This window comes from Myotis nattereri (genome assembly GCF_964212035.1).
Source record: "Myotis nattereri genome assembly, chromosome: 2".
NCBI classification, from domain to species: domain Eukaryota; kingdom Metazoa; phylum Chordata; class Mammalia; order Chiroptera; family Vespertilionidae; genus Myotis; species Myotis nattereri.
The window spans coordinates 26014271-26157310 of NC_138076.1; the positions used below are offsets into that span (position 1 = coordinate 26014271).

Consider the following 143040-nt stretch of genomic DNA (forward strand, 5'->3'; position numbering starts at 1 on the left):
AGCTCTGACAGCTGAAAGCTCTGTCCTGCCCTAGATAAACCCACCAGCCTCACTGTTTCAAAAAGGTAAAGGAGAAAGGGCACCATTATCAGCTCTGTCACACGCAAGCTGCGTGACCATACGAACAACTTCCCAGGCCCTGGGGCTTGTAGGTTTCTAAATATGGTCTTCAACGATAAGCACTCCACAGTGATAGGGGCCCGGGCACCTAGCCCCAGCTGCACTTAGAGACGTGGTTCCTCCAAGCCTAGAACCTCTCTCCTAAGTGTGCGCCCCCATCCCAACACCCTAAGCCTCTCTCTCCTGCGGGCCACAGCCAGGGGTGTCTTGGGGAGGAACTGGCCTTTGCAGACCGCAGTTCCACTCTCACAGGACAGGGGTCAGACTGAGCTCTGGGTGGCTTCGGAGGCCAGCTGGTGATACTGAATGGATTTGTCCCAGGATGTTTAGAACACAGAGCCAGGGTGGGCAGCAGCACCCAAGCATTCAATGCCGGGCACAATGTCACCCGGAAACCCAGGAAGAGGAAAGGCATCCCACCCGGCAGCCCAGCCCTTACCTGTCCTGGCTTGTCTCCATCACCCGACTCACAGTGGGGGATTCTGTGATGCGGGCTTGCACCCTCTGCTGGCCTGAAACAAGAGACACTTCATTCTCTGAGTCCTGCCCTGCACCTGTCGAGTCCTCCTGCCTCTTATGACCTGGCAGCTTCTCTTCTGACCTCTGACCTTCCTCCTGGTCAAGCAAATCGATAAGGCCATTTGTGGCATCTGAATCCACTGTGTCATCCTCCACAAGGTCCAGAGAGCCCAGCGTGGGGCCCTGGGTTCCCTCGGAGAACGCCCCCTCCAGCTTCCACTCGTGGCCGGTGGCGTCAGAGTCCTCGGCCTTGCTGCACTCCAGAGAGGAGTCCTCAGCAGTGACCAGAGAGGGTGTGAGGCCCGCGGACCACACCTGCATGTCAGACATCTCCAGCATGGCGTCATGCTCCGTGGCCGCCAAGGGGATGGCGTCTATGACGGCCACCTCGTTCCAGTACTGGTCTGCACGCAGCGGAGAGGGAAGCGCGTAGTGCAGGGAGGCAGGGGACAGCAGCTCGTCCTGCAGCGAGGAGTAACCTGGATGGGCAGACAGAGGGCAACATGCTCCAGAAGCGATTTTTGTCACACACGCTCACGTGCAAGTCCACGCACACACACGCACACACGGCCACGGCCACGGCCACAGAGAGGCATGCACATTCCGGGCGAGGGGCTTTCCAAGCTCAAACTCCGTTGCTCAGGGCTTGTGGCTGCTGCCCAGAACACCTGGGCAGGAGAAACAAGGCTCTGGTTTGGGTGGGGGCAGCCAGGGAGAGGGGCAAAGAGGAGGGCGCCTTTGCTGGACGGCAAAGAGAACGGAATTCCTTTCCAGCTCAGAGCTAGATCAAGAAGCCTTGATCCAAAGGACTTGTGTTCCAATCTGTCTCCAATGGAGGAAAACCCCACTTCTCCACGGCTGGGCAGAAAGAAATGTTGTTCTTTCTTTGCTCAAAACGTCCCTTTAGCACAGTCCTTGGAGTATCTGTCAGGAACGTATCTTAAAGGGAGGGAGCAGCCCACCCAGGTCCAGGGCCAGAAACCGAGCTGCCTTGGAGGGTTTAGTGGGCACACTGAACACCCACAGGCCTCGGTGCAGCGCTCAAATGGGAAATGATTTGGTTTGGGATGAAGTAACTTTTCCTCACGTTGCCAAATGGTTCTAGCAACTTGAGTAATCTCAAGAGACGCAAGGGAGGGCTCTAAGGGTTCGAAACAGGGGCCAAGAGGCACCAGGCAGGTCAGCTGCCACCCCAGTCCTCTGCCCTGAGCTCCTTGCCTGCAGGCCGTGAGTTGTGTTCCAGCTCCTGGTCAGCAGTGAGCAGGTGGGACCGGAGCCAGCTGGCTCAGGACACTGTGCCCGGTACCCTGGTCAGCACAGCCTGTTCTTAACGTCTGTTCCTTCCTGACTGGCTCGGCCAGGAGTTCCTGCTAGTTTTCTGATTGGCTTTGGTATTGGTTCCCTGATGTTCAGAGGTGACTGGGAGCACAAGTGAGTGGCACGTGTAAATGTGTGAGAACCTGTGTGCCAGCTGAATGGGCACTGTCCTGTCAGGCGGCTCCTCTAGCCAGGAATGCGGAGTCCCTGTGAAAAGGGGACAGAGAGCCTCCGACTCCCCTTCAGAGCAGGTGCCAATCTGTGGGTGGGAGAAGGAACTAGAAGAGTCTCCATTTGGCTCAGCTTGTCTGGGGAACTAGGGAGTGTACCTACAGCTTCTGAAGACCCAACAGAGTCAAAGGGAGGACCTGGGTATGGGTGGCGCTGCCCCCTGCAGAGTACCTTGCTAGATACTCTAAGCTGGTGTCCAGGCTCTTCATTCTGCCATTCATCCCGCACCCCCACCCCATCCCCCGCATCAGGCTCTTTCTTGGGCCGGGCCTTTCTTTAGCCAAATGGGCCCTCCTGATTCCCAGCTCTGGGCCTCAGCTGCTCCCAGCCCTTCTCTCCTTCTGACAATACCATCTCCAGCTACCCTCATTCACTTGTTCAACAAAACATATTAATTAAGGTCCAATTACAAGCCTTATACCAGGCTAAAGGGTTGGGGATTGCAAACACACAGCACACACAAACAAGGTTCTCTTTGTCCTCTTTTTCATGATGTTTTCCCAACGACTTCCATTCACGTTGATTTCCCCCTCTTTGAATCCAGCCATGTTCCCCACTCAGCTGCTCATGAACTGTGCACTCTTTGAGGGCAGGGATGGTGTCTCCTTTTCCTCCCATGTGCCTAGACCGGACTGGGAATTCATTGGCTCCAAAGACTACTGCAGAGCTCTCTGGGTGTCTGAGGGGGACCCAGGAGCAAGAACAGGTGACCTCATCCAGATTCAGTAAAACCACAATGGCCAACATTTACATGTCTCAATGAGCCCAGAACCATGCTATGTGATTGACACACATCTTCTCTTAATCTTCCCAGGAGAGTTTTCTTCCTGACTGATCGCTACAAGTCTGTGTGGCTCCAGGTCTCAACATTAGGAGGAGGATAAAGAGACCATGAGGTAGTGGGATGGCCAGTGGGTAGGGTTGTGCAGTGGCAGAGACTAAAGGACACTCCTTTCAGATCTGACCAAACTAGGAACAGAGATGTGGGAGAGTAAGAGAAATGGGTGGGTCAGATATTACCACAATATGAACTGCAAGTCATTGTATGTGAATCTGTGACCTAAGGAATTGGGAAGCCAGGGGCAATGGCCTTCAAACCCTCCAAAGAAATCTCTCCAGATATATGCAAGCAGGGCACTTTAGATTCAGGTAATTACTTTTCTTCTTGTTATTTTGAAAGCGTTATTATATTCTATTACTACTGGAGCATCTATTTTGTATAAAAGATATCTAACATGTTATTTTAAATTATTATTACAACAACCCTACAAGGAAAGTAATATTATTCCTACTTTATATATTAGGAAACTAGAGGTGCAGCAACTTGCTTAAGGCACAGTTGGTCAGAGTGGTCTTTTCACTAGAATCTGCGATATATATATATATATATATATATATATATATATATATATATTTTTTTTTTTTTTTTTAAATGCTCACCCGAGGATATTTTTTCCATTGATTTTTAAAGAAAGTGAAAGGGAGGGAGGAGGGGGGTAGTTAGAGATAGAGAAAAATATCCATATGAAAGGGACACTTTGACTGGTTCCCTCCTGCACAAGTTGAGGCCAGGAATAGAATCTGCAACCAAGGTACATGCCCTTGACCAGGAATCAAAGCCATGACCCTTTGGTCTGGGGGCCAATTCTCTAACCACTGAGCAACCAGCCAGGGCCCATTAATATCTTTTTTTTAAAAAATATATTTTATTGATTTTTTACAGAGAGGAAGGGGGAGGGATAGAGAGTTGGAAACATCAATGAGAGAGAAACATCAATCAGCTGCCTCCTGCACATTCCCTACTGGGTATGTGCCCGCAACCAAGGTACATGCCCTTGATTGGAATTGAACCTGGGACCCTTGAGTCCGCAGGCCGACGCTATCCACTGAGCCAAACCAGTTAGGGCCCATTAATATCTTTTAAAGATATCTTTATTGAGAAACAGTTGACATACAATAAGTGCACATACAGGGTAAGGCAAAGGTAGGCTTACAGTTGTTTGTATGGAGGAAGACATGCAGCTTATGATTATTACAACAGCTTTATGAACTGTATTTTGCATACTAACAACTGTAAACCTCCTTTTGCTCTACCTTGTGTTTATTTACTTATTTATTGATTTATTGATTGATTTCAGAGAGGAAGGGAGAGGGAGAGAAAGATAGAAACATCAACGATGAGAATCACTGATTGGCTGCCTTCCTGCATGATCCCCACTGGGCACTGAGCCTGCAACCTGGGCATGTTCCCTGACTGGGAATCGAACCATGACCTCTTGGTTCATAGGTCGACGCTCAACCACTGAGCGACGCCAGCCAGGCCCCACCCTGTATTTAAAGTAGATAATTTGATGGGCTCTGACATAGGTATACACCCCTTGAAACCATCATGCAGAGAGGAACACCCATCATTCCTGAAAGGTTTCCTCGTGCTTCGTAATCTTTTCTTTCACCATTCCATTTCCAGGTAACTACTGATCTGCTTTCTGTTCCTATAGTTTGGATTCCTTGAATTTTATATAAATGGAATTATACAGTGTGCACTCTTTTTTTGTCTGGCTTTTCACTCAACTTAATAGTTGGGTATAATCCATATTGTTACATGAATCGATGATTTTTGCATTTTTATTGCTAAGCTGTATTCCATTGGATGGATAGACTACAGTTTGCTAATGGACATTTGGGGTTTCCAACATGGGGCTATTACAAATAAAGCTGCTTGCCTGTGTGGACATACACTGTCTTTTCTTTGTGGAAATCCTTAGGGGTGGAATGGCTGGGTCATATGTATACGTTTAATTTTTCAAGAAACAACCGAAGCGTTTTCCAAAGTGGCTGTCCTGTTTTCCATTCCCACCAGCAGTGTATGCAAGTTCCAGCTCCTCCACATCCTTGTCAACACTTGGTATGGTCAATCTTTTTCATTTTGTTCTTATGGGTAGTGGTATCTCCTGGTAATTTTAATTTGTATCTCCCTAACGTTGAGAATCTTTCCATGCACTTATTTGCCATCTGAACATTTTATGGATTAAGTATCTGTCCATTCTAAAATTTGGGTTGTTTGTTTTCTTATTGTGAGTTCTGAGAGTTCTTTATATATTCTGGATACAGGACCTATATCAGATTTGCCAATGTTTTCTCCCAATCTGTGCCTGGTCTTTCATATTCTTGACAGGGCATATTGCAGAGAAGAAGTTTTGATGAAGTTCAAATTATCAATTTGTTCTTTTATGGATTGTGCTTTTGGTGTTCTATCTAAGAAATCATTGTCTTACCCAAGGTCATTAAGGTTTTCGTTTATGTTTTCATCTAGAAGTTTTATAGTTTTATGTTTCTATAAATTTTTTTATTAGGTTTTAGACTTAATTTATAATCCATTTCAAGTTTTTTTTTGTACATGGTGCAAAGTACGAATCCAAGTTCATTTTTGCATATGGATATCCAATTGGTCCAGTACCACTTGTTGCAAACAGTTTCCTTTCTCTATTGAATTGCTTTTGCGCCTTTGTAAAAATCAGTCATTCATACACACGTGGTTATGCTTCTGGACTCTATTCTGTTCCACTGATTATCTTCTTTTCTTCTTTGTGTGACAGATCCTGCCGCAGGTTTATTTGCACAAACAGCACAGAAGGACACCAGCGCCACGCAGACAGCAGCCCAGGGGCCCCACCAGTCCTTCCATCCTCACATAGGCAGACAGAGGCCTCTACTGTGGGGGTCTGGGCACCTTTGGGAGCGGGAGCCTGGGCACTTTTGGGGGCAGGAGCCGGAGCCCCTTTGGGAGCCTGAGCTGCAGCTGCACCTGCAGCCTGGGGCTTGGTTTCTGCCTTGGCCTTGGTCTTTGGCTGGCAGAGCCCGAGCCCCTTGGCAATGTGGGCACAAGCACGTTTCCCAAGCTTGGGGTGAGCGATGTAGGCAAGTTGACTGAGTTTGCGGCTGCCGCCCTTTGGGATATTGGGCCTGGGCTCTTTGGGCTTGATCAGGGCCTTGATGGCCTCAGCGCGTGCGCTCATGGCCTTGGCGTTGGCTTGCATCTTCTTCAGGCCCTTCTTGTTGTGCTTCTTGGCAAAGTGCATGTTCCTTAGGAACTTGGGGTCTACCCCCTTAAGAGATTCGTATCTTTGTGATTGGGGTTTCTTGATGCCGTTTCTGTGCCATTTTCGGGACTGGCTGTGCGTGGTGTGGTTCTTGGACTTCACCATCTCTGCCCAGAAGCCCGCGACTCCCAAAGTGCCAGGGACCAGAAGAGAAAATGATTATCTATCTTTATGACAATACCACCCTGTACGGATTACCATAGCATTGTAATAAATCTTGAAGTCAGGTAGGATGAGTCCCAATTTGTTCATTTCTCCCACTCTGTTCATTCTCTAGTGTTAGCATGGTATATTTTCCATCATCCATTCACTTTCAATTTGTATGTGTCTTTATATTTAAAGTGGGTTTCGTGTAGATAATAATTGAATTGTGTTTTTTGATCCACTCTGACAATCTCTATCTTTTAATTGATGCATTTAGACTACTGACACTCAAGTGATCATCTATATAGTTGGATTAATATCTACCATATTTATTATTGTTTTCTATTTGTTGTCCTCGTTCTTTGTTACTATTTTTGTCTTACACTTTTTTTGACTTTTGTGATTTTGAATATTTTATATGAATCAATTTCCTAGAATATTGGTTATGCTTCTTTTTTAAAAAACTGTTTTTAAACAATTGCCTTAGAGTTCGCAATATACATTTCCAAGTAATACAAGTCTACTTTCAAATAACACCATACCACTTCATGGGCAATGTGAATACCTTATAATAACATAATAATCTTAATTCTTCCCTCCCCTTCCTTCTATCATAGATGTCTTCTGTCATTCATCATTCATTTTGCTTATATATAAGCATAAATACATTGCTATTATTTTGAACAAGCTTATCCTATAGATCAACTAAGAATAAGAAAAGTAAAGGTTTTTATTTTATCTTTACTTAATCCTTCTTTGATGTTTTTCCTTACTCTATGTAGATTTGAGTTTCTGATCTGTATTATTTTCCTTCTCTCCAGAGAACTTATTTTAATTTTTTTAAATATATATTTTATTGATTTTTTTACAGAGAGGAAGGGAGAGGGATAGAGAGTGTCAGAAACATCAATGAGAGAGAAACACTGATCAGCTGCCTCCTGCACATCCTGCACTGGGGATGTGCCCACAACCAAGGCACATGCCCTTGCCCGGAATCGAACCTGGGACCCTTGAGTCCACAGGCCGACGCTCTATCCACTGAGCCAAACCAGTCAGGGCAATATTTTTTTGCAAGACAGGCCTGCTGGCAACATATTCCCTCAGTTTTTGTTTGTATTAGTATTTACTTCTTCATTTTTGAAGGATAATTTTTCAGGATACAGGATTCTAGATTGCTGTATTTTTTTCCTCTTAACACTTTAAATATTTCACTCCACTTTCTCCTTGTTTTCAGGGCTTCTGAAGAGACATCTAATTAGAAAACAATGTATTTATCCTGTTATCCTTTTCCTTTGGCCTGAAGGGCTTTTGTTTTTCCCCTTAACATTGCTTGTAGCATGGTTCTCCTGATGATGAATTCTTTCAGCTTTTGTATGTCTGGAAAAGTTTCTTTTGCCTTCAGTTTTGAAAGTTATTTTTGTTGGGTACAAAATTCTAGGTTATTTTAGAGATGTTCTTTAAAAATGTTGCTCCACTGTCTTCTCACTTATTTCCAACGAGAAATCTGATATTCTTTGTTCATTTTTACATACTGTGGCTTTTGTTTTTGGCTGCTTTTAAGACTTTATAACTGGTTTTGACCAATTTGTTTAAAATATGCCTTTGCATAATTACTTTCATGATTTTTGTGCATGTGGTTCATTGAATTCCTTGGATCTGTGTATTTATACCTTTCATCAAATTTGGAAAAATTTCAGCCATTATTTCGTGAAATACTTTTTCATTCAGTTCTCTGTTGGGAATTCTAATTTCACAAATATAAGGTCACTTGAAATTGTCACATACCTCACTGATTTTTTAAAATTTTCTTTTCTTTCTGTGTTCCATTTTGGAGAGTTTCTATTACTATGTAGTCAAATCCAGTAATCTTTTCTTCTGTGATGTCTAATCCTACCCGGCGTATTTTTAATCCTACACATTATAGTTTTATCTCTAGAAGATTGGTTAGGATCATTTAAAAATATCTTCTATGTCTCTACTTGATGTTTTGAATCCTAAAATACAGTTATAATAACTACTTGACCTGTTTTGTCTGCTAATTCTGACATCTGTGTCAGTTTGGGGTCGGTTTCAATTGATTGATTTTTTTCCTCCTCATTATGAGTCATGCTTTCCTGCCTCTTTGTATGTCTGATAATCTTTAATTGAATGTCAGACATTATGAATTTTTTCTTGTTTGGTGCTGGATATTTCCATATTCTCAAGCTTTGTTTTTTGTGCAGTTAGGTTACTTGGAAATAGTTTGATCCTTTTTAATTTTACTTCTAAGATTGATTAGGCAGGGGTGGAGCACTGCTATCCTCCATTTCTGAGACAGAACCTTTCTTTGTTCCCTATGCAATGCCTGTGAGAGATCCGTCTGCCTGTTGGGTATAGCTGATTATACTCAATCAAAACTTCCAGAGGCAATCTCTTCAGTTCTCCAGAGTTCTCTGTCTGTGCAGCTTCCTCTTCCCTGATAATCTATATTGGGAACTCTAGCTGCCTTAGTCTCCCTGGACTCCCAGCAACTTCTCCTCAATCCAGGAAGTCCTCTTGGATTTCTCTTCCCTATGCCATGACCTAGAAATTAGCAATAGGGCTCGCTTTGTATATTTCCAGGTCTCATGGATCACTGCCCTTTATTGCCAGATGTCCAATGTCTTGAAAACGTTTACTTTGTATATTTTGTCCATTCGGGGGCTGTTTTAAACAGGAGGGTATATTCAGTCCCAGTTACCTCCTCTTGGCCAGATGTGCAATGCATCTTAAACAGCCCCTCAGATACGGCCAGATGAACATTCTGTCATCCCCAGGAATCTCAGTAAGTCTTGATAAAGACTGGGAGATGGTAGCTCTACTGGCCACAGAATACCTAGGCTCATTCCTGGGTATTCTTTGCGACTTTCCCACCTTAAAACTCCATGGTGTTCACGTAAATGAAAATGTCTGTAAAGAGAACTAATTCACGCACACCCTCTCACGTCTTGTGTTTATCCTGGAGCCCTTCCCCTGGTAAAAGAATTCAGGGGCTATGCCTCACTGCTCCCTTTCGGTCTTCAGAAGACCCCACTGGTCCACCCACGGCCTCACAAGCCTGGATCTGAGGCTGTAGGCGGCCATACTCCGTGCTGGTGGGGATTACTACTTAGTCAGAGCAATGTTCTTTCAGGCCTGAGCACAGCCTCATAAGGAACATCTCACTGTTGGCACCAGACCATAATAAGGTCTGCTGAGTTCCCTGGGTTGCATTTCAGATGTATCTGTCTCTCTAGGAGTCTCATGCGACGCTGCCATACCTTAGTCACCAGCACATCCTTCAGTCTAGAGACCTCTCCTTTGGGTTGCTTGTTAGAGGAACCAGGTAAAAGGCAACCACACAGACTGCTTTTGGACAGAGGACAGTCCAGGGGTCCCTCCCCAGGTCTCTCCTCATCTCAGCTTATCATGTGGGTCTCTGCTTATCTGGATGTAATGATTATCCTGTTAATGTCAGTAGCAAGCTGGACGAGGAGGGGACAGGCACCCTGACCTCAGACAGGAGCCAAATTCAGCAGCTGTATTTTTTAAAAGTTGACAGAAATAAAACACATTTGATTGCTAAGAAGACATTCATATATGTTCAATTTATCAAATGAAATGGAGCTGACAAGTGTGGGTGTGAGGTGTCCATTTTTTCCTTTCGTAGGAGAAATCTGTTTTATTTTTAGGAACATGCTATTTTCCCCTGCTCTTAGGTAATCTTTGTCTACACATTTATTACCCAAGAGCCTGGGTTGCCCCCCTCTTGTGTAGGGGAAGCAAGTGGACTTTTGGCTTCAGCCCCCTTCTGCTTCGGCCAGTCCAGGACAGATGGCAAGAGGAGCCAGGAAGGCAGGAAAAACAGACCTCAGGTTCCTATTCCCCTGACACCAGGGAGCAACCAATCCCTGCCCTTAGTCCCCATGGCTTCATAAGGAGACTCAGAGAAGCAGAGAAACGAGGTCAAGCACAAAGCAGGCAAGGTTTGACCGTGAGCATCCGTGCTGAGGGCTGGGCTGGCCTCAGGACAAGCCATCACTGCTCCTGCCCAGGAGAAGCCAGAGCAACTGCAGGAGGCTGCTGTCTCCCAACCTTCTACCTCTGACCCCTCCTGCTCCTTCTTTCCAAGCCAGAAGGGCACCCAGATGTGGGGTGGTCTTCCTGGGACAGGGAAGAAGGTAGGAAAAACAAACAAAAGCCAATGCCGGTGCCCAGAGAGGCAGAAGGGACCATGCTGGGAGTCAGTTTCTGAGTGTCTGCTCAGGCCCTGGCATGGGTATGCACGCAGGGCACACAGCCTGTGTCTATCAGGAGACCTGCTGGAGGAGGGGGTTCAGGAGTGGTGATGAGTTTGGACAGAGAAGCCAGGAAGCACAGAAACATTCAATTCATCGCTGTCTACAATCAACGAAGCAGTGAGAGGGATCCTTTAAAAACTTAAGTTAGGCCCTGGCTGGTGTGCTTAGTGGTTAGAGTGTCGGCCGGTGCACGGAAGGGTCTCAGGTTCTGTTCCCACTCAAGGGCATGTACCTGGATTGGAGGAATGACCCCTGGCCCTCAGGGCGTGTGCAGGAGGCAACGAATTGCTGTGTCTCTCCCACATTGATGTTTCTCTCTCTCCCCTCTCCTTTCCTCCCTTCCACTCTCTCTAAAAATTAATGGAAAAAACATCCTTGGGTTAGGATTGACAAAAAGCAAACAAACAAACAAACAAACAAAAAACCCCAACAACTTAAGTTATATTATATTACTCTTTTGCTCCAAAGCCTCCCATAGCCCACCATTTCACTCCAAGTAAAACCCAATATCCCGAGGATAGTCTGCAAGAGCTGGCCCCATGGCCCTCTGGTCTCTGCTCCCTCCTTTCTTCTCCCTCCCTCTGCCCAGCCCCTGTGGCCCCTCACTGCTCTATGAGCACACCAGCCTCCCACTCAGAGCCACTGAATCTGTGCTTGTTTGGATGTCCTCTCCCCATGTTCCCATGGCTCATTCGCTCGTCTCCTAGTCTTTGTTCAAATGCTCCCCACTCCCACCATCCATCTACCCCCCAACCCCAGCACTCCCACCCTCCTTCCTAGGGCCCATTTTATTCCACAACACTTATTGTAACCTATTAGCACATTATATAATCCACTTACATATTAGGTTCCTATTGGACTCTCCAAACAGAAGGTAAGCTCCATGGAGGCAGAGTTTGGGGTGGTTTATTGTGGAGGGGGAGGCTGTTTGAGAACTGATTTATCTTCCCTGCCTAGAAGGGCACCTGGCACGCGAAAGTATTTGCCAGATGGGCTGGCCAAGTGAAACGGAGACCTTTCCACGGGGCACAGAGAGACCCAGCCCCACACAGGGACTTAGAGCTCTGTTTAGGCGTTTGAGCCTCTAGGACAGACAGGGGCTGGGAGGCCTACGGCCAATGGCCAACGTGAGGCGCTCATAAATGTCTGGGCAGTAACTCTTTAAAAAATTTTTTATTGTGGTAAGAACACTTAACATGGGACCTACCTTCTTAACAGATTTTTAATTGTTGTAATTCCTTTATTTTTTTTTTAGTAATTTTATGGGCCCATTGTCCTGTAGGCACATAATTAGGGCACAAGAAAACAAAAACTTGCTGATCTGACTTCACTAGAAAGCCTGGGATGTTAAGAAACCCAACCAAGTGATGGGTTATCACACAGACAAGGGCGTTGTCAGCTGGGTTTCCCGGAGTTGGCAGCATTCCCGCACCGCCCTCCCTCTTTCCTGTGTGGAAGCCAGTGGGTCTGCCTCGCAGCCCTGCCTGGCTCCGGCCAGGTCCCCGAGTCACGAGGTGGACCACTGTGTTAGAGCCCTTTACGCAGGACGTGAGGAGTGAGCAGTGCACAGCTTGCAGCCTCCACCTGGAGCCAGAAACAAGCCCTGCGCACGCACACACATGCCCTGGCACGCAGCTGTGAGACGCGGGGCGGGGGAGGGCCAGGAGTCCCCCATGACATGCATGTGCGGAGGCTGACGGCCCCGAACACCTGGCCGAGGCGGAGACAGTGGAGACAGGCGGTGGGAGAGAATGAGGTCCAATGAGGTCAGAGGCAGAAGAGAGAGGCGACAGGACATGATCAACAGACGATGAACCCTGCACCCAGGGCCGCTAGATGGCATGTTCTGGGAGACACAGGACATGGAGAGAGAAAGATGTGAGGAGCTCGGCCTGAGCCAACTCCACCTGGCAGGAGGCCCTGTGCCCAGACCAGCCTAGAACTTACCCACTCAGGACCATGCCAGCGCCACAAGGGCCCGCACAGGAGCACATGTGTGAATAGCTGGGGACTAGCATTAACCTAGGAGCTTGGGGAGCAGGAACAGCGCCATGCAGCTGTCCAGGGTGATATTAGGCACCAGAGGACGATAGTTCACAAAATTAAACATTGTTTTTCAGGGTCTGTAAGGAATCTGAGGGATGGATCTAACCCAATTGCTGATTTTAAAGAAGAGACGATGACAGCCGCACCTGGAGTCAGGAGGGGAGAGGGACTAGAACCCAGCCCCCTGCTCCCACAACAGAGCAGGTCTCTGCTCTGCCTCTGTGCCCAACGGCTAGAGGAGGGCAGCTGTGGGGCCGGGAGTGGGAGTCTCCGGCCCGCTCCTTCATGCGCTGGCTCCTTCCACGGCTGCTGAAAGGAAAGTGGTCCTCAAGAGACAGCAGTGGGAGTGCTGAGGGCAAAGGTCACCCCCCCCCCCCAGGGGCCTGGTCACATTGGGGGCTCCTGTGCATGCTGAACCACATCACAAAGAGTGAGGGGGAATAGGCGGGGTGAGGAAAAAGGGAGAGAGAGAAAAGGAGACATTGGACTCAAAGAAAAGTAACCTGCTTAGCCTCACAGGGGGGGCTGCAATAAATAGGACTTTTAAAGTAGCACCCAGCTAACCCACACCAGAGCCGGGGCCAGCAGCTCCATGCCCTTTGCTCCTCAGCTCCTGACTGTTTTACACACGGGGACACAGATGCCCAGGGAGCGCCCGGGCCTGGGGCAGAGCTGCACAGAGGACGTGCGACCTGTAGGGGCAGGAGTCTAGCAGCTGCCCCAAACTCTTCCACTAGGACACCAGGTCCCCCTGGCAGCCTGCTGCTGGGGTAGCGTGGCCTGTCTCTCTTGCTCATCTTTTCCTCACCACCCTGGGGAGGGAGTTGTGGAGACAGACCTCCCACCCACGGGGGAGATGGTTTCGTGAAGAGTCTCTGGCTGGAGGCTGGGAGGCCGGCTTGGCCCAGCCCCACCTCCTCCCAGGGGACACTCACCATTCATCTGGGAGGGCGAGGAGGAGTAGTCCCGCTCCGTGTGCCGCCGGTCCGGTTTCAGATTGCGGCTTTGTCTGCCAGAGCCTTCCAACATGTTCACGATCTCGCTCCGGTCAATGTTCCGCAGGGCGGCGTACAGGTTCTCCACTGTCGGGGAGAAGGAAAGAAAGGCTTGCGAGGGAATTCTGATGGGTGCCGGGCAGTGCAGAATGCCTCAGGGCTCTGAACACCGGGAGAGGGAAACGGGAGATGGGGGGAGGTGGTTTATTTTTTCAGAATGCGGAGGCATTCCTCTTCGGTCAGAATCAAAGCCAACTGCCTCTGTGGAGAAGATGTCCTTATCCTTTAATAGATCTAGTCCAGTCCCTAGTAAGTGGCCAATTTCCAAGCCTGGAAAGACTACTGTCATTTAAGAAGAAAACTACAAGAGAAGGAGCGTGAGAATAGTTAAAATGCTTGGTCCTGAGGGTTCGCTGAGAATGCTGTATCTCAGGGCCAGTGGACTTGAGATGCAAATGGAAACACTCCATTTCCCTTAGTGGTTTTGACTACGGGAATCTGGTTGAGGAGGAGCTGAAAAGAGTGAGACAAATCTTCCCCCAGGTTGGAGGAAAAGAGGCTTCTGGGAGGAGGAGGAGGACAGGCTTCGCTCACCCGTGCTCTGTCCCAAGAGGACGGTCCTCATTTGTTTGAGAAATTCAACAGGAAGTCACATACCCTGCACGTGTGCTGCTACCTAGGGGTCCTGGTGCAGCTGTGATCGACTGTGAGGACGGGGGCAAGCTGGAGGCCAAGGTTCTCTGGTTTCCTCTTCTGGCAGATTGCCCAGAAGACCCAGTGAGCCTGAGAGGTGTGTGTGTGTGAGAGGGACAGAGTGCAGAACAGATCGGATCCGAAGGCTAACATGAAACATGGATTCTGAAAGCAGAACTACGGTGGAGAAGACTAGGTCCTGGCACAGGCTTTGGAAAGAGGGGCGTCCTCAGCTTAATGGTACTGACTCTTGGCGTTTGTGCCTTCACGGATGACCCAGAGGTTCAACAAGGCAGCGCTCTGCTCCAACAGCGAGTTGGGGTTTTCTACGCGGATCCTGTTGATGTCTTCCACGCTGAACTGCAGCTCCCGGGCCAGCTCTGCAAGCAAAGAACAAGACCCGGTGTGAGCCAAGCCGGAGCTGGGCTCCAGCGCCCAAGCACCTTTGGACTGGATATTCCTTCTTACTGAGAAATACCAAGTGAAATCTAAGATGACCAGGCAGCCTCTTAGAAAGGTGAGCAACTTATCCAAGGTCACAGAGCTGGTGCAGAGCCAGGAGTGGGGCCGAGCCTGCGGACGCCCACTCCAAGGCTGTCTGTATGGCACCAGGAGGCCACTTTCATTCCACCAGGAAGCAATTAGAATGGCAATGCATTCCTGTAGTTACATTTCTTCAGGGAAAGGCATTATTTACATTTTAAATGAAAATACAAGTTCCCATCTAAAAGTCAGGCAATAACACAGAATGTTCGCCTATTTTCCCTCCCATTATTTTTATTGTTATGTCTCACAGGTGCTTTAGAAGGGAGAACAGCATCAGAGTCTAATTTCAAGGATGAGAAAGACCAGAGGGAAAATTACAGTGAGAATCAGAAGGTGCCTGTAACACACACACACACACACACACACATACACGCACACACACACATACACACATACACACACACACGCGCCTTTTGAGAATCAGCAGTATTCTTTTTTTTTTTTTTGGCTTAAAGAATGAAGTCTCTGAATTCCTGTTATGAACCTTGGTCACACTGCCCTTCAGCAAGTTCTTGCTTAGGTTTCTGAGTTTGTCTGAAGCCCTCCTGCAGGGGGACTGAGGAGGCCTATTCATATAAAATCTCACCAAAAGATGGGGGAGAACTCAGTTATAGGGCCTATGACTGTGTAAAGCACGTTTCGAGCTTTCACTTTATTTTGCCCACTCTTCACTTCAAATGTGACCCACCCTTATTGTTGACAAGACATGGGGCAGATTTCAGCGACTGCCGGAGATTGTAAATGAAAAATGTTGAGATTAGCCTTTAATTCCCCTTTCCCCTCAGCAACACCAGCCTGTGAGGAAAGGCAATGAGAAGTGTGTAGGGGCGGTGGACAGGCCACCAGGTGACCTATCTTTTGCTCGAGTGTTTGTTATTTGTTTGCTGGGTTTTCTGGGCTCCGTCCCTAACTAGCTACATATTTAAAGTCACTCTATTTAGGAGCTCCAGTTGCGCAATCGGTTAGCGCGTGGTACTTATAAAGTCACTCTAGTTAGTGGGATCTCCGTTTTCCCATCTGTAAAATGAGGTGAACTAGATCAATTCTAAGGCCTCTTGTAATGTCAAACGTTGATTCTTTCTTACAGAGGAAATCCAGATAGAAATGGGAGAGAGAGAGGGAGCACCTGCCTTTCTATTGGCCCCAAAGGTGTTGCTTGGGCAACAGACCTACCTAAGACAATCACAACACAATGGATGGTAAAAAGAGGTTTAGAAATGCTTTCGTCAGGTGCTCATTAGGGGGAGGTGTACACAGGCAAAGTGCTTTTTCTAACTCAAACTTCCTGGCTCACCTGCCCAGCTGAGACCCAGGTGTTCGGATATAATGGCCATCTTCATGTCTGCTCGGTCTGTCCCGCTGAGAAAGCCTGGGGAGAAGCATGGGATTTCATTGAGTAGCCTCGGCGGGACACAGAATCGACAGGGGTGAGTAAATGACCTCAGGTGGGTGCCCATGTCAGGGGTGAAGCTCAGTGAGCACCAGGTTAATTGAGAACCCTGGAAGGGTCAGGAGGAGACCCAAGCCAAAGGCTCCACCTGCTGTGTTTATAACACATCAACCTGACACCTGCTGCGTCAGTCATATCAACAGGGAGCTGCTGTGAGCGTGAGAGGAGTGGGCTCACTCACAGCCTCCTTGGAAAAGGTAGCGGGCACATAGCATGCCAGGGAGGTGTATACCCAGTGTGGATTCGCTGAGAATGCTGTATCTCAGGGCCAGCGGTGTCAGAGTCCGTCTCCTGTCATCGGCTCCGCCCCCCTGCAGAAGGACGACAAGGAAAGGGTGCTGTGGGTTTCAGGCTCTCCCCCTTCTTGGAGAAGGGGATTCGAGCCTGTAAGCTGTGGGGTAGAGAACAGTAAGACTCCAACTTCTTTGGAGCCTGAACACAAAGAGTAGAAGTGTGGGGGTGAGAGGGTGTTGCTAATCCGCACATAATTTAATATTGATGATAGTAATCTATAATAATAAAAGTATAATATGCTAATTAGACTAGACATCCTTCTGGACGACCTTCTGGACAAAGCCGGGGCTGTGAGGGAAGCCCAGGTCCCGGGTGCCAGAGGGAAGCCAGTGCCAGCAGCCGGGGAAAGAAAGGCCTACTCTTGCACGAATTTTGTGCCTTGAGCCTCTAGTGATAATAATATTAATAACAGTAATAATGCCTGGCTGATGTGGCTCAGTGATTGGACGTCGACCCAGGAACCAAGAGGTCACCAGTTTGATTCCCAGTCAGGGCACATGCCTGGGTTGTGGGTTCGATTCCCAGTAGGGGATGTGCAGGAGGCAGCTGATCAATAAAGTTTCTCATTGATGTTTCTACCTCTCTTTCCCTCTCCCTTCCTTTCTCTTTAAAAATTCAATAAATATATATATATTTAAAAAATAATAGCAATAATTACAAACCCGCGAGGCCCTTATCATGTTCTAGGCCCTGTGTAATCCTCACAATGACCATGTCATCGATGAGGAAACTGAGGCACAGACAGGCTGAATAACTTGTGCAAGTTCACTCAGCTAATATGGTGAAGCTGGGGTATGAACTAAAAAAAGAGAGGTTTTCTGGATTCCTTTCTGCTCAAAAGACCCACTTGTGACACTGGTCCGAGGCCTAACGCTGTGGAAAAGCACCCCGATGCTTGCTCAAGGATGCAGGAATTCTATTTTGAAAGAGAAGTTGGCTCCCCCTGGTCCCCAGACAGGAAGGAGAATTTGAGCCACAGATGCATGAGTGTAACCTTGCTGCTTTTCTATTTTGGCAGGGAAGGCTGATTATTAAAACAACACCAGCAAAAACATGGAGACATATGATCACTCCCAAGTCCCTGTGATAAGTGCTGACACGGACACCCCTACGGATATCAATAAACGGCCATACTGGGTCAAGATGCCTTTGCTGAGCTCAAAAACCTGGGTGTTTGCACTGACTGAGACACCAGGGGTCCCTTCTCTGAGGGCCTGCCTCCCTGCGGAAGCACCTGAAAAAGAGGCTCAAAAAAAGCTATCAAATGGCTGGGTGACCTTGAGCAACTCAATGCCCAGTTCTAAGCCTCAGAGGCCTCAAGCGAGGGGTGCCAGGTAGATGCTTTTCAGGTTCCTTCGAACCTCCTCGAAGGGACATAGTCCCTAGGGTGAACACGCAGATTGCCACCTGACACGGATGTTTTGTTCCTGAGCTTTGCAGAAAGGGCCAGGCCTGCTGTCCCTGCCAGGCCACAGCCAAATGTCAGAGGAGACTGAAGAGCCTTCCCGAGCCTCCCCGAGCCTCAGGGAATTCAAAGGCAGCTTTTCAACAGGGGGAAGTCCTTTGGGAGTGGTCGACCTACGACCTCCTCAGGGACCCCACCTCTGGCCCAGGATCCTCCTCAGGGGGCAGCTCACCTTGGTGCAGGGGGGCATGGTGATGTTCAAGTGGCAGAGGATGTGCTGCGTGTCCTCGTACTTCATCGCCTTGCGCAGGAACGACAAGGACCCTCCTGGCTCTCGGCTGCTGTCCCTCACCTAAATCCAATCACACAGAGGGGACTCAGGGGGGCGCTCCACAGGCCACGAGGTTGGCCGAGAGATTTCTGCCTCCCCAACTTTCTAGACTCGGAAGCGAGGTCGGCACCTTTACAGGAATGGCCAGACGGTTCTCCCGGAATGACTGGAACTGGAAACTCCGCTGCTGGGCAGCTTTTTTGACGGGCACCAGGTTCCCAGAGAGTTCTGCGAACAGGGGCGTCCCTTCCAGCACCTGCAGGGAAGGGAAAGCAATCCAGCTGTCACGTAGAAGCACCCAGATGTTCTGTCCTGCCTTCAGCTCTGGCCATTCCTCCCTCGAGACACACCCCTCCTATAGCACCAGGTGCAGGTCTGCTCTGGGAAACCACTGTTGGTTTGGGAAAAGGTTATATTTCCAGGTTATGCTTTCTTACTGGAAAAGGTTTTACTGCAAGCAGGGACCTTCATGTATCCCTGTGTGGCTGACCAGGATTGCTGTCAGAGTGCCCTAGAACCCCACGAGGATATCACAAAATGACTTCTGAAAAAACAAACCGTTTTTCACACCCGTCCAAAATGTTTAGTGTATGCAAAGTGCTAGAAGGACCATGCAAGTTTTTTTGGTTTGTTTTTTTTGTTAATCCTCACCAGCCCCATTTATTTCTTAGAGAGCATGGAGGGGAGAGGGAAAGACAGAAAGAGAGAAACACTGATATGAGAGAGACACATTGATTGGTTGCTTCCCACCAGGGCTGGGGATCGAGCCTGCAAACTGAGGTATGTGCCCTTGACTGGAATCGAACCCAGGACCCTCAGTCCGAGGCTGACATTCTATCCACTGAGCCAAACCGGCTCAGGCCCAGGCAACATTTTAATCTCACCCCTAACATAAGGGCCCCTACTGTGTATATACTGCTTTCAATTGACCCCATTGGGCAGTTGAGGAAATTGAGGCCCAAACAGAATAAATGCTTTGTCTAGTTAGTTCTTTCTTCTAAGCCGTCAGCCACCCACAAAGGCTCAGCACAAACTTCAAGACCAGACTGTTGGGAAGGTCCTGGCTTATCACACATCTTAACATGAGCCAATATCCTGGGGCCAGTGGCAGGTTCCAATCCAGTCATCATCTGTCACGCCCTCTCCCCTGCTTCCTCATCTGGACGCTACCAAAACCCTAGCACAGCAGGTCAGAGTGTGGGCTCTGGGGTCAGTCTACTTGGACAAATCCTTTCCCGACTGTTTACTTAGTTATGTGACCTTAGATAGGTTACTTAACCTCTCTCAGCCTCAGTCTCCTCATCTGTAAATTGGGGATAAAAGTACACACAGTTTTGAGAAACAGGTGAGATTATGCTAGTCAAGCACTTTTACTATTAGCTGGTACCTAAGGACTTTAACAAATGTCCGCTCTCATCATCACAAATCACTGGGCCAACAATGACGTTCCTCACCTTCAGGTGCTTCTCAAGAGGGGCATCAAAGAAACAGCCCAGGCCCTACCAGGTTTGGCTCAGTGGATAGAGCGTCGGCTTGGGGACTAAAGGGTCCCGGGTTCAATTCTGGTCAAGGGCACATGCCTGGGTTGTGGGCTTGACCTCCAGTAGGGGGCGTGCAGGAGGCAGCTGATCAATGATTCTCATCATTGACGTTTCTCTCTCTCTCTCTCTCTCCCCCCTTCCTCTCTGAAATTGATCAAAATATATTTTAAAAAAAAGAGACAGCCCAGGAAGCCGACCCCCATCACTGAGAAAGGATTTCCCGTCTCACCGTGGAAAGTGAGCCGGCCCTCGGGTGCCCAGTGACAAAGGGGTGCGGTGCTTACCTCTATGTCCCTGCTCCGGGCCACCTCAACGAAGTTCTCGTGATGCTCGAGGGTCTTGTCCACCTTATCGTCCGTCATACAGTAGCAGCGCAGCCGCCCTTCTCGGGGGTCATTCATCTTGGCAAAAATGACAAACTTGGCCATGTAGGGCACCGCGGTAAGCTCCTTGTACAGCAGGGTGGCGAAGTTCACGGCCTCAGCCGTCCGAGGACAGTCCGACAGCCAAAACCTGAGAAGAGAGGGCTAAGTATAAGCACGTTCCTAAATGCCCGATGGAGAGCTTCATCGCCACCCAGACAGGAGCGACCTGCAAGCCATGCCATGGCCTCTCTGGCCCTCCGGGGGTCCCTGCAGGGCTTCGATGTGGAGGACACTGAGGTTCAAGGCTGGGATGGGCAGGTGGGGGCATGAGGGTGGCTACCGGCAGGGGCAGCGCTGACCCCTCCATGCAGGGCCCAGAAGTCCCCTGGGCTGGGACACGTCTCACCTGGCAGAGACGTTGGTGGTGAAGGTGGCACACTCGTTGGCATACACAAGCTTGGTTGTTCCTGTAATATCTTCCCACTGGGCTTGGTCTGTTCCTCCTACAACAGGACCAGAGAATGGGCTGGGAAACAGTCTTCAGGACACAGACACAGAGCTTGCCAAAGCAGGGAGGCCGGTGTGCAGGGCAGAGACAGGCACATCTGGTGAAGCCCTGAGCACACCTGTTCTCCCATACTCTCCTCCCCCTCCTCCTAGCTACCCACAGCCCCCTTCCCAGAGCAGCCAGAGGTGCTTCCACAGAAGGCGTGGACTCTACTCAGAGGCATCACCCCTCCAACCCTTTGGAGAGCACCTCGCTAGGTCAAGCCAATAAAATGCGAGACGACGGCTATCTTTGCCTTCTCCTGTCTCCCCCTGGAGTGGCTGGAAGGAGGACAGGAGACAGGCCAGAGGCCAGGGGTCACCTCTCACCAATGACGCTGCAGAGCAGGCGCAGGCTGGTGGTGTCTCCCTCCCCGCTGTCCCGTGGGTTGTCCGTCCAGGAAGGAGGGAGTGGGATCCGCAGCCCGATGGGCCGGTGAAATTTCCGGCGCCTGGGCTCCACGGTGACAATGGGGCTGAACGTGGCCTGGTTGCCCAGGAGTTTGGTGACAAGCTCATCGGGAACAGGCTGGGCCTGCGAAGGGCCGAACAGGGGACACTCAGCCCAGAGCCTCAGAGGGGCTCGTGGACAGGAAACAGCACAGTCCCCAAGGGGAAGGCGGGCTGTCTATACGGAGTGGAAAGGTGGGACCCAGGGCTGCCCAGGGCAGATGTCACTGCTTAGCTCTCCTTTCTGAACCCTTTCTTGCCATTTCCTTGCGGCTCCTCATTGCCGGGATGGTACCCTCCAGGAGGCCACGTGGGTTAATGCCTTATCCGGGACATTCAGCAACTTCACAGGGAGCTGCTGCCTGATCCCACACACCCAACTGTCTTTTGAGCTTTAAGGTCAAATCTCTAATGAAACTTTCAGGCCCTGGACAAAAGTGTGGGGGTGAGGGTCATCTTCCCGAGGGCCTTGAACACTTTCTACCTTTCATGAACTCTGTCTAGGTGCGGTAGGGGCGGGGCAGGGGGCGCCCCATCGGGTGAGGAGGAGGCCAGGTCACCTGCAGAGCCAGCTTCACTCTCTTGGTGACGGCGTTTTCTGGGAAGGTTGCCTGCACCAGGGGCACCAGCTTGCTCTTCAGAGAGCCCCCTTCAGGGCCGATGGTGTCGTAGTCCTGGCAGAGCCGGGACATGATCACGAAGTACAAGGGGAAGTCCGTGGTGATGATGCGGCAAACCCGCTTCTTCTCCAGCTCCTCCAGACTCCCCAGTTCTGGAACCACAGGGCATGGTGCCCTTAGCCCTGGCATGCTGAGCCCAGGCTCAGCCCCACCATGTCCCAGAGCCCCCTCAGCACTGCTCTCTCGGGGGGCAGGCCTCCACCCAGTGGGGGGCCTGGGAGGGGGGGAGGCTGAACTGCGGGAGGGAGAAATCCCTGCATCCAGAAGGTCCAGCAGAAGGAGATGCAGGTGGCACATAGGGGTCAGGTGCTCACTCAGATGCCCTAGGGCAGTGGTCGGCAAACTGTGGCTCGCGAGCCACATGCGGCTCTTTGGCCCCTTGAGTGTGGCTCTTCCACAAAATACCGACTTCTGCGCATGGGCCACGAAGTTTTAATCGCACTGTATGTGCTCGCCCGCACATGGTATTTTGTGGAAGAGCCACACTCAAGGGGCCAAAGAGCCACACGTGGCTCGCGAGCCGCAGTTTGCCGACCACTGCCCTAGGGACCCGGAACTGCACTAAACGGGCCCTCTGCAGCCTCTCAGGGCTCTTCAAACTCCAGGCGGCCAACAGCTCACCCCCAAAGTCCAGCCTCAAATGCCATCTTCCAGGAGGAGGGCGCCTGCTCTGGGGCCTTGGGGCTCAGTTACCTTCGTCCATTCCGTTGAGGATCTGATCCAGGTAGCTTTCTCCGTAGCGGCTCTTGTGTTCCTTCCACACGGAGCCGTTTTCACTCCGCAGCACCACGAGCTCGCGATCCCCGCGGCCATGGGAGGCGAAGTGGGGGATCTCCACAATCACAGGGCTGCGGGCACAGAGCGCACGGTGGGGAGGTGTGAGGACTCGGGGGTCCGCGCCTCGCGGCCAAGGGAGGGAAGAGGGGGGTGTGGGGCAGCTGGTCCTGCCTGGAGGGAGAAGGGGTCCTGTGGGCAGGTCCCGACTGTGGAACAGACCTGCCTCAGGTTCCTGAGCCACCCCATGGCCCCTGTTGGTCACCACCAGGCAAACAGCTCTGCCCTGGAGCCCGCCTGGCATCTGTGCACAGCGCCTCTCGGGGCCCGGCTTCCCGCTAGCACAGCGACCGTGACGGAGGCTGTCGGGACTACACTCGAAGGGGAGTCAGCACAGAGGCCTCTGCAGGCTGCTTTACAAGTGGGGGGTGAGCTTGGGGCGGAGACAGGGAGTGGGCAGAGATGAGAAGGCAGGGCCTCCTGGGCAAGACCTGTCCCCACGCGCCAGCCGCTGCCAGCCGCCAGCCGTGGTGCCTGAAGAATCACAAAGCTCCGGCAGAAGCCCCGCCTGCCTGCCGCAGACGAGGCGAGGAATGAATGGGCTTTGAAGCCCATTGATCTTGCCGGCCATGGGGTGAGGCTGTAAAGCTGTCTTAGTCCAATAAGACCATTTTGAAGCTGAAATAATTAAACCCTGGTGGGGAGGGGGGTCCCCAAAGTAGCTCTGTCTTCCCGTCCCTTCTCTAGTGTCATTCGGGGTTGGAGAGTATTGAGCTCGACCGGGGCTGTGGACTCCTTCATGTACCAGGAACAGGCAGTTAAAGGGGGCGGTGGGGGGCGGGGGGGCTCGGGGTACTGTTCCTGTCAGGACAGCCCCCTGATGGGGGCATCAGGCTCGTCCGCTCTCTGCCCTGTGGCGGATGGCTCTGTGGTTGCTGCCGAGGTGGCCGCGATGGACCCACAGGGCAGGGACAGGTCAGGGACACCCCGCGCAGAGAGGCCTCGCACCTCAAGAACTGAGCCCCCGTGGGCCCCAGCGCGATGATCCTGCTGGCCAGGCCCTCCTCCTCGGCCAGCGGGGGCGGCGTGCTCAGCTTCTGCGGCTTGACCAGGCGGCAGGTGATGCGAGTGGGTGCCGCACACGTCCGAGGCGGGATCACCACCCGCAGGCCGTTGTGCCGACTCCCTCTCATGGAGCCTCCCCGGGCGTCCACCATGAAGCTCACCAGAAACCTAGGGCACAGGCAGATCCGTGTTGGGTATCCACGTGCTCCCTCTGAGACAGGGAGCGTGGGGGTCCAGTCCCGCGTGGGGGCCACTCACCCTGTGTGCACGGGGCTGGCCACCGGGCTGATGTTGTCTGAGGTCTCTGTGGCCGGGCTGCTGGGGATGAGTGAGTCTTCATCATACTCTTTAGATGCCTGAGGAGGAGAAGAAGGACAACTGCCTTAGCCCCTCCCAGGTCCTGGTTGCGGGACCGCTGATGCTGAGCCCGGCTGGGGAGGCTCAGGAGCACCTCCTCGCCAGTAACCACGGAGACCAGTGGAGGAAGTGCCTCCACCGGCTCACTGCTGAACCTGTGGGTGCAAGGCGCGCCTGGAGTCAAAGGAAGCATGGCCACTCCTCGGCTCACGACCCTGGGACGGAGTCTCGGAACAGACAGAGCAGGTCCTCCCTCCAGTCTGGCTTCGATCTTAGGTCCTGCGCCCACTGCTGACCTACCCCCCTGTTCTCCAGCTACACCCCAGCCTGAACCCTCTGCTTGCGGTGGCTTGGTTTTCACACTAGAGTTGGCAACAGACCCTGTACCATCGCCTACTCGTTCTTTAGCTCTGGGTGAGCTCCTTGTCCTGTAGGCACCTGAGGTACACGAGGTGACTGGAATGGACCATTGCCCTTGTGTGTGTGTGTGTGTGTGTGTGTGTGTGTGTGTGTGTGTTGGGGGTGGGGGTGACGGACGGGTGGCTTCCTATTATCTCATCTACAAATGGGACAGACTCTGCCTCACAGCAATGCTGCAACTACAGGACATGGGGCTGCCGCACACAAGGACCCCTGAAAGCCGTCAGGGCCTGGACCTGTCTCCATCCCCTCCAGGCCTGTTCTCCTCTGCGCTGCTCATGCTTTCCCACAGGTGCAGACGCCCTTGTCCCTCTCCTTCACTCTTCACTTTTGATGTCTCGCCTCCTCCATCGATCTTTCCCTTTGACTCTGATCTGGAAACACTCACACCACACTGTTGAGCACCTGGATATTTACGCTTCCCTCATTTTGTGCTAAATGGTTTCATGTAGCTGAGTCCACCCATGCCGGTTGGACCATCAGCTCCTACGAGGCAGGTCTGGGTCTCCTAGTCTGCCATCCGGCCTTATGCAGGGCACACAGTAGGACTCCAGCAACACCTGCTGATTTGAGGAGTCGTAGAGAATGGGTTGGTCAAGGAACAGCAGGACACAGCTCCATCCAGCTGCTTTTGTTGATTTGGGCAGCACCCAGGGAGTGTGCCCCAGCGGGACCAGGGCCGTATCTGACCATGTCCCCCAAATGCCACCCAATGAGTGACACCAATATCTGCCACCACAATACACCCAGCCTAGAATGGCTGGCTGGACGGCTTCACAGCCACTTGGGGCCAGGGCTATGGCTGCTGCACTCAGACACCGCCCCCCGCCCCCGCCCCGCCCCGTCAGGGGCAGTGGAAGAGACCAGGTTTTGTGGGACACAGACATGCTCTGGCTCAGTTATCTGGCCTCAGGCTGTCATTTCCAACCTCAAATGCCACACTGCTTTCTTTTTAGGTTAGAAAAGCCCCTTGTTCGGGGGTGGGGGGGTGGGGTGGGGAGTGCCAATGGCATAAAAGTAACCAAGGGGAAATGAAATTGTTTTAAACCCTCCGACCCTTGTTGGAGACAAATTCAGATGCCATCCAGGGGTGCCACACCGTAGGGTACTGCAGTGAGTAATATCCCAGTGGGAACAATCTTTCTCTTCTGTTCCTATTGGTATTTTAAGCTCCCAATAATCCCTTAAGGAAGGTGAGGAAGAACTGCTCCCTTTTCACTGATGGGAAAGAAGAGGAGCGCAGGGTCCTGTGATGTGCCCGAAACTTCGCTGTAGGGGCAGGTGCAGCCTCGGGCGAGCTCTCCAGCACCGTGACCTGCTGCCCCCATGGCGGCAGAGAGCGCATGCGTGCACCGTGGTCGGGGCCGTGAGAACATGGGCTTTTGAGCTGAACTTCTGGTGTCGGTTCTTAGCCTTGCTCATGACTGAACCAGCATAATGGTGTTTCCCACGCCCGTGGGCTCTGCGAGACGCCATGTCAGTCACGTCTGGGATAATGAGAACACTGACACCCCAGGGGCTACGAGGAGCAGTAGAATCTCGCATCTGAGGGCTCAGTAAATGCTACACGTGTTTCAACTGTTAGCTCCTCTCGTACCCCAGGTCATCTCGAAGCAATCATTGTCCCAGGGGTCTCTGCACGCCACAAAATAGAAAACAAGAGAAAGGATGCTTCTTACCTGTTCTGGCTCTTCAGATCTGATCACCACTGTCTCAGGTGTGACACAGGGAATCCTCGGGATGGCTGGAGATTCCACCCTGTGCACCAAGACAATTGGAAAATCAGAGACAATCCTTCCAAGCGGTCCCCCTTCTTCTATGGGAGGCCTAAGTGAAACACCTCTGTACCCCACAATAACCTACCCAGTCTGCTCCCTCACCACAGCCTGGACCCGCCCCCCCTGCCCCCCCAGTTGCACATGCAATACAACTCAGCCTCCACCACTGACCAGCTTCCTCCCTTCGCCTCAGAGCCATTCCCCGGAGCCCCACTGTCCCTCACAACCTCACAGAAGGGCCCACCTCCTCCAGGGATCCTTCCCACTCTTATGAGCTCAGTTCTTAGCCTCAGAGCCCTTGTTGATCGAACCCTCGCTCTGGCCTCCACACCTTATTCTGCATGGCTATATGACCTCTGGTTGTGTGTTGATCCTACCAAATAAATCTGTAGTTTCTTTATGGCCAGGGGCCAAGTCTTGTACTTCTTTCTAAGTGATGTTCAAAAAATACAAATTGATTACATATCCTTGTTGTTTCACTTCCTGCTTGTCCCACTGTCCTGCTTTGTATAAGCCATGGGACTTCGCTGGCACACGTCTGTCTGTCCAGAAAACGCCGAGGGCTCAGTGTTTCCATACAGTGGTCTCTTCTAGATTTATTTGTAGAAAATCCCCGTGTGCTAATGTGCCCACAGCAGAGTAACTCCCAGCGTCACAGGGAGGAGTGAGAAATATGTTCACTCTGTGGGTTTTCCCTAATGTGTGGAAGGATGTGGTCCGTGTTAGAGCTCAGGCACCAGTTTCTAATGTGAATTTTCTCAATGGATTTTTCTGGGTGAGACACTGAGAGTGTGTGAGAGGGAGAAGGGGTGTGCTTATGAGACTGTGAATGAGGGAGGAAGAAATTTGGGAGGCAGAGGTACCGGAAGAGGAGGGAAGACACAGCCGGCCAATATGCTGTAAGGGAGGCCTCCATGTCCCCACTTGATGCTCAAGCTACAGAGTTAATTTATCCTAAGGTGATGGACCCACAGTCCAACCGACCAGCAACTATATCCCTGTCAGGGGCACACCCAGGGGCGGGCCTTCCAGTGACTTTCTCTGCTCTGAGATCCAGGGCAGGACCTCGGCCACCCATGGGGTGGGCACTTCTTACACTTGATCCAGCTTCGGCACAAAATCCAGCAGCTCCTTCTCTTCATCTACGTCCCTGGAGTCCTGCCTCTCCGCCCTGGAGCCGACGAGTTCTTCTCCTGAAACCACACAAGTTTAAGTGAGTGACGGAATGGAGACTTCCTCTTTCTTTTAAACAAGTGCTCTGCCTGGTCCTCAGTGCCAAGGAATGGAGGAAGGCTCAGATGCTCAAAGGGGACCATTAGCAACGTCTTCGACCAGCCCTGTTCCTCCAGCCCTGGTACCCAGAGCAGGGCAGAAGCTCCTAGCATCTTAGTCTGTACCAGCCTTTGTAGAAGAAAAAATAAAAATACAACCAGAAATAACTTTTTTTTTTTTTTGGCTTGGCAAATTCCATTTCCAAAGAGCCCTTGTAGAGTGTGCAGTGACGCCAAAGAAAGGGCTGCTTCTGTTCTTTTCCACTCCACGCACCACAGAAGCTCAGGCTGCCACGGAACTGCACCCGTTCGTTCTGAAGGGCTGAGGGGTTCTTGTAACCATGGCAGGCAGAGCCTCACTACCTCCTAAACCTGTCACCACAGGTGCACACTATGCCTAAAACAGGCTGCCTCTCTGTTCCTCTTTCCTTGCAGTGTCATCTGCTGTCCCTTAGCAGTGAGTGTCCTGACTCTGTGATCCGGAGCTGACAGAATGAAATACAACAACAGCTCATGCAGTTATGATCACAAACACAGTGGCATGGACACAGACACAGAGATGGACAGGCGGGAGCTCCCCGCCAGGGCATGGATCTTATGGGTGTACATTTCCTGTTTTAGTCAAAGCTCCCGGCTCCGGAGTGTTAACCGCCAGAGAGGGGTGGAAAGCAGGAATGGATTAGTGAGAGCTTGGATTGCTTGGGGTGAAATGCACTGTGAGAAAGGACCACAGGGAACAGAAAGTATTTCATACCCATTATAGATATATGAGCGGTTCCTGGAAAGCAAAGAAGAGCCAAGTTTAAGAAAGGACAGGATTGCAGTCAGTTAAAGCGAGAGGCATATCACCACAGGGGACTCAAGCACAGCTTTAATCATCTAGCTGCAAAGTTATTCATTCCAGGGCCAGAGAGATAACCCAGTCCAGTCCAACTACTGACATCCGAGGGTTTTTTTCCTACAAGCACCTGGTTCACAGAAGTTGACAATAGATATACCCCCAAACTTTCTGACCCCTGAGGAGGTCAGAAGGGCAGCTTATTAAACAGATTCATACAGATTTTAAAATAAACAGCTTGTTGTTTGCTCAAGGAAAGCACCAGGCAGAACTTTATGGCAGTTCTTTACAGCTCTGATCATTGATCTGAGTAGAATCATAGTCTATGCATAATATATGCAAACACATATTTATGAAACGTCATGGGATGTTGTATTTTAATATCCAAGATGTAGATTTTCCTTCTAAAAAATTACATTAATGAAGTATTTCTGAGGGCAGAGAACATCTTTGAAAAGCAGTTTCTCTCTGGTTTCAGTTCAGGCCCGAGGTGCTGTGCTGTGTTATAGGGACCCCTGAGTGGGCCAGGAAGCACTCGGGGAGTGCTCAGAGCCCACGTGTCCCCCGCCTGTACCCCGACTTATGTCAATTCCCAGACTTTACCTTCATCTTCAGAAACATCCAGGATCTCATCTACTGTCTCAGGGAAACTCATCCGGTGCTTGTCACTGACTAACTAAAATGAGAAAAAGCAGAGAATTCAACCCAAATAGAACACAGTCAGCAATTACCTGGTTATGACCATGGAGACAGGAAGGAGGAGGGAAAGGAGCTTTGTCCCAAATGAAAAAAAAAATCAGAGCTAAGAGGCTGTCAGCCTGGAAGCCGAAGTGTGACAGGAATCACAGGGGAGATAAACATGACACACCCGCTTCCCATGGCTTCTGCCCCAAGCCCGGCTTACTGCTGCCCCTTTAGGTCAGCCCCCAATTCCTCCTACCACTAGGTGGCAGCGCAACTCCATCGGACAGAGAAGACCCTCCCACCTTTAGGCTTGGCTCTTTCTACCAGAAGAGGGCCAGCTCTGAGAGTAACCCATAGGGGCACCCAGTCAGGCTGTGTGTTTGGGGCGGAGGATGCAAAGAAGCAGACATACCACGACACTGGGTTCATCTGTGACAACCTTGAGCACGTCTGTTACAGAGATGTAGCCCAAGCGCTTGGCTATTGCCAGAGGCGTGGTTCCATTCTGGGGAAAACAGCAGAGAGAGGGCGCGATCAGACAAGGGAATGGCGTCTGGGAGGACAGCTCACATTCTAACCGCTATGAGGGTTCTAGGTGGACAGATTGCACCTCGGACCCCTGCACATTTGTGAGTCCAGACATGTGCCAGACGTTAGCCAGGTATGGGAGAGAGGAGGGCAGGGATACTTTAACTCTATTGTGATGAGTGCAAGAACCTTGACACACGAGCAGGGAAATTTTGCCAGGACAAGTCAAACACTTCCATGAGGGAGCCAACTGGGGAGAAATGAGACAGGAAGGTGCCAGGAAGATGAGGCCACAGGGCAATGCTGTTCACTGCTCTGAACACCGGTTCTTTGGGTGTCAGTACCTGAGCAATAAGATGGTTAAAGTCATCCATATACTTCAGCGAACTCCCTCAGGCCAATCAGAACCCACAAATTACCAGAAGTAGGGGAGGGATGTATTCTTTACACTCATTTTAAGAGAAAGATCGAAGTGAGAATAAACTGATATTGAGGCTTTTTTTTTTCTTTTAAGTTCTCTAGTTCTAGGATGTGTCCTGGGCCCCCACAGATTCAGCCCGTTCCACAGTTAGGCTCTCAGCAACCACATCCATAATCAAAAGTCCGCACACTCTCTGAGCTGTAAGCAGCCTTAGAGATGACCTAGCACAACCCGTGCATAGTCAGGCGAGGAAGGTCACACTCAACAACGATCACCGACGTTGCTAAGGACGGCCCTGAGGCCCTGCCACGTCATGAGCCACGCAGGGCGTTTGGTGTTGTTCACTGTACCACACTGAAAGCAGCTTCACATATTTTAGAGAGAGTTTCAACAACTGCATTTAAGCAAAACTAAAGAGGAGGAGGGTAAATGGTGCTTGAAAAGATAACCTCAGTTCACCAGAAGGAGAATCTAACCACAGCACGCCCTGGCCTGGGGGACCCAGGCAGCTATGACTTTTTGGTACAGCAGCCCGTCCAGGCCCCAGACATGCAGTAAGGATAGACCGAGACCCTGTGGTTAAGGCTCACAGCACCGTCCAGGACCACAGTTTGTCCGAAATCAGGAACCGGGTGGGCACTCACCGAGCTGACCTCGTTTGGGGAAGCACCATTTTTGAGAAGCAGTGTCACGATGTCTGTGTGTCCCTGTTGGGCCGCCTGGTGCAAGGGGCTGTATCCTAGCTGTAGGACGAGGTAGACATTTTGGCAGGATTAGCGAACGCCGAGAGAAAGACCTGCCCACACACCATAGCGTCTATCCGTCTTCCATGTGCAACATGAACATGCATTTTCCCCATTTCCTCCTCCAGGGTCACAGCTCAGAATTCTGGCAGAGCCCCGAGGGAGCCCAGAGTCACTCTGGCTGCGTACTAATTTGGCACTTAGGAAGGGTCAATATAGGAGGCAGGTCTCAGACGTCCTCTACCTTGGTCTTGGCATTGACGTCTGCCTGGTGCTGGAGCAGGAACTTCACCATCTTGATGTTTCCATAATGACTGGCCACGTGGAGGGGGGTGTAACCCATCTGAAAAGCAAGAGATGAGAACGGGTGACCCGCAGGGCTTCAGGGCATACCAAGAGCCTCTATAAGCTGTGCATTAATACAATCTTCACAACAGAGCTGATGAAAAGAGAGCATGGCCCTGGCCTGTGGCTCTGTTGGGTGGAGTGTCATTCCGTACACCAAAATGTTGTGTCCAGTCCCTGTTCGGGAGGTATACAAGAAGGCAACCAATCAATGTTTCTCACATCGATGCCTCTCTCTCTCTCTCTCTCTCTCTCTCTCTCTCTCTCCCTCTCTTTCCTCTCTCTATTAAAAAAAATACAGTGAAAACATATTTTTGGGTGAGGATTGAGAGAGAGAGAGAGAGGGGGAGAGAGAGAGAGAGAATGCGGATAGGGAAACACTTTGGAAGGCTGACAGCTGCAATGAGGTATAAGCTGTATGGCCATGGCCAGTCAGGTACCGTTGGCCTGGGAGGGAACAGGGCTCAGTGTCAGACAAGTGAAGTCTGAGGTGCCAGGAGGGAGCTGAGGGGAGATTGGAGCAGGCAGCCGGAGCACTGCTGGGCCCGGTGAAGAGGTCTAGGCGAGGGGACACCTATGAGGAGTTAAAGCCTGGGAGAGGAGCGAGGTCACCCAGGATACGTGCAGAGAGAGAAACAGGGGGCCCATGTGCTGAGGCAACACAGAGGGAGACCAGAGAAGAGGACTGTGAGGGAGGGACCTGCCAGGAGGGGGGAGGAAAGCAGAAGACCCGTGTTGTAGAAGCTGAGAGAGGTTCTGCTGAGGGGGTCAGCCATCAGGCCCTTTGCTGGGAAGGGGCTCAGGTGAGTACAGTTGGTGGCATGGAGATCACTGTGACTTGGATAAGAGCAAGTATATTCGCACTAGAAAGGTGGGAAATCCCATTGCAAATTCCCCCAAAGGAGTCCACGTCGCTGAGCTGCAGTGTAATGGGTTTTATAGGAACTGGTCACTGTTTGAAATGAGTGGGCTTTGGGTATTTATTCATTTGCATTTTGGCTACAAAGGAGCTTATTTTCAAGGACTCTGTTCTGCTGAATATTTTGGTGCTCCCTCCAAAGTCCAATAAGCCAAGGCCCTCTGAGCCCTATGGTCTAAGTGTCCCTGGAGGGCCGGGGCCAGATTTCAGACACCATGTTGACACAGACCCTACGCTGAACCCTAAGTAATGATATGGCTTAGGGACCTACCAGGTCCTAACCCACAGAATAGGGTCTCTCAGGCCAAGGCCCCAAAAGACTAAACTGGGCCCACAAAAGAAGCCTCAGAAATCCAGAACATCCTTGGTTTTCAAGCAGATTTCTGTTGAGGCTGCAAACAACTGGGGATAAAATAGAGTTTCCAGATTTCAGGGAAGACCTCACGTCATGTTGTTGACTGGTGTTCCAGTCAACTTCGGGGGTGGGGTGGGGGGGGGGGTTGGAGGGGTGTCACACTGTCCCTTCTTTAACACAGCTGCTTTGTGACAAAAAGGAATAGAATGCCACTTCTTCAGCGAAGCCTCCTTCTTCTACCAAATGGAAACCCTCTCCTCCTTGGTGCTTCGAGCGGCTCTCTGGGGCCTCTCTTACTCGGGAAATCGAGTTAGGCTGTCCCTTCTGGCCTCTGACAGTCACGCCCACACTAAGCCACAGATGCCTCGGGGCAGATTCACCGCCGGGGCTGTGCACCGTTATCCTCAGTCGCTTCACAGAGCATCTTGCACACAGAAAGGTCCACAAAAGCTGAGCTGCATTCGACTGAACGCTGGAATAAAAGGCTGAATTGTCTAGTGAATCCTGGGAAGCCTGGCATTTTGACACCCGGCTCATGTACCAGTAAGACAGGTCTTGGAATCATGATTAAATGTTCCTCTCAGTTTCTCACTCTAGAGGCTCAAAGGTCTAGCAAACTTCAAAATTCCCAACTGGAAAGTGAGGCAATGAGGATTGGTGTCTTCAAACTCCACTGCCACCCCTAGGGAGGGGCAGAGAAGAATATGCCGCTGCATCCTTGGCGTTGCTAAGCTCCGAGGAGGAGTCAGTTCTGAAGCGTGAGGGAGGCAGGCACTGGGCAGGGCGATGGGCGCACGCAGGGCGGGGAGGGGAGCCTTACCCGGGTGGGGGCGTCCACCAGGACACCGTGTTTGATCAGCATGTCTGCCACTGAAACGTGGCCTTCTTGTGCCACCAGGTGGAGGGGGGTGAGTCCGCTCTGGAAAGAAAAAGAATTGCATCATCTTGTAGCCAGTAAAGAGTTCCAGGCCACCATGGAAGGGCGGAGGCCTGGGAGCTGAACCTGGCTCTGCGGCCACCGACCAGCAAAGCTCCTCCAGCTCTGAGCCTTTGTATCCTCTAAAACATGAGGTGGTTAAAGTCAGTCAGAGGTCAGCAGCATTTTCTGTTAAGGGCCAGATCGTCAATGTTTTTGGCTTGTATCCCTCTTGCAACTACCCACCCCTGCCAGTTACAGTGAGAAAGCAGGGATGGCCGACACATAAACAAATGGGGCATATGTGTTTCAATAAAACTTTATTAGCACAAACAAGTGGCGGGCCGGATTGGGCCAATAGGTCCCAGTTTGCTGACCTCTGAACCAGAGGAGCTTTATGTACTTTCCAATTGTAACATTCCCTATTCCCAAGATTCAAGATGAACTTCAGAGCCTTTCTTTTCCTTACCTAGAAGATATGGATCAGCACTGATCTATTTCAAGAGCAAAGTAAAGGTCACTTGAGAAAGATGAAAACACACTGAAAAGCACCATGTGCCATTTAAATGTAGCGTGTGATCAGATCACAGCCAGTGTTGCACTGTGGAAAGGATAGAGGCTCTCGTGCTGGGACTAAAAACACCGTATTCTTGGATTTCTCATCAGAGCTTTCTCATGAGGAGAGTCATGCACCAGAGATCTCGTTTGATTTGTGCACACTCCCCAAAAACGTCAGGAAACGCATGCTTTTCTGAAGCTGTATTATGTTCATTTATCATCTAAAGAAGTAGCTCTGTGTATTGTATGAAAGGTCCCAAATAGGCAGGTTCATAGTGACAGATGTGCCAGGGACTGGGGGAGTTGGTGGACATGGGAAGTGACAGCTAATGGGTATGAGGTTTCCTTTTGGGGTGATAACAATGTTCTTAAATTAGATAGTGGTGATGGCTGCCCAATTCTACAACTATATCAAAAGCCACTGAAGAGTACAATTCAAAAGGGTGAATTTTACAGGATGTGAATTAGAGTTCAATAAAACTATTTTTAAAAAGAAGTGACTCTTAGTCATTCTCGGGTCATGCATTCCTTGGAGAGGCCAAGGAAAACCATGAAGACTTTATCCAGAGAAAATGCTCACAGGCCCATCCTCCCAAAATGTTGTGTTCACATTTGAAAGGTTTCAGACTCATATGCTAGTAATCCCTGGATTGAGAACTCCTATTTTCATGCATAGATTGGCATTTAAAAGCATATCCTCCCTACTGAAAAAGAATAGTTAGTACCAAATTACTAAATACATTCCTGAATGCAATACTGGCTTATGTTTGGGAATGTGTATTATGGATTTTATTATTGACCTTTTTGCTGATTCTTGAACCCATCTATTTAAAAGGAGTCAGCAAAGGCGTTGGCATCAGATAGGCTCGGGGTCAGGCAACCTTGGGAATATGCAACCTCTCTGAATCTGTTGTGTGTTTTTTTCCACTTATAAAACTGAGGTAAAAGCTACAAAGGGCTGTTGTAAGGATTGCGCGCGCACGTGCACACACACAGGCACACGCACACGCACACATACACACCACCTAATTCAGAACCTGGGCCCCAGGGGGTGCCCGATATTCAGACATAATGTCCACTAGCTAACACTAAACCATGACTGAGATCCCAGGGCCAGCCGGAAGGCACCCTGTTTACCTTGTTCCCCAGGTTGCCGTTGGCTTGTCTGGAGAGTAGCAGGGCCACCATCTCTGCATGACCATCCTGGGCAGCCAGGTGAAGGGGTGTCACGCCCTGCACCGACTCTGCATTCGGGGACGCCCCGTACTGCAGCAGATTGCGGGCCACCTCCATCTGGTTCTGCTTGGCAGCGATGTGCAAAGGGGTGTAGCCGTTCTGAAACACAAGAATGGTTCCAGGGGTGCTGAGCAGACGACGTGAGCACCTGCCTCACATTTAATCCTCTGGGGGGCGGGGGGATGAGGCCTGGACCTTGGCGGGCTGGACACCCTCCCCCCCGCCCCAAGCAGGGCAGGTGCCACCCTGGAGGGCAACTTCAGGAAACAAACGAACCAAGTCTATGGTTCGTTTTCTCACCCCCTATTTTCTCTATCAGCCTCTGATCAACAGCTGTGCAGGGAGTGCTCTCACTAACAGATGCTGGGGTGCAAGTAGGCTGCCTATGGAACCCCGAGAAAACTAGGTGAGAAAATACAAGGCTCCCTCTCCCTCCTTCCTGCGTTAAGAACAAGCCCCCCAACATTTCACAAAGGAGAGGCAGCAGGGCCCTTCTTTCTCTGTGCGCTGGGCTTGCCGGCTTCAGCAGGTGGAGGAAGAGGACAGGCGCCTGGCAAGAGACTTGGAGACGCGGAGTCGGTTCTGTTCCGCTCTGACTGGCCGTGCAACGCATGCAAGCCCTTCAGCAACGTCTGGACTTCCGTTTGTATTTTTTAAGCCACGAAAGGTGGATAATAACATCTACCTTGTTCTCAAAGTTGTTGAATAGATCAAATACAATAATATTTGAAGGCACTTTCCAAAACTAAGATATAAGAGTAATTTCCCAACTGGCACGGCTCAGTAGTTGAGCATCCACTTATGATCCAGGCGGTCACGGTTCGATTCCTGGTCAGGGCACAGGCCAGGGTTGCGGGCTCGATCCCCAGTGTGGGGCGTGCAGAAAGCAGCCAGTCAATGGTTCTCTCTCATCATTGATGTTTCTGCCTCTCTCTCCCTCTCCCTTCCTCTCTGAGATCAATATATATATATATTTTAAATCAATATATATATATTTTTAAAAGATGTAAGAGTAATAAAGCTTGGTATGGCCCATAGGAGGTGTTTAGTCCACGATGAGATAAAGGAGCTGGCCCCAAAGTCAGCTTTGTCAGCTTATTCAGCCGACTTTTCTTTTTTCTTTTCTTTTTGGTGGTAGGACTTTCTCAGTGAAGGAAGCAGTGCATAGATTTACGTTCAAGAGTAGGCGCCTCACCCCACTGCGGGCAGGTGGCCATGACTTTGGTCGTCACCGTCACCACTGAAACCACTTTCACTCACATCGTCCCTCTTGAGCGTCACCGCCACCATGTAGGCCTTTTGGTTATTTCCTCACTTTGTGGATAAATAAGCCAGTTCTCTGAGAGGCCAAGTGCCTTATCCGATGTCACCTAGCAAATGGAATAGCAGCTGGCCCGAGCCTCGCCTTCTGACTCCAGATCCCAGCTTCTTCCAGCGGGTGCTGCGCTTCTAATGCTTCAGTGTGTCTGAGAGCACTCGGGGGTCTTGTTAAAATGCGGATCCTGACCCAGAAGCTCTAGGGAGACCCAAGATTCTGCGTTCCTAACAAGCTCCTCGGTGATGCTAAAGCCGACGGTCCGAGAGCCACACTTTGAGGATCATGGTCCCAAAGCACTCAGGGCCCGTGGGGATGTCAGGCCTGAGGGCCTCGGAGCAGGACCATGACTGCGTAAGCACATGTCCACCCAGCCTCAGAGCAGATGGCATAAGGCATATGGGCCCCCCAACCTGGCCAGCATGCTTCGCGCTGTCCCAGAGAACGGAGTCTCTCCTGCCAGCCACGGTCTTACTGGGAAAACCAACATTTCTGATTCTGCCAGGATCACTGATGAGAAAATAGGAAAAATGGGGTGGTGGCGGGGGGGGGGGGGGGGCTGACCAATACAGTTGTATAGCACTGGGGGTCAGGGGCAGAGCCATCTGCCAAGTGGGTTTTTGTGGAGAAATGAAAAGTTGTAACTTACCCCCCAAATGAAATTGAATTAAAAAAAAATCATTCCCTTTAAATAATTATGTAAGATAATTCATTGGAGTGTTTCTCCTTTTTAATTTGATTATGTTACGAGAAAACATTAAATTCTTCTTTGTAGGTTGTTTTCCCATAACAAGATGGCATTTTGAGGATAATAAAGGTAATTACACAAAATGAATTTTGTATTATATCAAAAGAGAGCGACGGAAAGAGCTGTGGTTCAGTGGGTGAAGCCTGAGCTCTGGCGCCATCCCTAAAGGGAGATCACTCTCTCTCAGATGCGTGTCGGGGGATGTCTGCTCAGCACAGCTGTCGGCGAGGGGGAGGGGTGGGGAGGGGCGGGGGCTGGGAGGAGGCAGCTGAACACCTAGCCGGGTGCCCGGCCCACAGCAGGCAGTCACTACATAAAAGCAACGATTACTAGGACTTCTGTTCATGTACAGAGGACGGTGGCTGGAGCAATTTGAAGTATATTCATGAAAGTCTGTTCGGAGTCCCAGGCTCTTGGGCAGCTGTGATGTCACACTGGCAAGGACAGTGCCCTGTCCCGCCAAAAGGGCAAGCGGGCCCTGGAGGTGGCTCTGGCTGCCAGGTGACCGAGGTTACAGCTGAGCTACAACTGTCCGTCTCAAAACAGGGACCGCCCCTCTGAGCTTCCCCGAAGCCAGGACTGAAGGGAGTGAATGACCTGTAGGTGACGAGGACAAGGAGCAAGGAGGCAGGAGAGTCAGGGAGAGGTTAGGGAGGGCGAGGTGCCAGTCAAAGGCTCTGCTTTCCCCAGGAAATGAGCTCATCCCAAGGCACGCCCGCTGAGCTGCCGAAATGTTAGAACAACATTAGCATCAAAATTAGAAAGGGGAGGGTTTGGTTTGGGTGCAGAGAGATTTGCATGAGAAATTCTACAAAATTGCCAGACGACTTGGTAAACTATTTTTTGCCATGGAAACAAAACCCATCTGTACAGCGTTCGTGCCTGGATAAATCTCTCTTTAAATACCATGAACCTGGCCCTGGTTTCTTTGCTAGAAGGAGGGGGTGGAAGGAGGAGGGGAGCCCAGCTTTTTATTTTTAGATGCAGGAGTAAGTCACATCAGAGCAGGGCCGCATGCTCTGTCTACACAGTGACGTGGGCTTTGCTACAACAGCGGCGGGGACGGGAGCCCAAGGAGACAGGGGCACCTGGGAGACACTGTCTGCAGGACAGGGAGGCTGTAAAACTCAGAGGCGCATCCATTCTGAGGAGGGAAGACAAACGGAACTGATTGTCCCTGACTGCCCTGCATCCCCAGGTGTCAGCTGGACCCGCACACCAGCGCACCTGACAGCTCCCTCCTCAGAGGCAGCCTGCACACTCCTGCTGCTCGGCTGAGCACTGGGGTTTGCTCCCCCGGAAATTATCCTTCCGAGTCGTGCCGCCCTATCGGATGGCGGGTGGTGAGCTCCAGAATGCAGGGACTGCCTGTGTCCTGGCCCAAGCCCTGCTCCCTCTCCTGGTCCCTCCTCCTAGTGTGGCCACCAGCCCCACAGCCACCCTCTCGTCCCAGACAAACACTGCACACCCTCTTGTCCCACAGGGGGCAGCCTGTCCCCAAAAGTGATCCTCTGTCCAGCTTCCTCCCAACACCTTGCATCACCCCACCCCCACCCGCCAGTCTGGTCTTACATAAGCCAGCCTGTCAGCTCCCTTTCCTCCGTTCCCTTAAGTGGCCATGAGGCTGCTGCCCTGAGCAGGCGCTTCAGAGGCTGCAGGTGCCGGCACACTGGACACGTGTCTACATGTGGCATACATGGCTGTGCCTCGTTCAAAACCACCACGACCTAAAAGTCTGAACGCACAAGAGGAATAGATTTGGGGGGAGTAGGGGTGTGAATATTCACATTCAAAATAGTCCCTTTCTTCAAGGTTCCGGCCAGTTCACTCACAGCCCCGCATATTTCTCAATGTGCGGTCACTGCGCCGGAGCGAGACTGACGGAGGCGGGCCACACGTGGAGACGCCTGTGCGTGCTGACCTTGGGTGGCCCACGTGCAAAACTCAGCTGACACTGGCGCTTCGGGGACACGTTATTGTGTAAAAAGAATCCACCTCTGCGAGGTAACCTGATGCTACGAAGTGTTACCCACTTCCCACCCACTCCTGGTCCCCAAACTGGCAAATATGCTCCAGGGGAGAGCTGAGCTGAGACAGTGAGGCGAGATTTCTGAGGCAAAAATAAAAGCAAACACCGGAGCCCTTTGGCTGCTTCTGGAACAGCCCTCCCGGGAGGAAGCAGGCAGCTGCTCTCCGGGCTCCTGCTGGCGGTCGGGGAGGCTTACCAAAGCAGGACTGTGAGGGGAGCCGCCCCGCGGCAGCAGCAGCTTGACGATGTCCAGGTGGTTGTGATGGACGGCCATGTGCAGGGGAGTCAGGCCGTACTGCGGGGGCAAGGGGGACACGACAGAGAGAACAGCCTTCACTCAGTGGACTTCTCAGAGATCCCTTTAGCTATAGCAGCACCATTCTGGGGTCCATGTCACTTCTTTTTTTTTTTTTTTTTTCAATTTTATTGCTTAACGTATTACAAAGGGTATTACATATGTGTCCTTTCCCACCCCCCCAACCCTTGACAATCCCCTGGCCTCCCTACCCCCCAGTGCATGTCACTTCTTTTACGCAGATAAAATCTGGTTAAAATCATTCCAGAATGCCCTGGCTGGGTGCTCAGTGGTTAGAGCATTTGTCCATGGACCAAAGGATTGTAGGTTTGATTGCCGGTCAAGGGCACATACCTGGGTCAGGGCGTGTGTGGGAGGCAACCAATCAATGTGTCTCTCTCTTTCTCTTTCCTTCCCTCCCTCCCACCTCCTCTCTCTCTAAAAAAAAAAAAAAAAAAAAAAAAAAAAAAATCAATGGGGAAAATAAAATACTCCTGTGAGGATTAACAACAACAACAAAACCATTCCAGAACCAGTCTTGATCAGAAGTCACTAAGGGCACAAGCAGCCGGACCCAGGGCCACCTCCTCACTCCTGCTGGGCCGGATGGGGCAGCGCCATCAGCACCCTGGCTCAGCGAAGGCCGCCGGGTCTTTCCAGAAGGTCAAGGCCTTTGACAGAAAGACAAGTCTTCCTGAAGGTCATTCTCCCTGACAGCTGCCCATTGAGAAGATGGATAAAACGGGCGCAGGCAAGTCACGCCCTTCACAAGCAGTGAGTTTACCTTTTGCTCAGGCTTCTAACCCGAGAGGGGGAGGCGAGGGCACACGCACCTTTCCGGCGGCATTAGGGTGTGCGTCCCGCTCCAGCAGCACCTCTGCCACCCGAGCCTTCCCGTACTTGGCCGCCACATGGAGAGGGGTAAATCCTTTCTGAGGAGAAACACAGGCTGTCAGAGCCACGGGAGCCACAGGCGTCCTCCCTGGAGCAGGGGCCGGGCCAGAGGAGGTGTCCCGCCTTAACAAGCGTAGAGACGCCGGTCAAGTAACGGACCGGAACTCCTGATCCCTCCGAGAGGCCGAGAGGCCGCAGGAATCAGCAGGTTTCCTCCCCCACCCCCGGCCCCCCTTGTCCTGGTGAGCAGAAAACCATCTTTCATTGTGATTCGACCATTAGCTCGTTGAAGGCAGGGGTTGAGTCTTACTCCTTCTAATATCCCAGAACCTGCTGGTTTGTCTAGAGCAGGTGCTGAGCCAATAGCGATTCCGAGATAAATGGATGAAGGCTGAATGGGTGAATGGGAAACTACAGTCCACCGCCTTTCTGGGAGAGAACCAGGACATACCAGGCTCCCAAATGGTGGCCAGTCCTGTGGGGTGCTGCCCCCCCCCCCCCACCACCCTGCTTTCAGCACAATTAAGGCAACACAGAGGATCAGGTGGGAATGCCCTCCCTTGCCCCCAGGCCCAGCAGTGAGTAGCCTGGGGTAGTCACTACTGGAGAACAGGAGGAGGAGGCTATACCTTGGTCATGCATGCCTGGGACGCTTCCTTTTCCAGCAGGGCCAGAGCCGTTTCCACGTGGCCCTCTCGAGCTGCAATGTGCAGGGGGGTGTGCCCGGCAGTGGTGGTCAGGTTGGGGTTGGCACTGTTTTCTAGCAGGAGCTTCACCATGTTTGTATGGCCGATGCGAGCTGCACAGTGAAGTGGGGTCTGGTCATCCTGGAACCCGGAGTGGAAAAGAAGAAGAGGGGCTACTAAGGTTAACTAATCCAAAGCTTCATCTTACAAAGAAGGGAGGCGATGCCCAGAGAGTTACGTGACTTTCTCAAGGTCACACAGCTAGTTACATAAAGAGGTGGCATTCAAATCACACCTCTGAGTTACAGAAACCAATATGCTATCTCTTAGTCAATCCTTACAACAACCACTTAAGTGAGTAGTTATTTCTACCTAGTTGCCCAAAGGCTCAGCCTTCCCATCTGTGAAGTGGGAGTAATAATATCAACCTCCTAGGATAGTGATGGCGAACCTATGACACGCGTGTCAGAGGTGACATGCGAACTCATTTGTTTGGTTGATTTTTCTTTGTTAAATGGCATTTAAATATATAAAATAAATATCAAAAATAAAGTCTTTGTTTTACTATGGTTGCAAATATCAAAAAATTTCTATATGTGACACGGCACCAGAGTTAAGTTAGGGTTTTTCAAAATGCTGACACGCCGAGCTCAAAAGGTTCGCCATCACTGTCCTAGGACTATGGCTAGGATCAAGCAGAGAGTGTGGATAACATGTTTCACACAGTGTTTGGTAGGTGATACGCTCTCAACAAGTTGTAGTGGTGATTACCGCGTTCAGCCCAATCTGAGTGGACACTACATCTACCTCTTTGATGCTGCTTTGGGTTTCTCTATGCCAAGGGTCATTAGAGTCTACACTGCTGAAGGGGAAAGATGACTTCTTCACCCCATCCCAACCCTTCCTGCTCATGCCTGACGCTGAAGGGGTTCAGTGGGTGAGGTCTCTGTGTTGTTGGGCCCAGTAGTGGGGGAGGGGGAGGCCTCCCTCACGTGGCCCAACCAGAAACCAGAGTCTTAACTCTAAGCAGAGCCCCTGCCACCTGTGGGGTAGGAAAGTCTGGTGTTGGCCCAAGCCAATCAACTTGCTGACTCAGCAGCTAGTCTTATTTTTCACCCACCAGCCCCTCGAAATGCCTTTTCCAACAAGGGGGAGGCATCCGTTTTTTAGATCAAGTCATTCCTGACTGATTTTCACTGGCAACACTTTCTTTAAAATGTCACTTCTCTTTGTAGACCACGACTGTAACCACCATGAAACCCTTTCAGCCCAATAAGCGCTGCAGGCCAGCCACGCTCCTGGACTTGCATCATCCTGAAGACATGTAGCTCTGAGCACACCCGTCTCTGGCCTTGTCAGAACCCCTGCCAAGCAGGACCGAGTGTTTAGTGCGGTGGCCACGGGAGCGACAAGGAATCATTGTGCCACCAGCACTGTGGCCAGGCCTCTAATAGGGTGGGTTTCTCCGCATGGAGCTTGCATAGCTTGCGTCCCAGGGTCCTTCCCATCTCCAGGACACACCTTGGCCTTGGCATTGACTTTGGCTTTGTTCTGGAGCAGATATTTGGCGACTTCCATGTGCCCTGCCCTGGCTGCCATGTGTAGCGGGGTCTCCACTTTCTGTAAAATAACGAAATTATAGACCTGTTAACACATGCTGGGTTTCCCCAAGGGCACACACAGGGCTCTGAAGCGTGAGCCTGGAGAAGGTTGGCAGGTTTCCATCCAAGAGGTGGAGTTGCCCCAGCAAGCAGCTCCTTCAGCCTTCAGGCTGCTGATGCCCAGTGTGTGTGTGTGTGTGTGTGTGTGTGTGTGTGTATTCTAAGTATACACACAAGTAAACCTCAGAGCTCATGAATGTTTAAAACTGCAAAAGCATTCCCAGATAACACAGACGTTCCTAAATTATTGTCCAAAATATACCCCCCAAAACTTGCAGATGTGTGACAAGTTTAATTGGGAAAGTGTCAGTATATATGGCCGTTCTCCCCAAGTCTGAAGCTTCTGCTCCTCTGAGAATTCTACTCTATCCCCAGAGAGGAGATCTAGGGATCACTGGCTAAAGCGGCCCCCTGAGTGCTCCTTGGGTCAGCGTGTAAGCGGCCCTCTGAGTGCTCCTTGGGCCAGTGTGTAAGCGGCCCTCTGAGGCTCCTTGAGTCAGCGTGTAAGCGGCCCTCTGAGTGCTCCTTGGGTCAGCGTGTAAGCGGCCCTCTGAGTGCTCCTTGGGCCAGCGTGTAAGCGGCCCTCTGAGGCTCCTTGAGTCAGTGTGTAAGCGGCCCTCTGAGTGCTCCTTGGGTCAGCGTGTAAGCGGCCCTCTGAGGCTCCTTGAGTCAGCGTGTAAGCGGCCCTCTGAGTGCTCCTTGGGTCAGCGTGTAAGCGGCCCTCTGAGTGCTCCTTGGGTCAGCGTGTAAGCGGCCCTCTGAGTGCTCCTTGGGTCAGCATGTAAGCGGCCCTCTGAGTGCTCCTTGGGTCAGCGTGTAAGCGGCCCTCTGAGTGCTCCTTGGGCCAGCGTGTAAGCGGCCCTCTGAGTGCTCCTGGGGCCAGCGTGTAAGCGGCCCTCTGAGTGCTCCTTGGGCCAGCGTGTAAGCGGCCCTCTGAGTGCTCCTTGGGCCAGCGTGTAAGCGGCCCTCTGAGTGCTCCTTGGGCCAGCGTGTAAGCGGCCCTCTGAGTGCTCCTTGGGTCAGCGTGTAAGCGGCCCTCTGAGTGCTCCTTGGGTCAGCGTGTAAGCGGCCCTCTGAGTGCCCCTTGGGCCAGCGTGTAAGCAGACCTCTGAGTGCTCCATGGGCCAGCGTGTAAGCGGCCCTCTGAGTGCTCCTGGGGCCAGCGTGTAAGCGGCCCTCTGAGTGCTCCTGGGGCCAGCGTGTAAGCGGCCCTCTGAGTGCTCCTTGGGCCAGTGTGTAAGCGGCCCTCTGAGTGCCCCTTGGGCCAGCGTGTAAGCGGCCCTCTGAGTGCCCCTTGGGTCAGTGTGTAAGCGGCCCTCTGAGTGCTCCTTGGGTCAGTGTGTAAGCGGCCCTCTGAGTGCCCCTTGGGCCAGCGTGTAAGCGGCCCTCTGAGTGCCCCTTGGGCCAGCGTGTAAGCAGACCTCTGAGTGCTCCATGGGCCAGTGTGTAAGCGGCCCTCTGAGTGCTCCTTGGGCCAGCGTGTAAGCGGCCCTCTGAGTGCTCCTTGGGCCAGTGTGTAAGCGGCCCTCTGAGTGCTCCTTGGGCCAGCGTGTAAGCGGCCCTTTGAGTGCTCCTTGGGCCAGCGTGTAAGCGGCCCTCTGAGTGCTCCTTGGACCAGCGTGTAAGCGGCCCTCTGAGTGCTCCTTGGGCCAGCATGTAAGCGACCCTCTGAGTGCTCCTTGGGCCAGCGTGTAAGCGGCCCTCTGAGTGCTCCTTGGGCCAGCGTGTAAGCGGCCCTCTGAGGCTCCTTGGGCCAGCGTGTAAGCGGCCCTCTGAGTGCTCCTTGGGTCAGTGTGTAAGCGGCCCTCTGAGTGCTCCTTGGGTCAGCGTGTAAGCGGCCCTCTGAGTGCTCCTTGGGCCAGCGTGTAAGCGGCCCTCTGAGTGCTCCTTGGGTCAGTGTGTAAGCGGCCCTCTGAGTGCTCCTTGAGTCAGCGTGTAAGCGGCCCTCTGAGTGCTCCTTGGGCCAGCGTGTAAGCGGCCCTCTGAGTGCCCCTTGGGCCAGCGTGTAAGCGGCCCTCTGAGTGCTCCTTGGGCCAGCGTGTAAGCGGCCCTTTGAGTGCTCCTTGGGCCAGCGTGTAAGCGGCCCTCTGAGTGCTCCTTGGGCCAGTGTGTAAGCGGCCCTCTGAGGCTCCTTGGGCCAGCGTGTAAGCGGCCCTCTGAGTGCTCCTTGGGCCAGTGTGTAAGCGGCCCTCTGAGGCTCCTTGAGCCAGTGTGTAAGCGGCCCTGAGCTCTTGGTGTCAAGAAAAGAGCCCTTGCTGTCCCCACAGACTTACCACGTTGGAGACATTGGGCGATGCCCCCCGCTGCAGGAGGTTCTTCACAATGGGCAGGTGCCCCATGAAGGAGGCCACGTGGAGAGGGGTCAGGCCGGACTGGAACAGAAAAGAGGAGTGAGAAGAGAGAGGACTTCCCCACTCCTCCAAAGAAGAGACAGCCACATGTCGCTAAGGCTTTCCTGCCTCCAGCTGCTCTAGACTAGTTTTCCAAGAAAAGGGGGTTAAATGAGATGGGTTCATTCCAGGAAAATGGCTGGAGGGAAAACATCATGCACTACAGGATGAGTTTGCCCACTTTTACAACTCAAAGAATTGCCTCTGAGCTTGGAAAGCTCCCTGAGACTTGACACAGGTTCCCTTGTCTTGGTCACCCCCGATATGTTCTTTGGAGCAGTCTAGACTTGCATGCACACGCACACTCCTGTGGCCACACATGGCTACACAGGACAACTCTCCAGGAGGCCATGGGAGGAAACTGCGGGGGGAAGCCACCCCCCACCTGCAGAGTTTCTCCTACCTCGGTGACCGCGTCGATGGAGGCTCCCATCTTCAGCAGCAGCTCCATGACCCGGATGTGGTTCTTCTTGCAGGCGATGTGTAAGGGAGTGAAGCCATTCTGCAGCCCCGCACAAAGGGAGACAGACAAGCGGGCGCTGACACGCCAGCCCAAGGGGCACCCGGACCACCTTGCTGAGTGAGAGGCAGCCTCTGCCCCAGCCTGTCAGCAACTCCCCACAGCCCAGAACGTCAATTCCTGCAAATCGCTGCAGAGGCATGTGGCTCTCACTTCAGGCACCAGGCATGTTCCTGAGCATGTTGTCTATAAACCTTTTCTAAAAATTTAATCATATTCTTGGATGCACTGAAAGAGCCTGCTGTTTAAAGTCTCTTCAAGGGGAAGTTTACACGGAAGAGTGTGTTTGCGAAGCCAATCGCATTTCCTCCTCTCAGAGGCTGATGCTCACGTTTAGTAAAACGGATTTCTGTGCATCAGCTCTGCCCTAAAGTAATACGCTAAAACGGAAACTCCACCAGGGCAATGATATTTGCTTGCTTGTTTTTGTCTACTCGCTGGTGTTTTTCGGTGCTTTATCTCCCTAGGGCAGTGGTTCTCTAAGTATGTGTGTGTGTGAGGGTGTCCCCCCATCCCCACCCCGGGACATGTGGCAATGTCTGGAGAGATTTTGATTGTCACCACTGAGGAGAAATGCTACCAGCCCCTAGCAGGTAGAGGCCAGGGATGCTGCTACACATCCTCTAGTGCACACGGCAGCCCCCCTGCCACAAAAAGTATCAGGCTCAAAATGTCAACAGTGCTGAGGCTGAGAAACTCTGACCACCTGGAACAGCGCCCTGCATGTGGTACAAGCTTGATGAGAGTTTTCTGAATGAATGATTGAACCATCCTTGCAGTCTCTGGAGGTTACTCTGCCTTCCAAATTCTCTCTCTAGAGAGGGGCTCCGGGGCAGGCTCTGGGCAGAGCTCCAGCCACCCAGGTCCCTGAACCACCCAGGAGGGGATTAGCTTTAGGCCTGAACTCACCTCTGAGAGCCGCATGAACACTCTGCAGAGGAAGGATGCATACTTATCCAGCCCATTTCACTCACCCTCAGAGCATATAAAGCCAGGCGGTCTCTAAGAAATCACCATCCCTCGGCTCTGGGCCCAGCTCAGGTGGAGTGGCACCCTCAGCCCAGGTGCAAACCATGAACTCTGCTTCCTGAGTCAGGGCTCCTGGGCCCAAACACCTCCCCTGATCTCAGCCTGTTGCTGGGGCTGCTGTCAGCAGGAGTCCCTGTCCTGCCTGTGCGCCGCCATGCCCGTGAGCATGCACTGACACCTTCCAGGTCAGTGCCCCTCCCTGGAGGCTCAGCCAAGCAGCTCTGGTCCTGCCTCCCTTGGTCTTTGTCCCGCTGGCACCTTCTCCAACAGCCTCCCACTCACCAGGGCTCTGGAGTTTGGTTTGGCCCCTTTATCCAAAAGGACCTTGGCCACTCTGTGATGGCCACAGTGGGCTGCCACATGGAGGGGGGTCAGGTGATCCAGGGTGATGTCATCTATTTCTGCGTTGTATTGCAATAGAAGTCGAACACAGTCAAGGTGGTCTCCCTGAGCCGCCATGTGAATTGGGGACAAGCCGTTCTGGGTGGAGAGGGAAGAAAACAAGTAATCACAAAGGCTTCTGGAGACAGAACAAGGCAATTCAGGGCAATGATTCCAACCTCACTTCCTGCTTCTTCCCTACACGATGCTTCATGTGGAAATAGGGTCATTGTAGGTGTTGTTAGTTAAGATGAGGTCATTAGTGTGGGGCCTATTCCAGTATGACTGCTGTCCTCATAAAAAAGAGAAATCTGGCTTGGCTGGTGTGCCTTAGTGGTTGAGCATCGACCTATGAACCAGGAGGTCATAGTTCGATTACTGGTCAGGGCACATACCTGGGTTGTGGGCTCAATCCCCAGTGGAGGGAAGAGGGGCAAGGTGTGCAGGAGGCAGCTGATCAATGCTTCTCTCTCATCATTGAGATTTCTATCTCTCTCTCCCTCTCCCTTCCTTCTGAAATTAATAAAAAACTTTTTTTTAAGGAGAAATTTTACACAGACATACACACAGGGAGAACGCTGTGCAAAGATGAGAAAGAGATCTTGGTGATGCTTCTACAAACCAGAGACTCCCTGCACACCACAAGAAACCGGGGGTGGGGGTGAGGGGTGGGGGCGCGGGATGGGGCCAGGAGCAGATTCTCCCTCACAGCCTCAGGGGAGCCAACCCTGCTGGCCCTGACCTCCAGACTGTGAGACAATAACCTTCTGTGGTTTAAGGCCGCCCCCCCTCCCTCACAGGATGGCACTTTGTTATAGCAGCCCTCGCAAGCCACACACTTCATTCCACTCGCTGCATTTTAAACAGGTCATACCATATTTCCCAATTGAAAAGAAGAAAATTCTCAGTAAAGAATTTTCATAACCACCTTTTTTTAGTCCCATTTTAATAATCTAGATAATATAAGAGCATTACTAACTTAGGACATTTATGAGTTTAAATACAGGCCCTCTGTGGAAAGATGTTGAGAATTTCGTGACCTAATAAGTGGTAGTAGCAATTATATCTTCACTTCTCTGAGGACTTTTGCTTTTACATGGTCTTTCAAAGATGCTATTTCCTGTAATCATTCCAATAACCCTGGGAGAGCGGAGGAGAGCTCTCCATATGAAGAAATGGAGGCACAGAGGGGGTAAGAGGCATGCTCAAAGGCGCACAGCAGCACAGCAGCCTTCGATGGAGGATTAAATGAGATATAAACTTATTTAGTAGAGGATACCTTCACCCAACACACACACACACACACACACACACACATGCACACGCACACACATGTTAGCTTGGTGCTGTGAATCATGACCCAAATTACAGAGAGCTCTGTAGAATACTCACATGATCATTTGTCAGGAAATAAATTGCCTTGCTTGGTTAAGAACTATGCTATAACTTTATGACATAGAACTTCTCACAGAAAACCTCCAGAGTGGTTTCTGCCTCACTATTCTAAACTCCCATCCTCTAAATTCACCCCAAAGAATGGGGGACGGGGCCCGGAGGAGGTGTAGGCAGCACCGGGTGGTCTGACAGCGTTAGCCCCAGGAAGACTCAAGACCTGCTATGAGGACCGAAGGATGGGCCTCGGCTCTGGCCCCTAGTGGACACTGAAAAGAACTGCTTTGTTTCCTTTTTAACTTTACTCCAGCCTGGCCTGGCTCTGAAGACTTTTCCCAGTGCTTAGCTCCTGTCTTTTCTGGAGCCAGGGTGAAATAGAAAAGGGTTGATCTAAAGCTATGGACAATTGCAGCCTGGGGTTCAAATCTGGCCTGCTGCCGGTGTTTGTAAATAAAGTTTTATTGGAACATAGCTGCTAGTTTGCATATTATTATCCATGGTTGCTTTCCTGCTATAATGGTGGAGTGGAGTCATTGAGACAAAGGCCAAGGCCTGCAAAGCCTAAAAATATTTATTATCTGGCCCTTAGAGAAAATTTTGCTGGCCCTGATCAAGATAATAATTAGGGCTATACAAGAGTGCCTCCTATGTAACGGGCATTGGGGGCAGTCACGCACACTGGCTCAGTTAGCAGTATTAGGATCCCAGGCTGGCCTGGCCTGGAGCCCCGCCTAAAAGATACTCCTCGTGGAAAGGAGGCACACACCTTGGTTTTGGCTTGGATGGGTGCCCCGTGGTCCAGCAGGATCTCTGAGATTCGCACGTGCCCATTCCGAGCTGCACAGTGGAGAGGTGTCAATTCATCCTTTAAAAAACAGAGTCACAAAGAGAAAGCCCCAAAGGCACCTATCAGAGGCCGTTGGAGAGAAGGCTGCCCAGCATTATTCCCACCGCAGGAGCACAATGCCTCCTTAGGACCAGCTTGACTCCATCACTGTCTTGTTATTATCTCCTGCTGCCCCCTGGCTCCGGCTGTGTGCAGCTCTGGGAGGCTGCAGGCCCACCACCAGCTCATCACTGAGACCCACCACCCCGGGTTAGACTCTGGAAGGTAGAATCCCTCCCCTGGCCTTGCCACAGAGCCCCTGGCACCCACCTTGGTCCTTGTTTCTATCTGGGCCCCGCGGTCCAGCAGGAGCCGCACCATGATCACGTTCCCCCGGCGGGAGGCGATGTGCAGCGGCGTGATGCCGTTCTGGAGGGAGAACAGGACCAGTCAGGGCACGCATCCTCCTGGGGAAAGCAGCTGCTCCCTACCCTACCCCTCATGCCCCCGGCCCCGCCCTGCAACGGCAGCAGAACTAACAGCCACATTAAGCCTACTCTTAGGACATTTCTTGCCAAAGAAAGATTTCAAAACCTGTATTATTGTTATTAATCACGGCACGCTGGCCACGCCCGGTCTTCCAGGGTCAGCACACTGGGAAAGCAAGCCAGTCCCACCCTCCAGGTTTCCCCCGTCTAGAGGGGGCACAGGGGGGCTGAGGGGCATGTGATTAGAAACCCACCAACGAGGAGCCACAGCCCCTCCTGCAATCGGGGGAATTCATGCTGCCGTAGGAGAGAGGTGGGAACACCTAGACTCTAGGACCCCGAGCCCCGGCCCGCCAGAGAGCTCACCTGTGGCGTGAAGTTGACACTGGCTCCCCGGTTGAGGAGTAGCTGGGCCACGTTGAGGTTCTCATAGTGAGCTGCGATGTGGAGGGGGGTAAATCCTGTCTGGGGCACAACAGAGGGGGGACAACTTGTCACGCGCCATGTACTGCCATTTCTGTCTCAGCATCGGCCCAGGGATTCCGACAACGCCGGCCGGGCCAGAGGACCCCACACATCAAGCAGAGTTAGGCTGATGGGAACATTTGCCGGAGGGGTCGAGAGAGTCTGTGACAGGTTATATTCAGAATCCAGGTGAAAATTATCTGCAAAGCTATGTGCACCCCTATATTCATTGCAGCATTATTCCTGTTGGCCAAGACATGGAAACAAACAAAGTGTCCTTCAGAGATCCCTGGATAAAGAAGATGTGCTACGTATATACAGTGGAATACTACTCAGCCATAAGAAAAGATGAGATATTTCCATTTGCAACAACATGGATGGACCTTGAGAATACCATGCTAAGCAAAAAGCCAGAAAAAGTTAAGAACCATCTGAGTTAACTCATATTTGGGGTATAAAACTGTAAGCAACAAGTAAACAAACAAAAATAAATGAACAAAAACTCAGAGACACAGACAAGAGTATGGTGGTTACCAGAGGGAAAGGGGGTGAGGGAGTAGTAAAGGGTACAGAGGACCAAATATATGGTGAAGGAAGATGATTTGACTTTGGGTGTTGGGCACACAAAGCAATATACAGATATCATGTATCATAGAAATGCACACTTGAAACCTATATAATCTTCTTAACCATGTCACCCCAATAAATTAAAAAAAAAACAAAACTTACCACCATACAAAAACCTGAAAAATAAAAAGCTAGCCTGGCCAGTGTGGCTCAGGGATTGAGTGTTGCCTCGTGAACCAGGAGGTCACGGTTCGATTCCCTGTCAAGGCACATGCCCAGGATGCAGTAAGAGGTGTGCAGGAGGCAGCGGATCAATGATTCTCTCTCATGATTGATGTTTCTATCCCTCTCTCCCTTTCCCTTCATCTCTCTGAAATCAATAAAAACATATTTTTTAAAAAATAGGGATTGCCCCCGAGTGACCCACATTCTTTGTTCTGTGGTTCACCCAGACAAACCATGGACTAGGTTTGCCTCCAACCCTGTAGGCACTTTCATCTGAGTGCTTACTTACGAAGAGATTTTAATTAATGAGTAAAAAGTGGGATTGGGTCCATGATCTCAGTTCTAGGGATGTTTCAGCCCCTTTAAAGGGTATAATGACTCAGCTGGCTGGTCAAACGCAGACATCCGACCCCTTGGTGGGTCTATTGCCATCTTTCTGTTCCATAACCTCAGACCCTACCTACCCAGTCAGCACTTCTCCAGACCAAACCCAGGGACCATGGGGTGAGGGGACTATAAGAATAACCCAAATGCAAGTCAATTCCCACAGCAAGAGGAGAAATGAACCACCTAAACTTACAGGGAGTGGGTCATCAGTGACTCAAAACGTCAAACAGCATGTCCAGATGGCTAGCCATGCAGGCCCCCTGGGATGACCCTTCACATATGGGGTTACTCCCTCCCTCCACCAGGGGGCAGCCAGGAAAACAATATTCTAGAACACCATCTGCTGGGATTCCAAAGGTGCACTCTGGCCAGAGACCCAGCCTGCCCACCTGGACATTTTCTGGATGGCCGGGAGCCACAGAAACCTGCCCTCCTCCACACCAAGCACATTTTTCTCAGTGTCCACCGGGGGTTTAAAGTGGGGCTCCTAGATGTCCTACTGGGGACCTCCAGGAGTCACTGTGGGGCTGTTGCTCAGTGTTACGGCTAGGACCACCTTTGGTCTGGGTGAGCTGCCTCGGTAACCTGCGGGTCTCCATGGTCCAGGCTCTAGACTTCTCCTGGTCCTCCATCCGGCTGCCCTCACCTTGGAAAGCACGTCCGGGTTGGGGTCATTCTGCAGAAGCACCGCCGCCGTCCGGGTGTCGTCGTTGCGGGCCGCGATGTGCAGGGCAGGGAGGCGCACCTTCCCCTTCGTCCCGTAGTTGATGAGGTGTGCCACCACGTTCTCGTGGCCCTGCTGCAGAGCCACGGCGAGAGGGGTGAAGCCGTCCTGGCCAGAGGGGAGGAGGAAAGGTCGATTTGCTCTGACTGTGGCTGACCCCTGGCTGGCCTCAGGCAGGACCCACGTGACCACACCTCAGGGCTCTTGCTCATGGCAGGCCCTCGGCCTCCAGTCCTCTGCTCTTCAAAGCCCTCCCACCCTCCTCTAAGTCCCACATCAATGCCACCTCCTCCTTGAAGCCTTTCTTGACCCCGCTCTCCTCTGCAACCTCACAGAACCTAGCGTCGTTTTTCTTAAACACTGACTTATTTTGCCTTTACAATTTGTTCCCAGTCTGAGTGCTATGAGAAGCATCTGTTTCTTTCCCTACCTCTTCTCACCCCATCTACTGGTGCCAAGACAGTGCCTTAAACACGGCGAACGGGTATTCACTTATTTCACAAAAATTAATGAACACCTACCAAAAGCTAGAAACCATGTCAGGCACCGAGATCTTACTGTTATTCATTCCCTCAGTTGTGTACTGGGACCCCACGAACTGGCGAAGCAGAATGACAACAGAGGCATGTAACTGTTGAGTCTTTACAGTGATAAAGCTCATGAGAAGCCTTAGCTTCAGGTTCAACGTCATCGTTTCATCAATGACAAAATTCAGGATCAGAGTTAATTGACTTGTCGAGGGTGCACCATGGACTCATGGCAAGAGACTTTCTCATTAAGGTCCAAAGCAGACCTGCCTATCATACACAGCTGCCCCACCCCTGTCCTGCCTTCAGTGTTGGTTATAGTGGAAGCGACATGTTAGACTCTGATGTCATTTCTCTGCTATGTGCCTGGGCATTCCTCAAGACCCATGGCTCTGTCTCTTACTGCCTTGCAGAGCCAACAGCAGCCAGGAGGAGTGCAGGGATCTGAAGGTCAAGAGCGCTCAATGACACTACATTGATCCGAACACAGGCAGCACCTCCGGCCGCGCCTCAGGAACCCATGCCCCGCAACCAAGTCCTAGCCCTGGAGACTTCCGGCGGCGCGGCCATTTCCCAAGGTACTTACTTCTGTGGCTACATTCTGGTTAGCTCCATTCTCCAGTAAGAACTTAACCACTTCCAAGTGATTCTCTTGTGCTGCCATGTACAGGGGTGTGAAGCCTTTCTGTAAACCAAGAGAAAAAGTCATTGCACGTCACCCACAACAGTGAGAGATGCTAAAACCAGTGCAAAAATCTCTAAACTGGAGGACAGCGCTCTCACACCCTGTTTTCACCGAGCCCACAGGACAACACCCCCGCCCGTAGCTCCAGGTCTAAAAAACTCATTGCCCCTTGAAATGGCCTAATGGGATGATCACAAAAGGCCTCAAGGTGGGGGCGACACTCCATGGAAGTCTGTTTCTGCCCCTCGCCTCCGTCAGTCAGCCTCTCCCACACACTTCCCTATTTTCACACGTCCCAGCCCCCATGCACAGCTTCTCTCCCCAAATGGGCCACAACTAAATATATTATTCGGCTGGTTTACTGGACAGGGACGAGGCCCACAGTGACCAACCACATCATGCTTAGAATGTGTAGAAGTGTGAAAAAATACTAAAGACGCCTTCTTCGTTGCTTGGAGACATAGCAAACCTAGACCCAGCCGCGCAGTGTGTGCAGCCCAGTAGCCAGTGCCCGCGGCGTCACAGACACACAGGGGAAGGAGAAAAGAGCGCCCTCTAGCGCAGGGACCGGAGAGAGCCACACCTGGGACTGGGCGTTGACATTGGCGCCATAATTGACCAGCTCCCGGACCACCTCGTCCTGACCAGCGAGGGCGGCGATGTGCAGAGCCGTGTTCCCTTTCTGAAACACACGGGAGGGAGAAGAGGAGGTTTCCCACCACACCTCCCTAAGTGACTGTTAAAGGTACAGGAACAAGGATGCTGTTTGGGGGTGCGCAGTGGCTTCCTTTCAGGTCAAAGGGGGTGGACAACACACCTGACCCAACAGCAAGAGGGACATTCCTCCTGTTCTCCGTGAAAAACTAATGTCAAAGAATAAGAAAGCCAACTGACTTCTCCACACTGACCGGCCGCGGGCAGGTGCAACGGCTTGTCACCTGCTAACAGCCAGGCTTCTGGGGACCCACCCTGAAGGTGTGCCAGGCACGCGGTCTTCTCTGGACTTCCGGCGCCTCCCATCCTGTACCTGCAGGACAATGGGCTCAGCGGAAAAAGAGGCCGGAAGACCCTACCGGCTCAGCACCCCGGATGCTGTGACCCACCAAGTGAAAGCTGGACCAACATGGACAGAGGGAGCGAGAGAGGAAGAGAGGGAGTAAAGTATCAAACAGAAGAAAAAGGGTAGAAATATCTAAAGGAGTTGGGGGATAATAAAATGAACTGTATTAAGGAAAAGAAGAAAAACATGAAAGTAAATGGGGAAAAATAAATAGAAAAAAAACCTGACAAAGGAAGTACAAAAAAAAAAGATTATTTGAAACATTAATAAGTAAATGCTATGAGCAAGCGTTCACCAAATAATTGAGAAAAGTGGGCAAGAATAAATAGTAGAAGAAAGTGAGATACACAATGGCTTTAAAGTCAACTTTTTAAAAGCTAAGAACCGACAACGGAGACGAAGAAACCGGCCGGGTTCTGAGGAGGCGAGTGGAACGCCCAGGTTTTCTGGTCGGGATTCTTCCAGGTATCTCACAGGAATTCCTGGACGGCGTTCGGGTCCAGAAGGCTCTGTGGGTTCCAGGATGCCAGCCTCCCTGCCCGCTCCTTCCTGCCCGCGTGTCCTGGGGCTGGAGCGTCAGCAGTTTCTCCAAGGATGACTCACCTACGTGTCCCCACTGGCACCCATGCTCGGCGAGAGGCAGGCAGGCAGGACAGGCCCCGCTTGACAACCGCTGTCACATAGGGCGGGGGTGGGGCGGGGGGCAGGACCACAGCTGGACCCATCTGTCCCTCTACTACACAGGAGCAGAGATCTCAAACGACCTCCTTTTTCCTGGTGCAGGTGGTGTAGTTTTTAACTATGCTAGTCTGTCTGTCTCAGGAAACTCATGCCCTACAAGCAGGGACTTCACACCACCGCATGCATTTTGGCCATCTGTCTCCTGGGAGAGAAGGGTCCTCGCCCACCTGGAACTTGTGGGAAACCGGCACGGCCATGGCATACTCAGGCCAGCTCAGCCTGGTTCAGTGACCCTGAGTGGGGGTGATGAAAGGCTTAGAAAAGACAGACATGAGAATGAAAGCTGGGTCTTGGTGGGACGCTGCTCCTCTGATGGACAGCGCCAGCGCCCACAAGCCGTGTCTTTATTTTATAGCAGATGCCATGAGGCAGAGTAAGGGCGTGATCAAGATGTTTACAACATTCTCATTGGTTTCACTCCTACTCAACTACATTCACCTGAACTCTATCAAGCCCACATCATTCAGGCACGTGGGGCCACGTGTTCGGACCATAGGTTCAAGCGTACAACTACAGCTGTTGGCTATAATGTGCCCTCTGCCCTCCAAGCTGGGACGTGGACGTGGCCACGAGAGGACTGTGCCTTCTCATCAGTCCAAGGCTTGAACCTGTCCAAAACACTGTAGCCGCTCTCCACAGAACTGAGCCGCATGGGCCCTAAGCTCTGTGGCCACCCAGTCACCGCTGCCCCAAGTGCCCCCAGGTGGGTGAGGCGGCCCCAGCACAGGTGCCCTGGGGGCCGGGAGGGGCTCGGATCTTTGCCTCTGAAACGTGGCCTGGACCAGGCAGGAGGGTTCTGCTTGGTGCTTCCTGAACTGATCTTTCTGCTATCCCCTTAAGTCTCGTTTGACGAACAGGAGAGTTCTTCCTCAGATAGCCGTCAGAGAGTAAGTGCCAGAAGCGACTGTATAGATGCTATTTACTCGTATTTCATAGAAGTCCACAGAGCCCACGTCAGAGGCCTTGGCACTTGGTTCCGACGCGCTCGCTGTGCGAAGTGAGGCAGGACTGTTGGCACCAGAACCTCCTCTAGAAACCGGGACTCCGGAGTCCAAGCCTCTCCTTTAGGGTAGGAGGTGCCCTGCGTCTATCCATTCGTGGGTCCCTCACTGGGCACGTGTGTGTCGGGCGCGAGGTCAGGCATGGAGGGGCAGAGATGACTGAGGCTTGGGCTCCTCGCCCTCCAGAAGCTGTGTTGAAAGTTCCCATCATCTGTCCCTTCCCGCCAGAAATCACTCTACTCCAGGGCTGCCTGTCTACACCATGAAGGGGAGCTGGTTAGATGGGGAACCCTGGCTGTGGATCTTGGCCCATGTCATCTTCGAGATCTGGGCTGAGGGCAGCACTGGTAACAAATAAAAGCCGAGGGAAGACCCTGGGAAGCAGCCACCCGCACCCCCCTGTACCCTTCCACCCTAACCCCACATCTGTGCACACACAGTAAGGCTCAAGAAAGCCCCCCCCCCCCCGGCCCTGGGTCAGGAGTCACAGGGAGAGGGGAGGGGCTCTGTGTCCCTGCCCCTCCCTGGTATGAAGGAGCACACCCCTGAGAAGCAGGAAGAAAGTCTCAGCCCCACCCAGACCCACGTCTCCATGTCCAGGGCGTCCAGGAGCCCGGGGAAAGGAGGGTGGCTGCAGTGGTGCTGGGTGGGTGAGTGGAGGGACTAAAGCTGCTCCGAGCACCTCCAGCCTCGATGCTGAGCTCTGGCCTCTGAGCGGCCCAGGTGGCAGGATGGGGGCAGAACGCATTTGTTTTGTGCTTTTAAAATTCCGAAGCCCAGTTTAGAAAACTATATCGGGTTTAGCTTTTTATTCTTTTCTAAATCTTTCTCGGGCTTGCGAGGCCCGCTACAGTCCCCTGGACTATCTCAGCCCACCGGTTCAGTTTCACCGTTCCTCCCTCCCTCTGGATGGCATTCGGAAACCAGGCTGACTTATAACATTTCTATAAATAACAAAGACACGCCAAGGGTTCGCTTGCAAAACAACAAATAAAGGGGGGAAATTCGGAAAGAGCAAAAGTGCTGAAGCGCAGTGTTTTTGAAGCTCCTGGGGGAATGCCAGGGAAGACAGGCTGCTCCGGCCCACACAGATGGCACGCTGCTTGCAGCCAGGTGAGCGAGAGCGTCAGGAGAGAGCGCACTGCCTCCCCCTGCCCACAGCAGGAGCAGGGCAGAAACAGTGGGTGTTTGTCGTGGCGTTAAAAGTGCCCGCACACATTCAGGAAGAGCAGCTCTGCCTGTTTTACCTGTGAGATCTTTTCACCTCCGGGAAATGACATGAAAATTACAGAATTTTATCTCGAGATGATTCTACCTTCATAATATTTGGGTAGTTCACTTCATAACCATAAATTATATCTGTTCTCTGCACAGTGCTCTTCTGGGTCTCCGCTGGAGAGATGGCAAAATGTTTGCTGCGTGGGACTGAACTTGAGGCCGACGTGAGACCACATTGAATCAGTAGCAGATGGAAAACAAGAGGCTGGAGGGGTAAGCCCAAGAGAAAAACCACGGGAAACGACAGAGGAAGGAAGGGAGGAGGAAACAGGACTCGAGTTAGTAAATTAGAGGCAATTTTTTTTGCTTAGTTTCGTGTTTCAATGCTGGCTGCATCCTGCTTACTGAACAGATATGATGTATGTATATAAGAAATAAAACTGAGTTTGCAACCTGTAGGTGCATTCGTCTCATGACTTTGGTTTCTGGACTGAAGCCACTGGTGTTATAATCTATGGCTGTGGAGAGGAACAGACGCTGTGAGAGGTGTGATCAGCCCCTGCCGGGTGCCTCCTGGTAAGAGAGAAGGCCGTGCAAGGCAATCGGTCAGGCGAGGAGACAGCCTGGAGCTGACCAACAGACGAAGACTTGCTGAGGAAGGGTAGGCAAGAGGGATCTGGACTCTTCCGCAGCCCTCAGTGCCAGGCATTTCAGAGACTACACTATCTCATTTCATGCTCATGCCAATCCTGCAACTGAGCATTATACTCTCCATTTTACAGATGAGGAGACTTTCCACGGACTAGGTTGCTCAAGGTCACAGAGTAGGTTGCTCAAGGTCACAGAGTAGGAAGTAAGTATCTCAGGATGTGGACCCACGACACCTGACTGTGGGGCTCACGGTGCTCTTAGTCCATGGCCATATTCCAGTCAAGGACCCTGAGGAAGAATGAAGCCACCAGAACATGGGGTTTATTTTTAGATCGATAGTCTATGATACGGATAAAGTAAAGGCCTACTGAATCTTTGCAGAAACAGGGGCCTGTGACTTCAGGGATTCACAGAACCGGGAAATGATTGGAAAGACAAGAGAACTTCAGAAGGATGCAAACATGGGCTCATGAAGGGCTATTTTCCATGCCAGGGTTTTGGACAACACCTGAAGGAACCACACATTTGAATTGTCAATGTAAAGCTTCCTCACTCCCCAAGAGACGTACCTTGGTTGTGGTTTCTAGAATGATCTCTTTGTGCAGAAGTTCAACCACCATCTTCACGTGGCCTTCTTTCGAGGCCAGGTGCAAGCCGTTCAGCCCATTCTGTGAAGAGCAGAGAGGCAGGGAGGGTGTGGTTAGTGGGACTGTGCATCCTGCGTGTCCTGCTGTTCCACGTCGCTGGAACAGGACCCCTTCCTTGCGAAGGGCAGGAGGGGGGAGCTGGAGGGGCCCTGAGTGGTATCAGCTTAGACACGCAGGGCCGGTCCAGCCTCTGCGAGCAGCTCTTCTGTAAGAGCATCAGATAACAGGGGAGGAAGGAAAGAGGGGATGATAGCAAGACCACCACCCCCTCGATATGAATTGAGTGTGTGAAGCTCTCACAAAGCCACGGATGACCTTGAAATTCCAATCTTGCCCAGGCTTTAGGCATCCACTTAATGGAAACGGTATAACTTCAACCCCCTTGTTCATTCATTTTTACGGCCGCAACCAGGAAAAGGAAAGAGGCAATACCAGTGCACCCTAAACATGTGCAGAGCTAGATGTCCATTTAATAAAATAATAAATTTTGAAAGAAGGTCATATGAAAACTAAATCCTCCAACCACCTACAGTGTTGGTGGTATTTAGTATGGTGGTAGTCTCAAAAAAAGGAATTAGTATGAAAATAGCTTCTTTGCCACCTTGCCATTCAAATGTGACCAAAGCTGGCAGTTACATTTTAAGGAAGGGGGGGGGGGGCAACCGCTTCCCATGCCCAATCCCCAGGCCACCAGCAGCTCACAGGAACCAATGAGAGTGTCAGCTATGCCTGGGGAGGCTACGTCTGCGCCTGGAGAAAGCAGCCTGGCCCCAGTGCTGCGTATCCCTCTCCTGCTTCCTGGTCTTCGGAGACATGCACTTCGATGCTTCCAAACTTTCTGGCAAAAGCTGACTTCAAAGAGTGCTGCTTAGAGCCACAAATTATTCTGACAACATCTCAATGAACTAAATTTCATTTCCAACGCATGAGTAGATCTTGGCTCCACATAGAAAATGGGTTTAGTCACTAAGCAATCTCTATCCTGACATTTATGTCTTGCTCCTCTCCTGCTCCTTCCCCATCAACAGTTCTCACCTCTTCTCCCATCCCTCCTTCCTTCTCCTGTTTTGGTCAACTGTGTTCTAGTATGTTCCTTTCTGGGGGGTGACCCAGAAGTCAGAGCCTGGCCACCAAGGTAGAGGGGCTTGGCTCCTGATGGTGTAATTTGGGGGGTCCCTTACTCACCTATCTTCAAATATCTCCACAGCCCCATCATGGGTTCCTGAAACTACTATTCTCCCTTTGTGTCAGGGCATCGTTTCCAGGAGATTCCTGTTAAAACCAAATATTCTACCTGGGGATGGCAGTGCGCTGGCCCTTAACAAATTAGCCCCATTGCTTTGCTGAAACCAGCAGAGGAAAGTAATGAGGAATAGCTGAAGCAGAGACCAGGACAGGTGCCCCATGCTGGGAGAATGGAAGGTGTCTACAACTCTCTTTGCCTAGGATCCTCAGGCAGGGTAACTATCACAGGTGCCCTGGATGCCAAAGAAGAGTGGGCTCGGAAGGGAACTTTACCTACTTCCTATTTAGATCAGACTCCACCCCCCTACTCTCACCCCCCACCCCCGTGGGCCAAATCTTTTTGCACATCAGCACAACCAGCCTCACCAGGGTGTGTGGGGGTGAGGGGCAAGAGGTGGGGGTGAGTGGTGAGAGGACTCCTTCACCTAATATTCCCCCCTGCCAATGTCTGCAAATTGGGTTTCCTCCTCTTGTAGATTTCAAACACCATTAAATGTAGGGTCCAAAGCGGTGTGAATTATTCACACCCCAGTGTGAATAAGGTTATCAGATAAAGTCTAGGTCAAAGCCAGTTTTGATAAGAGAAAGGGAGAAAGTGATTGAAGGCAAGACAGCAATCTGTTAGGACAGGAATCTGGGGAAGGGGGAAGAGCATTGTGCTGAAGGAAACCAGTTCCCCTCCAATCAATTTGCAAAACACAAATTCACTGAAAAGCAATTTGTCAAGTGACTGTGCTCTGGACGCCACTTCTCCAGCTCTGTGTCCTTAACTAGCCCGCCGCCAGCCCCCCCCCCCGCCCCCCATGCAGGTCTGCACTGGAGTCTCTCCCTTCCCGAGCACTGCGATCCGCAAAGCGCCTTATCTGGCGCTGAGCACAGGCCTTCTGTGATTACTTGGGAACTGGGGTGGCGTTTTTTAGCTGTGGGAGCCCGAGAAGCTGCTGCAGGCGGCTTATCGCAGGGGACTCAGCTGTGGCAGCAGCGTGTGGCGGGCTGGTGGGTGCTGACGGGCGGGCGGCGGGAAGGAGGGGGGGCGGGAAGGGGGGGGGCGGGCAGTTCTCGTGCTCACTTGCACAGCACAATCACTTTCCATGAGCATTCCTTGGTCCTGAATGCCTCAAAGGAGGGAGACTGGCAAATCTAGAAGGAAAACACCTCCGGTTCATTGCTACGGCTCGGGGAGGCTGGTCCTGGTATTTGGAGCCAGTGTCAGGATCTCTCTCAGAGGGGATTCTAGGCAGACTGTCTCTGCAAAGCATGCTGGAGAGAAAGTGATATTAAGAGACCCTGAATGCTGGGAAATCAAGGACCAGAGGAGTCAAATGATTAGCTAAGGTCACACAGCCTTTCCAGGGCACAGCCACATATAGAACCAAGCTGGATTTCCCAGGAATAAAGAGGGTTGCCCCCCCCACCCCCCCCCCAGAACAGGTATGTTTCTTTTTATCAGATGAAGAAAGCATGTTTCCCCTTTTTATTACCAGGCAGCTGCATCTCTCAGAGTTTCACTCAGCTCCCATCCGGTCCTGGCTCAATGTTCTCTTTCTTCTTTATGGTTTTAAAATTTTCTCACTTTATTTTTAATTTGTTTTCAACAGAGTCACCCTCAGTTACTTTCAAGTCTGACTGTGGTGATCTGCATCCAACGCCCTCATCAGAGCCACAGAACAAGCCCACTTTGGCACAGCTACGGTAGGTGTGTAAGGCCCAGGGACTTAATGCAGACAGTCACACAGGAGCACGGCTGTGACAAACATCTGTCTCAACTACAGTGTAGTCACAGCAGTCACCTCATGCTGAGCATTTACTTAATCTGATTCAGCCAATGTTTACTGAGAATCTGCTCTGTGCCTGGCACCGGGCTAGAGATGAATAAAACACAAACTCTTAGCTTTAAAGAACTCACTTTAGTAGAGGAAACAGATGCATTAAAAATAAACACAAAATCATGTGAAAATGCCCCAAATGGCACGCATAAGCCTAGAAGTCGCACAGAGGAGAAAGAAGCTGCTCTGTCAAGGAGCTCGGCAAAGCTTGGCGGAGGCTGTACAAGGCAGCCTCTGCACAGCCAGGGCTGCAAGTTCATTAACAATGGCAACATGGGAAGCTGTGCCTGAGTTCAGATTCTAAACCCACTGGGTAAATTTTAGGAACTATACTTCCAGCCTCATCAAGTGCCTTCCTCTTTCTTCCAAGAATCATCTGAATTCAAGGGATGCAAAGCATCTCAACCTACTGTAGTGAGTTTTCTCCAGCAACTGACCTCAGCAGGAACCTGGCTGGCCACCATCCAGTAGCCCATACCACAGAATGCCTGAAAACTAACATACTGCACATGTACACAAAGGAGCTTGTACAATTATCTTATTAGATGCATAGCTGGTCTATATAGGAGACCATTTATGGTACCAAAGGAGTGTTTCATGGATAAATACTATATTTAATGCTTTATTTTTTAAGCTGTTTTTTTTATTGCTAAAATAAGAAGGGGTAAAGGGGTGCAAGCTCTGTGAGCTATTTGATCTTAGCTATAACGATAAACAGAAGATGAACTATAATGTACCACCCCTTCAAAGACAGGATCCGTGTGTCTTGTTTTAGTTAAATTAAGTTGTTTGCTAAAAGGCAGGCTGCTGAGTCTTGCTTTGTATCTTTTTATCTACACTATATAACCTTCACAGCCATTCCTCTTGACGCCAAATGGCAGACAGACGGCTGACAGGGGCCAGGGGAGCATGGAACCACACATATCTTCCCCCAAATAACTGGAGGATAAGCAAGAAGGAGGTAGAGGAATATGAGAGTAAATGCTTCAGCTAAATTGGAAGCAGGGGAGCAAAGTGAAAATTACTTGTGGCCATTTTTTAACCACATACCTTTCTCAGAAAAACACCAGCTTGTCAGATTCCTCTTCCTAAAGATGCCTCCTCTGGGTCTCCAGTTACAGATAGTAGACTAGCTGATAGTGTCCCACCGTTCTTGGCTGCTCTGGTCTACTTTTCTTTCCCCACTCTTTTTTATATTTTGTTTCAATTTTGATAATTTATATTGACTTATTTTCAAATTCTTTGATTCTTTCCTCAGCTATGAGCTTGTTGAAGAAATTCCTTATCACCAAGGAAGTCGTTTTTAGTTCCAGCAATTTGTTTGACTCTTTCTTATAGTTTTTATTTCTCTTCTGAAATTCCCCATCTGTTCATGAATGTTGTCCACTTTCCCCATTATATACTTTAACATATTAATCCAAGTTATTTTAAAGTCCATCTCATAGTTCCAATATCTAGGTCATCTCTGAGTCTGGTTCTATTGATTATTTTGTCTCTTGACAATAATTTTTTTTATTATGTGTGTGTTATAATTTTTAATTGCATGCCAGACATTATGTGCAGAAAGAGCAATAGACATTGAAGTAAATAGCATTCATGCATAGAAATGGACATGCCTCTTCTTTTGTGAAGTTTTAGTATAGCAGGGAGTGGGTGGGGATGGGGGAGCTGAATCAATCTAATCAAGAGTTGACCTAGGTCTGGATTTTGTTATTACCTTTAGTATACCACAGTCTTCAAATTCCTCTAGAAGTAGGCTGCTGTTACCTTGAGCTTAGAGGAGGAGCTGGGTGACAGGGTTTTTCTGTTTTCTCAATCTCCCCTCAGCTTCCAGCTATCTCTGCACGCCTGTGCCTCAAAATGGGGTCTTTCTCTCTGTTCTCGCCCCTCTCCCAGCAGGGGCATGCTCTTCCTTATAACAAGATGCTGAGATGTGAGAGGGTACAGAAGTTCCTTTTAATCCTGGTCCAGCTTCAGTCAGGCACACAGCCTGACTGAATTGGATTATTTTTGTTTGTTTTAGCATTCCTTCCCCTTATTTCTACACTTGGTCTTGTGTGGAAGTTGATTGCTCTCCCTCCAGTAATAACAGAGGAATAAGGTCTCCTTGTTAGTGGAGAATCCTGGTCCAGGATTGTTTCCTGCCCTTGCCCAGGAGTAGAGGGTTTTGCCTCTACCTTTCCCAGGGCAGCCCTGGATCTCTGCCTGTGACCTGGGGCAGGACTGTTTCCTCCCTTCCCCAGGGCAGAGGAGTTTGTTTCTATTCCATCCCATGGAGAACGAATTTTTGCCTGTGGTCTGAAGGTGAGAGGGTGTGCTTTTGCTTCACATGAAGGAAGAGTCTAGAGAAGCGGGCAAAGCTTTGTCTGTTATTCACACACACACACACACACACACACACACACACACACACACGCATGCCTCTCGCCTCCATAGTCTGGTATCCTAACTTATCCCTATATTTCTCATGAGCACCTCATGGAGGCCTGTGGAGAAAATCTTGTCACAGACACACTGGACCCCATTTGGCCTCTAAGAATTTGTTTTGATTTTAGCTTGTATGGTCTCCACCTCTTTCTTCTATTCTCTGCCAAAGATGAAACTGTGGCCCTCTCCTTGGAGGGGCTTCTTGTCCCTCCTTGGATTCCAGTTAACGTGGCTGACCCTGTCAGCCCTCTGACAGGGTCAGGAAAAATTATCATTTAGTATAACGTCCAGCCTTTTCTCATTGGTAGGGTGGGAGCAATGTTCTTGGAAGCTTTTTACCTCCTACATGCTCCTTATACTGAGCCTCTGAGGCTCACTAGCCCCACATGATCCCATTCCACATGGTTCTAATACAGCGGACAATCCTTTAAGGTTCCTTTTTTATTTTTGGCAAAAATATTCATGCCAAGCACACACACCTAGAATTTTTCATCCGCCTTTGTTCTTTTTCAGGTAAAATGTCAATTTAGAGGATTTGTCTGAGAAGCAATCTGTGTGGTGGGAGTTGGAGGAGATCTCAGCCAGGCGGTGTTTGTTTTAACATTTTTCAAAAGAAGAAAAAAAGTCATATTCAGCCTGAATGATTTAATTTGGAGTATTTTCTTGTACCAACTGTGAGAAATTCCATTGGCAAAATACACAATTCCAGACATTTGTTCTCAGCAAATCATTCTTCTGTTTCGCATCTCTGATTGCCCCAATTACACTAATTGATTTCTAAATGTACAAATACAGTAGACATGTCATAGGAAATTTAACTCTTATCCTGTCCTCAGCAGAGGACGGTTTCAAATAGAAAGGATGTGGTACCCTAAGATCCTACATCTCTTTCAAAACTGAAAGAACATTTCAAAAGCTGATGGTTACATTCTTGGGCAGACACACAGCCCTTGCATTGCTATTCTCATAGGCATTTATTTTTACCTGCAAACACAGCCTCCATGGACTGGCAGCCTCACGCTGTGTCCCGAGGACCTCAAGGCTCACCTGCCCCTTCCTACCCCACACCCCTGACACTCATTATTTCAGTCCACCACCCGCTTTCTTTGAGTTAAGCAGTGCATTTCCAGAGGGTAATGTGCTAATGTAGTATTAGAAAGTATGACCATTTTATTCATAAACTACCATGTTACTGGTTCAGTTTCTCAGATTAGTTGGCTGCTATCTAACCAGTCTCAGAGGCAATGGAGCACGGGAAAACATATTTTAAAGGAGAAGGAAAGGACTAGAGTCCTGGAAAGAATAAGCCAAGAGCAGTAGCAGAGAAAGCCAAGAAGTCTGAGGACCCAAGAGTGAACAAAGAAAGATAACTTTGCCTTCATGCCACACTTCACTTTACCCGTGTGGCCAGTAAAGAACCAATCAGAAGATCGAGGATGTATATGTGGAAATGTGTAGGTCTTTATATTTAATCTCACACTTTGCTATTCAATCTGGATTCTCTTTTGTTTGTTATATCTGTTGAGAGAAGATAAGTATTATATTCTACTACAGGCCCGGTGCATGACATTCATGCACTGGGGAGGGGGTCTCTCAGACTGGCCTGAATCCTTTCACAGTCCAGGACCCCGCAGGGAGCTGGCCTAAGCCGGCAGGTGGACATCCCCCAAGGGGTCCTTAGCACTGCCACAGAGGCAAGAGGGGCTCCTGCCACTGCCACTGCGCTCAACAGCCATGAGCCCAGCTTGAGTGTTTGCCTCCTGGTGGTCAGTGCACATCATAGCGACTGACTGGTCGTTCCACCATTCAGTCGATTTGCATTTTAGCCTTTTATTATATAGAATGTTATTTTTAATTCCCCAAGTACCAACCAGCCCGTACATTTGTGACCTCTATCTTTGCTCTATTATTGGTTTCTATTTGTGAAGCAACATCACTTACATTATATATTTGCAAGTCTACAGCCCTGAAACAGAATAGCAAATAAGAATTAAGCACAGTTTATGAAGAGGAAAAAAAAAGAATTGAAAGGACTCTGAATCCTTTCAAATCCTGAAATTGATGGGAAAGAGAGAAAAAATAAGGGAAGAAAAAAGGCAAAGACCATGGAAACCAAGGAAGGCAGAGGAGATGATGAACAAACAAGAGATGATGAACAAACAAGAGATGAGAAAGGAAAGAGGGAGTGACCATCACTGTGGGATGACTAGATGAGGAAATGAATTAAGCAGCTAGCAAAAGCACTACTACAACAATATAAATTTTGATTTCTTTCCCCAAATTGCCTGCACTAAATTTTCAGCCAAAACAGAAATGAAATCAAAAGTGAATGAGAGTTTTCCACCTTCCCCTCTCTTCCTTGCCTTCCCTCCCTTTCCCTCCCAGCTCAGGGATGTGGGCATCTGAGGAAGCAGGGCTGTGAACCAGGGGGTTCCCTGCAGAGGCTGGGGCAGAAGTACGTCTGGTGTGTGAGAAAGAGGAGGGCTACTCTGGTGTGGTTTGGATATTGTAAATAAATATGTAGAGGATGATGCGAATTAGTAGGAATCATGTTTCTCACTGTTCGTAGGGACTCACAAACTTGGAAAGACATAACTCTGAGGTGTCAGACTAGAATGGGAAGTATTGGCATGCTGCCATGGATGTTTAAAATGCATGTACCTAGATAGATGTAGAAATAGTTACAGATGTGTGCATACACTCAGGCACATGCAGCAACCGGCAGCAATGGGCACATCAAGTGACCATATTTTGGTGTCTAAATATCATCCTCCACTGAAAGGAACCTTGGTAAAATGGCTGGTCCAGGGTCAGGGTAGGGAAAGTACAAAATGGCCCTGGGACAACTTGTGCCAAAAAGTAAGAACACGCTCCAAGAATGTTGAAGACACATCAAAGAACAAAGAAGCCAGATGATTGAAAGGGCTCCTATTGGCTTAATTAAGCTTTGAACATCAAAATGAAAAACTAGCATATGATATTACTACCCATCAAATAAAGTAAAAACCCATGGCTCTGCACAGATAGAAATATATAATGGGGGGGATAAAACCCACAACGAATCAATGAGGGAGGAGGAAAAGCTTATCCTTTCGTAGAATGCCAGCTAATAAATGTAGAATAAATGACAGAGATGGAGACTCACTCTTTGGAATCTCATAGTGGTAGTTAATACAGGTAGAAGACAAATGTATGCCAAGGCTGGTGGCTGGAAATGTGATGAGGAACAGGGTATTGGCATTACATCAGAATATTCCCCCCCACCCACCCACCCACCAACACACACACACCAACAAAATACTGATAAACTACAAAGGGAAAAAAATCAATAATTGTGTAGTAGAAAAACTTGGTAGACACCAACTTCACTAGGTCTGTGGTTGGCAAACTGTGGCCCACGAGCCACATGCGGCTCTTTGGCCCCTTGAGTGTGGCTCTTCCTAAGCCTTAGGAGTACCCTAATTAAGTTAATAACAGTGTATATACCTATATAGTTTAAGTTTAAAAAATTTGGCTCTCAAAAGAAATTTCAATCATTGTACTGTTGGTATTTGGCTCTGTTGACTAATGAGTTTGCCTACCACTGCACTAGGTGATCAGGGTTAATATCAGGAGGGGTAGAAAGGGAGCATAATTTCTGGGGTATTCCTACCAGAAATGCACTGCCTTAGTTGGGTCATAAGGAAACATCAGCAGGCACAGTTGAGGTTCAAATTACGGAATGGAAGACTGTCATAAACATGAGAACCAGGCAAAGGCTGAGGAAGTGTTTCATGTTGAAGGAAACTAATGAGACATGACAACTGAGTACAGTGTGTTCTAGATAGACTCCTGGGACAGAGAGGATTGGGGATGGAGATGGAGATGGAGATGGAGATGGAGATGGAGATGGAGATGGAGATGGAGATGGAGATGGAGAAGATAGAGACAGAGATAGAGATAGAGATAGAGATAGAGATGGAGATGGAGATGGAGATGGAGATGGAGATGGAGATGGAGATGGAGATGGAGATGGAGATGGAGATAGAGATAGAGATAGAGATAGAGATAGAGATAGAGATAGAGATAAAGATAGAGATAGAAGGAGAGTTTAAGGAGGAAGAATGAAGGGGAAAGGATGGAGCGAGGAAGAGAGAGAGAAGGGGAGGGAGGGAGAGGGACAACAATCTCTCATTGTTGGGACAGTTGGCAAATGTTAATGGAATCTGTGGGTGGTTGTGTTAATCAATGTTGATTTCCTGATCGGAAGGCTAGTAGGATAGTTATGTGGGAAAGTGTCCTTACTTTTGGGTGGTGCACACTGAAATGTTTAGGGTGATGGGAATTACATCATATATAGTATATATTATAGGTAGGTAATAGATAGATAAGAGAGAGAGAGAGGATAGAACAAATGCAGTAAAATGGTAACAGAGAACCTGGGTGAAAGAGGTGTGGGAGTTCTTTGTACTGTTCTTGCAACATTTTTTATATGTTCAAAACTAATTAAATTTTTAAAGAAGAAAATGGAGGTAGGAGAGAGTAGTGGTGGAAGAGGCAGAGGCAGGGTATAACTCTGGGCTCTGGCTAGGGCCGTGGTCGGCAAACTGCAGCTCATGAGCCACATGCGGCTCTTTGGCCCCTTGAGTGTGGCTCTTCCACAAAATACCACGTGCAGGCGTGTGTACAGTGTGATTGAAACTTCGTGGCCCATGCACAGAAGTCGGTTTTCGGCCTGGGCGAGTCTATTTTGAAGTACTGTTGATATTTGGCTCTGTTGACTAATGAGTTTGCCGACCGCTGGGCTAGGGCAGTAGAGGATGGGTGGCTGTCAGGGTTTCTGCATGTCTCACAACTCAGAGCCAATGTGAGGAGCTGAGCAGACATACCTCATGTCTAATGGAGAGGTGCAAGCCTTACCAGAGTTCAGAGATTATTCCAGGATGAAAACCCTGGAGTGCCACCAAACGATGACAGAAGAGCAGCCTGCAGCCCCACGTGGGAACCAGCTGATTGGGAAGCCTCTCTGGGAGGACAGGTGTCGGGTTCTGCAGGGCCATCCCACCTGCAGCCTCTTTCTCACCCAGATACGGCTGGCTCCGCAGACACTGCTTGGTGGGCTAGGTCTGCTAAAGATATATGATTCTGGGAGCTAATGGATCAGAAGCCAGACGGACTGGAGCAACTGCCATAACCCTGGCGGAAAAGGACATCTTATCTCCTTTGCCAACCTGCCCCTTTTCCAGGGATGGGGAAAGCAGAATAAGAGCAGAAACAGAGAGGAAAGGACGAACTCGGAAAGAAAGAGGTGATGCAGATGGAACGGAACAAGACTGGATCCAAGCACTTCCCCTCCTTTGTTTTATTGCGATCTAAATTTAGGCCCATCCAGGTAGCTCTGAAGACTCATAGTTTACTAGATATTTTTATGAGGAGGAAAGACACGCTAATCCTTTTCATTATCTATTTTAAAAAAAGAAAGGAACCCACAACTATTCCAGAGCTGTGCAAGGAGATGAATCAACCCCGGATCATCTCCTCTCTACTCTCAGTTAAAAAACCTACACAGCCTCCACGCTCTGCGAAGTGCCAGGGCTCAGAGCAGATCAGCTGCAGGGCTTGGGGCCCTCTGGGAGACTGGAGGAGGAAGTGTGAGCTCAAGTTAATGAGAGAACGGGACTTTGAAATTCAGCTCAGCAGCTAAGAATATCTCCTATGGACTAGAAACAGTTTCTATGTCCGAGATCTTGGCATTCCTCTAAAAAGAGAAAAGGAGCCAGACCTTCAGAAGCAGGGCAGTGGGGTTCGGGGAAAAGTACAGTAGATAAGGAATCGAGGCCTTTACACCGTCCTCCCCACCAGTCCTCCTCACTTCACCTCCCCGGGCCTCAATCTTTGTATCTTCAAAACATTAGAACTGCTCTGTCTCCTAGCTTCCTCTTCATTCCACAATTCCAGAATAAAACTATGTAACGGCTCCCAGAAAGCAATTAAGATATGCATGTAGAGATGCACAGAAAAAGGTCTGACAAGATTCACACCCAGCTGTTCACAGAGAGTTGGCGTACAGGAGAAGACTTAAGACTTACAGAAGACTATGTATTTCTGTATAGTATGCACTTTTAAATAACCACCACTGATGAATTTTGTTGTTAAATTAAAAAATTACAAAACAGTTAAGATCAGGGACATGATTGTCAAAAATGACAAAAGAAATTATATCAAGGAATTCACAATCAGATGGAAATAATCCCAGGCAAACGTACATGCATGGTCCATTCCGACCAAAAAGAGTAGGCACTGGGTTTAACATTTCCTCTAAAAACCAGCGAGGCAACTCTTCCTCCAAGGCCCAGATCAAATGTCCTTGTTCTCTGTCACTTGTCCTGCCCCTCTCTCTTCGGCACGCCATACCCTATTTCTAGCCCCCAAAAGCGAACTGTTCCCATGACACTCGACAAGAACTCTAGCAAGGCCCCTTATTAAGTGGAATTGCATCTATCTGCTCTTGTGTCTGCGTCTTTCAATGGGTAGGATTTCTGAGGTTCTATTATCTTGCCTTTGTAGCTTAGGTCCTAGCATGGGGCCTGGCACACAGTGCATGGTCCATAGGACTCTGCAGAACTGAATGCACATTCGTACAGCCTGACACACACACACAGCACGATCTTCTTTCTTAGTCTCCCAGGAGGAGGCATATCACATCAGGTCTCCACACTGTAAATTCACAGCAATCAAACCTTAAAGGGGAGTGTGTGTGTGTGTGTGGGGGGGGGGGATGGGGGATGGGGGGGCATGCACTTTTCCTTGCAATGTTTTCCAGACCATTCTTGATGATGCTCTTCACACTTTTCCTCATTCCTAGGATCCCAGAGATGTCCCATTGTCATTACAAACAGGCATCTTCATATAACTGAATTGGTCATTTAACTCCTCCTTCACCAAGAAGGAAGGGGAAAGGAAACCAATTCAAGGAAGGTGGCTCAGGGGACTCAAGGGCTCTGCTGCAAGTCCCAAGTCCACCTGTAGGGTGCAGTGGAGAGACTCGGGCTGGGAGACCCAGACACAGACTCTAGTTCAGGAAGACTCTTCAGCTCTTCGCCTCTCTGAGTCTCACTGGCCTCACTTGTCCTGCTTCTGCTCTGTCCACCCCACAGGGTGATGTGAGCACTAAAGGTGGTCGTGCCCAGGGAAAGGCTCAGGAAAGGAGAGATACTGTAGAAATGGAATCTGTGATTATTAAACACTCTGACTCATGACAAGTAATCAACTTACTTTAAAACTGTAAATTGGCCATTATAACTAGCAAGATGAACATCAGTTTGTTTCTGCTGAAATGCAGAAGTAATTTACCTATTTAAAATAATTCAGGAGATGGAGATTTTTAAGTTCCAACTTTTTCACTAATACCTTTCCTGGTAAGAACTTCAGAAGAACCCATGGTATCAGACATGGGCATCTATTTGCTTCTCTTGTTTAACTGCCCATCATGGACCACCACTTTCCCATGGTGGGGAGGGATTTCAATAATATACTCTTCTCTCTCCTTCATTGCTACCCCAGAGCCTCTGGAAGGGAGTAAGTGAGGACTTAGCATTAACATATTATATTAGGAAGGCTTAATATAAGGTAAAATTAGGGAACTATGTAGTTGAATGCCTTTTCTACAACTGTCAATAGTTCCCAATAGAAAGAAGATGACAGAGAAAAGTAACAGGTTCTCTATCTACACTGACCTTGACATAACCTTTGTAGCCTTTCATCCTCACCCCTTTTCATTTCATTTACCCCTACTTTGCTGTCTGTGACCTTCACTGCTCCTGCCTTTGTACAATCTATTCCTTCTGCTGCATTCTCCTTTCCCCAATTCTCCACCCAGCAAACCCCTACTCTTCCTTCAAAACCCTTCTCTGCGATATCAGTATTTTAGCCACTAACCCCAGACCAGAAGCAATGTGAGAGCAGGCACTGGGACTCCCTCAGCTTTGAGCAGCCAGCACATGGCATATTCGAGCAGCTTAATAAATATTTGTTGAATCAATGGATAAATGAATGAAAACATTCTCTGTGCTTGTTCTGCATGGCACTTACAACACTGAGTTTGTAACCTTCTATGTACAAGCTGGACTTCTTTCACTACCTCTGAGTTCTTTGAGAGCAGGGGGTAAATGAATTTAGTCTCTAGCAAGGTGCTTCGGTCCTTGTAAGTGCCCCACACATGTTTGTGGAATAAATAAATGAGCAGAGGAAGTTTAGGTGGTCTTCTCAAGCCCATCTCATCAAACCCAGAGTCATAAAGCTCAGATGATACTCAGAAGTAACCTCTAGGCCTCCGCTTTCTGAGACACACAATGAGAGACTTGAATGCCATGACCTCTAAGCGCTAAGATTCTATCATTTGGAATGGGAGCAATTACCACAATCACCAGAGCCCCAGGAATCCTGCTCAAAAGACTTGGCATTTGGTTTCTGTACAAAAGATTACTCTGCAGCAGAAACTATTGCCACAGGTGCTCCATTTATTAGAAATGCCTAAACCCTGTACCTTCAAGATAAACAAGTACCCAGCAGTGATGGGGGCACGTGAAACGTACATGGTGGGAACTCAGGGAACGTCGTGGGACTAGCATGGCTTCACATGCTTTCACTGGCTGTGTTTTAGCACTGGAAGTGGTTTCTGTTTTTGTGAATATTCAGATGCTCGAGCTTCTGGATACTGCAGCAAATATTGCCACACACTCGACGAGTGGGGCTAGTGCCAGAATCAGAACCACAGAGTCATTATCCTATGAATGACTATTTCACAACACTCCTCAAAGTGGTGGTGCTTAGAGCAATCCTCCATGGGCTCCGCGTCAAGTACATAAACTCTAAGCATTGGTGGTTATGGGAGGCTTAACACCTACTGACTGAATTGATGCGCACCTACTATGTGCCAGGCAGAATCCTGAAAAAGAGCATTGAATGAAATAAAGTCCTTTCCCCTTGAGGTGCCTACATTTTAGTGGGAGAAGATGCAGAAAAATGGAGAGGCACACAGATGCATCCTAAGTTGGGTAGCAATAAGTACTATGGAGAGAATAAGACAGGCTATAGGGATGGAGGAGCCTGGAATGCTCCAAAAGCTCGCCTGATGCCAACACTGCAGACAACAAGGCTTCTCTTTTTGGCATGAATTTTCTCCTGGAGCCTCAAATAACATTCCTATGAGGAAGGCCAAGTGAGCCTGTGTTTGCTAGCATTATAAGAATAGAACAGAAAACTAAAATAATGAGTTTTTTTGCCCCTGGAGTTATAGCTGGTGGTTCCCAGTGAAGCATCTAATTTGACCCCACATTTCTAGGAGTTCAGGAGAACAGAGGCCCTGAGCATTCTCCTCTTGTTCTCTTTTTATGGGGGGCTAACTGGTAAATGTGTAAGATCAATCAGCTCACTGCAGAAAGTATCTTTTAAATTGCTATGGCCTCCATAAAAATATTTTGATTTGATTAAGTAATCCAGCAATAATTCTGGAAATGGAACATATGAAGCTGATATTAGAATGTGCATGATTATGTAGCCATTTATTCAAACAAATATTGAGCACGTAGAGATCTAACCTGGGCGCCATAAGGAATAGGCAGTCATGGACTTCACTCTCAGATGGCTTAGCATCTACTAGGACAGGTAAGATGTGTTCAACATTACCATGCTGCACTGAGCTGCAAGAGAGATGCTAATCAATTGCAAAGGCAGAGATTCCTCCAGGCTCTGGGGATCAGATATGTCTTCACAATGGATTCTGAGCTGAGATTTGAACGAATCATCCCATTGTACATGGTTCTTGCAGTGGCAAGAATGACATGGGCTCAGGCTGAGTAGCAAGCCCCTGGCCCCTACACAGCCTTGTGTTGTGTGTGCTGAGACCACCGTAGCCAGGGCAACAACAGAGCAAACCCAGGGAGGCAAGTCCTCTGGCTTCACCACCTCCAGTGTCCCTACTTACTCAAAGCCGTCACTTGGATCTACCTGGTCTACTGCCTCAGCCTCCTGGCCAGTCTCGCTGCTTCTGTGCCAGTGCACCAAGACTATTCTCCACACGGCACCGGGGCGATCATTTAAAAACCTACATCAGATTGAACATCCCTTGTGTAAAACCTTCCAATGGCTTTCCATCCCCCTTATAGTGGAATCCAAGTCCTCACTATGGCCCGTAAGCCCTTCAAGATTTGGCCCTGAAAATTTCTCCCACCTCCGCGCCCACCACTTTCCCCTGAATCACTCCACTGCAGCCACCTGTCCTTCCTGCTGTTCCCCAAACAAACCAAGCTTACTCCTGCCCCCAGAGCCTTTGCACATGCTTCCCCTCTTCCAGGAATGCTTGCCCCCAGAAACCACTTGGTCTTATTTGCTCCTCTTGGTCTCTCAGAAGTCGTGCCCTTAGAGAGACCTTCCTTAACCACCCCATCTAAAATCCCTTTCTCCTCCATGGTACTTCTCATTAGCTGACATACATTTGTTCATTTTCTTGGTTATGTCTGTCTTCTTTACCAGCATATAACTGCCACGAGAGCACAGACTTGGTCTATTTTGTCTGTCTTGCTCAGGGCTTGGAATAGTACCTGGCACAGAGTAGGTGTTTAATAAATACATATGGAATGATCCCACAAAGGCACTGGTGGGATTATATTCAACATGCTCTCATCCCAGCTTTCATCAGCCAACGCCAGCATTTGACTTCCTCGAATGCTGAATGACTTCCAAATCTCTATCTTTATCTATTCCAGGCTCAAATATCCCATTGCTTACTATATAGCAGTCTTCACGCCAATGTCCCAAAGACTCCTTAGGAGAACCTCCACACAACCCTGTTCTTATCCCCTTACCGCATTTCCACACACTGGGTCCCCCCTCTCCCCCCAGTGTTCCTGGTCTCAGTGAATGGTGCTTCCACCTCTCAATAAGCCAGACCTCTCAGAAGTCATCCCCACAGGCTCCTTCTCTGCCCTCCCGCCTCCAATTCCTCACTGAGACTCTTCACCTTGTTCCATCTCCACACTCACAATCTTTATGCAAGCTACCGACACTTCTCTCCCAGGCTAGTGTAAGAGTCTCATAACTGGCTCCCCCATATCCACCTCTGGGCCCCTCCATATGCCTTCAGCACAGTAGCCAGTGTGGTCCTTTAAAGCACACCTCCTGTCACGTCACTCCTCTGCTTGAGTCTGTGGTTCCCTTCCCTCTGCTCTTAGGATAAAGGTCAGAATTGTGAACATCTGTAAGCAGGGTGGCTATTCTGCCAGGACAAGCCGACACGGCTGTACAGGTTGTTAAATGCTGAAATGCCTCCATTCCTCTTGGTCAATAGCCATTGCCTCAAGCTCTTAAGTTGCCCTCACTGCTGCTGCTCTGTCCCCTCCGGCAGCTCTTTCCTCTCAGTCAGCAGCTACAGGATTAACAGAATGCACACAAACCAGCACACACACACACTGCCCGGGCCCTGGGGCACGCTGTCCCCGTTGTAGACTGTTGTGATGAGTGCCCCTGCCTGGAATATAAGGTCCAGCACAATCCCAACCGCTCTCTCCGGCCTTGCTGGTCCTTCTTGCTCTTTGCACTGCCGCCACTTTGGCCTTCCTGAAACTCTCCGAGGTTTCTCCTGCCTCAGGGATGTTGGACAGGCTATTCTCTATGATTGGAATGTTCTTCCCTTTCTTCACCTCACTCACCCCTACTCATCCCTTAGCTCAACTATCTCTTCCACACAACGGCCTTCTCTGACCTCCATCTCTAGGTCAAGTATCTCTCATATAGTCCCATAAAATCCTATGCCTTTCCTTCACGGTGCCTAATGTAGTTTGGTTTGCATATCTATTCATGTGGCTATTTGATTGATAGTTCTCATTGCCAATGGACTACAGTTCAAAGAAGATGAAGACAGGACTTTTTTTATTACTATGAAATCCCTAAAGCTTAGCACTCCATATCAGGTGGAAATGTACAGGAAGACACTGGCTGAAGACAATGGGTCTAAAGCGTGAGCAATGCTTGAATAAATGAAAGAACCCAGCATTCATGTAAAGATCTTGGTGCGTGCATGTGCGCATGTGTGTCCTTATGTGTGAACTTGTTCTTTTTTCTAAGTATAATAATGATGATGATCATAAAAATGAGTAGGCACAATCTATGCAATAAGGAAACTGCCCTGAATATTCAGATGTCTCTTATATAAGCCGAGTTCCTCTTTTCACACACTTAGAGTAATTACTTCCTATTATGGCAAGCAGCATACATTCTTTCCACAAAACATACTATTTGAAAGTGTGTTACTTATATAAGGATCAGCATTTGCTGTACTGCTGCTGTCACAGTCCACCAGCTCAAAAGATTCAAGCAAAACACATTCTCAAGCCATGGCCCCAGGACAAGAGCCTGTTTTTATCTTCCCAAAACAATGAGTGGATGTTTTTAAAGAGTAGATGTTTTTAAAGAGTAAAAGGCGCTGGAGCCATTAGGATGCGAGCCCTGTGAACATTACCCAGCAGCAGCACTGTCCCGATGGGTGCACTAATGTGTTTAATGAGGGCATAAGTTCAGCTGCTATAGTCCTTCCCCCATATTACCCATACTCTCCACTCAAGAGCAAAAGCCATAATGCCCTGTGAAACCAGAATGAGGCTCGGGCAATGCTGGCAGTCCCCGGGGGCAGCCCATCTGCAGCTCCCTGCCCCTGCACAGTCACGGAACTGGACAAAGACCCACAGGGCCAGGATCTGGGGAGCCGGGACTAAGCCAGCAGCCAGGGGCTCTGCACTAGGGCGAAAGCTTCCTTTTACTCCCTCTGACCTCCACTGCCTTGCTCGCAGCCTTCTGCTCTTTGAGAGAAAAGGCTGGTCTGAGCCAGGACTGCAGTCTCCAGTCTGAGGCCAGAGCCCCCCCTCAGTCTCTAGCAGGGCCAGGCGTGACCTGTCACTGGCACCGAGCCGATCGATCGATAGGAAGTGGTGTCAATAAAGTGCAAATAATGCCTGGTTGCCCTGAAGTGCTCTCAGGAGAGACGGCAGGCAGAGGGACAAGCCAGCTATGCTCAGGGCTCACCCAGGGAAGGCCAATCAGGACAAAGCCGTTGCTCGGGTGTCATCAAAATCTTCCAATTTCACACCGAAAATGAGCCCTGGCTCAAGACTTATGAGCGTTCGGTTGTCCCCATTTCTGCTAAATGGATTCCTTTGAGAGCTGGCATCTTAACCCTTGGAAGGCCTCTGAGGCTTGGAGCTCCCCGGCCGGAAACTGCACTGCAGAGGAGGTGCACTGGGTCTCTGCAGCTCTGAGCTGAACGGAGGCAGCCTCAGGCCTGGCCTCTGGCACCAGAAACGCATCCCCCTGGGGAGAGAGACCAATTTCCTCCCCTGGCAGGGGCGGGGCTGGGGTGGGGACGACAGGACCTCCAGCTGCTTCTGGGGTACTGTCCAAGGGGTCCCTGGGATGCCTCCCTGAGTCACTCCGGGACTCTCACTCTGCCCCGTACTTGATTGACTCTTACCGCCTCTTCCCACGAAAGAAATGGCTTCGGAGTTTCAGTCTGCTCTCCAAAGGCCAACCTTCAGCTCTGCATGGTTGGTGAGGAATGTCCTTCGGTCCATGTTGTATATTTGGACAGAGGGACAAAAGAAGAGGAGGAGGGCTTCCCCCGTCCTCATCCAGTTTTTGACCTGAAGTGCAGTCCACACGCTTCACCTCCCCTCTGAAGTTCACTGCCAGGGGCCTCTGCCTCCTACCACACACCTACTTCTGTTTCCCATCACACACCACCCGCTCCATCCCCTCTGACCTTTTAGCTGTGAATTTCCACAGGAGACCAACTGAATCCAAATGGGGTCTTGGCCCAGGAAGAGAAAGCAAGTGGTATTTTGCATTTTAAGCAAGAGGGAGGGGACAGTCTGGTGGAGGGGGGGGGGAAGGGAAAGGGCAGAGGCACATGCCAGTGGAAAAGTGAACCTGCGTTCCGGGCATTTTCCCGCTGGCCTGTAAAAGTCATCCAGCCCACTGCACCATGGATGAACCTGGAGGGCATCATGCTACCTGAAATAAGCCAGTCGCACAAGTACAAATACTGCATGTCTCCACTTATATGAGGTGCCTAGAGAAGTCAGGCTCATAGATAGACAGTAGACTGGTTGCTAGGGGCTGGGGAGAGGCAGGAATAGGGTGCTACTGCTTAATGGTGGCAGAGGTTCAGTTTTGCAAGATGAAAGAGTTCTCTGGATGGAGGGTGGGGATGGTTGTACCACTATATGAATGTACTTAATGCCACTCAGCCATACACTAACAATGGTTAAGATGGTAAATTCTAAGTTATGTGTATTTCAGCATCATTTAAAACAATTTTTATATGGTTTAAATGGTTAAAAAAAAAGTCACAGTGAGTAAATGTATTCTAAATTAGAAACTGCATTAGCACGTGCGCCTGGACAACTTAATCGGCAAAAACAAACAAATGCCACCCAATCCTCAAGCCCAAGCTGCACCCTGTTCTCACGCTAGGGGTTTATTTCCTCTCTATTCCGCCAATTCCTCCTCGTGGGCTGGCCCTGCCCTCCAGCCAGTCCGGCGGCATGGGCTCAGTTTCCTCAGCATGCCCTCCAGAAAACAAGGCTCTGGGTCTTAGCAGCAGAAACCTCCAGAGAAGCTGGCACATCAGTTCTCAACGGAGCCAGTCTCGCCTTTGTCAACAGCCTGTGGGCGAGCCCGCATCACTACTTCCTTCTCAGCCTGCAGAGAGTCCTCAAAGGCTGCTGCTGACAAAGGAGATGCAATGTCACCATTGGCTCACCATCCTTCAAAGCCCTTCCTCCTGCCCGCTTCCAAAAGCCACATATTCTAAGGCCACAGCAGGGACCAAGGGCAACTTCTAAGGGAAGAGGCGGCAGGGGATGGAGCCCGGGGCCAGCCCACACTGTTCAGGCATCAGCCCTGCTCCGTGGGGCCCCGGCCCGGGGCAGGGATGTGAGCAGCCGGGCGAGGGCCTTCAGCAGGCGGAAGCCCTGGGGGATTTCTGAGGCCACGGGAAAAGGTTAATAGAAGCGGATTAAAACTCTCAGGGAGTGGCATCAGGCCAGAGCCACTCTTCAGAGACCACGTGCCTGTCGCCATCCCACTTACCTGGTTACAGGTGTTAATGTCTACCCCATTCTGCAGGTAATCCAAAGCTTTATCCAAGTTCCCTGATCTTGCTGCCCTGAGGAAGCTGGTAGCAGCATCGCCCTGCGAGGAGAAAGAACAGGCTGTGAGTGTGCTCTGCGGGGTAACAACCTCACGATCCCGCTCAAGCTCAGGGCTGCGAGAAAGGGCCGAGAAAGGGCCGAGAAAGGGCCGAGAAAGGGCCGAGAAAGGGCTGAGGTCACAGTGGCAGGCAGCTTTGCACCCTCCGGTTACGACGCCGTGGTGCCCACTATAGGACCCAAGTGTGATATGGGGTCCAGAGCCCCTTGGCCAGGACACAGGTGGCACCAGCCGTTGAGAGGGGACCCCTTTCGAAGCTGAATGCTCAGCACAGCCTGGTATCGTACTGCTTTGATGGTCCAAGGGCTCTCTGTCCTCACTAAGGTGGCTGTATCACGTAGCCCCTGTCAGCGAGTCACAGATGCAAGCCCCACAGGCTGCTATTTGGCGGGTTTGTTTTTTAAGTAAACAGCACATAGCACTTACTGTGCACTAAGAACCATTATGATCGCTTTACAGGTAATATATATTTACACACACGCATATACGCATTTAATCCTCATTCAGAACACCCAAGGTACGTCCTATTGTGGCCCCCACGTACAGATGAGGGAACCAAGACACAGAGGGCTGAAAGGGCTGGTGCAGGGTCACACGGCAGTCAGGGCGCAGCCAGGGCTCTGAAGCAGGCAGTCTGGCCCTGAAACCAGTGAGCTCAACCTCCCTGCTCGGCTGCCAGCGGCATGTGAGCTCTGACTCGCAGGTGCCGCTCAACCTGAAAGATCTGTCGCTCAGCCACCTCCACCAGCCTCTCAGGATGCTGCTCCCAGGAACATCTGTTTGTATTAAGGATGAGTGACAGCCAGAGAGAGTGAGCACTGGGGACAACCAAAGCTGACGAATGCAGACAAGCATGGTGGGAGAACACAGGCCTGGAAGGGGCGAGGTGGCTCAGAGCAGCTCCCCTGCGTGTCGCTCGGCCCTATGTTCTCAGGCACCTCCTGTTCCCATATCTGTAAGGCAGGAGGATAAGGCCTTCCTCATCCCCTGGCTGTGAAGCTAACAGGAAATGTGTTATTATAATTATTATGTCAGCTGTGAAGCTAAAAGGAATAATACATATTATCATAATTATTATACCAGCACAAGTGCTGAGCACAGTGCTTAGCACATGTGCCTACTCAGGTAGAGTTTGACAGGTAAGATTGTCACGTGACAGGCCATAGGCGTGCGCCTCTCCACCAGAGGACCCAGCCGTGCCTCATGGTGCCTTCTCCCCTTGGGGCACTCTGTCTCCTTCCTTCATGCTTCCCCTCCTTAGCAAGCATGTTCTAATGGGCTAAATGGTGCCCCCCCCCAAAAGATATGTCTGCACCCTAATCCCTGGAACTTGTGAATGTCACTTATTTGGAAAGAGAGTTTTTGCAGATGTAATCGAGTTATGTGTCTTGGGATGAAATTGCCCTAGATTACCTAGGTTAGCCCTAAATCCGATGGCAAGTATCCTTATAAAAAACAGCAGATTATAGAACACTTGAAACGTGTATCATTTTATTAACCAATGCCAACCCAATAAATTCAATAAAAAATAATAAAAATTACAAAACAAAACAAAAAGCAGCAGAGGCCTGGCTAGATGATTCAGTTGGTTGGAGCAGGCCCATATACATCAAAAGGTTGCAGGTTCAATCCCCAGTTGGGTTATGTCCAGGAGGCAACTGATCAATGTTTCTTTCTCACATTGATGTTCCTCTCTCTCTCCCGCCTTCTCTCCTCCCCCCACCCCCCACTCTTACTCTCTCTCTCTCAAATCAATAAAAACCTATCTTTAGGTGAGTACTCAAAAAAAAAAAAAAAAACAACCACAGCAGAGAAGATACACAGAAGAGAAGGCGATGTAAAGACAGAGGCAGAGACAGAAGTGATGCGGCTACAAGCCAAGGAAGCCAGCAGCCGGCAGAAGTTGGAAGAGGCAAAGAACACTCCCTCCTGAAAGCCTCCAGAGGGAACACGCCCCACCCCTACCTTGATTTCAGACTTGTAGCCACCATGGCGTTGGGAAGAATACATTTCTGTTGTTTTAAGCCACTAAATTTGCGGTAATGTATGGCAGCGGCCACAGGAAACTCACACGCATGCTAATGATGATCAGCCCTAAACACAGAAGCCTCAGATCTACAGCCAACAGCCCCAGGATTCTACAATTAAAAGCCTGGGTTCATGCCTCTGCCAATTAAACAGTCAATATGGGGCAGAAAAGATTACAGACACCCCCTTCACAGCGAGGGCTGCCCTGCCCTCCCCACCAGCCATCTCAGGCCTACACCTGCTCTAGAAGACCAATTCCTTCCCCTGCCTCCCCCACCCCTTCCCAGAAGCTCTGCATCTGCCTGTTCACAAGGTAGGCACGCTGGGATCTCACTGCCCCACCCCCTCCCCGCACCCCCATCTCTTCTGCCTCCAGGGCCACACCGTGATGATTCCCAGGGCCCTGAAGCCCCCTCTGTCACTCTCATTCGCCAATTCCAATCTTTCCCTTCTTCAAGGTGCACACCACCCCTATCTCCTCTGTGATGTTGTCCTTGGATACTCAAGATTGACCATCTTGAAATCTAGAAATGGGAGCTGGATTTTGTTGTTGTTTTTTCATGTATTTTAAATACCTCTTTCTCAAGTGATTTGACTTATGCACATCTTGTCTCCCCGGCCAAGTTGTTTCCTTCTTGGGGCAGGGACCAAATCTCCTACCTCTTTTGAATCCTTCAAAACATGAAGTATCTACTAGGCCAGTGATGGCGAACCTTCTGAGCTCGGCGTGTCAGCATTTTGAAAAACCCTAACTTAACTCTGGTGCCGTGTCACATATAGAAATTTTTTGATATTTGCAACCATAGTAAAACAAAGATTTATATTTTTGATATTTATTTTATATATTTAAATGCCATTTAACAAAGAAAAATCAACCAAAAAAATGAGTTCACGTGTCCCCTCTGACACGCGTGTTATAGGTTCGCCATCACTGGACTAGGCTAAGACCTCCCTTGGTTCAAAATACAGAGCACTTACTGTCCCCAGGCTCCTCAGCAAGATTACCTGTGATGGAGGAAATATTTCAGAAATGAGGATCAATCTATTGGCTTCCCAGAGAAATCAGATTCAAGGTTTAGTCTCTCGGAAAAATGTCTAGTTGTGCCTGCTGATTCAGAAATTCTGTCAAGTACTGTGTGTGTGTGTGTGTGTGTGTGTGTATAAATATATAGTAGTATTTTCCTATATCCAACTATTAGGAAAAATACTATATTATTCCCCAAGAATGAAAGTGTTAGAGGGACATATCTCCCATCTATTCCACCTACCAAACTATCTTCTACAGCACAATAATAGGATTTGGGATGAAAACCTGAGAACTGTGGGTAAACATAGATGCAATATCTATTAATGATACTGCTTGACTGTTCAAAGCCCTGAAGCTAGGAAGTGAAGGAGAATACCGTATTTATAACAGACAGACACACAGACAGAGGGTAAGGGAAACCCGATCTACACTAGGCTGAAGAGGGTCAAACAGTTTCCACAGTTTGTATGACATAATGATGAAATTATAACACTATTACCAGTCTCTGGGCAAGTGTACTAACAATGTCTTTTAATCCTCATCGCAACCGGTGAGGTAGGTATCATTATTATCCCCATTCTAGAGGTGATGGAACTGAGGTCTGGAGAGGTTAACGACTTGCCCAAGTTCTAGTTAGTTAACAGTCAGGAAATCGGTCCTGACTAAAGCCTGTGCCCTTGACCCTGAGGTGTATTCTCGGCAATTTCAAACTTGAGGGTGTCTAGACAGCCCCGACAGATTGTAGGGCCTGGGCTGGCCACATGCCTTTGCCAACCAAACGGTTAATCCATGGCAGAGAAAGGGTCCCGACAGATCCCAGCTCGGACCCCTGAGCCCTGTGTCAAGGCCAAGGCAGGCCCCTAAAAAAGAATCAGCTTGTCCCAGACCAGTGATGGCGAACCTTTTGAGCTCGGCGTGTCAGCATTTTGAAAAACCCTAACTTAACTCTGGTGCGGTGTCACACATAGAAACTTTTTGATATTTGCAACCATAGTAAAACAAAGGCTTATATTTTTGATATTTATTTTATATATTTCAATGCCATTTAACAAAGAAAAATCAACCAAAAAAATGAGTTCGCGTGTCCCCTCTGACACGCGTGTCATAGGTTCGCCATCACTAGCCTAGACCTTCCTTTCGCTGATGATAAAATTGATGGCAGAAATAATGTGCCTGACTAAGGTCACCTAGACAATTAGAAATGAAGTTCCATGGCTAAGACTTTTTCACTTTCTCTCTGGTCTTCTCTAGGTATGGAGCAGTCAGGACATGAGCAGGATCCTCCGGGTACCTCACCGGTGAATTGTGGATAATGGTGCCTCTCTCACTGTGCATCACTCAGTGTAAGTCTACAATATATTTACTGAGGTTCTACTTCCAGTCCAGGATCCTGCTAGAGCAAAGGGAGAGACAATCATACATCAGAATATCGGTCCCTGCCCTCGTGATTTGAAAAACAAAGTGACTCAGTTATAGAGAGGTCCCCTGTGCATGCATGCACCCATTGATTCACTCTACACGCATTCCCTGTGCCCCACCCAGGTGCCGGGGAATGTTCCAGCTCTGGAGCAAATGGCCTTCGTTGTAATATGAGAGACATTCTCACCATCTTGCTCTACTGAGCCCATACTCCCCATCTATCTAATTCAATTACCTGCAATTCAATGACCTGTCCCAGGTGCAATCTCCTGGTGATTCCAGGAATGGTCTATCTGATACAATAGGACAGAAAGGGAGTCAAAAGAATACACTACGTCCCTTTTAGAATATGTACCTGAGTAAATAGTAGCCAGGAAAATACCAATGACAATAATAATAGTAATAATAATAATGACACACTAACCAGAGTACCTCTGGGCTGTGATACATCAGAGCCCTCTCTGACTCCCACTGTCCATGAAGAGACTAGAGGACCTCACGGAGGCTGCCCCTGGTGTCCAGAAAACCAGCCCACATGTCCAAGTCCTGCATCACCACCAAGGACCTGTCCCCCTCCCTAGGCACCCCACCATGGCTGCCCATGTGTGTCTTACCCCTTCGTCATCTTGAGTTTCATTTTAATCTAGTTTACCTGTGAGAAAATGGCTTGTGCTTGCATTGTGCGGGGGGGGGGGGGGGGGGGGGAAGGGGAGGGGTAATACATTCTGTTGTGTCCCCAGCCAACAGCTTTGCTGGTTAATCCATGTAATTTCCCTGAAATTCCTTTTATACCAAAATACGTTTTATAAAGCTCTTACTATGTTTTAAGCACTCTACTTAAATTAATTCATTTGGTCCCCCTAATAATCTCATCAGGCAGGTGGTTTTGTCTCCTTTGCACAGATGAGGTGAATGAGTCATAATGAAAGTAAGTAGTTTATCCAAAGTCACAATTAATACATGGTTTGGCCAGCATTTAAATCTGGGGAGTCTGCTTCCACAGTTCTTCTCTTAACCCCGGTGCTGTACTGCCTCACGGGCCAATCACCTTCTAGTGCCCGCACGATTCCTCACAAGTTCAGCTCCGAGAGTTCAGCTCTGGCTGGAGGAGCCCTCCGCCTGTGCTGGGGGGCTGTGCCCACTTTGGGAGGAAGTAAGTTGTGGGGAAGGGAAGGGAATTCCTCCCGGGACTCAAGTTGCCCTCAGGGCTGCCCAGGAAAAGGGAGGTGAACCCGCGGTTACCTGAGTCACCCAGACTATTATTAAACTTGCACTTCCTGAGTGGGGTGATATCAATATAGCAAAAAGGAAGTAGCCCAGGGGGCTCCTGTGTCCCGGGAGGGGGAGGCCGGAGGCACCCTCTAAATGTCAGCGTGCCTGTAACACAGGAGGTTTCAGAAACACAGGCCAGGCAAAGTCCAGTGTCAGGCCGAGGAAGAGAGCACAGGCCCCTCACCTTCGCTGGGGCCTGAGGTGGCCCAAGTTCCCCCAGACGACGCAGGACTTACTTGTTCAAGGTCTTTTTGTGCCACACTCCTTTCTCAAAAGATGAATGGGAACTGAGCTATTATCCATTTCTGTAAACACGATACGGCGGTATCTCTTCCCCAAAGGGTCTTGTTTGGGCAAAATGCAGTTTCTTTGACAAAGTCATTGTCAGAGTCCCCAGAAGAGTCCGGGTCCTTTCCCTGCGGGCCCTGCAGCTGACCAGCAGGCTGAGGACAGCAGGCAGCATTCCCAACAGCAGGATGTGGGCCGTCTGCTCCGCTGTCCGCCTGCCCTCCACATCTGGGTGCTCCTCCGAACTCCTGCCTGCTGCCCCCCGGAGCCCACGGCAGGCCTCCCAGGAAGCGGCTCCAGCCAGCCAGCCAGCCACCGGTGCGGCCCTGCCTGTATCCCACTGACCACAGAGAAGCAAGGGACCCCTGGGGCAGCGTGTGTTTTCATGGGGGCTCTTTCCTCCTCCTTCCCAGAAGTTGTGCCGTTAAAGCTTCATACAGTGCCTCCAGGCGCCCCAAGCAGACGACCATTGGCAAAGGTAAAATGAACAAATTAAAGGTGTCATTGAGGAAACGTTGTGTGAGCAGGAGTCCTGGGTGCCTTATCTCCCAACACAACCGTGAAGCTGGGGGAAACCCATCTGTTCCCTGTGCTCCTCCTGCATCCATCGCCTGCTGCAGGGATGTAGGAAGCCAGAGTGGACCCTGCCGTGGGGAAGACCTGGTGTGAACCCCTGCTCTGCCACTTGATGCTCTGCCTGGCACAAGTTCCCAAACCTCCATGTCCCCTTTGCTAAAATGAGGAAACGACACAGCTTGCTGGGGGTGCTGCGAGGATGACAAGGTGCTGGGCAAGCCCCAGGCTCCCGGGCACCCAACAGGTCTCCCTTCCTCTCGCCCCCATTCATTGCCTGCTCCCTCTGGGCCTCCTGGCCATCGCGTTGCTAAGATTTAGGGGTCAGGAGCGCCTTGAACGAGGCGGTCCCTTCTCTGGCCAAGGCCAAGTCCATGGCATCCCTGCTGTGCCAGCTGGGTCCCCGGGAGGGGCAGCCCCGGGAGGCCCCACCAGCAGAATCCGCTCGGCGGGACCCTCCTCCAAGCGAGGGGGACGTGGCCTCAGCTACAGCCCCGCGCGCCCGGGTCCCCTCCGGGAACGTGTGCGGAGGCTCCGCGCTCCGCCTGCGCCGCTGGCTGCCGGGCCGCCTCCCGGCCCAGCCCCTCGGCCGCGGCAGCCTCCGGGCCAGAGGAATTTTCCTCTGGATTCTGCTGGAAGCCTCCCGGCCGCCCAGAGCGCGTCCCCGCACCCTCCCGAAAGTTGGCGCCGCCGAGCCCGCGGCCAGCGAGGGGCAACCGCGGCCCGAAGCCCACGCGGCGGCCCCCTGCGCACCGAGTCCCCGGCCGACCGGGCCGCGGGCAGGTCGTCACTCACCGCAGGGTCTGGACGGGACCTGCCCTGTCTCGCTGCCATCGTCCGGCGCCCGCGCTGCAATCCGAGCCCGGCTCCCTGCTCCCCCTCCCCCGTTATCTGCTCGGTGGCCCGGGGAGCGCCAGCAAGTTCCGCGGCATCTGGCTAAAAATACAGGCTCCCGGCGCTCGGCTCCGGCTCGGGTGCGGACTCCGCGCCCTCCGCCCGCCCTCCAGCCAGCCAGCCACTAATGGGATCTCTTCATTTTCTCTCCATTATTATGTCAGATGGGAAAGTTAATGGGAAGCGATCTCCGGAGGCAAGGCACCTGCTGCCAAGCCCAGAGGAGGGGGTGCGTGGAGTGTGCGGGCGGGGTGCGGCCCGAGCTGCAGGTGCCGGCCCTGCGCGTCCTGCCGCTGCAGGAGGAAGGCACACACACGTCCAATGGAGGTGAGGAGCTCCAAGCTGCGTGGCGCTCCCTTCCGGCCCTCTGCCACAGGCTGCCCTAGTGAATGGTCCCGGAGCCTGCAAAGACCGCCCGGTGAGCTCAGCACCGTCTGTTTTTGCCCCATCACCAATTTGCATGTTTTGGGCTCTTCCATCGTTTCCTGAGATCCCAGCTAATCAGCCGATTCTAGACTCCACCAGCGGAGACGCGAGATGAAGCTGAGAGGCAGGACGCAGATCTGTTACTATGTCTCCTCCAGCCCTGAAGTCTGCGGTGTTACTGAAATGTCACCCAGGGCGGGAGTGAGCGCCCAGTTTTCTGCTCTGAGACCACCCTCACCATTTCCTGAGGTCATTTCAGGGGCAGATGTCAAAAAGGATGTTGAGATTGGCCAAGTCTTGGGGGTGACAGCCGGAATTATTAACAGCAGACTCCACACTGAGTCATGAGACATGGTCAGCAAAAGCAACGCCGGTTGCCTGGGCCTCTGACAATATCGTTTGTTCAAATCATAGCTGTTATGAGCCTGGTTTCATGTTTTCTTCAATAGCATCTAGACACAATCCCAAATATTCTTTTTCTACCCCTCCTGCCCTGGCTCCTGCCCAGAGGAGAGCTGTATGCTGGTGAGGAATTAACACACTGAGCACCTTAGGTGATGGACATATTGCATTGCCTCATTGAACCCTCACAGACAATGCTAGGATGGTTGCATGGACAGAGAAACCTAGACCAGAGAGGTTAAGAGTTAGGGCCAAGGTCACTAATAAATAGAGGGTCCAACTGACCCAAAGCTGTTCCATGAACAGCACTGCCAAGATACCTAACAACTACGTGGCCAGGGCCAGGAAGAGATCACGTGGAGGGTGTTCCTCAAGGGTAGGGGAAAACTCTGAGTTTTCCAAAGCAAGGTGCCATTCCACAATTAGGAGAAAGTCCCAAATTAGTGGGATAGATGAAGATTAAGGGGAAAGGTGGCCCAAAAAAAGAATGATCTGAAGTGTACAGGGCAACTAACTCCTCCCCAGGGGGATGAGAAAACTGGTGTTTGATGACAGCAGCATCAGAATTCTCCAGGCCCAAGACCCTCAATATCATCAGAGGACGAATTTCCTTTTGGGACAGGCAACCCCTGAGAGGTGGCTGGGAAACGCCCACATTGATGTTCCAAAGGGCAGGGTGTTTGGATGCAGCCCCTCCCCTTGCCATGCACACGTTTTTAAAACACAGGTCATGCTACAGGTCTCTTGCCCCGTGCCTCTCAGATCGACTCAATCTTCTACATCAAGAGCTTCAATTAATAAATTATGGTTACTGGAACAGCCCTGATCATAGCCCAGTGGAATAGCTCAAGGGATTCCAAAGCACTGTTCCAACATTAATATTTAGAGAGGAGAGAGAGAAAATGCCCTACTCAAATGGAAGATGAATAGTATGTACAATACTTTCAAAACACTGATATAATTGACTCACTCAATGAACTGAAAGACTATTATTTTAATAGCTATATTGAGGTATAACTGACATAACATAAACCACATACTTAAAGGTATAATTTGGTAAGTTTTATGTATACCCCATAAAACTATCACTACAATCAAGGTAATGGACCTCCAAAAGTTTCCTCTTGTTCCTTAATAATCCCTCCCTCCTGCCCAGTTGATATACTTCCTTGCCAACACTTGGTATGGTCAGTCTTAATTTAGAGATTTTAATAGATGTATACCAGTATTTCACTGTGGTTTTAATTTGTATTTCATTAAGAACTACTGATGTTGAACATCTTTTCAGGGGCTTACTTACCATCCCTATATGTATTTGTGTGTGTGTGTGTGTGTGTGTGTGTATTGTTTTATGATGTATCTGTTCAAATCTCTTGCCCATTTTTTAATTGTGTTGTTTTCCTAGTACTGAGTTTTAAGAATACCTGTCTTTAAAGATGAACTATCCTGAGATCTTGCAAGAAATGTTTGAAGTTAAATAGCAAAAAATTCCCAGTCTAAAATCAGGACCCAGATCTTATAACTACTTAGCCCAGTGCTCTTTATACTATACATGCTGTGGTATATACCATCGCACACACACACACACAAAAAACCCAGAAGAGATAGCCACAGTGGGCCAGAAGCAGAATACAACCCACAGTACTATGAGAGCAATAGGAAATACGCTGAGGTATTATCAGAGGGCTTGAATACTCAGGACTGCCAAGAATTCTTTCTATTTTTTTCCCTGGTAAAGTCTTTTTAATGGTCTTAATTTTGCAAACTGTCAAGATGACAGTTTTAATTGTGCTTGCTTCATCTTTTTTATCTTTTTTTGATTTTTCATTTACAGTTGACATCCAATATTATATTAGTTTCAGGTGTACAGTGGTTAGACATTTATATACTTTATGAAGTGATCCCCTGATAAGTCTAGTCCCCGCTGGCATCATACATAGTTATTACAATATTATTGCCTACACTCCCTACGCTGTACTTTAAAGAATTTTTTTTGACGTTAGCCATGACTTCATTAGGGTTAAAGCTTTGCAACTTAGACATGCAAAGAGTCCGGCAAAGCCCAAGAGGAGAGGAAAGAAAACAATTACAGACATTTTGCTCAGTAAGGCCTGAGGTTAAAGGGACTCAGATGATAGACACACATAAAGAAGACAAGACTGAAGGATATAGCGCTTAAGATGTAAACTCCTCCAACACTAGAGCCTGGACCCCCAGCATGGGGCTAACTACATGGTGCCCTTTCCCAGGCGTGGTAGCCTGGGCCCCATGATTCCATTATAGGCTTCTCACAGGCAGAGGCAGCTTGTTTCAAACGTTCAGAAGCCCTCCCCCACCCCTCACTTTCCCACCAGCTCCCTGTGTGGTTAGATGGGCAGTGGTGCCAAATCAATGCTTGCTGACTGAAGACGCCATACCCACCGTTTCCATTAGTCATAAGGACACTGCAAGTCATGGGTTAAATTGATGTAGAGAAGATTTAGATTAGACAGAAAGAACTTTCCAGCTGTAAACGATGGGACTTAAAAAGATAACTCATCATTTGATGTGGTATATAGAAGCAGAGAATAAACAAGTTAACTTGTAGGGGTCTCTTTGGGTTCTAGGAATTCAGAAAGATAAGCCATTACTTTTTCCCTCGTTAATGAACTGTTCCTTCTCAGCCCTCCATCCCTGCCACACCCTTAGTCAATAAATAACCATTCTGTCCCTTGCCGGTTTCCTACTGTTCTTCATCCTTCAAGGCTGCACGTTTTATTGAGGGTAGTGAGTGTGCCCAGGAGATCTGCCAGTGAGAGTCACTGAAACTAACGCAAAGGGACAGACAGGGATTGATGGGCTACAGAGAAACTAGGGGTTCTCAGTGAGGCTCTGAACCACTTGTTCCATCCTACAGGTTCATGGTGTCCACAGTTTTTTCCAATCTTGCTAAATATTTTACCAACTCTCTCCACAGTTGACAAGTGAATGCTGGAGGCTTCGTCTTTGGCGTTCTCTGTCCTCCAGGCCACATTAAGCTACATCAGGAAGAGACAGTGCAGGGAGAAAGGGGGAAGAAATTTACTGTGCAACTCATAAAACCCTTGGATAGTGTGGGAGCCTAGGACCCCCTGCTCTGAATTCTCCTGTGAATCTTTAGCTCTTCCAGAAACTTCTTTTTTGCTCGAAAGCTAAAGCAAAGAATCCCAGTTGGGTGGGATTCTCGGATGACTCTGCCTCCCGGGATGATTTAGGGCAGTGGTCGGCAAACTGTGGCTCTCGAGCCACATGCAACTCTTTGGCCCCTTGAGTGTGGCTCTTCCACAAAATACCGACTTCTGCGCATGGGCCACGAAGTTTCAATCGCACTGTACATGCGCGCCCACACGTGGTATTTTGTGGAAGAGCCACACTCAACGGGCCACAGAGCCGCATGTGGCTCACCAGCTGCAGTTTGCTGACCACTGATTTAGGAACAGGCAGCTTCCGGTGGTGGCCAGCCTGCACACAGCTGCCCTCGCTAAAGGAACATCAGAGCTGAGATTCAGGGCAGACCCAGGTTCCAGAGAAGGGCCTCCTGGCCCCTCACACCCTGGGCAGCCACCACTACTCTCCCCTACAGTTCACTGGAGGACAGACGGCCCCTCCTGCTGCCCCTGCTTTAACCCTCTTTGTAATCTACTCAGACTTGGAACTGACATAATCACAAGTGCACTGGGCAGCAGCCTTAAATTACTCGAAGTTAATAAGCCCACTGCAGTTGAGTTGCATGACTTGTGACAAGGGAAATAACTTTTCATTGATTACCTCATCAGTAGAATGAAAATAATTTGGCCCACCTCTCCAGGTATTGTGAGAATAATATGAAAATGCCTAGCACCACTTCTGGCGCATCGTAGGTACTCAATAAATGACAGCAGACACCCTGTTTTCATCCTTTACCTCCCTTCTTTTCAGCCAAAGCATCTGTCAAAGGTTAACACCTCCCCACCCCACCCCCAGATGTATAGGGTGGTACTGATCTTGTTTCTACCCCGGGAAATTAGGGCCTAGTCACTGCTTAGCCAAGGTCAAACGTCCACCTCTGAAAACAGGACCCCAAGAATCCCCAGTGCGCTGCACTGACATAGCAACTAGACCTCCTAGGTTTATAACCCACCATTTTCAATTTCCATTCTTGCTGCAGTGAGAAAACAATTCTCCACTTGCATATACAGAGGGAGCCCTGCTCCCCAGCGGGGAGTCTGACAGCCACTCTTGCAGGAATGCTACCTGTGGTCTGCTAACAAGTGCTGCTGGCTCTCCACCATTCTTCTATCTGTCCCGCCCCTCACCCACAAAGGGAGTGGCCCCAGCTCCTGAAGTCTCTGGGCACAGCCGATAAGGGTGGGTACCAGGAACTCCACCCTTTACCGAGAAGGAAGGCTGGGTTATCGCCACCGAGCCAGCCATTCACCACCCCAGGCGCTTGTAAACCATCAAGAGCATCGCTGCTGGGAAAACGTTATTCCTCTTACAGACACCACAGCCCCCTCCTGCACCAGGCTCCTCTCCAGTTACTTAGGAAGGAACTTTATAGAGTATACACTACAGCTATTCCATTGAGTGGACTAAGAAATCTAGTCTGTCTCCCTTCAGACCTTGTCATTCCTCTTTAGCCTTTGTAGTAGCGAGAGAAGAAAGGGAGAGGGAAAAAGAGAGTCCTGGTTGTTTTTCTGTCTAACTTGTGTGGTGAGCTCCCAGTGGCCAACAAGGGATCCCAAGTGCGGGTCTATTTAGGGAGGTGATCAGAGTCGGGTGTCAGGTCCCACGGCGCTGGCACTGATCTCTATCATGTTCCTTTTAAGAGGGTTGGCCAGCCTGGAGTCTATTTTTAAACCCATGAAAAAGGTGTGACATGGATTCCAGAGAGGGCCAACGTTAAACCTGAGATCACTGCGGGGGAGGTGGGAGAGAGGGAAGCTAAATCTAGGATTTTCTCATCACATACACACAGGGGTTCCCCTTATTTCTGGGACCAGATATTGACTGTCCTTCTAAAAGGATCTCAGGCCCACTCAGACCTGTCCTCAGTGGAATTTGCATCCTTGACTTGGAAAAGGGTTTTGTCCCCTTGGTTAATTTTTCAGTATTGAGATTTTTTTAAATATATATACCCCCTCTCCCACTGTGAAAAATCAATGTGCTTTTTAAACATATCTCTTCTTTTCCCTTCTTCTGATTTTCAAATCACATGCTCTGGATCCATCTGCATCCCCCTCCACACCAATATCCCCCCAACACTGCAGAGCCCATAGCCAAGACTTTCCCAATGGGAGGGGCCAAGCAAGGCCTGCACTCCCAGCGGTCTCTGTGCCCAGGCACCCTGTCCCTGGGCTGGAGAGAAGGGTGGAGAATGGCAAGTCAGCAGGGGACAGGATTATTTTCCCAATAGTGAGAAAATAGTGAGAAGCAAACAGGCATCCAGACGCCACTGTTTCTGATCAAATAACCAGATGAAGAGAACAGAATGTTTTATGTACAATAACAAATTTCAGCTTCAGTATCCATTTCTCTTTTTGAATAAGAAGTGGAACCAGAATTCCTAGAGAAGTAAATGCCTTGAGAACAAGCAAATGCTTTTTGTTGAGCAGTTCTGGGGCCACCCAGGACTACCTGGGCAGGGAACGAAGTGCCTTCTCACAGTCACTCATCTTGGAATCCCATGCCCAGCACAGAGAAACGCCCTCACTGCGTGCCTCTTGAGTTGGAGGATAGGATTCTGCTCCCCAAGTCAACCAAACGCAGCTCCAGCCAGGCCGAGTCCAGACAACACAGGTGGGTGATGGCATGATGCTGACCACCCGCCAGAGGCCCAATCAATGTCAGCTGAATTGGAATCCAATTCTGATTTTAAAATGAATCACATCAGTGGAGCCGGGTCGGGGATAACAGCTATTCGGGCTGGTTGACCACATTGCTCATCTCCCCACAAGCTGTTTGGCCCCTGGAAGCCACTCTGGAAGCACTGCCCTCCCCTAGAGGGGAACGTTACAGGCGCGGCCGGCCCAGAGCCCTGGGCTGTGCTGCAGGAACGGACCCTGCACGCCAACCCCCACCGCCAGCCTCTCCCCCACAATCTCCTTCAGCACTAAACTGCCAGTCCAGGCCCAGCTCCCAAGGCCATGATGCAGATAGGTCAACGGTTCGCCTCTCTCTGCCAAGGGTGAGAAGGTGTTGGGTTGTCGTGAGATGCACACATGTAATTGTACCAGCACCCCCGTCACCCAACGTTCTGGCCCGCGCTGTGTCGCCATGCTGCATTCTCCCCGCGGTGGGCTACGTCCAGAAGCGACACTAAGAACTAACTGCCCAGCAGACAGGGCAGTCCAGAGCCGGGTGGAGAGTGCACACATTTTGGGAAACGTGTATGAGACGCACAGCCAAAATGGTCCCACTTACTACATGGGGTCCACTGCTTGGAAACCCCCCTCTGCGACCTGCTGACACGGGAGGGAACTGCAAACCCAAACTCGCTACTCCCTGGGCTGTGCTAACATGGAAAGCGTTTTGTGTTTCTAGTTGCCAAGTGGGCTTGAGTACCGGCAGAGCCCTATGGTTCCGGAGTTTCTGAAGGATGCCCAGGGATCAGTGCAGACAGCCCTGCTTGGCTGACCAGGAGGTCCGCTTAGGCCTTTCCTTTATTTGAAGGGACGGAGCCAGGATGGGTGACCCATCGCCAGCCTGACCTGCCTGAAGAATCCCAGAGGGGCCCGCGCTCCCCCAAGTGTGTCCAGCCTCTGGAGCCAGGCGCTCCCAGCTTAGAGGGGGCAGCCCTGGGACATCCACTGGGAACGGGGACCTGGGAAGATGGTGCTATGCGACCCCTTCCCATGCCCGCTGGCCCATAATACCTCTGAGCAGGGACAAGGAGATACAAATGAAGAGCATGAAGGAGGAAAGGATTGGCAAATAACAGCTAAAACGTACAAGCCAGGTACTGCTCTAAACATTTTAAATATCTTAACATATTTAATCTTTACAATCACCCAATGAGGGAACTACTGTAATCATCCCACTTGACAAAAGACGAAGCCAAGGCACAAAAACATTAAGTACTTTGCCCGAAGTCACCCAAGAGTGCGATGATGCTTCGGATGTTACTCAAGCAGAGTGAAGGGAGCTGGCTTTTGCTTGGTGGCAGGCGTCTGAGGTATTTTTAGGGTAGGTAAGAAAAGTGGAATTCAGCATCCTCCTGGAAGAACTGGCCAATGTTGGAAATGTGAGTGCAACTAGGGCCTCTCTATTAATTTGGCTGTTTTCTCTTGGCAGGAAAGACCCCAACTACCACCCGAATGAAGCACGTTCAATGCAAAACATGAGGCCACTGGTCAAACCCAGGCCCCGAAGGGTTTAATGAGAGATGACAGAGCTGAGACTGTCTTTCCCCAGAGGGTTTGGGGAATGGAGAGTTTTGAAACAACAGGTTGATTTGAATTCCATCTACTCCAGTTGACTTCTCTAGAATGGTAACTTCAGTAACAGCCTCTTGTCACCCGGCGAAAGCAGCTCCAGGAAGCAGGTGCTAAGCCTTCCCAGCTGGCCCGGGGCCTCAACCCCGAGGAGGGGAGATGAGGTCGTGGGGTCCAGCTTCTTTCCCCTCCATTCGGGCCCTGGCAGCCAGGGGCAGACCTCGCTGGCCAAATGCTGGCTGAAGAGGTCTCCTTTCTCTTCCCGGAGCCAAAACATTTCAAAGCAATTAAACCCGCTGACTTTACTACCTGGCCTACCTACCACCTCCTGCACTTTGCCATTCCTCACAACTTGACAGGCTCCTAAGATAGAGCACAGACTCACAGAGAACAGACTGACAGCTGCCAGGGGGAGGGGGGGTCAGGGACGGGGTGAAAAGGTGAAGGGATCAAGAATAACAAACAAAGTAGTAGACACAGGCAACGCATGGTGATTACCAGAGGGAATGGGTGGGGAAGGAGGTAGAAGAAGGTGAATGGAGGATAAATGGTGATGGAAGAAGACTGGGCTTGGGGTGGTAAACACACAACGCAATATACAGATGATGTATTATAGAATTGTACACTGGAGCCCTATGTAATCTTGTTAACCAATCTCACTCCAATAAATTCAATTAAAAAAGAAAAGATCCTCTGCCATTGTGGCTCAGTTGGTTGGAGCATCATCCATGCACCAAAGTGTCTCCGATTTGATTCCCAGTCAGAGCACATACAGGAGGCAACTGATTCATTTTTCTCACATCGATGTTTCTCTTTCTCCCTCTCTCTCTAAAATCAATGATAAAAAAAACAACATATCCTCAGTTGAGAATTTAAAAAAACATATCCTCACCTGGCTGGTGTGGCTCAGTGGTTGAGCATCAATCTATGAACCAGAAGGTCACATTCGATTCCGGGTCAGGGCACATGCCCAGGTTGCGGGCTGGATCCCTGGTGTGGGGCGTGCAGGAGGCAGCCAATCAATTATTTTCTTTCATCATTGATGTTTCTATCTCTCCCTCTCCCTCTCTGAAATCAGTAAAAATATATATATATTTTTTAAAAAGATCCTCTTAAGCTCCTTTCAACAGGATCCTTAGCGGCTCCCCCTGAAGAACACCTTGGCATCACCGTCTGCTCCCAGTCCTGTTTTCTCTTTACTACCAAGGCAGTGAGAGCAGGTGCCACACATAATATGTTACACAAGGCTGATCATATTCTTAATAATTGAATAGAGACCATTATCTTTCTATTCAATCGTCTTGTGAATTCTGGCTGGATTCTCTTTCAAATATATTTTCATACAGTATTCATATTACCTCTTTGATAATTATTTAAACAAAAAAAGGCAAGGAAATAAGCTAGAAATCATCAGCCACCTTTACATTTCTCTTCATGCTGCTTATCTGCAGAAGCATACCCACCCCTAACACACACACACACACACACACACACACACACACACACACACTCACATTCACACTCACACACACACACTCACACTCACACTCACACTCACACACACTCACACACACACACTGGGTGAATCCCAAGGTATGTTACTCGTTTGGACATTTCTAACCTGAGCGATGATGAAGCACATCTATATTGTCCCTTTTTTAAACCTTGGCTTCATATCTTCTAAGTAAATAAGATGTGTGGGATGTATTGGTCTTCCATCTCTAAAATGCTATGAAGTAAAGACCTTATTTCTACTCTAACATCCACCATGTAGTCCGCTCCTACAAGTTGCTTTTCAAAATGACCTTTCTTAGCACCCCTGACCTTAAATTCCTAAATAAAGGAATGGTGCATATTAGAGAATGACTGAGAGAAATGAACAGTAAACCAAGTATCACTAAAAAAAACACCATTATCATTTCCATAATGACTGAGCTGATACTTAGCCTCCAGAGAGACACATTTCCGGGACTTCTGAAATAAGATACAAAGATTCTAATAGATGTTTCCAAAGGAAAATCATTACCAAAATCCATTTCAATCTTTAGTCCTTCAAATGATTTTAGGGTAAGGGTAACAGAGGTAAGTTATCAATACAAGACTTGGTGGTACAAATAGGTCTGCTTCTCATTTATTCTTCCATTCACACAGGAACTTGTTGAATTGCCATGTGCAACTTGAGAACCCAGTGGCAGACACAATATGTATACTCTATGGTTCCAACCCTGCTGAAGATGGCAAACCAGTAGAGGTGAAGATATAGCCATATTGGACATAAAAAGCACAATGAACACATTAAAGACTCGGTGAGACAATAGCTCAAGAGATGCCCATGGCAGTGTCTGATTAAAAGGAGGAATCCAAAGGAGGGAATGAGATCAGAGGGGGAATCTTTCATAGAGCAGTGAGGTTGGAACCAAGCCTTCAGGTCTGCCAGTTTTGGGGAATCATGGGGATCAGTGTCAACACCACCAAAGCTTATTTGGGGCCACCTCTGTTCACGTGTTTGGTTATAGAAGACAGTCAAAGGGAACACATGCTTCCGACAGAGCGCGCGGGTCCAGAAGCAAATGCTTGCAAATTAATTATATATGTGTGTGTGTGTATGTATGTATGTTAGGCAACAAGATAAATATGCCTACTCTGGCGCTGTGTGAATATTATACAAAAGAATAATTCATTTCTAACAACAGCACAGCTTTTAAGCTTTAAATGCCTCCTGTCATGAGACTGAAGGGAGTTTCCATCCTTCACAAAGATGTTACACAAAGAGGAAAATGAGATGATGGTTGTTCAATTTGTTCATTCATTTAAAAAACGTGTGCCTGTTAGGTGCCAGGCACTACTTAGGATTCAGCACTGGACAAACAGACAAGCCTGCTCTCATGGAGCTTGCATTCTAATGGGAGACAGGGGACAAGGACAGAGGGGATGTGGACAGATGGGCAATGAGATAGGGGGAGCAATAAGGGCCATAAAGGAAAATCTAATGGGAAGGGGATGGAGAGTGATGCGGGATGCAGTGCTAGATACATGAGACCCCTCTGAGGAGATGACACAGCCGCAGAGGCCTGAATGCAGGCAGGGATGGACCTTGTGGTAGCTGGAAATGCACAGGTTCAGAAAGGTCAGTCTGACACAGAAAGGAACATTCTATCGCCCTTCTCCCTCCCCTCCCATCACCAAGATATGCCTGGAAGGCCCTCCTCCATACCTACACATTCTATGCATCTTTTGATGCCCACGGGGACAAGAATTTTGAGGCACTGATAGAGGAACCAAAATAAGAACGAAAGACAATAATAATAGTTAACATTGTGGCGGGTACTTACAATGTGTGAGGCACCGTTTTAAGCATCTTACAAGTATTAACTCATTTAATCCTCACAGCAACATTAGCGGGTAGATGCTCTAATTGTCCTTATTATATGAGTGCAAAACAGAGGCACAGAGAGGTTAAGAAACTTGCCCAAGGTCCCACAGCATAGAAGTGGTAGAGTCAAGATTTGAACTCAGTAATCTGGAGCCAAGCCTGTTCCTGTAAACATTCTGCCCTAGAGGACAACAAGGCGGTAGAAGGATAGGAAACCTGGGAACTCTGAGGAAGTGATAAATAAACGAGACCTCAGGCTGGGAAAGAGATGAGAGAAAGCCTGGACAGGTCTCTGTTCTCTAACAGTTGGGTGTGTCCTACAGCAGGGCTTGGTCCAGGCCACTTACTCTAATTATTATGTGGCATTTGCTAAGTGCATACCCTGTCCAGAGGCCAAGCAGGGAAGCTGAAGTGACAGGCAGCTGAAACAGAGCTCCAGGGTTGCCACCCCCCTCCCCCACTCCCGCCACCAGCTCGCCTAAAGGCCGCTGGCCAAGCAGACCTGACAGGAGGCCCACAGTTAGCTCTCGATTTTGAATCACTAACTTTCAACTATTTTCTCTTGGACTCTGATTGAATTTGCAAACAGCATGAACATTTTTCAAATGCCTGTAGGAGCTTGTTGAGTTAACCTGAGTGACTCATTATTGCAGCATCAGCTCATTCTCCTTTCCTCCTGGTGATGAGACACCCTCCCACACCCACCCAGGGGGGAGGAAGAGAGCAGACTCCTCGCTTTTATTAAATCCTTCCCACCCAAGTCCACAGAGCAATGGATTTCCTGGAGTCTGAGGCCTGGGTGCCTCCAATAGTTGCCTAGGCAACTTTGAGAGATTGTGTATGTATGTGTGTGTGCACATGTGTGCATGTGTGTGCATGCCTGTATGTATGTACGCGTATATGTTTGTGTGTGTGCCTGGGTGTGCATGTGGATCGTCACCGTCAGGACAACTTCAGACATTGAGACAAGCAGTGGGTCAAGGGTGTTAGACTCCAGGCGCTGAGGATTGGTTTGAGGGCTGCTGGATTCACTGTCTTTCCTATAGGTACATGTATTATAGTTTACCTGACAGTAGGGGCAGGGGGGGATGGGCTGTGAGTGGGGAGAGAATATCACACACACAAAATCAAAAGTGGTCTGGCATTTAACTTCTTTTTTTCTGTGTGTGTATATTTTGATTGATTTCAGAGAGGAAGGGAGAAGGGGAGAGAGAGAGAAACATCAATGATAAGAGAGTCACTGATTGGCTGCCTCCTGCACACCCACACTGGGGATCGTGCCCACAACACGAGCATGTGCCCTGACCAGGAATCGAACTGTGACCTCCTGGTTCATGGATTGATGCTCAACCACTGAGCCACACTGTCGGGGCTGGCATTTAACTTGTAATAGCATTACACTAAGAAGTTGGAAAATCCCTAAGGGGAAATGCTAAAGAGAAGCATCTCTGCCCTGTTCTTCTATATTTGTGGAATGTCTCCCTCTCTGGGGAAAAAAGTACCACTTTCTGCTTTAACTGGGGCCTCTGTTCAGAAGGCTGGAGAGAAGACATGAAAACCAGCCGGAGCTTTTGTTGGTGACTGTGGCCTTGAATCTCATCCCAAATCTTCTCGGCCACCTCCACCTCGCCCTGCCCTCTGCAGCTTTCCTAGGCAGTCCGCAAGCTTTGGACTGTCCACAAACCCACAGCTAGGACGCCCTGCCTAGTGGCTCTTCCCTGCCTGGAGGGACAGCATGTTGTGTGATCGGAGAGACACCCATAGGGCGGTGCCACATGAGCACCCCACCCAGCAGATGTGCCACATGCCTTCTTCTTGGGTACTGCACCCTAGTGATCATGGGGTGGGCCCTCCTTTCCAGGCTCTCTGAGCCCGGGATGCTCAAGCTCTGATCTCACTGCATTTCCAACCTCCCTTCCCCCTTTATTTCCAAGTTGTCCCCCAGCCCCCCACCCCTCCCCATTTCTGGGAAAGTCTACCCCTTCATGGAGCAGCTAATGGAAGGAGAAATATTTCCATAGAGAGCTGTTAAATCAAACATGCAAATCTCAAGGCCAAGACACAGGGCCAAAAAGAAATTGGCATGTGGTAGAGAAGCCCATCTGTGTTGGGTGAGGATGTGCCTGGCATTTCTTGGGGGTGGGGGGTGTATTTCAAATTGGGAGACCAAAGCTGCTATCCTTCAGGCCCCCCAACGTCACCCCTTCACATGCCTCCTTTATCTGTTTGCCACTAACCAGGGAGTGACAGCAAGCAAGTCACCTAACCATTCGGCTCCCCAGTCTCCCCCTCCACAAAATGAGATCTTACCTCCCAGTGGGAGCACCATACTGAGTGAGTCAGTTCTGTATCATGTAGGCCTGTCCCTAAATATCTCTCAAGCCATCCGTGCCCCCGGGCATTTCCCAACACTCCTGGGGGAAAGGAGCCTCCTATTGAAAACCATTTCAGATGGTCTGAATTGGTGAATTAAACACTAAGCATTTTACATGGATCACAATATAGGTAGTACATTGCATAAATTAATTTTTATTTCAGCTTACACATTTGGAGTTAGGGCCTCCCTAATCACCTACACAAATCTAAGTAAACAAAGTATAAATCTGGATCCCAAATTGGATGAAAGAATTCCATCTTATTCAGATGGTAAAATTTCAAGTATTTCATTGACTTGATCACTAGACACCAGCTGATCAGAAAGACCCAAGATTTTTAACTACATTTTTATATTACATGGTATAGGCATTCCTAAAATATCCACAACAGAAAAAGCTCTTTTGCGCATCCAAAATCCATTCCCCCTAATTAAATTATTTTCTCATTTCCACAGAGAGCTGTTAAACCAACCATGCAAACTATCCAGGCCCCACAGATTCAGGAGGAGAAAGAAATTAGAAGACAGGTAAGTCAACCCTTAGCACCAAAGTGAATGCAGCCCATGCAGTTTATGCTAGCCAAACCCCAATTCCTCTTTGAGTTGTGTATCTTATAATCATGTCATTCTAGGTTGTTATTTCCAAGGTCATCTAAGTCCTACTCCTGGTCCATGCAATTTTATCTTTCCTTGGAAATACTTCACAGGCCTCTGACCAGATGCTTTCATCTTCCGAGAATTCTAATTGTTGGAAAGTTCTTTCTCATATAAAATTGCAATCTGATTTCATAGGATGTCTGCCTGACCCTTTACCTGGTGCTGGCCTCGGAAACACCATGGGGTGAGTCTCTGCTCTTGCCAGTGGCATCCTGGTGACAATTAGGGACTTTCTTTCAGCCTCTTTAGTCTGGCTTCTCTTCCTTGTTCCTTCAAGGTTTCCCCCAGCCATGATTCCAAACCCTTTTCCTTGGTGGTTTCCTGCCTACATATGTGCTCCGATTACTAAGGTCTCTCCTGAAATGAAAACCGGAACACCATCTTCTCAAAGTAGCCTGATACTACATTTCCCAAAGTGTGTTCCCAGGAACACCAGCCCTGTGCAATGCCACCCCAAAGGTTGCACTGGACACATAAATGTGGGAAATACAAACTTTATCCTTAGAGAGTCTCAAAACAAGGGAGCGTGTTAGAGCTCTGAGCAGTTGTGGAGAGAACCTGATTAGTGGAGTTTATGCCAATATGCTTCAGTGATATTTGACTTGAAGGCTCTATTTCCCCCACATAACACAATTTCAGGAAAGGCTGGTCATTTTCACTCTGACTGACCTCCAGCTAGCTAAGACTCCTAACACTTCATTGTATTTCCCAACCCCACTCTCTTTTACCTTAGCCGCCCCCACACCCCGTCCCCGTCTCCTTGACATCCAGGATCTAATAACATTAAAGAACTCTATTGCACTAGCCAACTGTAGTTAGTAAATTCCTTCTTAAAGCAAAACATCTTTGGGGGACATAAATAACCAATTCCATAATGTTCCTGTCTTGTACATGTGAACTTTCACATATTACATTTCATCTCTTCAGCAAGCCCATAACACAGTGGATGCAGTGCTACCACCTACCACAGGGATTTCTTTTTAGGTGACTGATGTTTGTCATTAACTTTACTGACAAATACCAAAGACAAGGAGAAAATTGGAAATACTTTTGGTTACTTTTAGCACATATAGTGTATCTGAATCTATTCAGTTAAAGTATATATTTTTTGCCTTCCACAGAAGATTTTATGTATAATAATTTTCCAAGGCGCTTGGAACCTGGCTACTTAAGGAAACCCCATGGTGAAGCTTTTGCAAATTAAGCAAATATCCTGCCATGCATCTGTTGTAGGTTCAGATGCATATATATTAATTGAGGGCATTCCGCTTTGGGTTTTTTTAAGCACAGGGGAGAGCAACCAAGAATAGTGCGTCCACTAAACTTTGTTGAGGGAATGAGCACAGTGGGTGATATGAAGGGCCAAAGACAGCCTGCCAAGATCGTGCCACAGGGCCAAATACTTGCACCCCTAGTGTGGAGCTTTTGGGGAGTGGGCTCCAGGAGTCGATGTGAAAAGCCACGGTGTGACATGGAGGAGTGGTGCCAGCCCTCGCCAACCCCTGCTTCTCTTCCTGAGTCTTCTGTTTCTACCACTTGTATGAAAGCAGAATAAGGTACTGGGTAAGAAGTTAAACTTTCCAAGCTTCATATCCCAGATCTACCACTCGCTAGCCATGTAGCTTTGAGCAAATTTTTAAAAAAATCTCTCTGTGCCTCAGTTTCCTTATCTGCTACATGCAACGGCCTCCTAGAGCCATTACAGAGATTACATGAGTGAGTATCTATACGGTTGTGAGAACAGGGCCTGACACAGGCTCAGGAGTGTGAGTGAGGGCTCTCACATTTCCCCTTTCCCTATTTGATCTCTCACTCACTGCTTTCCACTTAACACTAATATCTTAGACTGGATCTTCATTACTTTTCACCTGGACCAGTGGTCGGCAAACTGCAGCTTGCAAGCCACATGCGGCTCTTTGGCCCCTTGAGTGTGGCCACGAAGTTTCAATCGCACTGTACGTGTGTGCCCGCGCGTGGTATTTTGTGGAAGAGCCACACTCTAGGGGCCGCAGTTTGCCAACCACTGGCCTGGACCATTCAGCATCCACCTCCAAATCTCCACATCCAGGCTCCCTCCCAGCCACTTCACGCACTAATGCCTGACACATTCACAACAACCTGCTAATACTAACTCAGCACTTGACACCCAACTTCTTTGGGGTTGTCAGTGCCAAGTTCTATTATATTTGCATTTTTCAGAGGGTGACACAAGGACATTTCAAAACCCCATAGGAAGACAATTCAGAAGGAAACTGAAAATCCCAAACTGCCAATTTGTCAGTTCATCACTCCAGCTGCAAATGTTTTTTTAACCAAATTTGAGAGACTGAAATTCTAATAAAAAGCAGTTTCTATGAAGGATCTATAAAGAGAAGAAAAAAGGTAGTAATGGAACAGGTTCCACTTAATTGATCATCCATTGTAACAACCTTGACACATTTACTTACACTCACACACACACACACACACACACACACACACACACACACAAATACACATACACACACAAGTCACGGATGGTGTTCAATAATCACGTACTTTTTTAACTCCACAGTAGTCATTTCGTGCCCCAAAGTAGAGATGGATCAACTACAGCTTAAGGAAACCAGAGGATGGGGGAAGCTGTGAGCTAAAGAGAATGGTGGGACTTACTCTGGCTCAAAGGGTGGGCAGCATTTGGACTGTCACCAAAGGATGAAGGTGGAGGGAAGACTCAGCCTGGAGGCCAACAGTCATGGTTTGTTTTGATTCTATCAAAAGCTTGAGGAAGTTGGTCTGTAAAGCTCCATTCTAACAGGTAATGCTGAATGGCATTCCACACACACTTGGCAATGAAAAGACCTCTACTGCCATTGCCCACGTCTGCATGTAGACATGGCTAATTCCCGGCTCTCCGACCCGAATTTAACTCCCCAGAACCTGATAGAGGTAGCTAGGACAGATAAGAAACTTGACGCCCTGACCGGTTTGGCTCAGTGGATAGAGCGTCGGCCTGCGGACTGAAGGGTCCCGGGTTTGATTCCAGTCAGGGGCATGTATCTGGGTTGCGAGCACATCCCCAGCAGGAGGCATGCAGGAGGCAGCTGATCAATGTTTCTCTCTCATCGATGTTTCTAACTCTCTATCCCTCTCCCTTCCTCTCTGTAAAAAATCAATAAAATATATTTTAAAAAAGAAACTTGAAATATGCAACATAATATTATCTCCTGAGAGGTACCCCACAAAATCAACACATACTGCAACACTCCCACAACTACATCAACACCCCCCGACTGGCGCCTGGCAGTGGCTGCTGCTTTATCACACGCTCTTGCCCACAGGCCTAAAAGTGGCTCCAGAATCTTTCTCCTCACAGCGTCCCAGGCAGCTGCCACCAACCAGACTGGTGCTGGTGCGGGCAATGGGATGCATGCTCTATTCCAATGTTGTTTAATCAGCAATTTGTAACAAATGCGATGCTCTCGGCTGTGGGGCATGAATGGTTCATCAGGCCTCACCACCGTCTTGATGACATATTCTTCAAGAATCTCGCCCCCTGCTTCTCTGATTGCACGCTTCCCAGAACACTGCTATAACTGCCTTGCCATTTAGATTTTCTTTTTTGTGTGTGTTTGTTAATCCTCACCCAAGGGTATTATTTTTACTACTAGAGGCCTGGTGCACAAATTCATGCATGGATGTGGTCCCTCGGCCTGGCCGGCCATCAGGGCCATCTCTCCCAGTCCTGATCAGGCTTGGCAGAAAGACCGCGGGAGGTTGGCCGGCCATGGGAGGTTGGCTGTGGGAGCACACTGATCACCAGGGGGCAGCTCCTACATTGAGCATCTGCCCCCTGGTGGTCAGTGCGCATCATAGCTACTGGCCGGTCATCCGGTCATAAAAGTTGCTTAGGCTTTTAAATATATAGATTGATTTTCAGAGAGAGTGGAAGGGAGGGAAGGGGGTGGGGAGAGAGGAAAACATCAATATGAAAGAGACACATTGATTGGTTGCCTCCTGCACACACCCCAACCCAGGCCAGGATCTAGCCTGCAACCCAGGCTGCATGCCCTTGACCAGGAATCGACCTTCAGTGCAAGGGCCAATACTCCAACCTCTGAGCCAAACTGGCTAGGGCTAGATTTTCTTAATGGGACAGAATTCAGTGGCCAGAGAACACAAGTGAACAAGAACACAGAACCCCTGAGAAAACCAGAGAAGTTGTATTTTTCATTGTGAAGTTGACAGGACGGTGTCAACACCAGTTTTTGTGAGCAGGATTAGCATTAAGTCTGTTCCCAAACCTGCTGTCCTCTGGTTGTGCCTCAAAATCAAGTTATAGGAACTTCAAGCTGGGACCAGATCCCAGACCACAGGGGCTCCGTTATGAAGAGTCTGTCAATACCCTCAGACAACAACCTGATTTCCTCAATCTTCCTGACGGCATCAGACTCGGTTTCCTCATCTGTAACATGGGCGGTTATCCCTAGGTGGCTGCTCTGGGCATTAAAAGCAGCTGAGGTGCCGAAACCGGTTTGGCTCAGTGGATAGAGCGTCGGCCTGCGAACTGAGAGGTCCCAGGTTCGATTCCGGTCAAGGGCATGTACCTGGGTTGCGGGCACATCCCCAGTGGGAGGTGTGCAGGAGGCAGCTGATCGATGTTTCTCTCCCATCGATGTTTCTAACTCTCTATCTCTCTCCCTTCCTCTCTGTGGAAACTCAATAAAATATATTTAAAAAAAAAAAAAAAGCAGCTGAGGTGTGTAAATCACACAGCGTCATGGCAGGTTCACAGTAGCTACTCAATAATGTTAACTGTCTGCCACTCCCCTTAGCTGGGACCTCATCACTTCTCACCTGGACAGCTGTCACATTTTCCCGTCTGGTTTTGACTCTCTGCCACTCCGATGAACCCCCTTCCTCAACCCTGACAAAGCGAGCTTCCGATCATGACACTTCCCTACTCAACCCTTGCTGGCTCCCCAACACCTAGAGAATAAAGTCCAAAGTCTCAGGCTGACATGCAGAATCTTTCACAAGCTAGCCCCTGCCTACCTCCTCATCCTCACCTCCCCCGCTGTCCACCACCCACCTGTCCCCAAATACCTGGATCATGCACCTTCCCCTGGCATGCGAGATACTTCTACGCTTTGCATCCTTCTGATCCTGCGTCCTGTGCAGCCAGCACCTTCCCAACCTCTGCTTTGAAAAATTCGACTGATTCTTCAAGGTCCATTCATAGTTATCTTCCTCTATGAAGCTCCCCTGATAAGCACCCTTGTTCAAATGACAAGCAGAATTAATCCTTCCCTATTCCAGTCTCCCACTAATGTAGCCCTTACCTGAACTGAAGCTATGTTGAAGGTAGGAAGATATTTTTTAAATTTCGTAGAATGTTTAAAGTTATTGACCCAGAGAAGAATGTGTGATTTCAAAATATTATCATAACCAACGTTTCCTGATATGCCAGGCTCCAATCTCGCGTACTCCTCACAACAACTCTAGGGCACTCATATTGTCCCCAGTTTACAGATGAGGAAATGGGAGGACGGGGAGGGTTTACAGCTGGCCCACCAGCGCCATCTAGAAAGTGGTAGAGCAGGGATTCAAACCCAGGTGGCCTGGCTGCAGACCCCAGAGGCTGGACCACTGCAGTCAGATGGTTGGTCCTTAGCGCTCTTGGGCGAGTCCACCCGCACTGTGCAGTTTGAGTATTAGGGGTAGACTAGTGGGAAGAAAGGCATGTAAAATAATAATTTCAGTACAACCAGTACATGAGACAAGGAAGATTTACACCTACAAGCATCAAAAAAACAAGCAATCCAATTTAAAAATTGGCAGACCACCTCAATAAATATTTCTTCAAAGAAGACATACAGAAGGCCAACAGTCATATGAAAAGATGCTCAACATCACTAATCATCAGGAAATGCAAATCAAAACCATAATGAGTTTTTACCTCATACCTGTTGGAATGGCTGTTATCAAAAAAGTCCAACAATAAACGCTGGCAAGGATGTGGAGAAAAGGGAAGCCTCGTGCACACTGCTGGTGGGGTTGCAAATTGGTACAGCCACTATGGAAAACAGTATGGAGGTACCTCACTATATTAAAAATAGAGCTTCCATATGACCTAGCAATTCTACTTCTGGGTATCTATCTGAAGAAAATGAAAACACAAATTCAAAAAGATATATGTACCCCTCTGTTCATTGCAGTACTTATAATAGCCAAGATATGGAAGCAACACAGGTGTCCATCAACAGATGACTGGATAAAGAAGATGTGCTATACATGTACAGCGAAATATTACTCAGTCATAAAAAAAATAAAACCTTGCCATTTGAAACAACATGGATGGACCCAGAAAGTATTATGCTCAGTGAAGTCAGTCAGACAGTGAAGGAACAATACAATACCATATGGTTTCACTTACAGGTGGAATCTAAGGAAAAAAACAAAATAGGAACAGACTCATAGATATAGAAAACAAACTGATGGCTGCCAGGGGGAAGCAGGTGGAGAAATGGGCAAAAAGCGTGAAGGGAAATAAGAGGTACAAATTTCCAGCCATAAAATCAGTAAGTCCCCGGGTTGTAATATACAGCATAGGGAATAAAGCCAAAAATATGGCAATAACTTTGTACAGTGACAGGTGGTTATTAGACTTATTGTGGTGATCACTTCGTTTGGTATATAAATGTTGAATCACTCTGTTGTATACCTAGAGCTAATATATTGTATGTCAACTATGCTTTAATAGAAAACAGAATGCGTACCTTGCATCTGTATGACTCAAGATCCGATTATAAAGGCTTGAATGTATGCATTCAATGGAAGATTTTTTTAGAGATCAAAACCCCTTGAAGAGCCTAAGGAATAAGAGCTAATGATGGAACTTCAGGCTTCCCAGATCGGTGGTGACGGTGTTGGAGGACTAGGGGAGTCTGCCGGTACCTTCAAGTCACACCGTGTAGACAGAAGCATTAGCCAGCCCTGGAGAGACTTTAAAATGACACCCCTAGCCATGCCCTGCCCTTGGAGAAAACCCCAAGCTCAGGTTTGCACTGTCACCGGACCCACCCCTCCCCACTGGGAGGTGAGGTTGCCAGGGTGAGGAGTGGGGCCTGGAACTGGTTTTTTGAGCAGCTGGAACCTGCTCCATTGTCTGCAGCCCAATGGCTGGGCCATTGGAGAACCAGCAGGACTGGCCCTGGGCCAGCTCCTTTTCAGCTTTTATAGGCACTCGCTTTGGCAAGGAAGTTGAAACCAGGCAGGTGCTCTTTCTTACAAAAGATTGCTTCTCAGTCCACTCATGGAAGGACAGAGCAGTATTCTGACCAGGATCGTCCCGTCCCAGGGAGGGTCAGGCAGGCTTCCTTCTGCCTTCTCCATCTCCTGGTGGAACCGGTGCCTGCAGCTTCCTCCACTCCAGCCCTGGGTGGGAGAGGAGGGCTGGCGCAGGGGAGGTTCGCTTGTTCTGCTTTTTCTAATCTGTCCATAAGCAAACTTTCCCTTGAAGCAATCCACCCCTTCTCCATTCCCTGGCCCTCTCCCTCCCCGGGTGCCTGGATTTCAGGAGCTGCTGGGTCAGGCCCACTACCCTCAGGTCCCCTCCTCCGATAACCGGCTTTCCTTCCTGACAGGGCTGTGATGGGAAAATCAGGAGAAAAATCAGCCTCAGAGGGCGCTGGTGGTAATCGTGAGCAGGAGGCCAGGAGCAGACAATGTCATTTCTCACTGCGTCCCTAATTGGTTGTCGCTGCCTGTCAGAAAATGATGACAGAACTCCGAGCCTGGCCCAGCAAGTCAGAGACCGGGCTGGGCCAGCTGGGGCACCGGTCTGGGACCCCTGACCTCTGCACAGGGCCTGTTGGAGATTTATTTTCCAAATAAACCACCCAATCCATTCCTGACACGCAGGCCACGCTCAAGGTTTGTGCAAGTTAAGGGGGAGCAAGAGCTCAGACTCATCCATTGGGTTGAAATGACTTCATTTAACAAATCTAGTTTTTCAGCCCCATGTTCAAGACCTTGGTCGATGCCGGAGGGGAGCGGGGGAATAGTGCGTCAAAGATGAGTCAGCCAGGGGCAGCCACCCCCAGCTTGCAGGGGATGATGTGTGTAAATAAATGTCAAGGGGTAGAAAATGAGAAGCGCCTGAAGGCAAGTCCCAACAAAGTGCCAGGAGAGTTCGGAAGAAGGAGAAACGATCCTGTGGATTTAAAACAAAATCCAAGAGCAGAGCATCTGAAAAGTCACACTCGTAAACCACTAGAGCCTCAATTTTCAGTGGCAGGTTTGTGACCAAACCCGTGTGCAGTCGTCAGTCGTGAGGTGCTTTGCAAGTAATCTATTGTTCATTCGTGATGTTTAATGAGCACCTACCATGTGCCAAGCCCCAGGCCAAGGATACAGTCATGAGCGAGACAAGCACAGGCACCCAGAAGTGGAGCTCACAATATAAAGCTCTCCGAGCGCGGCCCGCTGAAGGAACGGCGGTGCGCACCGTGCCGGGAGCCGCTCTCGTGGGAGCAGGAGGAGGCAGCAGGGCGGGAATGGTGGGCAGGCCAGGGCAGGAGGGATCACAGTACAGAGTCCAGACCCTATCCTAGAGCAATGTGAGGCCGCTGAAGATTTAAAGCAGGGCTCTGACACGGGGAGATGTGCTTTTCTACAAATCACCTTGGTTGTCCATAAAGAAGGGTGTGGCTCTGTGGTTGAGCATCAACCTATGAACCAGATGGTCACGGTTCAATTCCCGGTCAGGGCTCATGCACGGGTTTCAGGCTCGTTCCCCAGTAGGGGGTTGTGGAGGAGGCAGCCAATCAACGATTCTCTCTCATCATTGATATTTCTATATCTCTCTCTCCCTCTCTGAAATCAATAAAAAGATATTTATTTTTTAAAGAAAGGATCCTAGAAAGCCAGACCACCTATGGAAAGACCACTGCTACCTTTTAAAACTAAGAGCAAATTCAAGGTTCCCCTCCGTGGTCACTCTGCCTTGTCATGCTTATACCGGATACGCCTTCTCAATAGCTAGTGTTGCAGAACCACAGCTCCAGAGCTGTGCTGTAGGCCAAGGTCCAAAGAAAACAAAGAAGGGTCGTCAGCAGCTGTGATTGCAAATTACTGCACTGCATGCATATTGTTACTTGAGAGTGGCTGCCATTTCCTTTTTAATTTGTCCCATGGTAATTTTTTAAGTAAAGAGCACCTGTGGCGTTATTAATTTTCTCATTAAATTGGAAAGTGCAAGGGAGACGGGGATTATCAATACCTGGGTCGGGCCGTGAAATATAGCGTGGGTACCTGTGTCAACAAGCAGCCTGTGTATCCAAGAGGAAGGAAGGCTGAGAACCACGGCACCAGCAGAGTTTGGGGGTAACTCCGTGTGCCGCACTACAGTCGGTCATTCTATTTGGTAGCCTGTGGTTGGGAGTTTGGTTTCAAAGGCCTTAGGAAGTCGCAGACACAGGGCGAAGTCAGAGCATAACATGTGTCTAATCTCCAGACCATCTAATGCTCCTGGTCCTGCTCAGGGTAGACGTGATGTCTTTACAACGCTGTGCAAGGACTTACATGATCTGCCCCCTGCCCCCTCCCCAGTCTCTCCCTCTGACCTCGCCCCCTCCCACGATGTCCGCCTCCCTCTGCTCCAGCCACGCTGGCCTCCTGGTTCTTCCCACAGCACATGCCTGCCCCAGGACCTTTGCATGTGCTATTTCCCCCAGAGCTATGCGTGGCTCTCTCCCTCCCCTCCTTCAAGTTTTCACTCAATGTTTTATTTTTTATTTTTAAGGAGCTTTGAAAAGCAATATTCTTTATCCTTAAGAATGCTGCTAACCAAGATCATCATGTTTTGTCAGTGCCCATAACACATTCAACGAGCCATCGTGTAAAAGTTTCCTACCAAAACCATAACAGACAAATACATTCACCAGCAGTTTGATATAAGAAATCCTGGCCACCCAAGGAACAGAGGCCTGACTAAGATACCATCCAGCGGGTTAGGCCAGCCAGAAAGAAAAGCAGCTGCCGACCCAAAACCGTAAGCGTCTGACGCGGGCAGCATAGGCGAGCATCAGGGATCCTGTTGGACATTAAAGGTAAGCCATCTCCACGGTGGTGATGTCACTGAGAAATCTGTAGCTGCTGATAATCAACAAAGTTTAAGATTCTTGACATCACACTTCAACCCTGAGGGAACGGTCATGCAGAATCCAACGTGGCAACACAACGGCCAACACACACCGCACTGGGGCTTTCCCGGAGTGCCTTACTTAAAGCGCACAGCTCGCTCCGCTGCTCCCCTGGCTGCTCCCGGCCACGGCCCTTCTCGTCTTTAATAGATGAGAGCGCGCGTATTTTGTTAGAGTCCATCTCCTGGGCCCGCTGGAAGGTGAGCTCCACAGAGCAGGGGCCTGTGTCCTGGTTCACGGGGCTCTATTTCCAGTGCCCACCCCAGGACCCCACACAAGCAGGGGTGGGGTGAGTGTTCACAGACCCGGAGGTCAGAGGTGTTCTGTTACTTTACCTTTAGCCAGCACTCGGTTATCTTTCTGACTTTCTCTCTTTTATTTTTTTAGCCACAACAACAAATCCCACCTTTCTAAATATTTGTCGCTTAGATTAAACTCAAAGTAAGTCCGCTGACACTGCAGCCACTGGCCAAATTACACTGGGGCGAGGGGTGGAACCTGAGCCTAAAAACGAATTACAACTGACCCCGGAAGTCAAGGGTCAGCTGAGCTTACCCGGCCCTGTTTATAAAAACAACCCTAACCCTGAAGGCTTTCGGCTCCTTTTCTGATGCTTTCGGATTCAGCCTCACCACAGACCCAGTTCCCAGATTGAAAAAACACTGAGGCAGTACAAAGCGGCTGTCCCACAGCTACTGGGTTGGTGAAAGTAATCCTGGGGATTTAAGATATTTTGTGCATAAGGCATTCTTTATTCCTGCAAAACGCTGGGCTTGCCTTCGGGTCTGGAGCCAGCCCCTGGGTCCCTGCACCGCTCAGTCGCTCCCCTGCATTCTGAGATCTGTGACGAGCAGCCCCCGAGACTCAGCACGCAGCTGCGGCCTGGGGGTGTCCCGTGGAAAGAAAAGACGCAGGTGAACGGCCTCTGGCTCGCACTGCACTGCCGGGAACTAAGAGCAGGAGACCCCGGTTCCCCCACACACTCTCCCCCTTCCTGCGGGGGGCAGGGGAGTGGGGGGGTGGAGGGGTGGGGGGGAGGGGGAGGGACTCAATCATCAAGAAGACACATTTCAAAGATGCCAAACCACTGGAAAGAAATTCCCACTTAATGTGGCATCCTGACACCCAAAGACTTTCAGACAAGTGGTAGAGTACATTCTGGCCACTAGACGAGAGTCCCTCTGAGCATGTGGCCTGGGGTCCAACTCTGGCCTCCAAATCCACCACCAAGACCCTGAGCCCCTCCCTGGCACCAGACAGTTTAAAAACAGCACAGCCAGGTGCTGCTGGACAGTGATAGGTGCTATCATCGCCGGGGAGGGGTGGGGCACCAGCAACCCTCTGTGGCATCCGCTATCACTGTGAAATATCCATCAGACCCTATCTCCCACAGCCACGCCGACGCTCTTTGCCCTTCTGCCTTAGACTTTCCTTCCTCTAGTTCGGTGGTTCTCAATCTGTGGGTCGCCAACCTGTGGGTCGCGACCCCTTTGGGGGTCGAACGACCCTTTCACAGGGGTCACCTAAGACCATCGGAAAACACATATATAATTACATATTGTTTTTGTGATTAATCACTATGCTTTCATTATGTTCAATTTGTAACAATGAAAATACATCCTGCATATCAGATATTTACATGACGATTCATAACAGTAGCAACATTACAGTTATGAAGTAGCAACAAAAATAATTTTATGGCTGGGGGTCACCACAACCTGAGGAACTGTATTAAAGGGTCGCGGCATTAGGAAGGTTGAGAACCACTGCTCTAGTTAGTTAGCAACCTAACCCTCACAATTCCGTGTTTCAGGAATGGAGAAGGTATGACAGCGAGGTGACTGGCTTTTGTGGGTCTTTGAGGACACAAGCAAGCCTCCTTCCAAATGGGGGTGACCCAGGCCCCCCCAGCAGAGCAGCCCACCCTCACAGGTACCCTTATCCTCCCTCAGGGTCTGTGTTAACACACCTGAAAAATACATTGCTCAGTAAAGTCAAAAGAAACTTCCAGAACCCCAATAGACGAACTGAAAGACTATAATCCAAAGGTAGTTCTTCCCAACCTCTAGTGCAGAGAGAGCATAACTCAGAGACCCAGGGAGGGGGAACTCAATCTGACAGCAAACCTCGTGCTGTAAACGGTCCGAGCTGGACTAACGGAGCCAAGCAGAGGCCACGGCGCTAGTGAGCGCGGATGTAATTATGAGGCCCAGAGCCGCCCTGGGTGACACACTGTCACATCCCCATCCCCGGGGCCGCGCAGCCACTGGCGGGCTCCTCACCTTTCCCGGGCCCCACCCGCCCCCTCGAAGCAGCTGCTAAGAACTCACTTTGCAGAGGCCCATCGGGCAGGGCATGCCGCTGGGTCCCTCTCCAGGATCCCTCGAGGGGCAGGTGCGCTTTGCTGGAGGAACAGCTGGGGCTGCAGTGGCACCGCTGCTCTGCGGGCGGGCGCCTGGGGCCTCTGAGGCCCTGGGGCAGGCTTATCAGCAGCAGGGGCGCGGGCAGAGGGGAGGCGCCCACCTGGGTCCTGCAGATTACAGGGGTGCCCTCGTCTGCTCCCGCTCAACCACTGGACTGGCTGCACACCAGGCCTCAGCCAGCACAGTCTCTGCCCAAGGCTCCTCGGGCAGGAGCAAGGCAGGGCAGCCCCTCCACAGCTGTGCTGAGGGGCGCAGGGGAGCCCCAGCCGCCCTCTCCCCTCCGCTGACTGCCGAGAGCATGGGGCTCAGGCGTCCTCAGAGGCCAGGCTGCCTGGAGTTGGCTCCTGGGGGACACGATGCCCCCGGGTGAGGGCAGCGTTCCTTCCATGGCCCCAGCACTCTCCCCGGAGCCAATGGCCTTCTCTGCATACCCAGCCCTGGGTCTTCAGGACATGAGGCCTGACCCTCTGTCCTTCCACATGCCCGACAGGAGGCCCCTGTGCCTCAGCTGCTGATGTGAGGGAATCTAGGCACAATCTTAAAACACTGGGGCCAAAAATAACAACCTTCCTGGGAACCAGAGGTGAGTCACCACGAACCGCGCTCCTGGGGGCCAAGGCAGCGCCCCACACTCGCTGCCAGGACGTGGGGATTGCCCTGCCAGCCCCAGCCAGCCTCTCCTGCAGGCCTGGCTTGGAAGGCTTCTTTTGCAACATCCGGCCATCGTGCAAGGGGCCGAGGTGGCACGCACCCCGTGGCTTTATCCGGTGAGAACACTGCCCTGGCGTGGCGGCCGGTGGCTGGTGAAGGGCATGGATGACCCAGAGGAGCGGACACTGAGCCTGGAGGATGGCAGCAGGACCCCGGCATCTGGGAGCCACCTCCCCGACACGGAGGCTGCCGCTGACGTGTAATACACCCACCTTTACGGTTCTCCAGAGGCACGGACACCTTCGGGTTCCGTCCTGCCTGAGCAAGGCCTCCAGCCTCCCTCCCGTGCCTCTCCGCCTCCTGCTGGGCTGAGGCCGCTCCAGGTCCCCCAAGAGGCAGCCATCTGGCTCCGAGCCCCCCTGCGGGTCCAAAGGGGCCTGCCAAGGTCCGCCCGCCGGTGACCCGCCGTGTCCACAGCAGCTGGGAAGCCCGCAGCCGAGGCTGGCATCCCAGGGCGACCAGCGCCTGATGTGGCGTGGGGAGGGCAGAGCACGTTCGAGGCTACATTTTGACTAAAAATAACATCGCCGCAGTCATGAGAGCACAAGTCCTTAGCCGATGTCTTTGGAAGCACAGATTTCAAAACAATGGCTTTTTGTGGTTGTGTTGTTGTTGTTGTTTTGAGGCAGCCAGGAAGCGAACACGTACAAAAGAAGCAGGTCACGGTAGGCATGGTGTCAAAGAACTCCACACAGGACAAGTGGTCTCATTTGGCAACAGACTGGGCCAGGCTGGGTCATGAGGGCTGAGCGCTGCCCTGGGCCCACTCGGGCGCAGGGATGGTATGGAGTCGCAGCAGGTTGGCTACACAGCGAGTTCAGTAAAGGTCCCGAAATGGACCCGTGGATGCCACCAGCCGGATGATAAGAGCAAGAAGGCATTTCACCACCCAGAAGACGAACACCAGCTTTCTTCTCAGATTTCCCAAGCTGGGAGGAGAACACGCCAGCAAGTAGTCACGGAGTGTGGCAGTGATTTAGAAAATGCTCTGTGCGTAGAAGCTGTAATTTCAAATCTTTGGCAAGGGTAGAAGGCCGGGCAGGCTTGATTCTGCAAGGTCCTCATACGGTGCTTCCGGCGGCAGGATGGTCTCTGTCAGTTCCCTGAGCCCCCAAACTCCAGCAGCTCAGTGTCCCTGGGAGCCAGGGTGCCTCAGAATTTACCCGTGAGAGGGTCATCTAAGCTTCTGTCTCATGGACACATGAAAAGGGAAAAAGCCAGACACAGAAGGGACAAACCAAACCACCAGGCCAAAGGGCAGGTCCCATAAGCAGCTTGATCTTAAAGATCTGGACTCATGACATTCACCCCTGGAACAGTGTTCGCCGTGATGGTCAGGCTAAGGATGGGCACATTATATGATGTGGGTTGAAGTGACCTTTGTCACTCCCTTGTCAGCAGAGTGCTGCCAAGAGCTTTCACAAGTTCTCTGCCATATAATATCTTTCTTCTTTTTAAAAAAATCCTCACCTGAGGATATTTTTCCCATTGACTTTTAGAGAGTGGAAGGGAGGGAAGGAGAGACAGAGAGAAGCAGTGATGTGAGAGAGACATTGACTGGTTGCCTCCCACATGGGCCCCAGTCGACAGGGGCTGGGGAATGAACTTGCAACCCAGATACATGCCCTTCCCCGGAAATCAAACCCGCAGCCCTTCAGTGCGCAGGCTGATGCTCTACCACTGAGCCACACCTGCCAGGGCTCTATCTATGAAAGGAACCCACAAAATCTGTCCCAACTTGTCAAGTGCAAGGATTGTGAGGACCTCCTAAAAGGCCAGCACTCCCCCCGCCCAGCCCTTCACATGCCCCTCTCCTCTTGGTTTCGTGTTTTTATGTGCAAGCTTCCACACAGTGTGCCAGGCCCTGCTCTGGGCACTCGACACTCACTCATATCATCCTCATGATGACGCTGAGGTATTCATCATCATTAGGCTCTGCCTACAGATGAGGAAATGGAGGCAAGGAGAGAGCAAGAAACCTACTCAAGAAGGGGAGGAGCCAGCTTTCAGACCAGGCGTTCTGGATGCAGGGTCCGGAGGCCGAGTCTGCCATCTTGCTTCAGAATTAACACTTTCTGTTCACAGCCAATCCATGTTCCTTAACAGGTATGGGATTCAACATCTGGCTGCTGAATGTTTCCAGTGTTCTTGTCTCAATGTTCATTTTTACAAGATGATGAGTAAATAAGTTGATAGAAGAGGTTTTTAGATGTTTTATTATAAAAGTAATGGCATCCTCATTGACAAAAATGTGGAAATGGAGGGTATTGCATATGATTTGTCTCCCTCAGCACCCCCAACATTGTGATGTATTTCCATGCAGCCTTTCCTTCTGTGCATCTATCTCTTACTTTAAATTTTTTTAAATACATTTTTGTTATTGATTTAAGAGAGGAGGGAGAGGGAGAGAGAGGAGGAGGAGGAGGAGGAGAGAGAGAGAGAGAGAGAGAGAGAGAGAGAGAGAGAGAGAGAGAGAAACATCAATGATGAGAGAGAATCATTGATCGGCTACCCCCTGCATGTCCCCCATGGGGATAGAGCCCACAACTCAGGCATGTATCCTGACTGGGAATGGAACCGTGACCTCCTGGTTCAAAGGTCAACGCTCAACCACTGAGCCATGGCGGCTGGGCTAAAATTTTTATTATGAAATATATCAAACAAAAAGAACATTACAGGAACTATCTGTACAAACACTCATGTGTATACTTCTCAGCTTCATTAAACTTGGCCAGATTTTTAAAAGAAGTAAGATATTATATACTACGGAAGCCCCCATGCAATGCACCTCAATCCCATCCATCTCTGTCCTAGAGGTAATAACTAGCCTGAATGTGGTATTTCTCAGTCCCATGAATTTTCTATACAAAAAATATCTATTAATAAGCCTTTGTTACTTCAGACTACGGAATCTGGGACATATCACCTACCCTTTCTGAGCCTCCTTTCTTCTCATCTATGAAATGGGTATAAGATACCTCTCTGCCTGCTTCACCGGATTGTTATAAGGACCATAAGTGCTCCATCTGAAAGCATTTTATCATTATCAACGGAAACAATAGTCATGCTTCTAGACGGTGTGTGTCAGCAGTGACAAACGACCTGGCTTATGTATTCCCCTGTTCCTGACAAATCAATTCAATGAGCTTTTGTGGGTTTTCTTTCTGGTTTTTCAAAATCCCAGTAGCCTCTGGTACCCATTCATCTCCATGAGCATCATAGATTTCCCTGAGTTGATTTCCGCAACCTATCCATTTGGTGGGAACACACTCTTTTCTTTAAATACACAGATAATGGGATTTATCACAAGATAAACTTTTTTAAAAATCAGACTGTTTAGAAAAAGTGATAAAATAACTCACAAACTCACTGTCCCAATATAACCACTATTATGACTCGAAGGTTGTGTGGGAACAGGGTCATGAACCTGGGCTTCCGCGTCACACAGACTGGGTTCTGCCCTTAGGAGCTGCGTGACCTTGGACACCTTACCGACTTCTCTCAGTCCCTGAGCGACCTCCGCCAGGAGAAGGTACGGATGCTCACTCCCAGAGGGCGCTGAGAGGACGAAACGGGTAGCACATGTGCAGAGCCCTGCCCCGCAGGGAGGGCTCAAGAAATGTCACCTGGTGTTGTTATTCTAGTGACCACCCCCGCAGACTTTTAAGAATGCACACATAACACATATTAACATGCCTACTCAGTTCCAGAAATAGGACTCATGGTGTTTTCTCACCTGCTTTTGTTAACAATATCGGAATATTTTTTTCACACGAGAAAAGTACACGTCTGTGTCATCTTTAACGACTGCAGAGTCAGCCATTGTAGGGCTGTTGGCTACTTCCTTTAGTCCATCCCCTGTTGCTGGGTACTTAGGTTCTTCCCTTTCATTCTTTTGCCAACTTAAACATTACAATGAATCTCTTGTGTCCTTGAAGGTGATTATTCCCTTAAGATCTTTCCCGGATATTTTTCAAGACTGGTTGGTGTCAAAGGTTATGAACTTTTCTGAGACTTTGTTGATTTTCCTCCAGAAAATGTATGTAACTGTTTTCCTGCACCCAGACAGCCAGACCCAACTGACCACAGCAATGCGACTCCATCCAGGGATCGCACTTGCCTGGTGACATACTTTCAAGAACTGTCCTTAACTGAGGAGTGGTCTTTTTGTCCCCCCTAAATATGTTTTTATTGACTGAGAGAGGAAGGGAGAGGGAGAGAGAGAGAGAAATATCGATGAGAGAGAAACATCAATCGGCTGCCTCTTGCACACCCCCTTACAGGGGATCAAGCCCCATGTGCCCTGACCGGGAATCAAACCAGCAACCTCCTGGTGCATGGGTCAATGCTCAACCACTGAGCCACACTGGCTGGGCAATTGAGGAGTAGTGTTAATCCCCATTTCGATCCTGTTGCCTGCAGTTCTTCTTTGTACTGACTGCAAGTTAAGGGCATGACCACCTGGTTTGGCAGCTACACATGCTGGCTTAGCAGAGATTTATTCATCTAATTACCCCAATCCTGTGAGGACCCATAAAACAAACACTGCGTTTACACCAAATCCACACCTCTGTGGGAATCCCCAAGCCAGCGGGAGGCTCCATCTTATAATAATCGTGGTAATAACGTACATTTGTAGAGCAATTTGCCATTTGCAAACATGTTGACAGACACTACGGTATGTAATACTCAAAGCAATCCTGGAGTTTTTATGCTCATTAACAAGTATCAGTATTACTTCTGTTTTACAAAATGAGGGACTGAAACTCAGAAAACTGAGTTGCCTGTGGTCCTACAGCTAATCAGTGACTGAGGCCAGAATCAGTTCTTCTGACAAAATCCCCAATTCTCCCATGCTGCACTGCTTCTCCTGCTTTGTGAAAATAAATTAATCGTGTTGTTTGGGGTTAATTTATCACTGCTGTTCTCTCACCATCACTTTACAGTGAGCCCATGGGTACTGGAGAATGAGGGGTGTGTGTGTTGGGGTGAGGCATAGAGAAAGAGACAGAGAGAGAGAACAGGAGGGAGAGAATAAAGGAAGGAGAGAGAGAGGAGAAAGGAGAGAGAGGATTAATTTTGCTTCAGGTACCCCCAAATTCTAGCTGTACCCCTGAGCTAATGACAATAACATTTAAAGTGTTGAATATTCCGTTCAAGGGTCATTCTCCAGCCTGGAGGGCACTTAGACTCCTCACACCATCAGCTGTGCTCTCAGATTTGGCACAGTTGTCTGATTATGTATAGTCTGGCATTTCCTAAAGTGAGACGGTGTTTGGGGAGGCAAGTAGCCATAGTGACAAATGCTGAATGTTCAAAACTCAGCGGAGTCATCAGTGAAGGCAAAGTTCCATGACAGGAGGTATAAAGGCGGAAGGTTATCTTCTATTCCTGCCCAGAAAGCAAATCTCAGGGACTAGCAGCTCAGACTTGCTCCTTCCACCCCTCGGGTCATGGACCTGGCCTCTCTGGAAAGGAACTGGGTTTCCACCGTGAGGCCATCTGGGCTCCGCCATGGAGGCTGCCCTGAGCCAGATCATGTCTCTGTTAATGGGTTTCACTGTCTACACGCAGGGACTGCAGGTCCATCAAGTCATACAGGATCACAGAACTCCACGTGGAAACAGCCAGGAAAGTCATCTAGCACCAGAATCCCTCTTCCGACCGGGAGGGTGCCTTCGCCCCTTGACCTTCCAAAACGATGTGTCTCCGAGGCTCGGAAGGTCCTGCCTCACGTACAGAGGCCACCACCTGGCGACTCCCTCCTCCCGGTCGCAGTCCCACCTGCCACCACCTTCCTCTCGGCTTTCATGCTCACACTGGGCAGCTGCCGCCCCACCTCGCACAGGCTGCCTCGCCTCCATCCCGGCCACAAGCCCAGGCCTTCACCCAGCCGTGGGTGGTTGGACAGCCTCCTTCTTAAATTCCAGCTCCATCTCAGGTTGGGTTACCTCCCTAAACCTGACCGTGTCCAGTAGGAGTAACAAGAACGTCTGCCTCACAGGCTTCTGTGAGGACTAAACGAGATCATGCTTGCACAGCACTCGCCATGCTAGCTGCGCATAGCCTGTGCTCAGTAGATGTAGCTGTTACGGCTACCTTTCTTTTCTCCAGACACACCTTTCATTGATCCATGTTTTTCCAAGGCTTTCATCTGGAGACCCTGACGATACACAGGACAGAGAGCAATTATGGTCTCCATTCATTGATATACATTTAATGCTCCACCTTCCCAGAGTTCAGTGACTAAGCTGGCTATGTCTGCAGGCCAACTGGAAACTGGGAAGTTCATTAGCACCCGGCTGAGGATGGGGCCCCGGACCACGTCACCTCAGCCCTGTCCGTGGCCCGGCATTGGTCCATGAGGTGACCCACTTCGAGTACAGTTGCTCAACTAGTTTCAAGCCACTTAACAACCATCATCTAAGCCAAATGTCTTCACTTTTCTTCATGTTGTCCATAGCAACATCCTCAGAGACCCTGTCACTATAAAGGATGGGCAAAAGAGAAAACAGAAATGAGATATTAAAAAATAGAAAGCGAGGTTCTGTTTTCTTTCCTCGCTGAAATGGATGTCCTTACTCTCTATCAGGAGTCCCTGTCCTTACAGCATTCTCCTCATGCTGACTCCTGGACATGTTTATTGATAATACAACTGCATTGTTTGTAACATAACCACTATGTGGCTCTTAAGACGTTACTTTATTTCATTATAGTTATCTGTGTACATGTTTGTCTCTCTCATTAAAAGGAAAGCTCTTTGGGGGCAGATATTACAATATGTTCATTGCCAGATGCCATTGAAACATGGGGTTTTAAACACAAGAGCTGCTCAGTAATTGCCTGCCAAGTGGACCATGAATGTATGTATGCATGAAAGAATGAACGAACAAGAGATTTCTGTCAGTAAACTACTGTCAAGTATTACAAAGAAAATGAGGTTAGTTGGGCGTGACTCATTCTTGATGAACCCATGCTAGTTGCCAGAGACCACTATTTCCCCCTCACTGGTCATAAGCCATCTGTTTAATAACCCATTCTACATCTTTTTCAGGAAGTTGGCATTGTGAAATCTGTTTTCTTGAAAAGTGAGATAGCTACCTGCCTCCTGTTTTCCTCTCCAATTCTTCAGGATTCACCAACATTCCCAAGAGGGTCTCTGTGACCACACGTCCAACTTTACTCAGCACCAGAAAGGACACGCATCGGGACTAGAAAACTCGAGTGCGTTGAACACTCAAATACTAACATCATGGTTGACTGGAAACAAGACAGACCAGTTCAGTTGAGTAGATTTTGCAAAGTCTCCAAACTTAAAATCACACACTCCTATTAATAAAAATATTTTTTAGCACATGCATTCAATATATGGGCATTTATGTACCTGTAAATCATATACATGTACTACGATGCCAAAACATTATGTACATTATAAAACACACAACAAAACAGAAATTTTAAAAGGATGAAATATCACTCAGCTGGTGTGAATTGAGTGTCAGCCTATGAACCAGGAGGTCACAGTTAGATTCCTGGTCAGGGCACATGCCCAGATTGCCGGTTCCATCCTTACTAGGGGGTATGCAGGAGGCAGCCAATCAATGATTCTTTCTCATCATTGTTTCTATCTCTCTCTCCCTCTCCCTTCCTCTCAGAAATCAATAAACATATATTCAGATATATATATATATGTTTTTTTAAAAAGGATGAAATATGTTCTTCCTGCATTTTCTTGCACACTGCTGGGGTACATGGACCCTGCTTTGGAAACCACAGGACCATTGCCGTTGCCATCAGGGTGATGAGCCGAACCCCCTGCAGACCAGAGAAGTTCACTGATCTCTGGAATCACCCAGCTTGTATCCTTAATCCTCCAAGCACCTCCCAAATGTGTGCCACTCGTCACAGGGTGGAGAGTCAAAACACGGCTGGACCTCCAGCCCTTTGTTGGAAGCACAGGGCGAGAACACGGGCAACGGCGGTCAGCCGCCTGCCACAGGCACCTTATCCTGGACCAGTTTCTAAGCACCACCAAGCCGCCATCGCTCGTCTATAAAATAGGAAAGCTACCACCTACACTTCGGACTATTAGGAGGATTAAGTGAAGTAACGTGTAATATGGGCACAGAGTTGGTGCCCAACCAACGGCTGTCTCCTCTCAAGTACGAAGCAGGACTGTTTCATGCAGATGGTGGTGCCTATAAGAAACGAAGGCACTCGGCTCTCATCAAGAGCCTCCATGTTGATGCACAAAACTATTTTTCTTCTAGCCGGTAGCTGAAGATATAATTACTTGGAAACGCTGGAAGGGACAGTCTAGGAAGAGAGAAGTGGTTGATATAGATAAGAAAGGGAGTGGGAGGTAGTGAGCAACATGAAAAAAAGGCGCCCAACTCAGGGAAGAAACAGGCCTATTTACTCAACTTTACCACCCTCTCCTTTTTCTCCAGCAAAGCAATCTTTATATTAGAGATATTTTTAAATGTAGTTTTGTTTATATTTAAAGTGTAGCATGCAATATTTAAAGCATACAAGATGACAAAGAAAAACACGACACATTGCTATGTATCCAACTCTCAGCTCAAGAAATAAAACATTGGAAATAGTTAAATACACTTTCTCCATCACCTCCTTCCTACCTAATGTTATGAATCTAGTATCTACCACCCCACACACTTCTATGTACTTTTATAACACACATCTGTCTCCATAAGCAGTATACAGTATCATTTAAAATATATTTTAAACTTCAAAATATGTTTTATGAATACATTATTATTATCCCTTTGGTTCAATAACTCATTCATGAAACAGATGTATAAAGTGCCTACTATGTTCTTTGTGCTATGATTCATTATAATAAAATTTTCTTTAAAAAAAAAAACCCTTTCACTTCTTAGGCCTGGAAAGATGTCAGCACAAACGACATGAAAAATGATGCCTTTGCAAAATCATTTTTGGATTTTGCAGATTCTTACTGTTCCCATTTCACTATTTCAACAGAGAACCCACCATTCTGTTATGAGGCAGAGCAATGGTGGATCCTGTGACTCAAGAAGTGGGGCACAAGGACATGTCTCGAATGCCTAAATGAGTTCTCCCCAGAGAACGCGGGCGCGTGTCTAGGAAAGGTGGGAGCTCACCCCCACCTTCACAAGTCTGACTTTCTAGACAGCAGAGTTTAGAAAAGAGTGGGATTCTCTTGAATGCCATGTAAGGGAGTTTAGTTACAGAGGCATCTGCATACGAGTTTATGCCAAATAAACTACTAACCCTCCCAGTTCCACCCACACTTAGCCAGTGAGTGCAGGGGGCTGGCTCCAGACTGGCCCACCTGCATCGAGGGTCTCTCTTCCTTTCATAGGCTCCCTCTGTGTGTGGACTCAAAGGTGAAGACCTCATGGGCCTCTCTTCTTACCTTCCACTGGTCCCAAGTGGGTGGAGCAAGAAAGTGAGGCAACTGTCACAAAGGACCATCAGGGTAACTCAATGTGACACTTCAGTCCAACCCCATTTTCTGTTATACAGGCTCTGGCTACACAATAATTGTTTAAATTCACGGTGTTCCTTGCCCTTTGGATTAAGTAACGAAAAATACTTCTACGAATATAAGTGATCACTGCTTTCTGAATCTTTGATGGCAATTGTTGAAAAGTTGGGCAACTCCTCCAGCCTCTGTCCCCCCTGGAATTAGCCTTTGGTTCCCACTTCATCACACTCATGCCAGTGATGCTCACTGTGCCCCCACACGCTGCGTCTGCCAACCGCCCTTCAACACCCGCCAGACAGACATCTCCCTCTTAATAAGGAACATTGGGTTTTGTTTTTCTTCTGGCTGTGAGAATAAATCATTTCATTGTAAACAGTTAGAAACTACCAAGTAAAAAGAGGAAAATAAAAATCATCCTTATTCCCTCCATCGTGTGATAAACACTACTAGATTTTGATACGTTTGCTTACAGTCATTTTTTCTTTGCATATGAATAAAACGTATTTCTTCAAAACTGGATTTGTACTCTGTATACTGGTTTGTAGGCTGTAGTTCTTCCAAGCCTCCCTCTGACAATAAACTCATCACTCTTATTCGCGCCTCTGTATCTCAGCTTCCCCTCCCCTCCCCAATCCATCCACATCTTCCCCACCTTTAGTTCCTCATCCTGCGCAGCCCTGCCTAATAATCCCGATCTGTATTCATTCCATTCCTGTCAATATGCCCAGACTTTGTTTATGCATAATGCAGTGCTTGATCTATTGTCTTGTCTTTCCTAATAACTCTGAGAATTGGTCTATTAATTCCTGGAATGAATAGAAGTCCCTAAAGGTCAGCAACCCCGTCTCAGACACAGTGGGTCCTCAGTAAAGATTTGCTGATTTGCAAATCGGTTCATATTTTGAGGAATCCATTCTTCCCTCTGACCTTTGGTGCTTCTATGCAAAGGTGAACAAAGCTGCCAGATGCCAGGAATAAATAACCAGTCTTTACAAAATGCTTTTGTCAAGTTTATCCTAGAAATATATGGGGCTCGCACCTTGTATTTTCATAAGTCGGCCCTTCCCTTGGCTGGTGTGGACACAGCAGAATTCTCTAAGAAGCACTGGCTGGGGCTAGGACCATCCTGGAACTTTCTGGGCTAGAGTTTATCCAGGGTGGGTCACCCTAGAGCTAGACTATTTCAAACATCCAAGAAATAAGGAGATGCAAACTCTCATACTCTCTTCGCAACTTACAAATAAAAATAAAAGCTCTTCCAAAGAAAATTCAGGTTAGAGGGGATTGCAAGTTAATGACAGCTATTTTCTAATATTAAAATAGCACCCTTCTGACCCCATTTTTGCAAAGGAGATTCCTCCCCTCTGCTCCCAAACACAAATCCACACAGGCGCCCCCTGCTGGAGCGAGAAAGAGTAACCACCCCACTTTCTGCAACTCCTCTATTAGAAACAAGGGACTGAGATCATTCAACTCCAGCTCAGTTCCAGGACCACAGAAACGAAACAGGACACTTCCTCCCTAGCTCACGAGAGGGATTTTAAACCAACACCCCCCCGCCCCCGCCCCCAGCATCCACTTGGAGTTACCAATCCTCCCTCACCCACATTGAATGCTTAATTTCATAGTAAAGGCTGTGTGCCAGAGGAGAAAAGGGGGGGCAGGAAGTCTGGGTGCTATTCCCTCTTCCTTCCAGACACCCCCCCCCTCGTGCCCCCCAGCCCTGCACTGGCTTGGCTGTATGATTCAGACAAGTCATTTTACCTCTCTGGGCCGTGTTTCCGCATTTGTACAGGCATGGTGGCCTCCTTCCAGCTCATGGTCTAACTTTCTATGAAACAACCTCCTCCACTTTCACCTTCTCCATGTTCCAAATTTTAAAGCGCCAATCTGAGATGTGTGTTGTAGGGGTGGGGTGGAGGCGGGGGGGGGGGGTATGGTGAAGGGGGGATGGGGGGAGCGGGTTGCAAGCTCCATCATGGCCACCAGCCTCTATTTCCTGCCTGAATCCCCTTCCTTAACAGCCGCTAAGGTGCACCCCAGAAGTCACATCCGCTATAGAGCCTTTCTTTCCTTATAATTATCATCATCATGGTCACTACGGATGGGGTGGCTCTTCTCCTTTGGGGTCCAAGTGCCCCCTGCGTATTCCTCTGTGGTGAGCCTTGTACCGAAAGCTCTTACATCCTGGAAACAGTCGCGGAGAGGCCCTGGTGCCTGTGTGAGCTGGGTGATGCCTGCGCACGCGACGCATGCTCACCGTCCTTTACCGCTTCGGTGGGGGAGCTACACTGAGGACAGTCATTGCAAACAGTGCAAAAGCGGCCGGGAAGGGAAGGTGCTGGCGGCTGTCCCTCCAGGGAACCCTGGAAACAGCCAGGCAAGGGCCGTCTCCATAGAAGCCCCGGGGCTTTGCTCCCTGCAGAGACACAGAGGGCCTCTCCCTGATCTGGTAGGTGTGCTGAGCCCCGCACCCACCCTGACACCACGGGTCCCCGAGAGAGCGCCCCCTGGCGGCTGCTGGGCTGTCTTGGTCCCATCGGCCTCAAACCCGGGGCAGACTCGCTGTTTAAAATAAAATCAAATAAATCCTCTTCTGACTTTAGGACCAATAGGGAAGGGCTATGGTGCCTTGCTCACTGCACAGCCTGCCACCGTCTCATTGATGTCCCTTCCCATCCTCCTCGGCCTCGGATGGGGACCACTGTTTGCAGGGGCATCTGAGTCAGTTGTCAGAAGCTTCCTTGAAAGGCCACGATGGTGGCATTTCCTAGAAGAAAAATATGAGGTTTCTTCTTTTGCCTGTATGATCTTAGCTGATGACTTTGAGGGGCTGTAGGTACATCACTTAGTCCTCATTGCAACCTTGTGCGGTGGGGCCGACACTACCCCCATTTTTCAGATGCAGAAACTGAGGCTCAGAGGGGCTAAGGGCTATGTGCTCAAGGCTACACACGAAGTGAGTGGAACTGGATCTAACTCCAGAGTCCTAATCCTCACCCCTATGACCTGCTTTCTCCTAGTCTAACCCACTGTATAAGATCCAGCATTTATAGTTCCCTAGAATAAACAGTCTTCCAAAATTCAGGTTCTCTTTTTGAGCCTCCATACGAAGGGCATTAAAGGAGCTCATTGTTTAAAAGACTGCCATCCCCTCAGTGGCCTTTTACCAAGAAGTCTGACACGCCCCGGTTTTTCATTTTTGCAAGTGAGGTTCCTCTGTCTGTGCCTGTATGTCCCCCAGATAGTGTAAGTGGCAGGATCTAGCACATTTTGCCTGGCACACAGCAAGTACTAAACACCTCTTTGTGGAATCCCATTCTGTGCCACATGAATCCAACTGGAAACATCCATTCAGCCATTGCCCGCCTCTTCTCAACATGAGGGACACTGCAGGTCTCTATGCAGAAGCAAGCGGGTCGAACTGGGACAGCCAATCCATGCCCCATGCTCGGCTTTGGGCCCCCGTCTCCAAGACCACCCAGCCACAGCCCCTCTCCCTTTCTTCAAAACCCACAAATGTCTACAACGTACACAGGCTACCAGATAAGCAGGCAGTTCCTTTCTGGGGTCATCTGTTCCTGATGAGATTTATTAAAATAGGAAACTATTTTTAAGCTAAATCATCAGTCAAAAGTATTATCCATTCTGGTATGACTGCTTTCCACAGATAATAAAATCCCATCAACTTGCTCCAAAGAATAAGTGACCTACATAACAATGACAGCATGAATAACAATTAATCCTGCACGGAAACGTTCAAAAGCTGGAATTGCGGTAGAGCCAAGACGCCCAGGGAGTACGGAGCCTACCGTCTTCATTCTAAACTTGCTGCTGATAAAGGAATGGCTGTCAGGACTACAACTTTCAGGGACAGGACTGAAATCCCAAATGACAGATACAAGGGTGATACAGTCAGAACTCAGCAAGACAAGTAAACAGGACCCAGTGCCCAAGGAAACGCAGAAAACTAGTTCTGTGTTGGTTCTACTTGAGAAGATCTCAGAAGAATAATTTTGTAGATGAATCATAGGAGAGTAATTTTGTAGAAGACTCCATCATGCCAAACAACTAGGGCCAGGGCTGAGTCTACAATCCTCTCAGAACCCTTGAAAAAAAATTCAGCTCATCAAGATGGCCATTTAGGCTTCTTCACCAAGTGGATTACATTCTTTGGTCACATTCTTAAAAAAAAAAAATACACACACACACACACACACACACACGCACACATACTAGCTACTAGAGGCCCGGTGCAAGAATTCATCCACGGGTGGGGTCCCTCAGACTGGCCAGCTGTCTAACCCAGTGGCGGGGGGAGGGTGCAGGGGAGAGAGGAGGTTGGCTGTGGGAGCACACTGACCACCAGGGGGCAGCTCTTGCATTGAACATCTGCCCCCTTGTGGTCAGTGCGTGTCATAGATACTGGCCAGTCGTCCAGTCATAATGGTTGCTTAGGCTTTTATATATATACTAGAGGTCTGGTGCACAAAAATTTGTGCACTCGGGGGGGTCCCTCAGCCCAGCCTGTGCCCTCACAGTCTGGGACCACCTGCTGGCTTAGGCCCGCTCCCCAGAGGATTACGCCTAAGCTGGCAATCAGACATCCCTCTGGCAGCCCGGGAGTCCTCGCGGGATGTCCACTTGCCAGCAGGGAGCAGGCCTAAGCTGCAGTCAGACATCCTTAGCGCTACTGAGGAGGCAGGAAAGGCTCCCACCACCACTGCTGTACTGGCAGCCATCAGCATGGCTTGTAGCTGCACAGAGCTCACCCTGTGGGAGCACACTGACCACCAGGGGGCAGCTCCTGCATTGAGCATCTGCCCCCTGGTGGTCAGTGTGTGTCATAGTGACCAGTCATTCCCAGTCATTCTGCTGTTAGGGTCAACTTGCATATTACCCTTTTATTATATAGCATAGAGGCCTGGTGCACGGGTGGGGACCAGCTGGTTTGCCCTGAAGGGTGTCCCAGATCAGGGTACGGGTCCCGCTGGAGTGCCTGGCCAGCCTGGGTGAGGGGCTGATGGCTGTTTGCAGGTTGGCCACACCTTCTTCAGGGTGGGGGTCCCCGCTGGTGTAACTGGCCATCCTGGGTGAGGGGCTGAGGGCCATTTTCAGGCTGGCCACACCTCCTTCAGGGTGGGGGGTCCTGCTGGGGTGCCTGGCCAGCCTGGGTGAGGGGCTGATGGTTGTTTGCAGGCTGGCCAAGCCCCCAGTGGGGACCCTCACCCCATTAGGGTGTGGCCATCCTGGGTGAGAGGCTGATGGCTGTTTGCAGGCTCCCAGTGGAGGCTGGCTGGAAGCAGGTATCTGGGACTTATTTATCTTCTATAATTGAAACTTCGTTACCTTGAGCGGAGGCCACAGCGGGCCAGGGCAGGCGGGAAGCTTGGCTTCCTCCATCGCTGGGGCAACCAAGCCTCCTGCTTGCTCCATCTTGGTTGGGTTAATTTACATATAGTTGCTAATTGGCTGGTGGGCATGACTTGTGGCATAATGGAGGTGCGGTCAATTTGCATGTTTCTCTTTTATTAGATTAGATATATTGATTTCAGAGAGGAAGGGAAAGGGAGAGAAAGATAGAAACATCAAGGATGAGAGAATCATAGATCGGCTGCTTTTGCACATCCCCTACTGGGAATCAAGCCCACAGTCTGGGTATATGCTCTGACCAGGAATCTAACTATGACTTCCTGGTCCATAGGTCGATGCTCAACCACTGAGCCACGCCACCCAGGCTCACATTCCTTATCAGTGGATGCAGAAGCTCAGGGGTTGCCCAATGTGTTCCAGAAAGGATCTCTCATGAAATCGAGTTGCCGTGAAAGATGACAAAGGGAAGATACAGGCAGAAGAGCAGTGACCTGGGAGGTAGGGGGCCAGGTTCTGGCCTGAACCCTGATGCTGACTTTCTCTGAAACTCTGGACTCGTCATTGGACCTCTCCATCATCTGAAACGTGTGGGATGGCTGTGGGTACCCACTAGTTCCCTAGTAACAATCAAGCTCAGAGAGTTTCTTCTCACATTAAATGTATACTTAACACACGACCTGGCAACCCCACTCCTGGGTAGGTATCCAAGATAAATGAAAATCTATGTTCACACAAAAACATTAAACATGTTTTATTTATAGCCACTCCAACCTGGAAACAACCCAGATGTCCTTGGTAGGTGAGTGAACAAACAAGCTGGCACACCCATGCCTGGAATTACTACTCAGGAATGAACCATTGATACTTGTAACAACCTGGATAGATCTCAAATACCAAGTAGAAAGAGCCAGATGCATTTATATGACTTTCTGGAAAAGGCAAAACTGTAGTGGCAAGGAATAGAACTGTGGTTGCCAGGGGTGGGGGCTGGGGAGGATGTGACTACAAAGGCAGCACGAGAGGATTTGGGGTGCGGGGGGGGTGATGAAGCGATGTTCTGAATCTTGATTGTGGTGGTACATGACTGCATTTGTCACAACTCATATGGCTGAAGAAAAGGGGAAGTAAATTTTACTGTAATTGAATCTTTAAAAAATAAATGTTAAAAAATATTTTAAGCCCCAGCCGGTTTGGCTCAGTGGATAGAGCATCAGCTTGTGGACTGAAGGGTCCCGGGTTCGATTCTGGTCAAGGGCACATGCCCAGGTTGTGGGCTCGATCCCCAGTAGGGGGTGTGCAGGAGGCAGATGACCAATGATTCATCATTGATGTTTCTCTCTCTCCCTCTTCCTCTGTGAAATCATTAAAAATGTATTTTTTAAAAAAAAGAAAAAAGAATAGTAGCTATGTTTAAAAAAATAACAATATTTTAAAACTCAAGCCCAGATCCTTCAAGACTGAAGAGGAAAAATGACTCCCCACTGAGAGGAGAGAGGGGGGAAGGGCAGGCTCCTCAAAGTCAGCTCTGGCCCCCAGGGCCCGCCTCCCCACTGCCGCTTCCCGCACCCACCATGCCATTCCCTCCGTGCGCTCAGCACCACGTCGCCAGGGCAGAACATGTCACGGAACACAACTAAAGGTTCAGGATAGCAAGGGGAAATAAACCCAGAGACAAACGCCCGATTCATGGGCTCCCTGCCCAGCTCCCACCCAGCACCAATGAGACAAAGGCCACCTCTGCCACTGGGCTGGCTGAAGACCTGGAGCCCCAGGAAAGCAAAGCCAAGAGGAGCAACCTGGGTGCCAGATGAGGTACCCAGAATGAGGACCCACTTCTTCTGTTTGCTTTTGTTAATCCTCACCCGAGGGTATTTCCCCATTGATTTTCAGGGAGTGTGGGAAGGAGGAGGAGCGGCAGAGAGAAACAGCGGTGTGAGATAGACACATCGATTGGTTGCCTCCCACACATGCCCCGACCAGGGCCGGGTATTGAGCCTGCAACAGAGGTATGTGCCCTTGACTGGAATCGAAAAAATTCAGTCTACGGACTGACAGCTCTATCGGCTGAGCCAAACCAGCTAGGGCAAACCCACTTCTTCATTGATTAACACCGGAGTGCCTACCTCCTTCAAGGGAGACTTCTCTTCCAGGGTTACCAGAGAAAATATAGGATGCCAGTAAATCTGAATTTCGGATAACAATGAGTAACGTTTTGGTATAACATTTGCGTGCATTTTCATTTGCTAAATCTGACTCCACTATCCTCCACCCATGGCAGGGTGGCCTCACCACACGTCAGAAGGTAATTTGCTGCACCTCCCTCAATCTGTTTCCCCCTTGGTGCATCCCCTGGAGATTAGAGAAGTGGGTCTATTGGGCAAATCTCTAGAAACCCGGCCCCAAAGCAGACTGCGGTGCTTAGAAGCGGGGGGGGGGGGGGGGGGGGGGGGGGAGGTCAGGCAAATAGCATACCCTCCCCAAGCCCTACTCCCCACCAGAAGCTGGAATGCAAGGTCAAATGTGGGGGGCGGGGCAGGCAAACCTAGCCTGAGGCTCTACTCCCCAGCTGGGGTAAGGGCAGCCCACGCCAGCACAGCACGCATCAGACCCTCTCCAAGGATATGAGGGGCCGCTTGTATAGCCCGCTCCTCAGATGAATTCTGCAACCTCAGGTGGATTCGCCCCACCTCCGAGGTCTTCCCAGCCACCCTGGGTGACTCAGAGTAGTGTCTACACTTCCCGAGGCCCTGTGATTACAGCAGTTATCTGAAGGAGGTGCCACCCACAAGCCCCACGATGCAGGAAAGGGGGTGGCATTTGTTTTCTGGGGCCTTTTATTTTGCCATTAGCAGAGGGAAAAATCTGTCTGGAATTTATATTAAAAGCTCCATCAGATGCTAAGCAGCTGCTCCCCATCTGGGAGGTCGCTGGAACAAGGTTACACGGAAACACCAGGGATTTAGGTTAGACTAGACACGGGGAGGGCAGTTGTGACAAAAACGATGGCCACAGTGGGGAATGGACCCTGCCGAGGCGGGGGTCGTCTCCTGCCCCTGGTTTCCAAACCACAGGTTAGCGTCTGCCCGATGGAGGGCCAGATGGTGCCTCCAATTCTCATTCTCCCACTCATACAATGGCCAAATATTTACCGAGCGTGTCTGTGTTCCAGGTGCCGTGCTAGTGCCAGGGCTACGAAGACACATACAAAACAGGTCTGGCGCTCCTGGAGGTCACATTCTGGGGACCACCCCCACCACAGGGGCCAACAGGATGACAGACGAGTGGGGAGTGACAGGAGCAGAGCAGGGCTGCAGCCAGACGTTCAGGCTGGGTTCCCTGCAGGTCCTGTCTGAGCAGAGTCTTAAAGGAGAAGCAGAGGTTATCCAGGAGGAGGCAGAGTGGAGCTGGGAGATCGAAAGGGCCAGCGCTCTAGGCACAGGGCCCCATATGGGCAAAGGCATGGAGGCAAGAAACAGCTGAGACTGTGCGGGAAGAGCAGTGTGGCTGCGGCATAAACCTGGAGCGTGACAGAGATCGGCACGGAGGCTGCCGGGCCTGGCATGGCAAGTTAGGGGTTTCCACTCTTTCCTGAGCAGCATGGAGGTTTTAACATGCCAGAGTGCCATGTCCGAGGGGCATCTCAGGACAGTCACTGCAGCAGAGAGCAGCAGGGCTGGTGAGCAGGAGACAGGTTTGAAGAACACTCAGGTGATACGTCAGACCTGGACACAAATCACAACAAAGCCTGCTCTCCAGTCTCCAGCCCGGCCCCGCCCCCGCCCACCGTTTCAGCCAGAGCTGCATGAGTGCGTCTGGACCTGGATCTGCAGAAAGAGGTTATCAGGGTCCAGGGCAGTCTTGTAGTGGTCACCCTGGCGATGTCCTGAAGGCATCAAAGAGGTCACACAAAGTATGAGAACATGGCCCAGCCTTAGTGGGCGCGACGTGCCAGATGGAGCCTAGGGTTCCGGAACATCTGCCCTCCCCTCTGCAGCTGGCATCCTTGTCTGTCCAACGATGGGCTGCAAAGGCTACAGTCCTGTTGGGCCCAAGGACCTGCAGAGGGTGAAGATAAGTAAATGCGGCTCAGTGCTGCCGCCTACTGTTCTCCTCCTGACATTGCACACACTGGGCTCCACCGGGCACCCCCCATCTCCAGCACCTGCCCACAGGGACTAGGATGGTCATGCGGGGGTGACTCACTCCAGGTAAGGGAATCAGTTGAAGCAGCCACAAGGGGTGCAGCTAGCAGGAGGTGTCCCAGGGCCATCCTCAGTGAGTCTCTCCACATCCAGGCTGAGGAGTAATGGGTGATCGATCGGCTGCTGGGAGGACACTGGGGCCAAGGCTGGATAACCACGCTGTCCTGGGGGAGGTGAGACGGCAGGAGGAGGAGCACAGACTAGTTCAAGGGTGGGCGAGCGGGGACTCTGGGCCTCATCCAGCCACGGACTGTTCTGTACCGCTCACGAACTCAGGACGTTTTTCACATTTTTAAATGGTTGAAAAATCAATCAGGAATAACAGTTGTGGCAGACAGTGTGGTCTGCAAAATCTAAAATATTTACTGCCTGGCCTTTTACAGAAGTTTTCGGACTCCCGGACTGGAGGACAGCTGAGGTCGCTCCCGCTCTGAGGTGATGATGGGGGTCAGGACCGCCCGGGAGCACTGCCAGCAGGAAGTCTGTGGCTCCCCCAGAGCAGACCAAAGCCTCCCAGCCCCAAGGGGCCCTCACATCTGTCACAGCCCCCCCCAATGCCTCTGGCCAGTGTCTTCGAAGCCCCCACCACGAAAGGGGAGAGGACCCACTGTCTCCCGAGGTGGGGAGGGCGGGAAGGAGAGCAGCTGGGGTCGAATGTGCTGACCCCCACACCCTCTCTGGGCCTGGGCCCAGCACAGCTGTTCGGATTGGGGGGCTGATGCTCCCCCTTGGAACTCTATCAGGAACGACATGGCTCTCTGAGGCTCAGAGAAATTCTCCCGCCGCTCTGATAGGCCCCAATTTGCCCGAAAGTTCCCCTGTGCCCAGCTCAACTCACAGGCCTTGTCAAAGTGACCTCCTTTCATGCACATCTCTTCCCAGGAAGGAAACCTGCTGACGAGTCAGTTCCTTCGTTAACCAAAAAATGCTTTTTTTAGGAAGACAAAGGCCTCAGTTCTGGCTCTTTCTGGGAGAGGAAGTCATTGGCAACACAAAGAAATGAAGGCAGGTTTGCACCCTCCAGTAACGTCTTGCTCTGCTCCTGTCCACAATGGCAGGTACCATGTGATTAAAGAACAAGAACACCCGATGACAGCAGTCGCCACGCAGCCAGCACAATCTCACGCAGACACGGTGGCAGGCCCTGTGCTGACAGTCTCAGCACCGCTGGCTGGGGCCCTGCCTTCCCCCGGACGGTGCAGGTCTTGGGGTCCTAGGCAAGTTCCATTCCTCAGGGCCCTGGCTTCCAACTGGCGACCACTCAGCCAGAGTCCAGGGCCATGAAGGCAGGAGGCGTTGGGGCGGGGGGGTGGGGGGGGGCGGGCAGTACATGGGCCTGGCTGTTGTCTGGCTCTACAGTCAGCAGCTGTGTGACACATCACAGGGACTATGCCTGATCACATGACATTTCACCAATAAACATCTGCCTGGAGAAGGCCCTCGGTAAGGGTTCGCTTTCCTTACATTTCCTTGACCCTGAAAATGGGGATCGTCTCACCAAGCCCTTTCTCACAGGGTGGTTTTAAGGCTTGGATGAGATAAAGGATGCCGTCGAGCTGTTTAGCCATAAATCTCTACAGTCATGCATCCTTCAGCAAACCGTTCTTAAACAAGGACTCGATGCCACTTCCTAGACTATGTTCTGGGATGAAGGTGAACAAGGCAGAAAGAGACCTTGGTCAGGTGAGATTTAGGTCTACTTTTCATAAATAAAGACGGTGTGTTTTTTATTTCTCAAGCACATGACCCCTTTGTTCCCAAGTTGGGGAGCAAACACATTGACTGTGGGCTTCCCATTCCATTGTTAAGTCTCGTAACCTGGGTTGGTTATTTGAGCCTTCATTTACCTACTGTCTGTGAAAAGCAAATTAACTAATATGCATGAAAGCTTTTGGCAGGTCTGTGGCATAGGATAGATCTTTTAAAGTGTTGAGTTTAGCAGATAACAGACAGATAAATAATACCAGGAGCATAAGCATATTCACCTTAAAGATTGAGGCTGTAGGGAAAGCTCGGGCACCCTAAGCCCCAGGGAGTGGGGACTGGATCTCAGATGTCACCTCTTCCACATATCTACCCCTTCCTGCCACGGGTGATCTCTCTCTGAGCCTCTAAACAATGCCTCTCACAAAAACAGTGCCATGGATATATATATGAACATTAATCACTACCATTTATTGGGCACTTTTATATGCCAATACCCATTATCTCATTTGATTCTCACAACAATTCTTTAAGAGGCATTATTGCTATCCCCATTTTACAGAAGGGGAAAGTGAGGCACATTGCTGGTAGGTAAAGCAGTCAGGACTTGATCCCTAATCCATCTGACTACACAGCCCACAGGTTATACAACCTGGATCACCCGGGTGGGTCTGAAGGATGGCAAGGAGCCCAGGGTGCTTGTGAAACATACTATCCTAATAATAGCTAATGTTTGCTAAGCACGTACTATGTGCCACACTCTTCTGTACTGTGTCTTAAAGAGATCTTCAAATATATAACAAGCCCATCACCTGCATCCGCTAGGAATGAGCTGCAGAAAGAGGAACTCACCTGCCTCCTCTGTGTCAGCAATTTTCCGTTTTAATTGGTACTTTTATGTAATAATCATAGTGCTGACTCTGTGCCAGGCATGCTCCAAGCACTTTGCAGGAATGAACTAAGATGGGTACTACTGTTATCCGCACCTTGATGGAAATAAGGAAACGGAGTCACTTGGCCAGAGTTACCCAGGCGGTAGGTGGGAGAGCTGAATACACACCCAGGCAGTCTGCACCCAGAGCCACCGTGTGCCACCCAGCCTGCTCCCTCCCTGAGCCGCACAGGGAATCAGGGGGCCACGGTGAAGCAGGGCCCCTTCCCCGGAGACAACTGTGCAATGGACAGTGTTGGCGGGCAGTAGGCTCGGCTTCCCCAGGGCCCTAGAGAGGCCCTTCCATCTCTGGCTCGCTCAGATGGGTGGGATAAGAGTTCCTTGAAATATTGCCCTGCACTCGATCCCCAGTTTGGGGGGAGCGGGGGTACAGGAGGCAGCTGATTGATGATTGTCTCCCATCATTGATGTTTCAATCTCTCCCTTTCCCCTCCTCTCTGAAATCAATTTTAAAGTATTTTTTAAATAAAAATAAATGTTGCCCTGCAAAAAGGTGTATTTAGCCCCAAATTCTCACCCAATATAAGGATTGGGCACCCCCTAAGGACTGGGGCCTCATCTTTGTCAATGATTGATAACAACCAAATCACCCAAAATTATACCCTAGAAAATTATTAGCCACCAGCACTCCTCAAAACTGCCCAGGTCATCAAAAACAAGGAAAGTCTGAAACAGTCACAGCCAAGAAAAACCTGAGGACACAGGATGACGGAATACACCGTGGCATCCTGGAACAGAAAAGGGACATGAGGAAGGACTAAGCAATCTGAATAAAGCATGGACTTTAGTTATAAAACTGTATCAACACTGGGTCATTAATTGTAACAAATGTGCCACAGTAATGGGAGATGTTAATAATAAGGGAAACCAGGTGTGGTGTATAGAGGAACTCTCTGTTCTACCTTTACAACTTTTCTATAAATCTAAAACCGTTCTAAAAAAAGGTACTATAAAAAACATGTACTCATTAATGATACTCCTTAATTCTACAGCTGGGTCTACTTTTTCACATTTTAATTTGTCTTAGTCTGCTCAGGCTGCTATAACTAAATACCATAGTCATGGGGGGGGGGGCGGGCGAGGGGGGACTTCAGAAACAGACGCATTTCGGTGAGGCACGTCCTGAGGGACAGGAGCAGCACACGCCACTGGGCACAGGCTCTCCCGGCCAGTCCGGGAGCATCCCTTCTGGATGAAATAACCTGATGTTCCTAGTGCCGAGATTACAAGTGGTTTGTTGAAACCCAGGGATGGCGCTGGACGGGAGACAGGGGCAGGTCAGCCTGTCCAGCGGGTAGGAAGCCAGGCGTTGAGCCAGGTAGAAACTACAAGACACCGTGCTGGTCACTAACCAGGCTGCCCTGGAAGCCAGGGAATGACACTGGGGATGGCGATGGGGGGACGGGGACCCAGGGGACACCGGGGTGAAAGAGAGGGGAAGGACAGAGTCCCTCTTCCACTGTGGCTTTCAAATAAAGGTCTGGAGTCGGGCCATTTCCCAGCTCAAGTGACCCTGGGCAGTCCATGTGTCTCCTTTAAGACTCAGTTTCTTCATCTGTAAAATGGAGATAATAAGAGCACCTACCTCATGTAATTTCTGTGCAGATCAAATGAGAACATCCTACATAATTAAAGGGTAATATGCAAATTGACCCAATGGTGGAATGACCAGAACGACTGCTCAACCAGTCACTATGAGGCCCAATGACCACCTCTTGGTCTCTTTCCCCAGCCAGCAGGCTCCGATCGCCCCATGGCAAACGGGGAACTGGGGGTGGGTGGAGGGGGACACAGATGGTGCCAGGCCAAGGCCCCCACCCCACCAGTCACCCCACACACCGAGGGCAACCCGTGGCGGAGGCAGGGGTGGAGCCAGCAAGTGGGCGGGAACGGTCAACCTCTCGGTCCCTTCCCCCGGCCTTCAGGCTCTGATCGCCAGATGGCGAACATGGAACTAGGGTGAGTGGCGGGGGGGGGGGGGGGGGGGGTAGGGCCAGCTGCCGGCAGCCGGGAAGATGGCCCTGCTCACAGGCAAGGCCTAGGGAGCGAACCCACACATGAATTTCATGCACTGGGCCTCTAGTGTATTAATATTTAGACACGAAGGTAACCACCCAAAGACCTAAAGAAGAGAAGCCAGGGGGGTGCTGGGCCAGGGGAGGGAAGGATGGGGGCTGTTGCTGACATTTAACCCTGTGCACCCATTACTCGGAGAAAATGAGTGACAACCTGTGTTAGGTGAGACAGTGCATGTAAAGCTCTCAGCCCTGTGTCAGCTCACAGAGCAAGTGCACAGCAAATGCAGACCATGCGACTGGGAGTCCCGAGATCCGTTCTGTCCCTCGAGACCTTCCCTGGGCTCCCTGGGAGGCCGAGGGGATGATGACGATGGGAGTAGAGTCCAGAAAATCTCAGTGAGATGGACCAACAGGCACGGACTTGTTTACCAAACACTAGAACACCAGAGCAGGCAGATCTCTCTCGAAGTCTGAAGAAGGAGATCTGAGAACAAATTTATAGCAGCTCACAAACACATGGAACTTGTTAACCCCAGAGAGGAGCAGGCAGGAATCAGAGGAAAGGTCCGGAAGGACTTCCGTCAATCTCATCACGAAACCACTGAGGGAGCCCAGGGGGCTCGGGTGTGTCCCTGGCCTGTGAAGCTGAAGTCTCAGAGGCAGCTGTGCTCTGCCCTGACCAACACCTCCACCTGGAGGACCTTGGCATCCCCTCAGGGCACCCACAGGTGAGCGGTGGGTGTGGCCTGGTCTAATAAGGACAGCCAGACGCAGGGGAACGGGGAGTCTGTGGGGCACAGGCAGGCCCAGGCCAGGAGGGTGGATGGACGTCCACAGGCCTCGCACCTGCCGGCAGGATGGCCAGCACAGATGGCAGCCTTCCATCACCACTGTACATCCTGACCGCACCCTGTGCACACAGACATACCCCACCACACACACACACACACACACACACACACACACACACACACACTGCTGTGGAGGGTGAGCAGTTACAGAGTCAGAGGCTCTGGGCTCCAGCCTCACCACCTGATCCCTGACCAGACCTTTCATCTCCCTGAGCTGGGGTTTCCACAACTGTAAGTACAGACCTACCTCCAAAGAGACAGGGCAAAGAGCGAGGAGGGACAAAAAGTCTACGAGAGAGCTGTGTAAACTGCCAGTCGTCTGTGAATGTCAGCTGCTGTTACTACGTGGTCGGTTCTGCTTTAGATGATAGAAAATGCAATTTCTTCATCCAAGGAAAGAACCATGAGGGGCGCGAGGAGGCACAGCGTTGGGAGAGGAAAGGTCAGAAGCAAGAACGGAGACGCCTTCTGGCTCCCCCTCCCTGGCCAGAGACTGGGTTTGCACCAGCTTAAGGTTGGGAGGAAGGAAAAGGTATCTTTATGCAGCTAACTGACCAAGTTCATTTTTATTCTGAAAGAGACACTCCGTTAGCCCAAAACAGGGGCAGGGGGGTGGTTAGCAATTCTTACACACGATAATGGGGGGTTAGCAACTTACGCACGATAACTGTGAATGTTTGAACAAAGGGACTAGCAATTTCTTCATTCAGTGCCTCTCCCATTTCTTCAGTGGCCTCGGGCTGGGGCGCCTGCCTGCTGGGGAGTTGTGATTCGCCGCAGGGTCTCCTCTCCAGAAAGCTTAAGGGAGGCCCCATGCAAAGGGGTGTGCCTTGGGGAGAGGGCTCTGAGACTGGGAGTTTCTACTGTGAAACCGTGAGTCACCCCCTTCCTGGTGAGTCACCCCCTTCCTGCTGAGTTCTACTCGCTCTGGGAGTTGGGGGAGGAGAAATGATTAACTCTAGGAAACCGACTCATTTGCATGAACATTTGCATAGAGGTACATAAATTATGCCTTCCTATGAACTAGTCTGACCATGAGTAAAGGCAAAAGGAAATGGGCCTTTCTGTTCCTCATCCCCACCTGTTTTTCTTCCTCTCCCACTGCCTGCTTGAACATACCAAAACGAGCTTAAGCTTCCACAGGCAAAAAGTGCACCAGCGCATGTAGTACACAGAGACTTGCTTGGTATTTTGGAATCACAAAAAGTCCTGCTTCCTTCCATCCTTTCCCCCTACCTCATCTCCAAAGCCATTCCATTTTCTTTGCAACATGGAATGCCTCAGACGTCCGAGCTCATGGCCCGTGGAAGCTGAGGATTCTTGAGCTAAAGGGCAGGGAGCAGTGAGCCAGGCTGGGAGCTTCATGCGGGCAGGGTTGCTGTCTGTCTGTGCTGCACTGGCTCCCAGGGTCTACGGTTGGACACACAAGACTCCCTTGACTAACTGAGGCCCAGGGCATGGCTGTGCATGGCCTGGTTCGCGCAGCTCTCTGTGGAGACCACCAAAGCCCTGATCAGAGTCCGGCGCTCTTCCCACAGGACCACACTGACCATTACACTGTAACGTGGCCATGGGGCAGACCCACCTGTGCGCCCTTTCAGCAGTATTCACCCCCAGAACAGGAGCACCAGATGAGCTGGGCTGGAGTTAGGACAGACTTCTGCCCGGGGCTGTGTGAGCTGTAGCACATGCAGGTGCGTCACCTGTCCCCATCTGAGCCGGCTCCCCAGGCCAGCTGGCTCCTGTCCCGGGGAACAGGGGCCAAGGGCAAATCGCTTCTTAATTACTGCTTACCGAGCAAGTTTTTGCTTTGGCCTGGGCAATGGCCAACTCCCCAAAACTCACCAGGTCTCTTATCAGCCTGCAGTGAAGCGACCCTTGGAATTGATCCTTGCCCCACCCATGGATCTTACGGTCACGGTCATGGGAGAAGCTGCAGCAACCACCTCCAGCCACAGGCTCCTCCCCAGCCACTCTTTCCCCACCCGCCCACCCCACCCCTTTAGATGGCCTGAGGCCAGGCCCCCCTATCAGGGCCTCACCCACTCAGCCTGTCTTCACCACAGGCCCAGAGGACTCCCAGAGGCAGTACTTCAGTCTCCACCTGCCTTCCACATCCCTTCAGCAGCCACAGAGAAGTTTCCCCATTGATCTCTCATTGGGTTTTCATACATAACCCTCTGAGGCGGGCAAAAAAGGCCAAAAGAATAAGTGACTTTTCCCCACCTTACAATGAACAAACTGAGATTTAGACAGTAGAACAGACTCACAAATTCAGAGCCAACAGAGAAGATACATTAGGGCAGTGGTCGGCAAACTCATTAGTCAACAGAGCCAAATATCAACAGTACAACAATTGAAATTTCTTTTGAGAGCCAAATTTTTTAAACCTAAACTATATAGGTAGGTACATTGTTATTAATTTAATTACAGTACTCCTAAGGCTTAGGAAGAGCCACACTCAAGGGGCCAAAGAGCTGCATGTGGCTTGCAAGCCGCAGTTTGCCAACCACGATATTAGGGCAATTAATACACCTGGTATTGACAACAAAACAGCCCCCATCTCAGTGCTTGACACAAGAGCTTCACTTCCTGCTCATGTCACAGGCTAACGTGAGCTGGGTGACTTTTCAAATGTCTGTCCTCCCGGTGGACACTGGAGATGGAGGCTCCTTCCATCCTGAGACACCCTGTCTCTAACGATTACCCGGGAGATAAATATGAGGAGGAGGGCGCAGGTGAATTTGTGGTGAGGCCACTTCTGCCCTGGCTGGGTGGCTCAGTTGGCTGAAGCATCGTCCCATACACCAAAAGGTTGTGGGTTCAGTTCCTGGTAGGGGCACATACCTAGGTTGCAGATTCAATCCCCAGTTGGGGCACATACAGAAAGCAAGCAATCAATGTTTCTCTTTCACATCAATTTCTCTCTCTCTCTCTCTCTCTCTCTCTCTCTCTCTCTCTCTTTCTCTCTCTCTCCCTTCCAGGCTCTCTAAAATCAATAAACATATCCTCAGGTGATGATTTTTAAAAATGTTTTAATAGAAATGGTATTCAAATCACTTCTGCACACATTTCATTGGCCAGAACTAGTCATGTGACTATTAACTGCAAGGAGGCTGGGAAATGTAGTCTTCCTGTGGAACAGGAAGAGGAAATGGACAAGTGAGCATCCAGTCACTCTCTGCTACAGAGGGGACCATGACACAGACTCTTATCAATGGGTTCTACGTGCCGAGCACCTAACAGCTCAGTGAAGGTTACTCATCTTCATTTTACCCGTGAGCAGGTTCAGAGAATCAGCACACAGACTCAAACCCTCTGCTCTGACATGAATATGTTCTCCTTGGAGAAAACAGAAACATCATACAAAAGATTATACTCATTTTTGGCCATCCTACCT

At 49.9% G+C, this 143040-nt stretch overlaps 4 protein-coding genes across 4 annotated transcripts; all 4 read right to left on the minus strand.

Moving 5' to 3' along the window:
* Window positions 1–4746: 4746 nt before the first annotated feature.
* Window positions 4747–7078, minus strand: LOC308514169 (large ribosomal subunit protein eL29-like). The gene has a single exon (XM_081084225.1). It carries the CDS (start codon window positions 6390–6392, stop codon window positions 5739–5741), a length of 654 nt encoding a protein of 217 aa, XP_080940351.1. The 5' UTR covers window positions 6393–7078; the 3' UTR covers window positions 4747–5738.
* Window positions 7079–11982: 4904 nt separating this feature from the next.
* On the minus strand, window positions 11983–21140 carry LOC308514168 (ankyrin-1-like). The gene is made up of 9 exons (XM_081084224.1): window positions 20802–21140; window positions 20315–20543; window positions 18620–18745; window positions 18391–18510; window positions 16692–16770; window positions 16304–16378; window positions 14712–14843; window positions 13711–13857; window positions 11983–13186 (listed from the first exon to the last, which is right to left on the minus strand). Exons 2-9 carry the CDS (start codon window positions 20456–20458, stop codon window positions 13059–13061), a joined length of 951 nt encoding a protein of 316 aa, XP_080940350.1. The 5' UTR covers window positions 20459–20543; window positions 20802–21140; the 3' UTR covers window positions 11983–13058.
* Window positions 20798–28494, minus strand: LOC308512653 (ankyrin-1-like; the record flags this gene model as incomplete). The annotated part of the gene is made up of 9 exons (XM_081082252.1): window positions 20798–20898; window positions 21272–21476; window positions 21952–22163; window positions 22765–22919; window positions 23854–24078; window positions 24169–24266; window positions 26367–26445; window positions 27562–27658; window positions 28491–28494. 9 exons carry the CDS (start codon window positions 28492–28494, stop codon window positions 20798–20800), a joined length of 1176 nt encoding a protein of 391 aa, XP_080938378.1.
* LOC308512654 (uncharacterized protein) lies at window positions 27920–80012 on the minus strand (the record flags this gene model as incomplete). The annotated part of the gene is made up of 22 exons (XM_081082253.1): window positions 27920–29250; window positions 29671–29763; window positions 30852–30950; window positions 31195–31293; window positions 33390–33488; window positions 35181–35378; window positions 39568–39666; window positions 40500–40598; window positions 41190–41387; window positions 42768–42866; window positions 45181–45279; window positions 45701–45799; window positions 47129–47326; window positions 49386–49484; window positions 49776–49874; window positions 50300–50398; window positions 52224–52409; window positions 53415–53513; window positions 54097–54195; window positions 58754–58852; window positions 79450–79624; window positions 79996–80012. The coding sequence occupies 22 exons, from the start codon at window positions 80010–80012 to the stop codon at window positions 29155–29157; spliced, it is 2547 nt and encodes an 848-aa protein (XP_080938379.1). The 3' UTR covers window positions 27920–29154.
* Between the last annotated feature and the right edge of the window lie 63028 nt (window positions 80013–143040).

Excerpts from the sequence above, each read along its gene's own strand:
- LOC308514169 (XM_081084225.1), bottom strand. The coding sequence starts at position 6,392 with ATGGTGAAGTCCAAGAACCACACCACGCACAGCCAGTCCCGAAAATGG.
- LOC308514168 (XM_081084224.1), bottom strand. The coding sequence starts at position 20,458 with ATGGCCAAGTTTGTCATTTTTGCCAAGATGAATGACCCCCGAGAAGGG. Across the intron at positions 18,511-18,619 it reads GTCTGGCCATTCCTGTAAAG|GTGAGGGACAGCAGCCGAGA; the intron begins GTGCCGACCTCG and ends GATTGGATTTAG. Across the intron at positions 16,771-18,390 it reads CCATGCCCCCCTGCACCAAG|GGGGGCGGAGCCGATGACAG; the intron begins GTGAGCTGCCCC and ends GTCCTTCTGCAG.